The following is a 101,258-nucleotide window of genomic DNA, read 5'->3' on the forward strand; positions in this document are numbered from 1 at the left end:
TTCACCTCCCAGGACGAGGCTACTTCCAAAGTCGAGGATATGCCTCACAAAATGTCAGTCGAACACAACAGGTAGGACGAGCCCGAAGAACTCAAGTCACAACCACAAGCTACAGGCAGGTGAAAGATCTATGAACTTAATCAACACTAGCAGAGCTGAACACCCCACCACCCTGAATGGAGGGAATGTCACTGGGTACTCTCACTTTGGGTAAACCCAAAGAGGCTGGCTTGTCCAGTCGTCCATAGCTTGTGGCCTACCTGAAGTGCCGGTTCCAACACCGGGCAATTACCTCCCCTCTGGGAGAACCAACGGGGATTCCCTTAGTCAGCAGGTTTGCTGTGGTAGGGGTATTTTTAAGTGTACAATCGTGTTTGAATCATAATGAATAAATCACTATTAGTAGCCTAAATCATCAAAACCGACCCTTATTAAAATAGTAATACCAGACATTATGCTGTCCTAAATGGTTATAAGTATTATGTCATTCTTCATATTCTTTGAAAAGGTAGGTTACAGCAAAAACCTACGTTGTGTTTTTTATTTATTTCCCCAGCTTTGCTTTGATAAATGGTTTTTACATCTGCATGTACCTTCAAAGAGCTCATAACTGTTTTATTCTTTATTACTGTATGTGCTCTGTAAAAAAGGTATTATACGTGAAATAATTAAGCAAGCCAAAAGAAAAACTGTTTTATCGCTAATGATAGTTTTTTACTTACCTGAATTTGAGTTCTAAGCAATATAGAACTTTCAGAGATTTGAGTTCTAAGCATTATAGAACTTTCAGAGATTTGAGTTCTAAGCATTATAGAACTTTCAGAGTTGTTTGTTCGGAAATTGTTTTCCACCCTAAAACATCTACACTTATAATAAATTCAGATTTTTTTTTCAGACTCATTCACTTTTTTAAATTCTATGTTGGAGGAATTTTTCATTTAATAGGTTCACCACCATCAATCACTTCTCTGTATGTGTGTAGTCTACTGAAACTTAATAGTAAATGGTTTAAATTTGTATGCTTATTCTATTTATTGTGGATATTTAAAGGCATGCACTGATGTGGATGCGATACTCCCTGGTGTGTATTAACGTCCGCGCTAGTGAGTACTACGATTATCCGCAGTACTATCCTGATAATTAGACCAATTCGTTAATACCAAGGCAAAAAAAATGTGGATCGGATTCCACTATAAACTGTAGGTTAGCTGTATGGGCTATTAATTAACAGCTGTGTCTAAGGAATATATCGGCCTTAGTCACTAACAAGACTACAAGATCGCGACACTCATCCTACACTCATTTCCATTCATACTTGGCTATAATATACCAACTTTCTATGGTCGCCATTTCAATCAAAAGTATTGAATCATTCAAGTATTTTGAGAATGTCCTTTCTTAAATGTTGATCTCTGAATCCATAATTATCAATGATAATACAGTTAAAATAAAATAAAAGAAATTGGTAGGTTTCCTGTAAAACTGAAGATCCATTATAAAGTAATAAAACCTGAGCTGAGCGTGTAATATTAGAGGACAATAATATTTGTTTGAATTTGATGTCTAACATATAAGTATTATAAAAATAAATAAAAGAGAAAATTCCTCAATACAGACTTCAACAAGTTATTTTGAAGTACAGTAAATGTCTTGGCAGAAGAGAGAGAAATAAAGAGGGAGTTTAAATATTAAATTCATTAACACAATGTAGTTAATTTTTATTGCCCTACAAAGCCTACAAATTTAACAAATTTAGTTTCAGGCCACTATTTCTTTTAAAATTTAAAGGGTAGGCTATATAGTTTAATATCTATGACTGTGGCAATATTACAAGAAAAACAACTTGCAGTTTTTCACTGAGGTTTATTTTATTCCCATAAATTAACATTTTCTTATCCTAAACTAGTAGAATAAATTATCACATACTATTCAAGCAAAATTTAAATAATGGGTCAAATTGTAGCGATTAGTAAAAACAAGTTATACAGTAGTAAATTGTTATGGAGTGAATTTTCATCAAACAAATTCCAAATAGGCTACTTGGTGCAAGAAACAAAATATAAAAATACCAAGACCCACAATAAATTTTAACAAACCTTAGTTACCCAACATAAGAAAACACCCACTGCCAACCTCCCTTTATAACCACTGCTCTACATTTCATTAACTAATACAAGTTAGTCTAAACAATATACCCTAAAGACTGGTGAATAGCATATTTAAAAAAATTCTTTAAACTATAGTTCTGAAAACCAGTACAGTATTTTACCATATACAAAATGAATTAAATATATACCGTCAGCCGTGCTGCGTTTACCTTAGGTTCTGGCGCACACCGCTGGGAGCACCGTAACTACATGGCACTCCCAGCGGTGAACGCCAGAACCTATGGTAACCATGGTAACTGCAGCACGGATGACAGTCTATATTTAATTATTTTAGCAGCTCATCACTAGTCTCTTAAGAAGACATGGATTCCAGTTCCTCCGTAGTGTCCGGCGATGTGTTCTCAGCTAGGAGCTCCTCTAAGGTGTGAGTTTTCCCGTCAATGATGATTCTGTCGTACCACAAGAAGGCACGACGACCCTGCGCCAGAGCCTGCTGAAGATATGGCACTAGCTCGCCACGCTTCTGCGCAACCAACTCACTGTAGTCCGAAGACACTGTCATGTTGGTATGTGTCAACCTGTCAACAAACGACTATAGTTATTTGTGTAAGTGTGCAAAGTGGCACTTTGCTGCACACTCACTAGCCGCAGCCGCAGGCGAGTGTGGAAAGTTTCTCGAGTGCATCAAAGACACTTTGCGCTTGTGTTACTAATTTTGCCTATAGTTACAATAAATCATTTAATTAGTCTTTCAAACACTATGCAACACGTTTTTAGGTTAGGTTACGTTTTAGGTTGGTTGGGTTACGTTTTATTTAGGTTAAATCAAAGCGTTGAGCAAAATGGGAAACGCTGGACCAGCTGATCGTAGCCGTAGTATCTTTAAGAGTTGCCAACTTATTTTCAACCAATACTGGAGTGCGGCAAAAAAATTAGTGCGGAAAAGGAAAATGAGTTCGGCAAAAGTAGGTAAATGCAGCAGTTGGCTACTTTGAGTGCTATAATCAGTACAAGAAAGCTCACTTTGTCAGGTAACTGTAGGAAAAGTAACTTAATTTGTTGACACTGTCATCAGAAGGTTGCCTACTGAGATAAATCAATCTTTGTTTGAAAGTGGAACCAGCTGTTCTTTGATTATTGGACTTTTAAATGATCGTGGCTAGAGAAGCAGCTGATCATAATCAATTATAAAACTGGCATTGTTCATTTAACATAAGAAAAATAAAATGTTTTCCTACAGTTACCTAACAATGTACATGTTCTCTCACTGATTTGAGAAAGCAAAGTGGCCAATTCGCTCATCAGTGAGACAATGTTAACATTGTCTCACTCTAATTACTTTGTCTCACTCCAGATTTGCAACGTGAAGGCACGAAATAGTGACATGCAGGCAACGGCGTATGCGCGCGAAATACGTTAGCAGCACTGGCTGTAAATCAGCTGGTCAGCTGTTGTACTGTTGTATTTGTCACTTCACATTAAATGTTATATTAAAAGTTCACTTCTGTGTAAAAATAGGTTATGTTTCTTCACAAATTTATTTGTTTTATGGTAACTGTAGGAAAAGTATAATGTGCAACTCGAGTTCAAAGTACAATTGCCTCACTCGAGAAACCGTTCCTAGTAAGGATTTCTTTCGAGTGAGTCAATTGCTCACTTTTCTCACTAGTTGCACAAATAACTATTTCCGTCTTAAAAAGCGGTATGGATTATTATTATAAACATGACGTAACTGGTCCGAATCTTATACAAATACAGTCACAGTGGTTTAGTTTAGACAGTTCCATTTAGGCAATGTTTAATTTCGGGCCAGTAAAATCATTTGTTTATGTTTATGATACCGGGTCTGCCCCTCATCCTACACTCATCTCCATTCATACTTGCCTTAAAATATCTACTTTGTATGGTCGCCATTTCATTTAAAAGTATTAAAAGTTCTTGTATTCGTGACACACACCCTTGACCTTATATGTTGTGGTCGTGGAAGACTAACCTAATAATGTAAAAGATACCAAATCCTCAAAGGAATTTAATTTAGTATTTTGGACTATTATCCGAAACAGTGAAACATTTTACTAGATACTTATAAACATGGCTTAGTTATTTTAACAGGGACTGTACGTTTAATCTTAACTACTGTTTAAGATTTTTTTAAGATTTCTTTAAGTATTTAAGGTATGGATGGATGGGTCTCAGAGTTTCGAGAAATTTTCGGGAAATTTTCAATCTCGTCCTACGAGATTTAAAATGTGGTAAAAAAACTCCGGTAAAAAGTCAATACAAACCACAATACAGGAGCACGTTGTTGTTGCGTTGCCTTTCAAAGGCGTTCTCATTTAATTAATTCCTACAGGTAAATATTGCTTTATTTTACATCGACAATAATGTGATGTCTTGTTAGTGAAAGGTTTTAGACTTGTAAATTTGGAATTTTTCAAAGTTTTTCAATTGTAATTTAATACTAAACTAGTACAACTGATGTTTTAGACTGGTAAGTATGGTATTTTTCAAAGTTAAACTATTTCCTAACTGACATCACCATGTTTCCTATGCGTTAGAGTTATCTATACTATTATAAAGGTGAGTGAGCGTAGCGAACGAGCTCCATCCCAAAGGTGAGTGAGCGTAGCGAACGAACTTCAACCTGGAGGCGAGTTAGCGTAGCGAACGAGCTAACCTGAAGGCAAGTGAGCGTAGCGAACGAGCTCCAACCTAAAGGTGAGTGAGCGTAGCGAACGAGCTCCAACCCAAAGGTGAGTGAGCGTAGCGAACGAACTTCAACCAGGACGTGATTGAGCGATGCGAACGAGATCATCTTGAAAATTAAACGTAACGGTACTTTCTTTCCATCGGTCTGTCTTAGGGGAAACCTATAACTTAGGCGATACGAAGTTCGCCGGGTCAGCTAGTACTATTATAAAATTAAGGTGGTGTCCGTCTGTATATCCTTTTTTTTAATAAGGTAGGCCTAATGAATATTTGTTTTTATACTGCAGTTTTTAGTAACATTTTAAAATATACTTACATATTATTATTATTTTTGTATTTAACCATAGTCATCTGCCATAAATCATTGGGTATTTAAGAATGTTACACAATCATGTTAAAATTTCAAACGTCCATTTTTCGTCAAGGATGAGAAAGAAAATCCCGTTTCGATATCGTCTCAAATGTTTTGAGAAATAAAACATCCCGTCTCGAACTAAAAATCCAATTTTACCCATCCCTAATTTAAGTACTAAAATGCAGATATACAGTTGGGAGCTTAGTGCCTTAAATACTATTAAATACCTGTTGCTGGCTGAGAGCACTTTCATCTTGGTAGCGAAGTTGGTAAACCTGACAACAATGGGTTTGTTCCTGCCAGGGGTGTCACTCAGGGCCCGAAGAGCTACAGAAATGTCTTGAGCAGAAACCCTGACTTTCATCACACGGTTGAAGACATGAAGGACTTTCTGCAATGTAGCCCTAGAAGTCTCCCTTGGCTTTTGGTGAACATTTGTGAGAATAATACTGTTGGTTTTCACCTGTTGCTCGATGGAATCTATCTTGAGAATCAGTTTCTTGTTAATGTCTTCCAAGTTGGTGATTTTCTCTTGCTGTGTTTTCAAGTCAGTAAGAAGTTTTTCGACTTTTTCTTCCAGAGAGGGCTTACTTGGTATTTCTGACTCAAAATCAGGAAACACAGGTCGAGAATCTTCTGGGATAGGACTTACAGATTCGTCTGAAGATCCAGAATCTGGTTTTGGCTTCTCTTCTTCAACTTCGATTTCATTTTCTTCTGGGTTGCCCAAAAGATCATATGAAGAATAGTCTGTCGATGGGTATTCTTCGTTGTTGGTATCTACCTCATACTCTGGTTCTTCAACCACAAACCCTCGGAAAAATTGGGAATGAGCATTACCGACCAGTAAAAATAAAACACAAACACTTACACAAGCTAACTTCATGTTGCACAGTGTTCACAGTATCAACCTCAAAGACAGAATGGTTGTGAAATAACAACACTACGTTTGCCTTCAAGTTATCTTACGGTTTGACTCTTTGACCTCTCTGATAAAATGTAGTCGTTTAAGTAAAAACCCAGAAGATTGTGTCATCATTTATAACAAATATTCAGGAAAATATGATTCGCCTTATTTCTATGAATCTTTTTTGTTACGTTCGGTTGTTTTTATGATCCTTACATAAATAAATAAATAAAAATGTCTTTATTAAACGTTTCTCTGGTACAGCAGTTTTTCTGAACAACTTTCGTCACTATGCTAAATACCTTAATCTACTATTTGGCCGCTATAAACATAATATTTATTAATTACTTAGTTTTATATATCAGTATGTTGTATAAAATAGTTACATATCCGCCAACGCTTTCAGAAAAAAAATCAACAAATGGACTTTATAGAAACGTTTGTGGCTTTTAAATCTGGCAACCAGTGAAACCGGTCATTTTGGTTTTGAATACGTTTAAATCTTGTGTATGCTGATGAAAAACTTACCAAACTTTTGAATAACATTTTCACATACATGGTTCATCCCCCTTATTAATTAAGATATTTTTCCTATTTTTTTAAATTTATCATTTTTACCTTTCTTACTTCAAAACTTCTATGTATTAAATTTAAATGAACATTTTTTTAGGTCAATCTTTTTCAAATTGAATCACAAATCCTTCCATCTTCACTCACAATAAATCATTAGCAACACTAACATCAGCTGTTATAAACTTTAGAAATGTGATTGTGCCTTATCAATTAGTCTTTTTAAATGAAGAAACGATGTAAGTAAAATTAATTATAAATTTAGTTCCTATAAGTATTAATTAATGATGATTTATTTTTAATGAAATAATAAAGAAAAACTAATTTGTTATATCTTTGGAACATATTATTAAATTTACAAATTAAATTGAGCATTAAATATGGCGGACAAAACTAATATGATTATCAAAACATCGAGGACTAAAAAATGTAATAGTAAATACAGTATATGTTTCATTGCATCTCTGATTCTACTCTACAAAAATATCAAAGAACAAAAAACCAGTCCTTTTATCTATTGCCTTAACATTTTCGAATAATTAACTAATAGCTATGGTGAATAAATAAATAAAACTAAATAACTATGGTAGCTATAGCTATATTTTTGTAAAATTTAAGCCCAGTCGGTTCAGTAGTTTTTGCACCTATTAGTAATACTTTGTTTTATTACTCTGAGGTAATACACATACAGACAGACGCCGTCAGATTTTTATATAATAGTATAGAATATAGAATAGATAAGATATTTACTTTGCAGTGACATTTTTTGTTTGTGTTTATGGTCCACCATCATCTACCATCTTTATATTTGCAATCACCAACAAGTTAACAATCTCTAATGTAGCACTCTAATATGGGTTCATGAAAAGCTATGTAACTATGATAAGCTAGTGAATCATAATACAAATTTAATCAATATCAAAATATATTAAACGATTGGTTCAAGAATTTTGTTGTGACGCCACCAACCCTACGATCGCGAAATCGTGTAACCACAGAGATGTGAGAGAATAGACCATTTTAAGGTTAGGATTATACTAGGATGCTGGCGTCCGAGAGGCCAGCGTCCGGGACGCTAGCGGGGCATTAAATCAAATGGGGGCGATTATACATATTATATAGTGATACATATTATATTATTAGTGATTATATAGGCCTATCAATGTCAATTAAATGTTTACTTTGTCTTTCCGTAATTAAATGTTCGTATTCGTGTATTTATTGTGTGCGTGTGACATCGATGTCTTCGTTTTTGTAACCCTGACGATGCCGTATTTACGGCGAAACATGTAGGTTGTTAACCTCAAACAACATTTGGATTACTTGAGGTATAGTACCATTATTATAGTCATACTATGGATGCTAGCGTCGGATGCTAAAAAGAGCCACCGGACGCTCGAAGCTATTACCGTAGGTGGCATGGTAAGACCTAGGCCCGGGACCGATTTACTTTTTCATTTTGATGTCCCCAGAGGCCAAAAACACCATCCGTTCGAATAGATTTAAATATTATATATATGTCTGTAAACGCGATAACTGGAGTAACTTTTGTCCTATTTTGAAGAAACTCTGTTTTAAGATGAGGGGTGGGATAAATTTGAATGAGTTCGCGAACCAGCATAAACAGACCTTGGGAACGGGGTTTTATGTGCTAAAAAAGGGGGTTTGTCATTTTTTATCCATAAAACTGAAAAATTCCCAATTTCTCTCTAGACAATTTTAGTGAGCTTAAAAACAAATAATTTTGTATATTTAAGTGTTTTTGTACTGTTGTGTTGTGTTGTTGTTGTGTTGTGTTGTTGTTGTGTTGTGTTGTTGTTGTGTTGTTTTGTAGTTATGGAGAAAATTAAAAAAAGAGTATAATAAAAATTGCCATGTTATTCTTATTGAAAATGTTGTTGTTATTTGTTGGAATTTGCTTGTGTATGGATATATTTTGATTAAACTTGGACGATTTGTTTTATACTAAGCTAATAATACAGTATTTTACTAAAAACACACTTTATTAGCCCCCTTAAAGCATCAAACCTTGGTACTCGTTAAACCTAATGTTATTTAAATAGATATAAACAAAAAGTGACTAAACATTGAAATAAAATGGCAGTCCGAGAGGCTAGCATCCCAACTCAAATCACGTCATTTTTCGGCTCGAGGTGGGACGCTAGCCTCTCGGACGCCAGCATCCCGGACGCCAGCGTCCTAGTATAATCCTATAGTCTAAGGTTGGTCTATTGTCTGTGGTGTAACCTAACGTTGAGTTGAATCTGAATGTTTATGTTTATAAGCCAATCATCGATCTCTAGAAAGAGACACGACTCTCGGCTTCTCAAAGAAATAATTTTTGTACATACTACCTATGTTATATCCCATGGGTCGTCCAGGTAAGGTAGTCTTGTATGAGCCACCACAAAATCACTGCGAGACTCAACAGATACAAATGTTACTTTAACTACTACCACTGCTTTAATTTGGAAATGTGTGCATGATTTACAACGTATAACATACTATCATTTTTCTAACTGAAACCAATTTTTTTTCTAATTTGCATAGTCTTTAAATTACTAGTAAATAATTAAACAACACAGGAATGAGTATTCAGTGACATCTAGCAGTGACTAGGCGAACTGTTGCTTGCATTGACGGTAGCAGCATCTAGCGGCGATATCCCGAACTAACTTCAGTACTTGTAAATTACAGTATTAGAAAATTACAGACAAAGAAACACGCTAGTATGAAACGTGATGAAACACAACGATGAAACACACTGATAATAATTATAAGCAATGTAATGGCGAAATAATATTATTTAAACCTGTTAGAATATCAGTATACTGCATTTTATGTAGTAAGTAATTATAAGTAATTTTATATAGGTACAGTAATATTTTAACTGTAAAAATATTTTTAATGTACGATTTTATAGTTTTTTCTAACTGTATTTATTGAAATTCAATATACCACATAAGCAGGTACCTTGCAAAATCCTTTGAAATTCTACATTAAACCATTTAATTAAACATCAAACAATTAAACCTACATTAAACATAAATTTTAATCAAGGTACAGTAAATAAGGGAGAATGCAAAAACTTGGAAAGCTTACTTTATTCTATCTATAATAGGTACTTGTGGCAACAACCATGGTGCTTCTCCTGGTCTCAGCAACATATGCGATGATTTCTCGCGATTTTTGATATCTGTGCTTATATAAAAATTGCCCCAAAATATGTGGGGATTTCCTACAATCGTGACAACATCCGCGATTATTCCCCTCGATCAGAGCAGTTCTGTAATCATTGTCGTCCGGTAATCCAGCACGGCAACACATGTATGTCTTCTAATCGGGGCAACATTAATTGTTTATCTTCCAAACGACCACGTGAACCCCTTTATCACAACCGCAGCAATCGGGACAACATCTCTGTGATTATTTCCTGCAATCGCGGCAACGGCTGTCATGATTTATTGTGATCGCGTTCGCGGCAATTTCTGGTAGGCATTTGTAATAGTTTCCCACGATCGTAATTTTCAACTACACAAAACGAGAAAGGCCATTTGATAAAGCATAATTAGTTTTTGAACTTAAGAAAAGTCTGTGCCTGGGGCCCCGGGTACCCACCCGTTCGGGTTCGCCCATAGGTAAGTTCCACGAATACTAAGTATTCCTGGTAAGTTCTAACCCAGGAATATTAAAGTGTCATTAATTGTTTTCATAAATTCTTCCTTGTATTATTTAATTTAATTACATTATTAGTTAAAGTTATAGTAATTTATTATTGTTATTTATTCTGATATTTTATTTACTATTGCCACCGTTGAATTTTTACAGATATTTGTGTAATTGTTGTCTTATGATAATTATTATCTTTCTCTGATATATTTAATTTAATTGTTATAAATTTTTGCTCAAGAGACAGGGGAAGGGGTCATAAAACGGAATTTCTCGGCCCAGTGAGCGGGATTATATTTTTGGTCGTGCGGAAACTATTCTTTGCTCTGTGGCGGAAACGGACATCGGCTGGCAACAGACGACAGACAGGTTCCCAACACAACAACAAACAACTAAACAACCCAACCCTAGAGTGTAGAAACAGAAACAAACAGAAACAGACAGAACGTCAACGTTATCAGAATAGGTTAAGTTTTGAGGAGTTGAATATATTACAACTATGGTTCTTGCAAAAGTTTTCTTATCGAACGATGTTTATATGGCATGCCTTCAACTAGCATTGTCCACTGAGAAGGAAGAAGTGATATGTTTGCTTTTGGGCGAGGTAAGTCATACGAGTTGTGTGTACGGTACAGTATTAACTAACTTACATTCTAAGGAGTTAGGCCTACTGTAGTTAGGCCTAGCTTATAGTTTGGTTAGAGTGTGACATTGCCCGTGTAAATCCCCTATTTTTTGGGTGAGAAATTTAATGGAGCAAACGCCTTCCCGCTGTGCTGTCTATCCTCCTATTTTAGTTTTAGGGGGACGGTGTTTGCTTCATGAGACTTGAGCTAACTTGTCAATGCAAAACGACTTTCTCACACCAAATAACTTATAGGGGGTAAAAATATTTTGAGCCCCTGGTATCTTTAGAACATAATTTACTAACTCCCCAGAGCCTACATGTACAGTACTCCCCCCCCAAAAGTCAGAAAGGGGGTAACTCAGATAGGGGTATAGCGATTGCGCCATTGAATTTCTCACCCCAAAATAGAGGGCACTTATAGTTTCAGCACCGCAACACAGTAACTCCCAAGTACCCCATACATGTAGTAAGTTAAAAATGGGTAGTAAGTTTTGTTCCTAACGGGAAAAGGGGGCAATTTAAGAGTAGGCCTAAGTGTTATAATTATGAAGGGTCGTAGGGGGCGGCGATGGTTCCATCGAATTCCTCGCCCCAAAGTGGTGGTAAAATTGGTGTAAATCCGTTGGCAAACAAATAAATAAACCAATAAATAAAGTTAGGGGGTGACATGGTTTTGCACTGCCTTACAGACAAAATAGGGGAAATACCCAGTAAAGGAGAAAATCCCTGTCAAAAAATCTCACTTCCTAGAGCCATAATCCTACCTAAAAATGTTTTAAATAAGGAACACACACTGAAAAAGGTAGGCCCTACAGTTCCGCAGAGAGCCTTCAATATCGATTAGCCTAAATTAGCCTAGAATATTTCAATCAACTTAAGTGATGAATGTAATTAGGAATCAGGAATCTTATTGATTGTCTTTTACAATGAGCTGCTGCATTTGCTAGGTTAGTTAGTTAATGCAACTAAAAAAGAGGATACAAAGAGCCTCTTACTGCTAGCTTCCATTGCAAACTGTGATATTTTATTTGTATTAGGCCCATTTAACAGTTAATTTTTCTTTACAGATCAAAGAAACCGACGATGGTGTGATGGCATATATATATGCCATAAAAATTCCTCATCGGTTGGATAAGAAGAAAGACCGAGTTGAGATTTCTATTGATCAGCTGTTAGCTGCAAGAGAACACGCAGAAAAGTTGTCCACCAACTACAAGAAGGAAATTAGAGTACTTGGCTGGTTTCATTCCCACCCTCATATCACTGTTTGGCCTTCCCACGTTGGTAGGTTAAAGTTTAGATTAACTCTTTTAACTCTATTACCTTACTCTTTTAGAGATTTATCATCCTTAATGGATCTGCTGAACACAATTGTAGCCTATGGTTATAGTTCGGCCGCTTAGAAAGCGACCTCCTCCAGCATTGGTTTAGTATTAGTGCGCAGGTCGTTTTCTAAGCGGCCAAACTATAGTAGCTCTGTCTGGTTTATGTTGAGGGCGTTTTGTTGTTTAGGTAACAAAATTTAATCTAATTCTAACCAAATAAAATTATCCAAATGATAAGAAATGATAGGTAAGATTTGGAAACATAGAAATAGTCTACAATATGCCTTTATGAGGGATTCTGTTCTGAATTCACCACGTATAAATATCACATTGATTATATTAGGTCAAAGCTGTTTTTATCACATTTAATTTTCCTCTTATTGGAACTTTCAAATCCTTGATATTGTTGTCGTCCAATTTTGACCTGTTAGTAAATGTTAATTGATAGCTCTGTGACGAAAATAGGCATCAGAGTCTCGATACATTGAGTACAATGGAAATCACATTGAAAAACGAGAAAAAGCAATATTTTGACAGGAAAATATCTGATTCAACCAACAAGTCTAAATCAACATGGAAAATTGTCAATTCTGAGATTAACAACAAAACAAAACAAGAAAAAAACTTTAAAGTAGTAATATTAAATGGCAAGTGTGAATCGGACCCCACATGTGTAGGAAACATATTTAATGATTTCTTCACAAACCTTGTGGAAGATCAAGTTCTTCCTAATATTAACATAAATACAACTTCACAATCAAACTTAATAAATTTACAAAAGCCTAAGAGTAGTTTCAAATTTAAAGAAGTCAATGAAAAAGATATTGAAAAGATAGTTAAATTACTCAAAAATAAATTTTCAACAGGAGTAGATGATATTCCAATTACTCTTGTTAAGCGTGTTTTCCCAATTATTTCAAGACCATTAACACACATTATTAATTCATCTTTAATTAGCGGTATCTTTCCTTCTAAACTAAAAATTGCTAAAATAATACCGGTCTTTAAAAAGGGGGATGCCAATGATCCTTCTAGTTACAGACCAATATCATTGCTACCAGTTTTTTCAAAAATCCTTGAAAAAGTTGTATACAACCAGTTGTTGGATTTTTTGGAATCAAACCAGTTGCTGGATCAAGAGCAATATGGTTTTCGACCAGGAAGATCCACAACCACTGCTAGCATTAACTTCATTGAATCAGTTATCAACTCAATTAACAACAATGAAAAAGTTGTTGGAATATTTTTGGATTTTTCTAAAGCTTTTGATAGTGTCTCACATGATAAATTACTTGAAATTCTTCATGGCCTAAACATAAATAATAAAGAATATAATTGGTTCAGATCATATTTAAACAATCGGAAACAATGTGTTCAAATTCGACATACCTCATACTATCCAAATTGCAAATATGCATACACCCAAAATGTCTTGTCCAACTTTAAAACAGTAAAGTATGGTGTCCCACAGGGATCTATACTGGGTCCCTTGTTGTTTCTTTGCTACATAAGGGGGTTTCCAGGAGTTGTAAATGCTGGAGGATCTGTATGTCTGTATGCAGATGATACAAACATAACAATTACAGGTAAATCTCAAGAAGAAGTGGAACTAAAGTCTTTTTTAAATTTATTGTCAGTAAATGAATTCACAAATAACAAAAATCTACTAATAAATTCAAATAAATCTAATATTTTATCTTTCTCCACAAGGCAATCAAGATTAAAATTACAACCAGATATATATCTTAATGGTTCAAAATTAAATCAAGTGGAGCACACTAAATTTCTTGGTCTAATATTAGACCAGCATTTAACCTGGGATGAGCATGTGAAACATGTGGTAAAAAAATCTACAGCTGGTATTTATGCTTTGCGACAAATGTCCCGTGTCTCAAACATTGATACTCTTAAAACTATTTATTTTGCTTTGATAAATTCACATATAGCTTATGGAATAGCTTTATATGGTGGTACCACAAAAAAAAAACCTAGACAAAATTCTACGTCAACAGGAAAAAGCTCTTAGAATTATCTTTAGTATAAAAAACAGAGAATCAGTTAAAAAATATTTTTCTAAATTGGGTATAATGACCATCTATGATTTATACATTTTTGAAACTATTCTACATGTAAAAAGTTCAGATTATCAAACTAAAAATTTCCACAGTTACAATTTACGAAACACCAGGCATGTAGAACAACACAGATTGAAGTTATTTGAGAAAAAAACCAGTTTCATTGGCAAAAAATTTTTATTTAGCCTACCCAAAAATATTTTCAATGAACATAATTACAGTAGCTTTAAAAAACTACTGAAAAACTATTTGCAATCTAAATCATTATATTCAATTGAAGAGTTTTGGAATTTAAATGATTAGAAATATGTTATGTTATGATTTATGTTTGTAATCTATTATTTAGGATACTTGTATACCTAATTTTTTGCTTATCTTTTCCTTTCTGTGACGCAGTTCATGTATTTGCTGTAAAATACTTGATGAATAAAGATGATTTGTATTGTATTGTATTGTATTGTATTGCACATACAGTACACTCCCTCTTATCCGGACTCCTCGGGACCGAGGCTAGTCCGGATAACGGGTTTTCCGGTTAAACCAACGTCCCCAAAAACTTGTTAAAACAGACCATTTACTGTGATATTCAACTTAAATTTAGGAGAGCATTGTATTTATTCATGTGATAACTGGTCTCAAATCTTTCCCACGAGAACAGTTGTTTCAGTACCGCCCACTTCCTGCCGATCTAGTCCGGTTAAACCAATGTGCTGATAAAAATTGTCCGGTTAAAGAGATGTAATTTCCGCCGAGTGTAGTCCGGTTAAACAGATGTCCGGTTAAAAGGTGTCCGGATAAGAGGGAGTCTACTGTAGTAAATTGACTGTTAATAAATTCATTGCCAATAAAATCCTGGCCTAGAGCCTTTCCTTAAACAAAAATTCATTGATTGATTTTTATTAGCGTTGCTTTTGTTAGTTCAATATTTCTGGTGTTTTTAGATCTGAACACGCAAGCTAACTACCAGACAATGTCGGACAACTTTGTAGGAATTATCAGCTCTGTTTTCTCCGAAGACAAGACAACAAAGGTATATTGAGATCACTAATTTGGTAACTTAGTGTAAACAGTACAAAAATAAAAATCATTTAGACTTGTTTGAATTTTAAAATCCTACATTATAAAGGGTATAGGTAAGTAAGGGATTCTGTTAAGAAATTTATTCCTGCTACAGTGAAAGAGAAGATGAAAAATAACTAAATTCAATATTTGATTGGTTGATATTCTAAAATTCTAAAAGTTCTAAAGTTCTCGAAAAGTGTGTTAAGTTACAGTTATCCCATTATCTTGAAAATGAAAATGTGATTTCCAGTTCACAATACGGCTTTAGGGCAAACAAAAGCATGACGCATGCATTATTTGACATCAACAAATTTATTTCTTGCAAAATTAATTTAAAACAACGAGTGCTAGTAACATTTTTAGATCTAGCGAAGGCTTTTGATTCAATTGATAGACAAAAGCTAATCTCAAAATTAGAGTTTGCTGGGTTAGACAAGTTGTCAATTGACTGGTTCAAAAGCTATTTAGAAGTCTGTCATCAAGTCGTATCCATCAATGGCATTTTAAGTGAGAAAACTAATATCGAATATGGTGTGGTCCAGGGTAGTAATCTTGGACCTTTGTTGTTCTTAATATACATAAATAACATATCTAAAGTGCAATCTGGAAGCAAACTTTTCCTCTTTGCTGACGACACAGCAGTGGTTACTACCGGCAGTACGTGGGACGTGGTATATGACCAAGCATCGACTGATTTTCTTAAAAAGTGATAACGATCCTTGTCCCAGACTCCTACACCTACACTCTTGTGGTGATCCGCTGTCACGGGACTGCTGCTGTGACACTGTCGAATGTGTGTCACAATATAAGTACTTAGGCGTTATCATGGATCAGAGATTAAGCTGGGTTCCATACGTTTGGTATGTGAAACAGAGGCTTGGGAGGTTGGTCTATGCTTTCGCTCAGCTGGGCCAGGTGTTGGCGGTGGATCACTGCAGGATGGTGTACTACGCCTACGTGCAGTCGGTGCTCCAGTACGGAATTTTGGCTTGGGGTGGCGTCTCATCCACTGTGCTGGAGCCCTTGTTTGTAACACAGAAATCTCTAACAAAAAAAATTCTTAAAAAACCACTCCGATATCCAACAGATCAACTTTTTATTGAATTTCCAGTATTGAATATTAGACAACTATTCATTAAATCACTATTACTGTTTATAAAGTCAAACAAGCAACAAATAATTACAGAAATATCACATTGTTATCCCACTAGAAACCGGATAAATTTTGGCTTTTGTTTACCTAGATCATTCCTCAATTCCACTAACAAGAACGCTTTCTATCTAGCACATGTTTTATACCGTAACCTTCCATCAGACATTATCGAGGCGGAGGGTAGCAGTGTTGCTGTGTACAAACGCAGGATTGGCGAGTGGCTCGCGCGTATCGGGTGGGCGGCTGCAGAGGCGCTGATACAGTCAGCTTACACAGCATAATTATTTTCCATTAACTGAAAAAGATGTTTTCGCCACGGCTGATGCAGAATTCAACCATGTTTTTGTTACCGTCTTCAGTAACTTCTAGTTTAGTAGGATCCATTTTATTATTTTTTTGAATGCATTACTTTCGTATTTGTTAAATCAAATTAGGGGTCCCCTTTCTAATATTCAATTTATAAATGTCTTTGTCTTTTTTAATTTTTTAGTAGATATAGGTAATAGCATCGAACAAATGTTAAATACTTTGTATATTGCCTAACAATGGTTACAAGAACTCTTCCCCCAATCACAGATCAACAGTCTATCCGGGGGAATAATTCCATGTAATACAGGGTGCGGCAAAAGTCAGTATACCGAAAAAGCAGTTAAACTGTAGCTAGCATTAAACATAACTATAAAAGTATAATTTTAATATACCTGTTAGAGAAGCTGCTCAAAGTGACCACCATCATTGTCTATACACTTGTAGCACCTTTTCAACACTGACTTACAGATTTTGTTGCATAGTTGTGGTGTGAATAAAACATCAAAATGTTTTGTTATTAATTCTTTTAAATGTTCTAAACATTGAGGTTTCTCCGAAAACACATGTTCTTTTAACAAACCCCACATACTGAAATCGCACGGAGTTAGGTCTGGGGACCTAGCAGGCCACTCAATAGTTCCTCTACGTCCTATTCATTCGTCGAAGTTATCATTAAAAAATGCTCGAACATTTATTCCATAGTGTGGAGGTGCTCCGTCTTGCTGGCAAATAATCGAACGACGACGCAACTGTTCAAAAGTGGGACTGTTTTCCAACTCTAAGAACACATCTAACATCCGTATAATCACGATCGAATTTCCACCAATTTTTAAAAGAAAAACTCGTTGCTCTAAAGTTAGTTTACGATTCATGATTAAAAACACCAATAATAGAAGTTAATAATACAAGCACTAAACTCACCAACTTAACTTCACTGTCACTAGTGGCATACTAACAAAACAAACATTCATCGATAAAGAATAAACAAAGACAAAATCAACCACGACTAGACGTCAGATTAGATAAGGAATAACACTGAGATAATAATAGCGCGAGAGATAAACAATGACGCTCACCGGCCTGCAGCGGTATACTGACTTTTGCCGCACCCGGTATATTGTTATTATTGTACTATTTAATTTTTGGAATAAAAGTATTTTGATTTGATTTTGATTATTTTGATATTCTATGAGGCCTATTCAGTGTTAAGTGTAGGCTAACATAATTTAACTTTGAATATACCTTTTGGTCAAACATTGTGATCGACCGGAAATGAAAGCTGACTGTACGTCTCTTAACTAGGCAAAACTCTATGACTGTCATTCCTACAAATATGTTTTTGAGTTTCTGTTCCGTAGTGAACTCCTTTTTAGATCAGGTAACAGAGTTTTAGAACAAAGTGGGTTATCTGACCAAATTGTTATCTGGTTAGGCCTGTAATCTTGAGAAGGCCGGATAAGAGTAAAGCTACCATATTCAACTCACAATGAAAATTTTAAAAATAAATGTAAAGTGAAAAATAAAAATAAAAAATCTGTAAAAAAATAAAACCAGACTATGTTAATTCAGTCCCACATTATAAACGAATGTGTTTCTCCTTGGATCGATTGCACGACGTCCAAAATATAATTTGTTGCCTGCACACTGTGACTATTGTTTTACCGTATTTATTGTATACTAACTTAACTTAATCTAACCTAACTCCGTATGCAGGAGCTCTGGACGTCGTGCAACAGTGCTGAGCAATTGTACGTCATACCACTGACTTAACAGCGGCTTTGGGCGTGGTGCTACTGCTAAGTTTTTTGACAGTAAAAGTGTGCTGTTGCACGACAACCAATACTATGATGTCCAAAGCTTGTAGAAAGACTATGTTTCTTGCAGTTACTGTACTGGACATAGTGAGATTTGGATGTCGTGCAACAGTCAAATTTTTTTATAAGGATGTTGTGAAACTCAACAATTACATTTTGGACGTTGTGACACTGACTTATAAATTGGACGTCGTGCAACACTCCCTTTCTTCACATCCCAGTTGTCTTAGCCGCTATTCTTACTGTTTTTACACTACTCTTTAACAGTTTACATAACTGGAAATTACTTTTTTCAGGAGTGTGAAGTGAATCTGACATGTTTCCAATCGGAGTGTGTTGTTGATGACAATGACATGGTGCGTAATGTCCGCAGACCTGTTCCGTTCTTTGTTGTATCTAATCTCGATGAAAACTTTGTTCCCAACTGTCTACAGGTGAGATAGAGTAGAATTGAATGAATGAATTGAATTGAAAAATTCTTTATTGTTCTTTTCAAATACAACAGGTACAATACAATACATATTTATACACTAAGGTTGTACATAAGTATTACATGTTATTGTATTTATTAGATTTTTTAGAGAAAAAAATCCTCCCGCCACAGCAAACCTGCAGCGTAGAGCAAATTTCCATCTGCCTAATTATATTTTTACGGGTACTTAGGTTTGGGTACGTTCCTGTTAAAGGGAACGTTCATTATTATCGATGATTTTATTTGATATATCAATATGTTTTTTTTTCCTTTACGATCCATATTCCTTATTTTTTAAAATCTTCAAACGTATTTAAATTACACATTGACAACTGATCTTGTTTTGACAAAAATAATATAGCCTATGGATTAAGAAATGAAACTGTTCTAAACTAACCGATTTAACATAACTAACCAATCTTGCTGTACCATTTCAAAATTCCGTTTAATAACAGAAAAGGCATGTGAGGAATATCAAACGGAGTTTTGAAATGTTGCAGTAAGTTTGGTTATTTAGGTTAGGTTAGTTTAGAACAACTTCATTTCAATATAATATTTTTCTAAATTGTTTGTTGATACTGAGCAATATTTATTTATCGTAGTTGTCAGCTGATAAGTTTATGTTTCAATTTGTCAATATCGATATAAGTTATCGGATCAATATCTTGAAAAAAAAAAATCATCGATAAGGAAACCTAGGTTTGCTGCTTGGGGAAGGTAATAAAATATTTTTTTTAGTTAAATGTTAATAGTTTAGTCATAGCCCCCTCTAATACAAACAAGGCAGAAGCGTTGTGTGTGGCAACTTTGTAACGTCATGCCTATTGCCATGGTAATAGCAGAAACATAAATATTGTCTATACTCTCCATTATAAATAAGTACAACAGCTGTTTCAGTTTGACAGCGGTCTTGCCACTTTTGTCTCGCCTTGTATTAGAGGAGCCTATGTTTTAGTACAAAATAAATAAATTTTCCATCTGTAAAATATGTTCATAAACAAGCAAACTTTACCAGATACAGACAGATACAGTATATAGACAGAATAGGATGAACGTGCATTGTTCTCTTCCTTCTTCTTTTCTTTAGCTGGAGATCTAGTAACAACATAAACTCACTGTTTGATGCCACCTTTACAACTAGAAAAATGGACTGCGTTGAACAGTCCTCGTGTTAGCGAGGTGACTGGCAGCGAGGCCAGCGACCGTGTCACTCGCTAGAAACGTGGCTAGGCACCGTAGTGTAACAGGGGCCTAAGATATAAGCCGTTTTAACTCTCTATTTAACAGAATCTTTGCAATAATGTTCATTTGACATTTGTGGACGATGATCTGCCATCTTCTGCAATTCAATACTTCCAAATTCATGGATTAGCAGGATTAGTAAGTTTCAACTGTAAATAGAATTTGACTTGTGAAATGAAATTTCTAATTAAGTTTTACGTTTTGGTGCATTTCAAGTTGTTACCTATCATTTTTTTACTTCACAGACCATTTGTGATCTACCGAACATTTTGTACAATGAAGAAGAGGAAAGCTACAAGGAATGTGCTGGAGAAAACTCCGACGTTTTATCGACCATTCACAATGACACGTGTGAGTAAATAGAAGTATTTAGGGGTTATATAAACTGACAACAATCGCAAGAAATGTAAGCATACAAATAAGTCATTGTGTTTTATAAGAAATAATTTTGTTTCAGTGCTGACTAAATCCCTACTTCACATAACAAGCAAGATTTCAATCCCGCTTCTGAAAACACTCGAGACCAGGGAGAGGATATTGAAGCAAAAAGCTCGCTACCACAAAAAATTTGCTTCAAAAATCCAATCACTGTATGGCGGTCAAGAACCTGTTCACAATAATGTAAATTAGTCCTACAAGAGTTTTGTCTCTTTCTTCAGTTTTGTAAATAGCATAGCCATAAGGAAACTCTATTACCTCATGGTGGAAGGAAAATACATAGGTGAGCTATTCTCGTTGTCACTCAGATTGCAAACAAAAGATGATTATAACAACTGTCAAATTAGTATGTATTTGTTTTGATTTGGTTGTTATTATTTTTATCATGTTTTTAAAATAGTTGAATGTATTCGTTATAAAAACAATAACAACCAAATCAAAACAAATACTAATTTGACAATTACAATCAGGTCGAAACGGCACACGGAAGATTTCTCAGGTGCCGTTTGACGTCACTTTGAGGGAACACCAATACCGCAACGATACGATTTTGAGCCATCGGCCTCGGTGGTGCAGTGGATAGCGTTGCGGGCTGATAATCCGAATGTTCCGGGTTCGACTCCCGCCGGCGGCACTAACTTTTTATCAACATTTTTTTCATATCAGCAAGTTTGGTTGGTTTGGTTAGGTTATGACAGTTTAATTTTATAATTAAAAAATTATAAAATTGAATTTTAGGCAATTATAATTTTATTTTATGAACAAAACTATTTTTTAGATTAGTAAACCTTTATTTGATTTTTCCATTATCAGCACGTTTGGTTGGTTTGGTTAGGTTATGACAGTTTAATTTAACAATAGAAAATTATAAAATTGTCTGTTTCTTCAGACGCAGCAGTTAGTGACGTCAAACGGCACCTGAGAAATCTTCCGTGTGCCCCACCGCAATCAGGTGATCTTTTGTTTGCAATCTGAGTGACGTCAGAATATGACGAGAATAGCACACCTATGTATTTTCCTTCCACCATGCTATTACCTTATGTAATTATTTTTGTACCTAATAAATTTGTTCATCCCATGAGTTTAGTTGTGTTTATTAGTCAGTATCACTATACACTTTATTTAAATCTTAAGTTGTATTTGTTCTGGGGAATCGGGACCTTTTTGGTCAAATGCCTATACGGGAAAACTTCTGTGTGGAGGTATATTTCCATTTATACAAGCCCTACACTAAGACATATCAATAACACTAGGGTGGATATATCCTGTGCCTATCAGCCATGTGCTTTGTTTGTGAGCCCATGTGACAATGCTGTTCGTTTATACTTGTTAATTTTGTTGTTGCCTTTGTTCTTTGAGCTAAACAGAGGGAGAGAGCTGGTATATTAGTAGAGAGCGGGACTTTGGTCCATGAGTTCCCAGGTTTAAATCCTAATCCTGTGAAATTACCAATGTATTATTTTATCCAAGTGATGATTTCGCAACTATTAGGTACCGTATAGCCTAAAGTAATATGAAAATCGATTGCGGGTTAGAGCCTAGTTCCCTACGACAAAAAAAATATAGCTTAATCTGTTATCTAGAGTTGTTCCACAGTGGTGGTCATAAATTTTCTTGCGAAGAGATTATGATGATTTGGTTGAAAACTGGCCCACGGTTTGCATTTGATGCGCTTGGGCCTGAGAGATGATTACGCCCCCAACTAACTAAAATTTCCTGCGACCCTGGGCCCGTGCCCATATAAAAGCGGCCCTGCTTGAAATCAAGGTCCTACTACAAAGTAGAATCTCAATGGACGTGTTGAGTAGAACTTTTACAACCCCCAAGTATCTAGTTTGGTTACGTTTCACGCAACAAAGCTCATATGTGTGATTATATATTTAAAGGAAGTATTATGTGAGAAGATAATCCTTTCCAAAGAAGAGAGTAGTTGATTGAGGTCCTGATTGTAATCCGATCTCCCAGCTCAAGGTGAAGTGGAAGTACAAAATCTCATCCTAACGTTACATATTGGTGTTGCGCCGAAAGGTATCACCATCTGTAAAATGAAGGCCTGTTTTGAAGAGCATTAATTGTAGGTCCAACGAGAATTCCGAATCCGAACAGATGCTGTTTGGCCGTGCAGTGTGAAGTGAAGAGCTCACATAAACGTTTTTTAACATAATTTAATTTACAGTCTGTTTAAAGGACAATAAGCAAAATGCAATAACAATAAAAACATTAAAAGTTAAAAGAACATGAGCTAGTGATTGATCACTAACAACAATAGCTGACAAATAGAATGTTGATAACACTGATTTTATTAAGCTAAACAACAATTAATTCATAGGCTGCTGGTGTGTATCACCACCACCTGACTAAATGGAATCTGATCCATACAGAGAAAAACTCGCTTATGGTATCCGTGTGCACCTCAGCTTTTTACGTTGTGTCGAAAATATACTTGTGACTAGCAAGGAAGAGCCTGAGCGGCGAGCACTGTGCGGAAATTCCTCTCGCACAAGGCACATGGTCTTCCTCGACTGTGAGAGTTGTAGTGGGTGAAGGTGATGAGGGGGGGGGGGTTTGGACTTTACCCTAGACACCACTTAGCATGTTGCGTCTATGCTACACCACTTACTAGTAGGTGTACCATTGAGTGTGTACCTTCTCATTCTCGGTGTCTGCAGAGCGCCTTTAAAGGAGATGATGTAAAATTGTTTTATGAATACAGACGGCTTCTGAGAAGTACAAGTAACAACTGTGTGCGACTATCTAGGGTGTGCAAAAAAACCGACGTTCAATGGACCACTTATGGACATGGATGTGGACCGGCACTTTGTGGAAGGCTTATCACGATACATTAGATTCCTCTACCACTCACGTCAAAACCATTAACGATAGGTTACTGAAAATTAGGTAGGTCTGAGAAAAATAGGTACATTTCCTTCATTTTTCTAGGTCTTGCTTGACGTTATGAAAAACAAACACCTTAATACTTGAGGTATTCAGTCGGAGGTATTGTATTTGGACACTTCTGACACCATATTGTATTTGGATTATAATAGATTATGCTACGGGTGTTTAGGCTCTGCAATAAGAAGACATCTTGAGGACGGAAGAGTGTGTATTCGTATTCTCAAAGACAGGGCTGCCACATGTATAACAATAAATTATACACTACTGAGTACATGATATACATATAACAGGAGGTTTCTGTTTCTGAAGATTTATTGCATGTTGGTGAGAATGTTTTTCAACACATAATCAACGCCTACATTCCCGTTTTAAGTGTGCTGATGGTCTGTGACACCTTTGAAACTCTGTAATTGTAGTCAGCTGGATTTAAAAATCTCGTGAAATCTCGTTTAGAGCAGACATCTCGTTTTCTCCGAGAAAATTGAGCAGTTCGGTAACGATTCATTGAAGTGAAGTGCGGTTTGTTGTGGTCTGTGAATTTTACATTTTATTGTGTTTATTAGTGTTGGTAAGTAATAACTTTTATACTAAATTAATGATTTAACCATCATAAATTTGTAATCGGATTTGATTTTGCGGTAGACTTGTTTATTTAGGAGTTATGATTCATTTCATTTGTATATTACTTGCGATCGATCAAAGATGGCAGTAGTTCCCTGTTACAACAGGCCAAATTAATAATTTGCAATAATAGGCCTACTCTCGGTCGTTAAAGTGAATTCAAATCGTTTAAAAATTGATGTTTACTTCTTTAACCATGAGAAAATCGCTTTGAAAGTGTTGTCATCCCTGTTATAAATTTCTAGCCGAAGCTGTCGCACTATGGATCCTGAGACGTAGCAAATTGCCAGTGTCGAAAAAATTGCCACCGATGCTTTATTTCATTCACACGTAATTACATGAATTGATCGGAGGTACTCAACGTTATTTACATTTAATAAGACATTCGACACCCCCGTCCGCCTTTCCATAATGTTCAAGTTTCCTTGCAAGCCCAAGATACCTAAGCTAACTTACTGTAGTGCCAAAGCAAAATGTTCATAGGCTAGCCTAACCCAATGATTCAATGATTTATTTGGCCACCAAGCAATGCAATAGGCTATGTCACTCTCAATACAAAATAAATAATAATAGCCTAAATAGTTGATCTTGACTTACAAAGGCTGCACTTTACTTGACGTCCTACACTCATTCGATTGTTTTTTCGATTCAATATTTTCATTCGATTGTTTCATGCGATATATCGTTTGGTTAGTTAGGCTAGGTTAACCTTACCTAACTAACCAAATGATATCGAATGAAGCAATCGATTAATCGATATAGGCTATCGATCGATATTTTCATTCGAATGAGTGTAGGACGTCAAGTAAAGTGCAGCCCTTACAAATAAATGCATGCTACATATAATAAGTTAGGGGAACAAACAGACCACCGCATGCCAAAACAAAACTAAAGCAAAAACCATGCAAAAAAACCTAAAACGGCTGCACTTTAGTTTACGTCCTACACTCATTCAAATTAATAGACTATAGATCGGTATATCGATTACTTCATTCGATAAGTTATCAAGTTTGGTTACTGTAGATTAACATAACCTAATAATTTAATTAACCAATTGAAATAATCGATACTTGGAATAATCTGTATTTCAATATTTTTCATTCAAATCAGTGTAAGACATAAGTTAAACTAAAGTGCAGTCCCCAAAACAAGATCTGTTACGCTTGGACAAGATAAGCTTTAGATGAGGAATAGGGCTTAGGCTCAGGTGTAATATAGCCTAAGTTTAATAGGCTACATTTTTTGTTTTTATAAATCACTACTTTTAGTCATAGGCCCCTAGGCCTAAGTTACATTATTTAAGTTTTAAGTAGGCCTATGTTTGTTCAGCCGAGTAGGTAGCCTAAGTAACTTATGCAAGCATGCTTAAGTATAAATTAAAACGTAGTTCACTATAACCTTTTAACCTTACACTAAGTTTTAACCTAACTAAGTTTAAAAAAAACAAAAAAAAAACCTTAACGTACACCAAATTTAACTTTATAACTTGACTAAGTTTAATCTAACCTAGGCCTACATTTTTAGACCTAGGAGTTAATCTTTTTAACAGTTAATCCAACCTACATTTTTACACCTTGGACTTAATTTAATGTAGGTAGGCCTAGGTAACTTAGTCACAAATTAGCACAAAGTTTGACCTGCCTTCCCCACAAACCTGAATAAGATAGGCTTAAGTTATAAGAATATTTAAGTAGCCTGCTATGTTCAGTGCTCAATTGTGTTTTCAGATGCCTTTTATCTTCCGTAACATATGTACTATAACGTACTTTATTTAAAAAAAAGTAAAAGCCTTTGCATTAACATTAAGAGGCGGTTCACGAGTACGGGGTTCCGTAAAAAACCGGCTATAACTGGATTTTGCGCTCGAACTAAGGATAACCCATGACTCGTGAACCGCCCCTTAAACATCTGGTTTATTGACTTAAACCCCATTTTTTTTTATTTAGGCTAAATTGAATCAAAAGATAAAATTTTTAAATATAAGATAGGCTAAGTTACGTTGTGTTCAACGTTTTGGAATTTTATTTTTATTTCTGGATCTTACTCAGCGGCAGGTTTGTCAGCTTTTCTAATTGTAGGCCAGGCTATATAAATTAAAATTTTACCATGACATAAGTAGGACTGCAATAAAAGGTTATGAGGAAAGTCTTTTAAACCTAAACTTATGTAGCCTATTATTGGGCTAGTAACCCCTTATAATTTTAGGCCTAAATGATAATACAGTCTTAACAAATGTTTTAGTTATTAGCATGTTTCACTTTCCACAATGAAACTTTTGTTAGCAATCGCCTAATTTTGGGATTATTTTAAAAGTTAGGCTATAGGCCTAATTAACCGCAATACAATGATAATTTCTTATGATTTCTAACAATCTAGTGATAGAGTCGTAACCAGTCTTTTCAATTATTTAAGATAGGGACGCCACTTTGTGCGTATTTTAACCCAAATATGAGTGACGGATGAGTGGTGACCTTGTTAATGACTAAGGCCGACATATTCCTTAGACACAGCTGTTAATTACCGTAATAGCCCATACAGCTAACGGCAACTAAGGGACCTACAGTTTATAGCGGAATCCAAACCACATTTTTGTCTTTGTATTACCGTAACAAAAATGGTCTAATTATCAGGATAGTACTGCGGGTAGTCGTAGTACTTGCTAGTGCGGACGTTAATCCACACCAAGGAGTATCGCATCCACAGTGCATCCCTACTACTAGTAGTATCCACAATTCGTAACCTCCTAGTAGCTGGATTACAGTATGACGTTTCAAAATTTACGGTTTAATTACTATTCATTCTTGCTTTCAACTATGCTATGACTATGGAATTTCTTGGCCGTAAAGCAAACTGTGGCTCAGGGGGGGGGGGGGGTTGAACTGATTTTTTGCGAACCATTCAAGAGATTCTTCCTTGAGAAAAATCAACAGACATTGCCAGAATGAGACCTTGAAACGAGTGAGTGTTTGTGTAGTTGTGTGTATTCAAATGACTCATCAAGATGTCACAAGTCGCTAAGGGCATTGTCATTCATCGTCTAGTCGGGCAATGTTATGGAAATCCTTGCGTCAAATCTCATTTACAATGAATGAAAATATATTAGGCTATATGTTAGAGCAAGATCAAAGGACACAAGATTATTTTAGTAGCCTAACATAGCTAAGTTATGCAAATATATTTCTCACTCTTCTACCATAGATTAAAGAGGATAGACCTACCTTTAAATATACTTGTGTCACTCTTTGATCCGTGCTCATACATTTAGGCTATTTTGAATGCATATTTAGCTGCAAATAGATCAAAATACATTTAACATAGTTCATTGCTTTCTTAGTGAAGTGATACACCTAGTGCAGTCCCACAAGCTAAGGGAAAAATGCGGACAGGAAGGATGCCAAGTATGAGAAGTACTGGTTTTTACATAAAAACTGAGATATAGTTGATTAAATCTCTAAATTGCTCACCTGCAGGTTAAACTGAATAATTTTAACTTTTTAAGAAAGTACAGACTCATCTACATAATAGGTCTACTGTATCGGTACCCACAGTGTTCTAACTCTTCTACATAGTGTTCCAAAAGAGGTGGGAACATGTTAATATTTTTCTAAAATTTTTACCCAAGGACAAACTAGGTCAAATATGTCAATGTCTCATCCTTTTTGAACACCCTGAAAGAAATTAAAGGTTTTGTTGCTGACTGGCCAGGCTAGTGCGTTGATTGTCAGGTTGTAACTCACATATAGTTAATGTCCAAGTAGGCGTACAGTGAAGAGCTGAGTCAAAATGGTAAAGACATTCATTGAGTAACTATTGAAACCAAGTTTTCTAGTTTTCCATCAAGGTCACTTACTGTGTCGTAACTAACTCTGATGTTGGGTTATGTGGAACCGTCTTAATAATTCTTTACGGGTTTATCGAGCTGTCACAGGTTAATTTTTGCAGGACTTGTTATAAATAATTTTACTTCCAAAGTACCCTTGTTTACTAGCTTATATAAAACTCCCCTGTATGTTAGGCCAGTGTTGGTTGGTCATGAATCATAATTCTAACGTAGGATTTTGACACCAGAATCCATTGTGGTTTTCATTGTCAGATGTAATTCACTCTCAGAAGTTTTCCCATATTTGGGACTACCCTTGTTTGGCTACACTAAGACTTTTAAAAGTAGTTGGATTCACATTAAGGTTAGATTTTTTGGATGTGGTTGTAGAAACAAATTAAGAATGCTACAAAATCCTACATAGGCCTACTCACCCTAGATAAAGAAAATATGTTACACACAATTTGCCATCGCTGATTCATGTTTGTTCATTCTAATGTGCGCTTTAAATTTAAGATAGCATTTTTTCATAAACATTTTTTAGGCCTAAGCAGATTTTGGTTTTTATTATTGTTAATGTATTACTCTGACACTTTCAAATTTTATCTGGTTTACCTTTCCAATGTAAATTATAGGACAGGAGCCTCTTTTCAGTTTGAAACCTGTATCATAAATGAAGTATTCACTGTTAAATAATGCTACAAATGATCGGTTGACAGTAGTATTGTTTATTTTAATGTTCTTGAGAGTATACTCTACAAATAAAAATACATTGCTCAAAAGGAAAACAACTTAAACATTTTTGTAAAAAGAAAGGTGAGGTTGTGTTTAAAATATTTTTTGTTCCACCTGATAAAGCCAGTTAGAAACAATTATTGGAAGGTTGATGTAAACTCCGGATTAGGGATTAGAAAGTATTGTAGGCTATGAAGTTAAATAAATATTTATGAGGTGAATGTAAAGAAGGATTAGAGTGAAAGGAGATAAAAAACTATAAATTAACTAATTAAATTATACCTTCATGTTGTCCTTTTTGTTGTGATAGCATAGAATGAAAGCGATATTTTTACACTTTGGATACCATGGATTTAAGAAGTTGTACTTTAATTCTCTATGCAGTTCTGGATTATCATTTTCATCATACCATAATGTGTCATATTTTTATGTGATGGTATGACTAGTAAATCTTAAATGAGTTTTCTAAATTTACAGTTAGGCAAATTTACCTATAGGCTAGGGCGTATTTAGTGTTAACCTACATTTTATTCTAATGAGTTCATTAACCAGCATGATCTATTATAGTCCTACTAGCAGCTAATGGACTATGAACATACAATTATGCAATTATTTTTAAAATTGTACAAACTATTTTGTAGGGCCCGAAAAATTATGTAGCTTATCATAGCGTTCTTGTATGCTTAACGATTATGAAGAAAATATGTAAAAAAAAACTGTACATTTGGAATTGGTACCTATGTTATTCTTGTGGAGAAATTGTTGTAGTTTGTTTGTCTAGGGATGTATTTTGACTAAATTTGGCAAATTTGTTTATTTCATACAAACCTATTTACATGGCATTAAAAATCACTCTTATTAAACTTACCATATAGAAGCAAATCTAAGCTCTCATTAAATGTCATTTAGAAAATAAAGCTGACAATTTTTAGGGATACTCGTTTGTTTAGTAAATATCCAACCAGGTAAATGGAACTCCGCTTAGTCTGCAGGTTTGTTGCTGCAGAGGTTTATTCAATTAAATCAAGAAGTCTTCTCTAGTACATATGAGGTTGTACTAGAGGAGGTTGTGATTCAGTCCCAGTAGTACAGTACAGAAGACTGTTGTGCAAAAGGTTTTGCATCTGAGCTATTGTAGGCCATTCAGACCTGTGCTAAATCTCTACGGTCCGTTATGAAACTTGTAAAACGTTATCGTACATCATTGTTAGTAAACTGGTTGGTTACGGAATGGCATGGGATAGTCCAGCCAGTGCCACACCTTGCTCCAGGCAGCAATCAGAAACTTATCTCCAGGTGCCTTCTGGATAACATCCATGGTTGTTACTCAAGTTGGGTTTGAGGTTAACTAATGTTTTGGAATTAATGTTTTGATCTCAGTCGGCATTTCCTAGTGTGTGTTTCGTCTGATGCCAGTGTTGATTTAGCGTTTGACTATTGCTGAGTGGTTTTGGCATTCGTATCGGTATTCGGAAGGTCTCTGGTTCGATCCTGAAAAATCTCAGCAGCTTTTTGATGGTTGGAAAATTGACACAGCTGTTCTTGATCATTGAGCTTTTGATAAAATGGTCGTGGCTAAGAAACAGCTGATCTTAGTCAGTACAAAGCTACACAGATTATCGTATTCCATTCCATTTTACGTTTACCGGTACTTTTAATTCATGGATTAAAATACGCACCCATGTGTATGTCTCTGTCTTCCAGAATTGAAATTATTACTGTAATATACACATTCTGTTTCCGTGTTGAAGTTGTAAAATAAAAATACACCCCCGCTGCAACAAACCGGCAGACTTGATTCTCACTCAAATATCACCTTAAAACACATATTTATTCCTTATTTAAATGGCATTAATTTAACAAGCACTTAAGGTTTGCTGCTACAACAGGGAAGGTAAAAAAGTGTTGTTTAGTGAAATGGTAATAGTTTAGTTTGGAATTAATACATTTTCCAATTTTGATCAAAATATGTTCGCATACAAGTAAACTAAAACAGTTTACCATAAGAATGGGTTTGGTCTTCATAAAAATAACAACAACAAAAACATGTTAATGTTACAGTTTTTTTTTTCTTTTAAAAAACTATTAAGCTCAACAATGCTTCAATAAACTATAATGTATTTTAAAGCTCCAAATGGTTTGGAAAGAAATTTCAAAAGCAAAATCTTAGATAATTATACAGAAACTACGTGCCATTGTATTATTTTTAATTCCATAGCTTTTTGTGACATCTAAAATTGACTCATTTTTGTGGACCTTTTCTACTAATTTACTACCACTATTTCATTCTATGTCACTATAAACAACTGAAGTCTTAGTTTATGTCATGGTTCAAAACAACCCAACGTAACCTAACCCAACCCTAAGTAGAAATTATTGTAGATAGGCCTACTGTAATTTATAACATTTTAACCTGAAACAATTATTGTAGTGAATTTGGAAAATGTCCATTTTTGTAAAGTTAGCTATAAGCCGCTTTGCAAAGCGGTGACCAGTCGTAAATAAAATCCCAAGCAACAAGTTTGAGCATTCTTAAAATAATCCGTATGCTAACTTCTCTTTCGACGCACTGTGACTGCAACATGGACTAGTGGAAGTAAAAGCATGTAGAGAGCTCTCCTACTCGTGACCTGCGACCTCAGATTATTTTCCCGCCGACCGCAGCCTTGAACAGCTGACAGTGACTCATTCCCGCCAACTAGGCAACCCAGCTGATCACATGGCGGATAAAAATGTCCCATCGCATTGTTTGCCAACTACGAAAATAACCGCTTTGTTGCCCAACAAGATGTTGGATTTCGTAGATAACTTGAGGTTCTTTAATCTCTAAGATAGATTACGCCATATGCATTCACTTTGATCATAGAATAGAATTTGACATCAGCTTTATTACTTCAACCATTAGTTTAGGATAGTTTTCTTTCTGGTGTAGGCTATCTGAAACGTATATCTTGCATTGGTACATGTATCAAAATCAAAAACGGATTACACTTCTCTAAAATAAAAATAAATCCTTGACGCTGTAAAAACAATTAGCATACAAATTAAAAACTTCTTATGTTCTTAACTTTTACGATGGTCTATTTAATTTTTGAGATATATGGAAGGTCATTAAATACTGAAGTTTTGTTCAGTTTTGTTTGTGAAACATACGGAAACGTAAGAAGACATACTTGAGGAAAAACGACGTTTACATAATTGTTTTGCCTTAAACCCAAGACTCTCAAACACTGTACAACAAATTTTTAGGTTAGGTCAGATCCAAACATTGAACAAAATTGGTAAACGCTGCACCAGCTGATCGTAGTAATGCTTTAAGTGTAGCCAGCTTAGTTTCAAGCGTACACGTGCCTAATAAAAGCACGCTGTTTTGTTGGAATACTTCTGGTGTGCGACAAAAGTAAGTAGATTCAACAATTAGCAACTTTCTGTTCTATAAGGAAGGCCACTTTGTCAGGTGACTGTTCATTGTTGTGGCAGGCGGCGCAGCACCTTGTATAGTTGTGGGCCGGGAGCACGCCGTCCGTAGAAAGGAGTTTGGCCACTTTCTAACTTTGATGTTTATGATTTCACACTCGAATACGATGATAAGCATTGTACGAGGAATATTTATGGTGATTACGATTCAACGTTGTCATTCGGCTGTGTTAATTGGACAAGATTCTTTAGTTGAAGGGTCTTATGGTGATCGTTGGTTGTGCCATAATCTTAGGGTAGGTACGTATTGATTTTTTTTAAATCAGGTAGTAAGGATAGCGTTAAAAATTATTACAAATATGGGCGACTAAGTAACTCAATTAATTCTTAGGTTATACCTAGGTAGGCCTTACCTTTGAGCTTAGGTTATATAGCTGAAACGTCAACTAATTTGTTACGGTCATATTTTTAGATTTACGAAAACCTGTAGAACTAAAAAACATTTGGGAATGCGACATATTTACAGTAAGCACTTACACATTTTCTTTAAATTGATTCTTTATAATTAACTTAAATCCAACGTAAAATTTACGCATGTTACAGTACACATTCGATCCTTTTGGTATGCTTCAAAATTGTTAAAACATAGCAAAGGTGTTGGCAAGGATAATCAAAAGTTTTGTCGAGTTTGTTCCCGCCGAATCTTTTATTTGGCATTTTTTTGTGGGTTTTCACAAACATTTCATATTTCCCAAAAGTATATTTTTTGTCTCCAATCATTCCACAATATTCTAGTTCAATAGATTATTGTTTGTGACATAATTATTAAACATTATTCTCATGATATACTTTATGGTAAATTTTTAATAGACAAGTTTACAACTGTACGAACGTATTAAAGTGCTATGTATAAGTTATTATGTATTAAACACGGTAACAGGTCATTAACAAGAAAGGAATGCCAAACGAAATATTCTTAGGCTATTCTCTTGATCTTAGCTGGAATCGGTTTGTTTGGTGTTAAATCCGCTATGCTCTTAAAAATAGCCTGTGTTCCGTGATTTTTGCATGTTCAAAAACCTTGTTTCTGTCCAAAATAAAATATTTTTGTAGGTTTATACAATATTTGAAACTCCGAGGGTGTTTTACTTTCTATACGAAATTTTCGCGAATTACCTCCACGTTAAGCCAATTTAAAACCTAAGCAAATGGATTGAAGCCACAAATCTCAGTAGGCCTACTAACAGTCATACCACAAGAACATAAGCGACTTATACTAACTTTTAGTAGTTGCCGATGTTGAGATGTGCCTATGAAGGAGGTACTCTATAGTGCCAAGTAAGTTGTACTATAATTACCATGCCGTAACCACGAAGAGCCGAGCAACGGATATTTATCAATGCCAATTATCATAGCGGTGATTTGTCCATTACAGTACATTAGCATGCCACGAGGGTCATCTTTCTCTTTCTCTCTCGCGTCGTACATTCGTGCGAAGTTTCGTGGTTGAGTTTTTAGAAGAAAGTTGTTACTTTTATGTCATACTGAACACACCAGGGTTTCTATGTATATCCGTCTCACCAGGGTAGGTTAGGTAACTTCGATTATTTGTTGGAAAAATAGTAGTTTTCATCACTAGGAGTAAAAGTGGCTGGGTGTGCCTTTCTGGTACGCAATCGTGTTTGTCGATTGTGGGAAATACGAAAAAAGACTCTTTCGCTCCTTGTGATGAACCGCTATTAATACTTGAATACTTTTCAATGAAATGGCGACCATACAAAGTAGGTATTTTAAGCCAAGTATGAATGGAGATGAGTGGCGCGATCTTGTGGTCTTGTTAGTGACTAAGGCTGACATATTCCTTAGCTGTTAATTAATCGCCCATACAGCTAATGTCAACTAAGGGACCTACAGTTTATATTGGAATCCGAACCACATTTTTGCCTCGGTATATACGAATTGGTATAATTTTCAGGATAGTACTGCGAATAGTCGTAGTACTCACTCGTGCGGACGTTAATCTACACCAGGGAGTATCGCATCCACAGTCTGTATTATGGAACTTGTCCCCTCCGTCTACATGGGTCTTCAACCATCGGCATGGCCAGTCTCCAGGTAGACGGAGCATCAGGAGACAGGTTCCGTCACACAGACTATAGTATTCATCAATCAACTCTGTGCGAATCGCTTTAACTATTCTCACATCCGAGACTGTAGCGAATAAAAGGTGCTTGACGATTCACATGGGTCACTGTGTTCTGTAAGATATGCTAATGTCCATCGCAGGGTGAACTGGTCTTGTGTTGGCTCGGCTGATGATGTAGTCTATTGCCCTTGGCCTACATCAATGCCAATCTACGTAGTGACACTCACACTCACAGATGACACTCGATTATCCGTCTCTTGATAGTCCGACACTCGTTAATCCGACTTGGACACTATCACTTCTGTGTTGGAATTGTGTTCATTTCGTGTTGTAGGAGATTCGTGGTCTTTGTAATGGTGGATTTTCAGGGGTTTACAATAATTTAGTCAATTAGTTATCATGTGAACGTACGTAGTGTCTTGATAGATTGGGTTGGATTAGGTTAAAATACGCACCTAGGTGGCGTCCCCATCTCAATGATTGATTGATTGATCTATATAATGCCATGTCACCTGCCTTCAAGGCGAAAATTGTTTTGGTTTATACCAGCTGTTTCAACGCGTTTACAGTTGATTTATCAAAAAGCCAAGTACGTCTGATCAAGTTTCGAACTATGAAAAAGCTTTAGACTTTTCTCAGGATCGAACTGGTGATCTTTTACTGAAGGGCGAGCACTACCACTCTACTACTCAGTTATCTAGAAGAGTATATTAATTTCAGATAGGAATAAATAATCATACTAACAGATTGATTTAAACTTTTAAACCCCCGATTGATGTTTAAATAACAGCTATATCTGGGTTCTTATGTTAGCTGTTCTATGATTTATAACTCTTCTCCGAAACGAGTTAAGGTCAACTAAATGTCGCTTAAATGTCACCAAATATCATGACGTTTACTTGTAAAGGGTGCGGACAATAAATAAAAAACACATCGTGCTTTACAAGTACATACGACTTTTTATATCATTGACTTTAGATACTAAACCATCTGTAATACGGTAGTACGACGTATTTCTTGACAATAGCATTTTCTATAATAGAAATGTAGACCTTCAACTAACTCGAAATATTTAATCAAGTAATTTTAACCTAAATTCTTTTAGACACTACTATATTTTTATTTGTCTTACTCTTAAATAACAAAGTTTTAAAATTATCCAAAAGAAAATACAGTAGAACCTCGACAACAATACCCTCATGGGGATTTATAATACTGTAGACTTGTTATCAAGATTGACTCTTATACAGGTTTGCAATAAGATGTGATTAAGGGTAAAATAAATTTTCCATCAGGAAATACAGTTGATAACAAGACTCTCATGGAGATTTTTAATACTGTAGACTTGTTATCATAGTTAAGTTGAATTCTTATCGAGGTTTGCAAAACGTGTGATTAAGGGTAAAATCAATTTTCAGTAAGGAAATACAGTAGAACCTCGATAACAAGACTCTCATGGGGATTCAAAATACAAGGCTTGTTATCGAGGTTGCCTTCTTTTCGAGGTTTTAAATAACATTTGATTAGAGGTAAAATTACGTCCAGGGGATTTTAAAATTACTTATTATCAAGGGCGACTTGTTATCGAGGTTCCACTGTATTAGTACATTTTCTCGTGGGCTGAGCAAAAGTCAAAATCGGATGTTACGTAACGTGGGCGTGTGATTAATGGACCGATTTTCTAATTTACAAAGATATTTATTTATTAGACACGCTCCGTCGCCGAACCTATTACTTGTTTGTCATGTAATGAGCCAATGGTAGAGCGGTTGGTGTAGGTATATTGACTGCACGGTACAATGCTTTTGGACATAGTTATCTAGTGATTGGGTGTTTGCGATATAACGTAAATACAGGGTGTCTCGTACTGATTCTTATGCATCGATACTAGATTCTAATTCTAATTTACCAAATATTTCAATTGGCGAAAAAATTTTATTTCATATTTACATTTGTAAATCCGTCAGTTTGAGATTTTAACACTGAAATTGCTTTTTCCTACTACTGCATGGAACTGACCACATAGCCACACTCGTAAATAGTATGCAAAACAGGTATTTTACGCTCAAGAGCGGAAATGAACATTCACACTGTTGGCAGTTACCGTGGAGACGGTACAGCAAAAAAAAAAAAAAAAAAAAAAAACATAAAAAAGCAAACGTAACCTAAATTACATATATATAACTATAAGATAAGGTTAATCTGTGTGTGTTATGACACCTAAGTTAATCATGGTAATGGTAAAATCTTGTTGTATATGTACGAGCACAAACAGCCATTGCCGATCTCGAAACGTTTACCGCACTCAGCTATAAAGCTTCGTGAGGTCCAACGATCACTAGTGCGGCCATCTGAAGTCCTAGAGAGCCAATGACGTACTTTGCGCTCCTAATACGCAAATAGATTTTTTATATATTATCGATTTTGATAATTAATTATAAGTGGAGTGTTTCAAATACGTGATGCAATTTTTTTATTCCGGCAGCAATCAAAATTTGTGGTTTCAATACGAAAAAGTTCTTGCTTGAGACCTGCTTTTTCCAGATAGGTACATTAGAAAACTACTGGTTCTCTAGGATAAAAGTTCCGCGTCCTAACAACTAGACCATTTTCTCATCACTGCCTCACCACAGTACCAGCTGAGATCTCTCTTAAGTGCACTTCTGGAAGTGCACTTAGTTCCACATAGTTTACGTATACCCGACTTTCTTTTTCGCTATTCTAAACAGCCACTATATAAAAACTGGGCCCGAAGTGCCGCAGACGATACACAGACAATGGTGGGAGCGCTTTCACCTCACTTGCCTCTAGATCGCGCTCATTGTCTGTTGTCTGTACACTCACACTGACGACTCATTACGTAGCTTATCTGCACACTGCACTGGAATGTCTTCATGACGACAGTCACACGGAGGGGTATTGACTATTGTTCTTTAGCAGTAGTAGTCATTTTTTGTGGTGCACGCCTATTTTGGTTCGTCCACAATATATGAGGGGAAGTTCCCCCACAACCTTTTTCTGCTGTATGTTGCATTTGATATGTGTTTTTGAAAAAAAATTATCTGTTAAGGACTATGTTTAATGGTAGGATCAAGACGTGGATGGAGTAGATTCTTCAAAACTGCCTAAATTGTATGAACGGAGTATAGTGTAGGCCAATGTATGCCAGCCCTATCGTCTTCAACAATTTCAATATGATAGTTTCATAAGCACTAGTAGGCGCGTGCCACAAAAAATTCATATATCGGTAATGTTATATTGGATTTTAAATGTCGGGGTGTTATTACGTTTGGCTTGAACCCTATTCCCAATAAAATAAGATTATTGTGTGTTTTTTTTTTAATTTTGTAGATATTTTTGTTAAAAACTATTATAGTAGGCGCAATTTCGAATTTTTACATTAGAACATGTTGATTCTTCCACACAAGTTGGTGAGACAAGTATCAAGATTCTTCATGTGAAATTTTAAAGTTCTAAGTACCTATCGCCTAGGCCTAGGTCTATTACGGTTATTAAAACAGTAATTTTGAAAAAAAAAAACACAAAATGGCGGCTCTTACGACTTACATACGATTTAAATGTGATAAAATTGTTAAGGACCAAGAAATAATACCTTAGGTTGGTAGAGAGGGAACACCCTGTATCGTACAATCAGGTAACACCTCCCCCTCCACCACATAATGTTATCAGTTTGACCTTGGACAGCCTTCCTTATCAGGCGATCGCGGAGGTCAGTGCTGTTGTCGGGGAACATCAATATGTATGAACCCGTCCGACTACCTTAACTCTTTACACACATTCTACGTTTCTGGCAACAGTTTGCTACGTTTTGGCATCGAGATTATGTCGAGATCTGTCGACGGGCTTTGGATTACGTCGTTCATAATCTTTAACGTCGCTCTGTAGGTAATTTACTGCGTCATTTGGTTAGGTTAGGTTTGGTTAGTCATTTGGTTTGGACTGTCTTTTGCGAGCACTATAGTCTGTATGATGGAACCTGTCTTGTCTGTTTCATGATGTTTCAGCCCAGGGAGTCGACGGTCCACCGGAATAATGTTTTTTCTATGACCATGTCCTCTTCAGCGTGTATCCTTTTTTCTGACGCCCCGTCTGCATGGGTAACCAATGGTTTATGGCCTGGGCCACTCCCAGGTAGACCTAGGTTTATGAGACAGGTTCCATCATACAGACTATACCACATGGGCCAGCTTGACTCGACAACCCAGATGAAGCATTGTCAGAGTTCGTTGAGAATCGCTAACTTCGCCATTATGGATGTTGATTTTGCTTTTTATCGGTATTTTTAAACGGCAAAGGACCTTTGTTTTTTTATTTGATAATTTGTGCACTAACACAGGTTACTTGGTTGCAAATGTTTGAATAATTGTACAACAACGGTAAAATATGCTAAATTATTTGTTTTTGATCATTCGAAAATGGCTTAGAAAGAATTTCAAAATGTTATGTTTCAGGGTTAAACAATTTAAACCCCAATATTTACCACCTAAAACCCCGTTCTTATAGTTTAATCGTGCTGGTTCGTGAACTCGTTCGAATAAATGTAGGTTTACATATTTGTATCTTGGAAATTTAATCAAAATCGGATGTTTTTTTACTTGTGTCGATCATGTATATAAATATTAATAAATACATTTTGAAAACAAATTAACAAAGTAAGCCTTCCCTACTAAACTATATAAATGGATCTGAACTGATAACGTTATTGGCCTCTGGGGACATCAAAACGAACAAGCAAATCGATCCTGCATCCAGGTCTTACTACGAGACTTACGGTACTGTTACTGCTTAGCTTTTCCTATGTGGAAAATTCCGTAAAAACAGTTCTAACATAAAAACAATAAAGTAATATGTTAAGTTACCTTTTATTTTGTTGATTGATTTTCGCTCTTTAAGTACATTAGACCGGGAAGAACTAAAGACAATCGACACAATAAAAAAATGTAATGAAACAATATTTGAACCTGGGTTAGATTAACTTTTTAATATATATGTTTTTACACACAACCATACAAAACTGTACACAACGGTTGTGTAACACACCAAACAGATTGTACTGAAATGTCTGTTGATTTACCAAACTCACGAAGACACAAACGTGCAGCACGGAGACTGGAATGGTGGAATGCAGTAACAGGCTCATTGTCATAACTAGACAAAACAGTCCGTCTGTGAATGAGTGTTGTAACTGAGCTATTGTTGCGTACAATGGCCTTCTCGTGTTTTCAATTCGTCATTGAAGACGGGTCTTGCTTTGGATTGAAGTACTTGGTGTGTTGAATGTACTTTAGAACTTGGAGTGTTAGTTTAAGAATATTAGAAAAGGTATGGTGTATAAGTATACGGAAAGTAAATAAAGATAGTCTTATAACACTTAAAACATATATTTACGCTTATAGTGTTACTCACAAGACGGTAAATATACAAAAGATGGTAATTATTATTATTATTATTATTATTTGTTGTCATGAGAGCCGAAGCCCCCTGACTGCTTACCCGGTACCTATCCTTCAGGACATACCCGGGCCCCATGATGTAGGCCGAAGCTTACGCATCAACCTTTAGCACATCATGGGCGGATGACTTAAGGTCATCAGGCTCGCCGGCTGCCGAAGCAGACCCTTCGGAAAGAGGGTTGCCCCTCAATCCTAACCAGGGATTCCGGCTGCTTGTTTAAGCGTCACTCCACCTGGGTTCCACTAGGTCGGAACCTAGAGGTCCATAGTAGAGCGCCCCGACGCATTTAGTGCAAGCAACACTCGGGACCTATCTCATCCCTGACAGGCAGAACCCGCCATCAATAGCCAGGAGGAAGGGGACCATCAGCACGCTGACGGGGGGAACCCCAACCTCCCATTTACACCGCTGCCCGATCGAGGCCTGACCCATTGCTGGGAACCAGAGATATCCAGAGCGATAGATCCCCAGATACCCCTGGCGGGCTCGGACCCAGCACCCGATCTACTTCGTTTGCCCGTCAGACCCAACATCACTGCCAGGCCATCAGGGTTTCCCAAAAGGAGGCAGGTATAGAAGTGGGACCCACCCGGATGAACCTATCCACCAGAGGTGGCGACACCCTTGACTCAATTGAGGTTCCGGGAAGAACCCCCCACACTCAAGATAACCATACCGTCCGTGCTCAGAGACAGGGATAGGTTTGCATAAGTACCTACAAACCGTTGCCCTCACACTGCGGAAAGTTACGTTGCCCTTGAGTGTCCCCGTGAGCTGCGGGTACTTGCCCGTTTTCACCTCCAGGAAAGGTTACTTCCAAAGTCGAGGATTTGCCCACTGAATGCTGGTCGCACACCACAAGCAGGCCGAAGCCCAAAGTACCACAGACACAGGTAGGTTAGAGATTATGATGTACTTCCATCTCTCCTAGAGCTAAACACCCCTCCATCCTGGATAAAGGAATGTCACTGGGACCCGGTGCCCAGTCGACCATGTCTGTGGCCAACTTGAAATGCCGATACCAACACGGAGCATTTACCTCCCCTCTGGGGGCTAGGTATTTCACCTCCCAGGACGAGGCTACTTCCAAAGTCGAGGATATGCCTCACAAAATGTCAGTCGAACACAACAGGTAGGACTCAGTCACAACCACAGTTACAGGTAGTTGAGGAGAGGCGGAATTAACGGCGTCACTGAGAGCTAAACACCCCCCCCACCCTGAATGGAGGGAATGTCACTGGAGGCTCCCCCTAAGGGGCTGGCGCTTACCAGTCGTCCATAACTGTGGTCTACCTGAAGTGCCGGGTCTGACACCGGGCAGTTACCTCCCCTCTGGGAGAGCTAGGGTCCGCGTGGTCGCCCAGGCCACGAACCCACGCAAGCGTGAGCCCCCTGCGGTTACAAAAGATGGTAAGTGGTGATCGATTTCGATTGGACACTCCAATCATCATCAGACCCAATAGGCAAATCTAATATTTTGTTTGTTTGTTGCAGTGATGGCCGCCCGGCTGTAGACTTCCCCATCGTCGCAGACTCAGACACACGCAGGAGAAATGAAAATGGTGTTGTCGCAGCGTCAGAGGGAGGAGTTGTAAGTGCAAATCTGTTATCTAGCTTAAGCCATTGATTATATAACGCTAATATTCAATGCCCCTGCAAAGCGCGCTCTGGGTTGGAATGGCACGGGACGGACGGACAATAGATACCTCCATAATCTTCGCCTAGCATTTGTGCTGAAAACTATGTCATAAAAAGGCAAAACGTCCGTACCTTCCGAACCAAAAGACGTGCGCGCACTGCAGCTGCAGACGGCACATCGGCATGTCCTAGAAATATTTTTCTGAACTTTCTTTCGGGGGCGGAAGTTGCGGATGGTCCTGTCCCGACCGTAACGGCCTATTGCGAACGCACATAGGCAAATCAATGCTAAACATTTTTGAGAAAAAAAATTGTTTTCCCCGTCTATATCGACCCGACCCAGTGCGTTCTTAGCTAGACGTAATTTATGAACACAAGTTTTATAACAATCTTCAAGCCGAAGCCTAAACATGTTCGTTGTACAAAATTGACTTGATGGCCCTTCGAGCCTAAAACTTAGCAGTGGTTTCTGAAAAGTGTTGCCGGTGGTTCACCCAGCCGTGATGCGAAAGCGTTTTTAGAATGTGGTACTTGAGAGCCAGACTGGAGTTCAGAGTCAATCTTGTCCTTGAGGTGTGGCTATCTAAAATACCTCGAATACGTTCAAACATTGTTGTTTCTCAGCTATGTAATGAATGCAAAATTGATTGAAGTTGACTATCAAACATACATTTCCCAATCAATCCCAATCATCTGGTTTTACGGTCAGGGATAAATAATGTTTAGCGATTGGTTGGTAATCACGGCCGATACTGCGTAATTTGCCACTTGGTTCTGAATATTAACACAGAGGCGGGGCTGAAGATAGCTACTGGCGTTGTAGCGGGAACTTAAACACACCTGCCTGCGACCTCGTGTTAAACAGCTGTCGAAGGCTTGAGCTAAATATTGTGGATTAGCGTTTCAGGGGGAAATGTGTAAATATTTTAAATGTGTATGAGATTAAAATGAAAATGAGGAAAAACTGATTCGCTGAGTTTCAACCCCACCGTGTTATGTCTAGGGACTATTTTAATCCGCACTTGCTTGAATTAATTTCCTGGAGTAGCACCTACCCAGATTAGATCAACCGGCAGAGCTCTCACGGAGGTGCTGCATTAATTCTACTCAGGAACGTATTCCAAGACGGTTCCAATGTTATTGATTTCCAAGACACAAAGTGATGAGTGATTTTCGACTACGGTTTTACAAAACTCTTTTTCTTACTACTGCATGGAAACGACCACATTTCCACACCTGTAAACAGTGCGCAAAATAGCTCATTTACGCTCTAGAGCGGGAATGGGTCATTCCCGCTCGCTAAATCAGCTGATTCCACAGGTTCTACACAAACTTCGGCCGCGGATCCGGCACGTCAACATCTGGTAAGCAAATGACATTACATCAAAAAGCAAACTCAAACATAAAATTCGTGAAATTTTATTTCCAACTTAAAAGGTCAATCAATCCGTGTGTTATGACAAGTTAATTATGGTGGTAGGAACGTCTTCAAAATCTATAACAAGTTTTAAAATCTTTTTTAAATAATTGAATGCAAAAAGTTGGCAATTTTCTTGAAGTTATTTCGTCAATCTTTGAAGACTCGGCTTGAAACTAATAATAACTTCGTTACATTTCTTTGTATGATTTGGTACACATACTGTTCATCATCCCAGTAAATATTGATCACCGAGTTTTCACTTATTTTATGTTCTTAATTCCAACTGCAAACTAAATAATTTGTATTAGCTAGCACTGATAACCCACGGTTAAGTGGTGATAGTGAACACAGGCGATAGTTTGAAGAATGTTGCAAAGTTTATTGGGTCATAAGATTAATGTGACTTGATCACAAAATCAATATAAAGTATTTGCGGGAACTTTATATCCCACGTTGGCTACGTTATAAGTAGTAGCTTGGAACTTCTGACCTAATTTCGCTTGGTTATTTATTTTTACTTATTATTACTGTATTATTAATGTGAGATGTTTGTATACATGAAGCTAGTTTATTTTAAAATCTTTTAAAACAAATCGGTAAAGCAGGATCGACGAAAGAAAAATATACTTGTTTCATGCGGTTGCAAAAGCATAAAAGTAATTCTTCCGCGGTCGTTGACGTATACTTAAGCTTTTGACTCAGATTGATCTTGATGGATACCAACTACAGTACACGCATGCAAACGAAGAAGTAGCCTAAGATCTTTCGGCTAATGTTCATAGAATCAACTGTGTTGAGAGGAATATCCTACAAAAACTGAGTTTCATGCGTCCTAGTTAGTGATGTAAAATACCCGGGTATTTAAAACTCAGGGTAAATACCCTGGGTATTTACCCGGGTAAATACCCAAAATCCATAAATACCCGGGTATTTTGGGTATTTATAAAATCGATTGAAATTAATTTATATTCACCCCTAAATATGTTATTGTTATCATTACATGAAAAATTAGGATAGTCACACCTTTTACAGTAACTTGAAGCTTTACTAGTACCTTTTATTTAATGATTTAGCACTTAAAAAAAAATAAAACATAAAGTTTTTAAATAAGAATGGGGTTTTGTTTTTTATCAAGGCAACACCTCATCAGAGAAATAGTGAACTTAACCTACTTCTACTGTTATTAAATTATTATAGTTAAAAAAATTGATCGTATAAATGGCTTGGAAGGCTAGACAGACCTAAGGCAGAATGGCGGAATACTAAAAGTAATTACAATTTTCTGTGTTGCCGCTTGGTTGGAAAAAATAATATATTTGGAATATTTGGATAAACCTACTAAAAAAATTTATCTCCTGTTTTTGGTCTAACTTAATATAGTTTTGAAAGATTTATTGTGCTATAGATTTAAATGTTTTGTACCTATCACAAGTTTATGAAATTAGTTTTTTTTATTTTGATACCATTGATATCAACAAAAGATCTAGAACAAAAATATTATTAAATCCTGCCATCCTACAGATTGAATTTTAAGTATTTTCTTAAGTTGTTTACACGCCTAGGCCACTACTTGGTTAAATTTTCATGTATTTATAAATAATAATTATTACTTCGCAAATTATTTTTCTTCACTTTCAATAAAATAAATTCATCTATCCATCATAGAAATTAAAAAATCATAAGTAGTCAGGACCAGTGCAACCATGCGACCAGGGTATTTATGCCGATTATGCTTAATGCTCAGACCTGGGTATTTATGGCGATTGTACCCAGAAGTAAAATGCTAGTAGTGACCATATGAAATTTTGTTTAACACATTTTATCATCATTTTACTATCCTTACAGGGTGATAATTGCAAAAAAACATCTCAATCTTCTCTAACTTTAATAAAAATTATAAATACCCACTTTTTGGGTATTTACCCGGGCCTGGGGTAAATTCCCGGGTAAATACCCAATTTATATTTACCTACCCACTGGGTATTTACCCGGCCAACATCACTAGTCCTAGTAGGTTGCGGCATTATCACAAGATATAAATCCTTTGGTGGTTAGTAGGATTTTAACCCGGGACCTTGGGCACCGAAGACCCGCGCTCTACCACTACTCCAGCTTGCTCCCCGAATCGCTAGATTTAAAAATTAAATTCAAGGCTATTTTAAAAATGACACTTTTTGTTAAGGGTGACTCGTTATCGAGGTTTTATTATTACTACCTCTCTTTACAATTGAGTGGAAATATGAACATTGGTGATAAAATCAGCTTGAATCGCGAGGGGAGAATTATTTTATCCTCATCGCAAACAAGAAACGAGTCGGGAATATATTTAGGGACCCTTGTAAATGCACACGTCGCGTGATATCTTGGAGTATTTCTCAGATGTTGACCCCGTCTGTTGGATTACTAGAAATATTGTTTGGTTTGTAATGGAAAATGGAACCAGTGTGGCATTTAGTTAATATAGTGCGGTTTAAGGAATATGTATACGTAAAATGCTTCTTTTAGTTGTGATCATTTAGTTTTCCTTCTTTCTGTTTGTGTGATCAACTAAACAAAACTTCGTAAAATGTAAAAAAAAAAAAAAAAACAGTTTGGTTTAATTGTGTTAAATTATTCTTTCATTTCAAAACAGGCTTATCTGGAATATCCAAAGTCAATGGGGTTTTTAGAGAATATTGATTCCACTTTTGAGCAAAAACAGCATTAAAGTTGTTTTTAAGAGATATTTTTTACAGACGAAACATTTAAGTACTGCAACCTCCAAGTTCTGACATGGATTCTTTTTAAATTAACCATAGCGTTCTATATGCAAACACTATTTTTCGTGAATATTTAGCTAATTTATTTTATTCCAGAGCGATGACTGGAGGAATTTTATGATTTTGTAACTTTTCACTGATCAAAATACTGTTAAGATTCCCATGTAATCATTTATGAAAAATTCGAATATAATAAACAACTTGAGTTAATTAATCGTGATTTACTAAAGTTGTAAGTGGAAACCCCTATAACTGAGCATTCAGATTTATAACTAAATTCAATTTAGGATAAATGAAAGTTGCAATCGTAGGATAATTGTATAAGTTGTGCCTCAATTGCAGTAACATGGAAAGAGTCTTGGAATTGGATACTATTTGGCCCTTGGGACGAGTAAAACGGCGACTTTGGAAACGATCCAACGCTGGAGCTCCAGAATACAATATGCGCCTGATGAAAATTTGAGATCTCGTTGGCGAAATGGAACTACTGCTCTGTAGACATTACAGTGTCTACAGTAGACATTATTAAATTTTGTTTGTAGCATTGATTTCGTGCAATAAGGCGTGTTAATTTTGTGTTATTTTTTTCATGTTGGGATAGTTAAAATGTTAATTTACATCATGTTTGTCGTTTGGTTTTTGGTAGATATTTGCAAATTGTCAACATAACTTGTAAAGATGTAGGTGTTTACCAAGGGATCGAAATTGTCTCCTCTATAGACTTTCAAACAACAGAGAGTTTTATTTCTTGCCATAGGCTACTTTTTAATCCACCAATCATTAAAAAAAAATCCACTTGGTTCAAGATATTTTTAATTAATTTGAGCACTTACAACCTCACAAAAACTGTCTCTGTTAACTGAATCGGTCTCCAGACAAACGTCGACTGCGCCGTGCTTATAACCAGCCTCGGGCGCAGTTTGTATCGCCCTTGCTTTCCACTGACGTGTGGCGCAGTTTGTACCCCTAAAGTATTCTCTTGCGCTCGCTAGGAATTAAATGAGGACAAAACCCTAAAACAGCCATAGTAGGTTTTCAGTCCACTGGAACAACAGGACGACAACGCTCGCTAGGTCTTGTCATGTCTTAGCGAGAATGCACTTGTACTACTAGAATTGTACTTTAGTAGTCTTTGGTAGACCGCGACTCTGTGGTATCGATCCCCGCTATATGTTATCGTATTATCCCCCTTTTCCCCTCCCCCCCCACACCACAGTCTCCCCTTGGGTTGTTTGTCGTGTTTTCCCCAACCCCTACTTTATCAAACTATTCTTATATATTGGATTGCTGTAATAGCCGTTGCGGTATTGGACCATATGTTATGCATCGTGGTTTTGTTAAATTGAAGATAATTTTAGAAGTGTAATCCAAATTTCTGACAAGGACTTATTTTGTGTTAACCGTTATAAATTGGTTGCTAACTCAGTATACTGCCGTGATAACAAGTAATTTGAGTAGTTATGAAAAAATGAAAAAAAAATGGGAAACTAGAAATTTAAAGACGAAGGGGGAGGAAATGGGTGAAATGGTAGGAAGTTAAGAGCGGGCTGTGTTTGAATCAAATTTATGTAAAATTATATTTCTCATTGGTGAATGACAATTTTAACAAATTATCTAACTTTGATCTTAAGACTGATTGTTATTGTTGAGAACACTATTATCTGTTTTCTTCTTTACTAGTTAATGGTCAAAAGTGTTATAATCAGAAGTCTCATAGTCTCTAGTCACTTGTCTTGCTAGGTGATGTTGTTTCCTTCACAGCCAAGTTATACCCTCTGATTTTTCGCCAATGAACTCATTCAGATGGTTTACATGTTACTATTGAATATTGGATACTAAAAAGTAGACATCCAATCTATGTGGACCAGCTGTCGCCAAACTTTAATTGAAAAAGAACATAGTGTCTAAGATTATATTTTATACCTTATATTTTGTTGCTGACACTTTTAATTATAAAATGTACGATAGCTCTAATAAATGATTCCATCAGTTTGGGTAGGTAAAATGTTCGTGTATTCAACTAAATATCAGCAACAGCACAATATGTTGGTGGCTCACATCAACTAGGTACGATTTTTATTAAATCTGGGACAACTTTAACAGGAGGATGTTATGTCTAGTTGCATCAATAGTCAAAGGATATAGGTACAAATTCCACTCAAAATTCGCTGTAAATCGGCGCATGTATGCGTGGGATGTAGATACAGCCGTGGTGTGTGGCGCACGTGGTGCACGGCCAGAGAAAGTGAAGTGAAACAGAAAGGCAGTGAAAGGTCCGAGATGCCCCGAGGCTGGCACGCTGGACCAGCTGTTGACTTGGCGTCTTGTGGCTAATATACCGTACCGTACTGTATGTGCCTTTAGCTAATGTATACGTATTTTGACCTTTATCTTTGTCGACTTGTACATGTACAGCTAAACATTCCATACCTACGAGCAAATGCTTAAACAAATTTCTTTCACATGCCGCGAAGGACTTTATCATTAGTAATACAGTTTTTGTTCAATAAATTTTCAGAAATTAATTTTCTCCTGCCAATGTCCTCTGTGGTTCAAATGAGACCGCATATTTGCTCCACAAAATAGTGAAATAGCATATCGTGGTGTTTGAAGATGTTGAAAATAAAACATTTTGGCTTTGGCTAAATCTATAGACTACATAACTTTGACTTGGGTTATACCTATACGTTTATTGATAAAGTAATCAGGACAGAAATATTAATCGGTTGTCATATACTGACATATAAATAACTGAAGGATTCTTACTTCCATTATAAAAATTTATTGGTACTAAGCTATAAATCCACACTTCTAGGACAACCTAGATAGAGCCAGACTACAAATTTAATGTAGTAGAATACAAAGAATTAGTGTGATGCTTCTTTATTAGGTACCTCTTTCGAGATCAGGTATTATAGTGCTTTTCCATTATTTCGATTCCACTACAGTACCGTACCTTTATTTTACACGAAAGTTTCGAATCAATTTGAGTATTTAGATCCATATGGACTATATTGTGCTAAACATGTTGATAGATTTTTGTAAATTGTTTGTGGTCAGGAAAAGAATATTTTTCTGTAAATTTGTGTCATATTCTAAATGGACTCATTCTAACTATTTTCAAGACTAATAACAGACTTTTCAAGTTTCCTTTGGTTATTCACCCGAGACGTTTTCATTGGGATAAATATCTGAATTTTAAAACTCTTAGTTAATTATTGTTAGCGTTGTTGTAAGTCTACTAGACATCTAGGGTGGCTGGCTCACACATATTCTGACTATTAACAAAAGTGATTTAATTCAAACGTCAATGAGTTGTTTACTACACTGTGTGTGTTAAGTCCAGGAGATGACGTCACAGGATTCACCTAAATAATGAGTCATTTACGACCGTGTGTTCAATGAATGTCCGAATCCATAGTAAATTCTACTTAGTGCAGGAGATGACGTAACTGATGGGTCATCCACACAATACAATGGTGTAAACGTAACTAGACCTAGGGGCTTCTGTGTGTTACATCACGTGTTGTGGTTGATTGTAGAGTTGTTGCAGAGGGTTGGTACTACTTGTCATTGACTATAGATACACTGCCGTGTTAATGTCACAAACACAGTAAGGTTTGTGTGTTTTCTTTGCAAAAAAATAAACCGTGGAGTGTCACAAGGATCGATCCTTGGACCATTGTTGTTTATATGCTGAATGAAGGGGTTACTTGTTTTAGTGTATGATGTAAAAGTTGACATTGGTTCGTTTTTTTTCTGGCAACACAAATATACAGTAAAATATAGTCGATAACAAATATAGTCAAAAACACTCCATCTCCATACATCAAAACAGAGGGGAAACCATATTTGGAAGTAAATCATAAAGTAAAAAAATTACGTAATTTACAATTTGCGATAATGATGCAGTGACGAAAGATATAGTTTATACAAGCCGTATTTTCACCTTCACTTTTTCCTTAATTTGGATTTTCTTCAACCGATAATCTTAAACTAGGCCTAGTGTGAAATAGAGTTACCCCTATTTGATGAAATACAATTTTAAGGCCCTAGTGATAAAGTACAATTTTACGTAGAATTGACAGCCAATTGTTCATCATTTGTTGGTTTTATTACAGACTCAATTTCCCATGACAACATTAGCCGTATAACGAGTTTGCGTTGACGATGATGCGGCAAAATAGTAAATGCTCTTTAAAGTCCAAGGACAACCGGACACGTCATCGCGTCAATGTCGCCAACGTTTGGAAATTACTTTTGAACTCGTGATGATTTAATTATTACAGTTGAATACACAAACCAGATTACATTGAAACCACACATGACATGTTACATTGAATTGGTATAGGTACTCATGCAGACATTCCACATGATTTCTAACTACATATGGACCACCTGCATCAATTTCCATATGGAACATATTTTAATGAGTCTGTCATTAATTTTATATTTTCTTTTATAGTTTCCACATTGTGATAGTATGGGGTTCTAAATGAGTTTTGGTTTTTTGCACGATTATCAAATGTGAAATGGAATGTCCAATTCAGGATAGTATACATCGTTAATGTTACAAACATAACAATGTATTTTATTATTGTTACAAAACATACATTGCAAAATAAGTGTGTAGTCATAACCGTAAAAAAAACAAATTTCACAAGACCCGTTATAATCGTAATTACGTGTAAACAACATTGAAAGGATTGTTGTTTACTTATTACTTAAGGAAATAATAGATTTTACTAGTACACTAATTGATAGTTAATTCTGTCCAGTGTGTTGTAGTCGTTGTTTTTTTTTAAACTTGCATGCGTTTGATGATCAATAAATGCGATATATCGATATAAGTTGTAAGGTCATTATGATAAATATTTGTTTTTAAAAGGTATATTTTTATAAAATACCTTTTAATCGCGCGATTTTGTTGTTGTTAAAATTTAAATGTTGATTATAATAAATTTCTACCATCATTTACTTTAAATGTGATCATATATTGGCTTTAAAATTTAAATTCCGATGTAAACATATTTTGAATTTGTACACTGTTAATAATAAAAATGTTTATCTCAAACTTTTACACTTTTTATCATAAATATTTATTGTACCCGTAAATATGTGTTACATTTTGTATATTGAGCTGGAAATAGTTATTTGTGTAACTAGAGGGCAAAGTGGTACTTTGCTGCACACGGGAGAATGTCGAAACGCACACGCCGTAGGCGAGTGTGGAAAGTTTCTCGAGTGCAGCAAAGGCAGTTTGCACTCGTGTTACACATTATATTTTTCATACAGTTACTATTATTAAAATTATTAAAGTCTTTCAAACTCTGTACAACACGTTTATAGGTTAGGTTAAATCTAAACATTGAACGAAATGGGAAACGCTGCACCAGCTGATAGCACACTAGTCGTAATAAGTGTTGCCAACTTATTTTCAAGCGTACACGTATTACGTGCATAATAAAGCGCGCTGTTTTGTGTTGTTTGGTTGGAATACTGGTGTTGCGCCAAAGGGAAAACTGTGCACCAAAGTAAGGCTTTCTGTACTATAATCTGTACAAGGAAGCCCACTTTGTCAGGTAACTGTAGGAGAATAATTTCTTTATCATTTAAGCAAATGTTATGTGCAAAAACACATCAACACTTGATTGGTAGGCTAATTTGACAGCACAATTTGCAATCACCGAGGTATACAGTACAATGCGGAACAACTCCACCGACCTTGCATTACATTTACACTCTCATTGTATCTGTTTAGCCTTGCTGCAGTGATAGTTGTGATAGCTGCATTATACAATACAATGACTCATACGTCATATTTATTACAGTCTCTTATTGTCATCTATTGTGTACGGATGGGCATGTCAAGCTAGTGTTATTGTTTGTGTTCGGTAAACAAATGGGTTTATTTCACAATCTTGGTTATGGTTTTGTCAATATTTTTTATGCTTTTGTGTTATTTTAGTTGCAACAACAAATGCGTAATGATTTAAATACCAAATGGTGGTTATATCATGTTTTGAATTCGTTCTGTTTTGATTTTTTCTGTCATATCTTATCAGCAATCGTGAACTCTTTTGACTCCTTTAACCTGTGTTTTTATAAGAACTCCTAAACATATTTTCCGTAGTTCTATTTATAATTCAAGCTATATAATTCTATTATAGGTGAGGTGTAATTCATTCCAATGTTCATGGCCTTAATTCTTCTTTTCGATAGATTTCTTTTCTGACGAGCCCTGCACATAAAAGTTTAAAAGAGGTTATTTAAGCTCAGAAAATGTCACTAAATATTTTCGTAGATCCAAAAGTAAACTTTTGCAACTGTCAAAAATACGTTGTAAAAGGAGGAACACATTGCTTTAATTGAATATACTCTAAATAGAATTCAATTCTTTAAATTCAAAGCTATATTGAAAACGCTGCATCTTCCTTAATGCGTGTTTCGTAAATAAAAGAATTGGAAGTGGTTGCCACCGAAGTAAACTGTAATCTTTGCATGAGATTAATTAAATAATAAAACTAAGATCCATACCAATTGCAGAATAATTTTAATAACGTCTTTTAAGTGATTAGTATTTGTATTTTACATTATAACTCGTAAATTGGCGAGTCGGAGGCTCAGTCGGTATCGCCATAGATTAAACATACTCCCTAAGGGGGTATGTTTACTTCGGGCCCAAGGCAGCGATGTCGTGGGTTCGGATCCTGGTACCTGTCACTACTTTTTATTGATACAGTTCACTCAAGAGCATTGTTCACTCATGTAGCTTGGTGAGCCGGTACAGTACAAGTACTGTACCGGCTCACCTTTTGCATTGCTGGATATGTTTCACGCACATTCCTCTGTGGCCCATGTGGACGAGCCACACGGTAAAAGAGACCCCCTCTTTTAATAAACATGATAGATTTGTTAAAGGAGGATGTATCAACCCACGTAGTGCTAAATTTCTAGTTGATATTCGACTCTCCCGCCCTCAGACCTCGTAAAGCTCTTGTTGTTACTGCTCTCCTGTCTCCTGTGACTGTTGTGTTGGTTTTATAGCCAGTGATAGAAGAGGCAGAGTAGTTCCAAGATAGGATGTCCAGGTTTGTTTGACAGGTGAGGCCTGGCTTGGCTCCAGTATAAATACAACGTCAGACCTGAAGACTGATCTTTCACTCACTACACTTGTAAATGTCCCACTTTGAGCACAAACTTCGTGAAATATGGTAGCTAATTTTATGAGATAATGATTGTTGTAGTTATTTATAGGTCTCTTGAATCTCATGTTGTTGAAGGTTAATGTTGTTTATTAGGTATTGAAACAAGTTTTATATGAAAATAAACAAACTATATTTTTCATCTGTGTCATAAACATAAAGGGTGTGACTTTCTGTATAGTCTTGCAGTATAGGATGGCCTCTTTTGAAGACGTAGTCTTTCTTTCCCTAAATAAACTAGATTTATTAGAGGACGACAAAGTACTATAGTCTGTATGATGAAACCTGTCTCCCGACCCTCCTTCTCTTGTTTCACCTGGACTATCCCGGGTGTAAACCATTATTGTCCATACTTCCAGTCATACTATAAATAAACCTTGTGGGGAGCGAGCTGGTCTAGTGCGCGGGACTCCGGTTCCTGGGGTCCAGGGTTCAAATCCCGCCAAATCATCAATGGATTTTATCTAAGTGATAATGCCGTAACCCCTAGATATAGCCTGAAGTAATGTGAAAAACAATCCCGGGCTCATGCCTAGCGTCCTACGAAAAAAAACAACTATAACCCTGGTGCTATATTATACACAGCCTCTTTGGTGGCCTAGTTATCTTATACTGTATGCAATTTTTCTACTAGAATAATTCCACTGCAACGGTGGGGCCAAAATAAGACTTTGAAATAACTTACTAGTTTAATGTTGAACCGAGCAATATTAAATATTTTCTATTTTAATAATTTTAAAATTGAAGAGACATGCACAAGTCGATAAGTATTAATCTACTTTAAGCACAAAAAATATTAATTCAACAAACAAATAACACTTTTCAAACAAGGAAAATTTAAGGCTTGTATAAACTTACTAATTTGCAACTCTGAACGTTGACTAACAAGTTTAAAAAACTGCAAGAGTATGAATTTGTAGATTTTGGCACAATCTTCTTGTTTTATTACGATATTTCTCCTTCCACCTAACAGATATGATTGAGGTAGTCTCGATAGAGAACTAGAGGCGAACATAAATTAATCCCCCAAAACTTTTTCAACCCGTATTTAAAGACATTTGAGTAGGATTTAAAACATTTGCTTATAATTGTTCATATTTAGTTTCCATATTTGATATCTTCCTTGACGACATGCCGATGGTGAAGTGTCCAGCTTAGTTCATCGTATCATGTCTTCCTCTTACCGCCTCGCTGGTTACCTAGTGGACTGTGGCCTTCCTAGCAACTGATTGAAACTAACTAGAACTTTAGTTTTGTGTCTCGCGAAAAAGAAGAATATTGGTTTAAATGAATAAGTAACTTCGTGGCATACGATAACATGGGATGGGAATTTTTTTCTTCCACCCCACATTGATTTTTATTTGTTTGTGAAGAACGTCGCAATGATTTCGTGCTCCGTCAAGCAGCTATGATGAGTTCGCTGATCGTTTGGTGATTTTGAACCTTAGATTTTCAGGTAGGGGAGGATAACGCATTTGGTGTAATCGTCAAGTAATGCAACGCCATTTTATCATTCCAGTAACCAGCAATTCATAAACTGATTTTTTCCCCACTTTATTAAGCAGAAGACTATCTAAAATCAGACGATTAACCGGGAAGAATTCAAGGAAGGCCCGAGGATCAAAATTACCGTTCTTAAGAGAATTTAAAAGTCGAGGCTCAACATCTTACAGTAAGGGTTCTTGTGTTTTGAGGCTCAAACACGTGTCTCTATAAATTGTAAGTAATATTTTTTTTATTTTACATTTCACTGATTACTGAAATAATTCGCCTATAGACAACACAAAAATACCCAAAGAATTTCTCATTATACTCCAGTAAATCATCATTAACACGTAAGTCTATTATCAGTAAGCGTATGAGACCGATCAGTTATCACTAGATCGTGTTATTAAGCCTACTAAAATAATAGTCTAATACACATAAAAATATTTACTACCCAAAGAAAGTCTCAATAAAGAATCCAAGACCTCATTCAATCTGACTATTGGATAGTCAAAGCAACAATTCAAACTATTGGATCGAAGAAATAAGCTCGTATTTATTATAGACATTAAGGCATTATTTATACCTCTATAAACAGCTGATTACTAGAGCGTATTGCTAAAAAAAATCCCACCAAAACAACTCGTTAGAGATTTTAACGATCACTGCAGTACTTTCTTCAATCAGCTGTTGGAACGAAGTAATCTATCTATCTATCTATCTATCTATCTATATATTAATAGGCAAGCATGTTTCTTTAAAACCTTTTTTCTCAGCTCGTGTGTATCGTAGGGAAAATCTACGCATACCGTTAGAAAGTTATTTTCCTGTAGGTGTGCAGAATCCCTTTATAAATTAAAATAGGCTCAAAAATAAGCACAAAAAATGAATTTGAAATCTATCTATATATTAATAGGCAAGCATGTTTCTTTAAAACCTTTTTTCTCAGCTCGTGTGTATCGTAGGGAAAATCTACGCATACCGTTAGAAAGTTATTTTCCTGTAGGTGTGCAGAATCCCTTTATAAATTAAAATAGGCTCAAAAATAAGCACAAAAAATGAATTTGAAATTTTAAAAAATTAACATGGGTCATATGGGTTGCTATGGTGATGACAAAATAACAACAAAATATAAACAGAAAATCAAAACAAATGGAAGACATTTCAATCACATGTTTTATTTACAGTGTGGGGTGAAAATAGAGAAGTTTGCACAAAACATACTTTTGGTCGATTTTTCGACCACGGGGCGTACTCTCGTACTTATTTAATACGCAAGCAGGATTTTTGTGACAATTACTCCTCTGAAACTACTGAACCGATTGACATGTTTTTGGTGTCATTGGAAAGAGCGTAACGTGAAGTTGTGCAGGAAACTTTCTTTTTAGGGAAATAATTAGAGAGTGAGGCCCTGGGGCTCTTAAAAGTTTTGTATTTCTCCATAAGATTAACATGGGAAACAAACATTGTTTTGAAACTTCAGCTGTTGTCAGAAATTAAAAGCATAAGAAAATTCACAATGTTTAAATTTGCTTTGACATTTAAATGTAAACAACCAGAACTGTCAAATGCCTATTTCACAATTTCAGAAATGCCTATTTCACAATTTCAGACAGCTGATCCAAAAAAATAAAACAACTATGTAGTAGGTTTATTAATCTTAAACTTTATGATGGATTATTTATTATAAATCTATTTCAATGATTATGAAACAGATTTTTGCCGTTGCGAACCAAAGATTAAAAGTGAGAAGAAAAACATGTGTTAATTGTAAACAGCCAATGTGCAAATTATCTAATGTTGTATTAAAAATGGGTATAGTTTTGGATGTTCATTTCAGAGTTCTGCCAGTTTTTGCCTAACTCTGTTCTGTAGAGTTTAAAGTAGCCTACACCTTATTGTCTACAAATTGGCTAAATAACTTAGGTACGGTACATTATAAAAGCTGACAGCCTTTTTACGTTGACTCAAATTGTAAGCTTACCATTTCCCGTCCATGGGCAGTTTGATAGTTAAAAATTAACCCTTTAAACTGGAATGGGACTGTTATGTAAATTGTGAGTATTTCAATTTGTTAATTATCTTTTAGTCGACTCTTTTAAAATAATCGGAAATTAGGACTCTTATTAGTTTTTAAACAAGTCATTTGTTTATAGATAACTCCTGTACTTCTTTGCAATTGCTCGATTTCGAGCAACATGTACACTAGTGGACTTTTAATTGCTCTGGTGTTAAAATAAACTTCAACCGACATCGAATCGCGGTTGATGATTTGTACTTCTTATTTCGGACGAAACTGCAATATTTGTAATGTATTTAACGTTGAACACTGTCTAGTATCAATGGAATACAAAAATAATAACAAATTAATAGTAGTTTTCATCGTTACGAGCGAAAGTGGCTCCTTTTGCGAATTTCCCAATAGGGAAGTACAGCTGTAGGGTTTTTTTCCTGTTCCCTATTAGAAGTTACCCGATTATTTTTTGGACGATTTAGAAAACTAAAAACTGTTGTTTTCCTGAAAGTATGATAAAAAGTACCTTTTGAACACTATTAGTTCAACTAAAGATAGGCGGATTTATATTATCCAGCATGGTTTGATATTTTTACACTTTAGCTGTGAAATATTACAAGACTGGTGGCATAGATAAAATCTGTTACTCTAGCAATCGATTTCTGCATTACCTCGTTCATCATAATTCCTAATGGACATTCATACAATATCATTGAAACGTTTAATGCTAATCAACAAGTTGTACGAATCAAATCAATTTTCACCTTTTGGGGAAGTTGTAGAAGATCTTTAAAGGTTTCGATTAAACTTGTAAACTTTTGGGTTGGATCACGCGAATCTGTTTTGTAAAGAGGTGAAGAAACTTTGGTAGTGTTTAACTGTTGAGCAACGGCTATTTATGGTAGAGAAACGTATTTGAAAGTGCGTAAACAATTTCCAAATACAAAACTGTGTTAATTTAGTTACAAAATCCCCTATTATAACTGCACATCAAAACGTGTCAAAGATTTTAGTTAGGATGAGAAGTTGACATGCAGTGTTGCCGATGATTTTAGTTAACTGAAATAGCTAATATGAAATTACGGCATTCCGAAACACAGTGTAGTTATGTAACTTTTTCTTATAAAATATCAAAAAGCCTCGAGCATGAATTTAACTTATTCTATAATACTTCATAACGTCCTCATTAACGATTTGGCAGTCGAAGTGCTAATCAGCATAATTTCTTTAAGACAGAAACGCACACTTTATTTTAAGATGAAAATGAATTAATGATATTTTGATTGAAGTTAGACAGTCTATAATCTAGTATAGTTTTGTTAATGACAAAGAACAGTTGTTTTTATTGCCAGGACCGGTTACTTTAAGTCCAGATGGATTACGCTTCAAACCTTAAAAAAGTTACTGACTTTTTTTAGGAGAAATGTCAAATAAAAACTTACGATACTGGTTGTACGGTTACTATTTTTACGTCCGAAGTTATGCAATTAATAATTAATAATTAAAATAGAATAATTTAAAAGAGGAAAAACTACAATTTCACTTGTAAAAAGCGAGAACCTTGAAGTAGACCGCCTCGTTGCTAGTAAACTATGTACTTCCGAGTATCTAGAATGAGTAGGTGTATTTGCAATGTCCAGATTCAATTGCTATATTTAACACTTTAACGTTATTATTATACGTCAATGAGCGAGCTGTTCTAGTGGTAGATGGAACTTCGGTCCCTGAGGTGCCGGGTTCAAATCCTCCCAAATCACCAATGGATTTTATCCAAGTGGCGATGCCAAAACCCCTATGTCTACTCGGAAGTAATGTGAAAAGAGGTCCAGGAATAGCTTAGCTTATAAAAAAGATTATTTTCGTCTAAATATTTGAGGCATTTCAACTCGACCAAGTGTTGGTGCTGTCACCTTGCGCAGGCGGTTGTATTTGTTTACAATGGACTTATGAATAAATATCAACCTGTTGTGTCGTATGTGTCCTGCTGGCCGTAGATTAGCTAAACAACGTTATTTATAGAACCTCACCTAGTCAAGGCTCTCATTTGCTGCGATAAAATGTCATTGCTTCAAGGTATTGTGTGAAGGGTGTCGTATTATCGCTATGAACATTGTACTTTGTAGCTAATTAGAACTATTTAGGACAGTGTGGATTCGGGTTATGTTTTTATCGATGGAAGAATACTAATACAAATAGACAACGAATAATAGCGTGTTTGTGAAACCTAGGTGTTTATGTAAGCGCAAATGTGTTTATATAGTTAAGTTAAATATTTTGTACATATAGTACGGCAAAAGTAATCTTTCAACACTACACCCATAAAATAGTTTACGTAACGATCGCGTAAAGATAGTCTTTACGCCACGGGTAGAAATTTAAGCTTATCTTCGAGTGTCGTAAAGGTATTACGCGAGTTGCTTATAACTTCTTTCCTTCAATTCCCGAACCCCAATTTACCACACTAGTGCTGTAAAGTAAGTAAACAATGCGGTAAAACAACTTTTCCGATTTTAAAAATTGAATTGAAAGGGATATTTAAAAAAAACTGTCGTAGGAAAATGTTTCCAACTGTGCTCGATAATGTTACTCTTACATTATATTCTTACTGGTCATAATATTATCTGATATAGTATGTAGTTGTACTCCAATAATATCGACTATATATTTAATTGAAAAGGGTTTGTAACAATACCTATTATTTTAGTTGGATACTGGAGCACAGTCTTTGTAATTCCTTTTCATGAAGGGATTTGGGTAAGACTTCGATTTATATAATGACTTGGTTTTATTACCTTTACAATTCAAGAAATTATTAAGTGATTATGAATAAGAAGATTTATTAGGATGGTACAATTCAACTGAAGTGAAGATCGAGAAATCGAAAGAAGGAGGAAATTGTGTGGAAACGTCTGAATTAAGTTTTATTGTTGCTAGAAAATTCGAGCTCTCTTTTTTTCTCCAGAATCGGTTGAATTATTCGCGCTCTCTCGCAAAATAATGTATTAAAACACAAGTTATCGTTCTACTATAGCCAAATTAAACGTAATATTGTGTGATTAAATATCTGGTGTTTACCCAGCAAAATGTAGGTAACTTGGACACAACAAGAAATTAAATGGCGCTTTGAGGAATACAAACCCATGTGCTTCAGTGTTTCAACTAGTTTGTTTAGATAATAATTTTCATAACAATGAATTTACGTTAATTTGTCTAAAAGAACTACTTCCACGGAATAGTAGGACATAGAAAAATGTTTTAAAATGCAAAATGCGACAAAAACACTTTAGTTCCTAGGCGTCTGTCTACACCTGAATTATTCGCTTATCAATTGACACCAGTTTCGATCATATTATCAAGAGTAGACAATCCACTAGGTAGAGTCGCCTGGACAATCATTGACTATATGATTCATCGCCTGACATTCTGCCAAACCACATGCACATTAAATCCTTGTACTCTCGTCGTGGTGGTATCTATTTTCTGACCGTTGTTAACAATACTTCAGGCAAAACACGCGACTTTAGATGCACTTCTAGTAGTGCAGTAGACTACCAGTAAAGTAGACATTCCATTCGCATAGTTGTAATGTGCCAGTTTCATTGAGAGTGCTGTTGCTCAAGGTAGTTGTAGTGGCAAAGTTCAGTGACTCAGACGGTAGCAGCGTGAGAACGAGATACCCGCTGCTGTAAACCCTTCTTTGTATGCTAATGTCCAGACCGGAGACTCAGGAGTACGATACAGTAGCTGAATGGACGAACTAGCAACACAAACACAGATATTTCATTGTTCTTAATTTATGCTATTCAGTTTCTGTTGGTTGAGGCATGACAGAGGTTTCAAAATAAACTGCTAGAGCACCTTGTGTATTTCTTAGAGAAGTTTTAAGTTGTTATCAATTTGGAACGTAACGTGGGACAACTCGTATCGAAAACTGTACTCTACTATAACCGACTTTGTCAACGACTGAAGGCTGAATTGAGCCTTTTTCGTTTTGATTCTAGTCCTTGCTATAGTTTCAACGTGATGATGATGGCATGGCTAACATTTGATGAGTCAGTCGATGTGCATATCCTGATACCGCCACTTGGTACAGCTCATTCTTAATACTTTGCTTGCACAGCATCCTTATATATAATACGAGAAGGTGATTTCTACGAAAAACTACTCTTCCGTTAATAATGGACGGATTTTTACAAACGATGTGTCAAAATGAAGTAATGTTTGTGTAGATGCCCCTTTTACCAATTCCTGTAATAAAAGTCCTCGGGCTTAGCCCCACAGGCCATCAAAACCCCAAAGTATTTCTTATGGATAAAAGATTTTGTTTACTTAAACGGACGAATAATTTGTATTAATTACAGCTGTTCATAGTAAACACATGATACAGTACACACAAGAGCGTTCGTTTTCATTTTTGATGAGTCGAGTGATTGATTACTTTATCTTTTAGTTGACTCTTTTAAGTCATCGGAAATTATGACTGTCATTAGTTTTGAAATAACGCCCTTAATACTTTTCATTTGCTTGAATTTGAGCAACAGGTGCTCTAGTCTCTTATATTTTGCTTATACTGTACTTTTGCACGAACAGGTCCTTGAGGACTATTTGGACGGGCCAATTTCTATGGCCGCCAATCCCTCAAAAGTAACAACAATAAAAAATCACGATGGTGTATCTGTAGTTAAATTAATTCACTAAAGAGCTGCTCCTTCGATAGCTAAATCGAAATAACACCATTTAAAAGGCTTTCACTCTTACCAATTAATACAACCCCTCTTACCCATATGTCAAAACGACATGTACAAATACTTACATGAAATACAACCACAGGTCTATGTTTATTCATACGCATATTAGTGTCTGGTTTCTTCGCGACTCTCCAGTCTCAAGTTTAATAGCATCCTTTGCCCTATGCTGCAGTGAATGTCCAGTTTGAATTATTAAACAGCTGATCCCGCGGCGAGCTGCTATCAGCTGGTAATGCAGTCCGCCCACCTTCTATTGATACGTCCACCTTGCACCACAGGCTATAGCGCTACACTGCAATTCTTGCTGTATTTTCTACCTAGTTAACATTGTTACTGTTGACTTTTTATACTGCAAGCATCCTTTTGTAAAATTTAAAGCAAGTTTTGGGTGTTTTAATGATGGTGTCGTTTGAACGTGCTTAGGTGGATCGGATGTATTATGTTTTGTTAAGTAAACTTAACGATCTGTGCTCTACTCTTTGTTTAGAAAACCATCGAGCAAGCAATAGTTGTAAATAGATTGTAGTGTTTAAAACAACACGCTCTCAAAATTGGTTGGATAGAACTAACCTTAAAATTGTTTTGGCTGATCCGTAGAATGATAAATCTCTGTGCTAAGAGAGTACGTTGATCCGTGGCTATATACTGTACAGATAATCCTCCTACATCAAGTTAATAGTAAACCTTCGATAGTTCGACACTCCTTGTAGTTCGACACGGCCTGAGCTATTTTGTCAAGTGATATTTAATGGTTGTAAGCTGACTTGAACATTAATTTGTCATTGATTGATGACTTGAGACTAATGTCAATCAAACACGTAAACATCTCGAGTTTCGAAGCTAAATACCAGAATATTAATACAATCTGATATATTTTTTTAACGTGTACATATTATTTGTCAAAAATGGCAGACGAGTTTTAAGTCAGAAATAGTACAGATAACCTTCAGTCTAGCAGACCAATTTTTCGTCGGATAACATTTTGTGACAGCAACGCACATTTTGAAATCTTTGGAAAAACCATTTTAGAGTTTTATATTGACTATCATTTTACTTGATTTCGACACGAGGTGCCTACTAACTGCCATATACGTATTTCTGTTACAAACGTCTAATAAAATTGAATTTTAATTTTAGCGACGTGTGTTTTAGCTATCATAGTGTATTGGTTCGGAGGGATTTGAAATCACCACCATTGTCTTGTCAAATGGAACGGCAAGGAAGGAAGAGCTTGCTGATGAGATTGGAAGTGCATTACCGGTGACGGCACCAGAACTAACACCAACACACACGTACACCAACACACACACACTCAAGCAGCGCCGGTGTTGGTGGTCAGTGATCACGCGACCATTCCAACATTCCACGTCGTGTTGGTTCATCTTCATCTTCACTTTCGCAGACTTATTGTTGCGTTAAATTGCTTATTTTATCGTTGTTGTTCAATCGTTTTCTCGTACAAGAAGTTTTAAGGTTTTTGCCAACCGTTGGATGTAATAAACAGTTTTTTTCACAGTCTTCGACTCATCATACCAGCTAGGCCTACTGAGTGCTAAGTCCCTTCTGACGTTAAGTCCATGTTACTGTTCTGGGATTTTACGCTGAGGAAGGAAGTTGGATAACCCAAGATACCCATAATCGAGACTCAATCTAGGCTTGAGCGTTTATGGCTGGATACACTCGAATGAGTTCAGGAACCAGAAAGATCGGGTTTTGGGGACTGGGTGTTATGGGGATGTTAAAATTGTTCCAAAATTTGGGGTTTCAAATTTTTGCCCCTTAACTCATAAAAATGCACGATTTTCAGTGAAACCATCCGTAAACCAGACTTAACAAATAATACTATGTATGTTTATGATTTGCCCAAAGGCTACGGATATAAAAAAATAACTGTGCATTTAAAAATCTCAAATTATTCTTTTGAGGGAAATGCTAACTGTTGTTTGCTTGTTTGTGATTTTGGTCGAAGTTGACAAATTTACTCTTGCACATTTAAAAAACATTGTTTCCTTCCCTTTAGCAGCAAACCTAGGTACACTTGAAATCGAATGATATAAAAAAGTCTATATATTTTAGAAAAAAAAGAGAAAAAACAATTAGGCAAACATAAATTTGCCTTTGCTGTGGCGGGCGTGTTATTTGAATGAGAAAAGCACATACTGTAAAATTTATTTTTAAGTAGGAGAGAAACATTTTGTCTACGTGACCACGTGTAGCCAACCAACCATGAAACATAGGCAAAATTGTCTGTAGATTTCACTATAAAACGAACAATACAATACAAAACTACCTACGTAGTTTTTCAAATTTTAAAATATTTAGCCGATCCTATTTATACAGGGAAATTGAATGATACCTGTGTTTTGAGAGGTATTGTAATTTAGCACGCGTGTCAGCCAGATACTCGATATCGAGCGACATTCCTGTCGAGCAGTGTAGTGCGATAAAGTGTCCGGGACCGTGCGTTGGCGGCAGTTATGTTGTAATGGCACTCCCAGCGATGACGTCACCAACATGTGCTGTTGTGGTACACCTGTACTTGCACAGAGGCCGTTTAAACACTTTCCAAATAGTTTGTCAACGATTCGGCAGCTCTATGCACTCCGACAGTATGAATAGAAAACCATCCGACCCAATGCTTGCTGAAATAAACCGTGCATATGTCTCTTAAGGTGTTTGTCAATCTTTTACTATTCCACCTTATATTTAGTCGTGTATACTGATGTTATTAATCTGTATTCTCTACGTTTATTCATCATCATTTGTTGAAATCGCCGAACGGCGAGCACTGAGCGAAAATTCGCATCTCTCTGGGTACAGAGCCTTCCTCCACCGTGAGTGTGTGTGTGGGGGTAGTGTTGTACTTTTCCCTAGACACCACATGTACCATTGAAGGTTTCCTCTGTACCTTCTCTGTGCAATAACACTATCTTAAGTCATTCACTGTTTTGACGATTTCAATATGAAATCATTGGTTGTGAAACTAACCCGCACCTGTGACACTATGTTGAAGGCTGTCATCTGATTCGCATATAATTGTCACGATCAATTTGCTCGTATTTATGGTGGTTCTTAGCATAATTGGATCCTCCATGGAGACATCGCTTACAGTTACAGCCCTTGTAAAAGCACAACTGGAGGTAGAACTGACACGTAAACTGTTAGGAAATTGAGACACTTTATTATTTTGTTGTACCAACTAGGGGAATCAGCTCATTAGGTCATAGCTTCGCAATCATCCCATTCAGTGCTACTTCTAGTTGTATCTCTCTAGCTTAGTTCCTACAGTCCCCATGGTCCACGTCCACGTTCCTCGGTTCAAGGTCTTTGCTTAGTTCCTCAGTTCCTGATTTTGATTCGCCCCGGTCAAAACAAACCGGGAGCAGACCGTGAATATTAGCGAGGGTGACGAATCGATTGGCGGAAACCGCCACTTGGAATGCCTTGAGTCGGCGTGCGTTACCCTGCAACACTGGCTAAACGAGCCACAGACCTACCTTGGAGTAGAGTGTTGAGACACAAGCATGGATGTTGGCGGTCTGGCGTGGAGGTTCGGAGGAGGAATCGCAAGCGGAATAAGGTTACCACTGGTTCATAATATGCACACAAGTTGGGTGGCCTGAAATGGAGGATTGAAAGAAAACTCTTTGCTGAGGAATGTTCCGAGGAAGTTAGTCATCAGTGATGAATCAAGACGTCCTTGTTTCTAGATTTTTAGATTTTCATTTTTGAATGAAGAGTCTTGTAAGCAAGTACGTTGGGGAGTGAGGTAGTCTGGTGGTATAGCACGGGACTTCGGTCACTGAGGTCCTGGGTTAAAACCCTGCCAAATTACCGCAACCCCCAGGTCTAACTTGAAGTAATGTCAAAAACGATACTGGGCTAAATCCTAGCGTCGTATGACACAAATAAGCGAGAACGTAATTGTTTATAGCAGACAGTCGGCAGTCTCTTTAAAGTGGGTTAAGTGAATCGGGTACTTCTAAAGGTTTATAGCAGTATGATAATTGAAGTATGAATTGGAAGGGAAATTCCAGCTTCTGTATTGAATGTCATAATACTAATGTGAACACACACACGCAGGTACAATAAGCTAGAAAATAATTTAAACAATAAAGGTAGCTCTCCAGCTTCTAAAATGGGTGGTTAACATGTTAATAATGGAACGATATCAACGCTAGAACGCTTATAAGTTAATAGCACTTGTCTGGAAGATCTATTAACGTGGAGTAGGGAATTGTAATCACGTTCTAATGTTCATTTAGACAATGAAATTTAATTGCATTGGAAGAGAAATGTAACAAAATTAAACACAATTAAGAATATACTAATTGTGAGCTGTCAATTTTGTTAAAAGGTATGTTGCTACATTTATTCAACGAAAGTAGACAACATATGGAAGACTCCTTTGGTTACTTCTTGGAAAACTTTAAAACTGGCTGAGACATCTGTAAAATGATCCCATAAAACATCAAATACAGTAGTAAGGTCGATTTTAATTTTATAGTAGGTAGTTTTTTTTTCATTCACGCATAAATCAAAAGACAAAACCCCAGCAGATGAAAAATCATCTACCTTCTCTTCTCTCATACGAACCCGCCTGGCGCCCACACGGTCGAGTGTTACATTTTGTTATATCTAAATGTGATTCCAATCGTGCTTCACCTATTTTAAACCAAGCGTACAGCTATTCAGTCACAGTTTTGTGCTATTTCGGGACATCGATCCCACCTGGGGCCCATTTCATAATAAACTACAAGTTACAAGTTACAACTTGTAACTTGTAATTTCCATTAGATTTGCATTGGGCGATCAGCTGATTTACTAATAATATTAGTTTGTACTTTATTATGAAATGGGCCCCTGGTATTTAATATTTAAATACCACTGCCAAGATGGCGGCCGCAACCAAGGTGAGGTGTGTTTTGTTTTCAAGAGCATCAGCTGACGGTGACGTCACCTCTGTGTCGCCGCCGTATATTGATTGGTCGCCCCGTTGCCATGGCGACCGCTACTACCCCTGGTGAAAATATCAAGCATCATCCCCTATACTCTCTTGGCTGATAACATCGGCCCAGCCTCGCCACCCCTTTAATCTGATTGTGCGTCACGCCGAAGTGGATTAGGTCGTGGGCGCTTCTCCGACGAGTTAATTTTAGAGTTGTTATTAGCAATTTTGGGTCTCGATAAATTGCTTCTATAATTAATTGAAATCGGCATTTTGTCAGCTATTTACAGGGTAGCAATAAATATGTAAGGTATATGCCTGGCAAAAATTAGTATTACAACAATCATGTAATATACATCGCCTAATAATCTTTAAAGCTGTGCACATTATGATTGTACAGTAAAAGTTAGGCATTTTATGTATAAAGGGTAAAGTTTGGAACAATTGTTTAATATATATTTTTTTTATTTGACATATTAGTGGACTTATCTGCTACTCGACAGATTTTTGACAAATATTCATCAATTGCAAATAATGACACACATATATATTCAAACAAATTCTGTTTTTGTACATCTAAAAAAAAACCAGCAAATCAGTGTTGGGACCACAGAGAATTAAGGAACAGATAATAAACGCTTTAAGCGGTGTCTTAAGCACTAGTCGCTGGTGTCTAAGGGCAAAGTCCAACACCATCCCCATCACCCTCATAAAACGCTGACGGTGGAGGAAGATCCTGTGCCTTGTGAGAGGCTCTCCCTTGCTGGTCACAAGTAATATTTCTACCCGAGCTGAAAGCGCACGGTTGTCCAGGGTTGCGACTCGTCCCGATTCTGCCGAGACAGTCCCGATTTTGGTTCCTTATGCCCGAATATAAGCCTATGTTAATTTGGTGGGAGGGGGGCAATGTCCCGATTTTCCCTAACCTAAGGTGGCAACCCTGCGGTTGTCCCCTATGCGTGTTTCCTCTGTAGGGCCTACCTTACTTCTCTCTGCTCTTACCATGCCTTTTAAGATAATAGCTTATACAGTCGAACCTCTTTAGTAAGAACCTCGGTAAAACAAATTCCTCTATAAGACAAAATTTGTTAAATCCCATTGAAACTTTCATAAAGGTCAATGCTAAAAACGCCTCTATACAACGTAGTAAATTATGTTTAAAACCTCCATAAGATGAATTTGTTTGTCACATGGGCTAGGACTGGTTAACCTCTATACAACGAATATTCTTAGCACAAAACCTCTACAAGACGAATGCGAACTCTGTAAAACAAATTTATCATGATCTTAACCTCTATAGTACATAGTTTTTAAAACAAACAGAAGCTTGTCTCTACATGATCTACTGCATTACTATCTAGACACAGACTGACCAAGACTGGTTGTGTTGCAGGAATAAAGCAGTGGCAGACTATCTGAGCAGCAATGGCTACCTGACGGCGTTGGAGGGTCTCAAGAAGGATGCGGACATGCCGGGAGAGGTGGAGAGGAAGTACGGAGGACTGCTGGAGAAGAAGTGGACTTCAGTGATCCGCCTGCAGAAAAAGGTTGGTCCTTTGAGTTCCTCCAACTTTCATTACGTCTTTCAGATATACATTTTAGTAATATTTTTCTTTTTTTGGTGTTGAAATACGCCTTATCTTTTTTGATTGTGTCATCGTTTTGTTAGATAGAATAACTAATTAGTAGTCCAACTATAGATGGCATCTGGGTATAGTATCGATCTTGCTTGGATCGAACCTGCATCCTTCAGGTTAGAAGGCGAGCACTTTAACCACTCGACGCCCCCTCCCCTTTACAATTAATAGGGTTCTAACAGAAATTGATATATGCTACCACTTTCATCTTAAGTAAATTTAGGAAAACTTACAAGTAGGGATCTCTGCTGGAATTAATTTATTATTGAGATGAGTAGATTATACTTGAGGTTGAAATGAGGATTGACCTAACTAAAATGGGAGGTATACGTTTCCTCATTAAACCTCCCCCAATTGCTGTTTTGAGGAGGTTTAATAAGGAGCCGTGAACGCTTGTCTTTACAATATGAGGGAAGCAAGACTTAGTGGCTTAACACTTCAGATTAGAGCAAAATATCTGACTCTTCTCTGACGCCTTGTAATCTATAAATTTAAATATAAGCTTATACATTTTATTATTATACAGTATTACAAGTGGTTGTAACCAGTATTTCTCTAACCTCATGAACAAACATTTGATATATATTGGATTTAAGATTTATTAAGACACCTGATAATCTGTCACAAATGAGTATTTTTTTGTTTGGATTTATTCTCACAACAGATTGTTTAGTTGTTTAGATTTAAGTCACAGTTATCTGTCATTGTTGAAGGGATAAACATGACTTTGTCAAAGCAATATCAACTGTAAACATAGCCAATGATGTAACAAAATTATTTTGTAGTTTGTTGGAATATTACTGTATTGTTCTAGCTAGAAATGGCTGAATTTTTGTACCAATTCTTAGTTTATGCTTTAAACAGATTATTCAAATTCAACCAAAACAGTTTTAACTGGTAGGGCTAGATAGTATGATGTTAAGTAAGATTTTTTGTTACAGAAATTTAAAAATATGTTAAGGCCAAATAAAACAGGAAGAGTTGCTTTCCTCCTGAAATTAGTGTAGTTAAAGACACTAAGCAATTAGAAAAAAAATCATCCATTTAATATAATATTTAAATATTTCAAAATGTTTCAGGTTCTAGAGCTAGAATCAAAACTGTCAGAAGCAGAAAAGGAGTACATTGAAGGAGCACCGACACGAACGAAGCGATCGCCTTCAGAGTGGGTCCCTCGGCCACCGGAGAAGTTCTGTCTGTCCGGCCACCGGGGCCCAGTCACTAAGGTATTTTACTCTATATTATTTTATGAATTCTAGACATTTGTAACCAAAACCTATCTTGTGTATTCATAACACATCAAAACAATATATAACTGTCTTTATCATCACCACCTTTGATTATCAGACCTAAACTAGATGTGGCAAGGTCAGATAGCATAAAAAAAAATAAGAAGACCAATGAAAACCTGTTGAAAAACTAAGTAAAAATTTTTCCATTGGCATTGTCTAACATATTCTACTCAAGGCTTTACCAATTTATTTTTTGAAACTACTAATTTTTTCAGGTTTGAAGTAGTTATCACAAATAGCGTGAAAAATAACCAACTATCATAAATATCATTACAATTCAATTTTTGTATTTATATTTCTATAATTTGAAAGATAAGTATCCCACCAACAGTTTAAAATGTAGGCAGGCATCATGCAAAAATTTTTAAATGAGTGAAAGAAGAAGAGTGGTTTTCTGGAGAAAGTAAAATTACCACAAACTTCTCAGTGGCATTAGCCTAATAATTATGTCCTTGCTCATGGGCTTACAACCAAATAACTGTGGAACTCATCTTCTTTTTGCTTGTTTATATATGTTTACTAACTCAAGATTTGTTGCCATGCATTTTGAGTTGATCTAGGTTTTCAGTACTGTGGCATGATGCCCTTAATCATTGATACAGATAAGTTTAATTATTGTGTTTGAAAACCACAAGAAGTAAGTTTTTTTTATCCAATTGTAAAATCTGCAGCCGTTATTTTGTTTGAAACTTAGTGTTAAGTAAAATGTGTCACTTTTTATTTTAGGGTTAATTTTAAAAACACTTCCATTATTCTTAACCAATATTTTTGGAAGACAACCAGCTGATAGTAAATAAAGTGTTGTACTCGTTCAGACATTTGTAAACTTTATGTAATGAAATAAAACATGAAAATAAACACAATCCATGTATGTAGAACGTAAATATATTAAAACTGTCAAAAAGTGAATGATAATGTTTGTAATTTATATGTGATAATCTTTTCACCATTATACATCTCTAAAGTGCAACTCAACAAAAAAGAAAATATAAATTAGAAAGAATCTGTCTATGCTTTTGACACACAAAGCCTTAAATTTTTCTTTGTACTTCTAATTTTCTAGAAACTCAATTGAAAATTCTTGAACTAAATTATAATACCGAAATTTGGACACAACACAATTTTTAATTTCCTGCTACTACGTGCCACCATAAGGTGTCTTATTGTGATTTAACGAAAGTTGTATTTACTCAGGTGATCTTCCACCCGATCTTCAACGTGGCTGTGTCGGCCAGCGAAGACGCCACAATCAAAGTGTGGGACTTTGAGTCTGGAGAGTACGAGAGGTCATTACGAGGACACACTGACTCCGTGCAGGACATAGCCTTCGACTCCAGTGGGAAACTGCTAGGTAAGCACTGTATAGACAAGAATTTAGTGTGGAATTAAAAGTGAAACATAGGAATTTTTTATCGCCTAAAGTCTGCAGACAGGTGTCCATTCACTGATTGCGTTCTGTAGACTCTGTATCAACATTGGCACATGTAAAACAATCATCATCTGGAGACGACCATCATACGGCTTTTGTTTCCAAATTCCTAAATTTGGTTAAAGATCACTTATATTCGTGGTAGTGATAATGAACCGAAACCATAAATTATGATCTAATAGGCGATAATTGATGTTCAAAAAGTTTATATATGAAGTTTTTCCTCTTGACCTGTAGTTAATTTAGTTACTTAGAATGCTTCTTAAATGTAAAAGTTGGTAACAATAAGATACCTTAAGTTTTTGGGGGGCCACCAGTTGACCGACAAGATACTTGGTCGTCTTGCCACTAGACCGTCTTTTTTAATTAAATAGATAAATACTGAAAACCAGTACGTCGACAAGTTATTTCATCGTCAGTCCAGTTGACCGGCCTGTAAATCTAAATTATTATATACGAGAAACCAACTTGTCGTCAATCCTCCCGACCGACTTACCACTTGCTCGTCTTTTAGGTGGGGATGTGTTGAGCGGCAGTGCCAGCGGCGCGCGCAGCTATGGTTGGCACTGCAGGCGTACCAACTTCTGTATCTTGTAGCGGCGGTTTTCATTCCGACGATTTTCAGCTATCATAATGCAGCGGACTAGCGAGGTTTTTATTACGTGTAATTGTTTGTTTCTCAATCGATATTTTGTTATACACAGTACAGTGAATATAAATAGGCCTATATTAGTTTACTTCGAAGAAATAAATGTTTTATTTAGCTAAATAAATAAAAATACGCCGATTGAACAAATAAAATTGTTACAGACAACAGGAAGTCCTTAATATGATCAAAAAAGTGTTAATCTTTATTAAAAAATTACTGAAATTTGTAAACTTACTGCTAGCGACAAGGGTGGTGCCATGCATAGGTTTATCAATAAATAAGATAAACATGGACAACCTTATACAGCTATAAGTCAGGAAACATTTGTAGAAACATTAAAAAGCAATACCAATTTATGAAATATGATAAAATATTTACAGGAAATGTTGATTACTGTATATACATCGTGAGTATCTCCAGCAGTTACACACTGGTGATCTTTGAGTTGACTCTTTTAAACTCATTGAATATTACTTTTTTTCGTTTTGAAATAAATTCTGTAATACTTTGAAATTGCTCGAATTCGAGCAACATGTACACGAGTTTGAATATTAAATTAACTAACATATTTATGTAATAGGAGGGTCAAATATTGTGAACAGTGGTGAGGTAACTACCGTTACATTTATTCAATTGAGAGATAAATACAAATTGATAATACCGGTTATTTAAAGCTTTGTTGTCTATTTTTCCCTCTCTTAAAAAAATAAAATAAAGAATGAATTTAGACTTTTGGTGACATTAGTTTGTACTATTTCTCCTTAAATGACACTACTGTCTTGGTAAGCAATAGTTATCTCGGTAAACTATTTATTTGCTGAAGTGCACAGTGTGCTACTTAGCCTGAGAAACATCTTTTGTTTTATGATTTTGTTGTAGGCCTATTGAAAACCTTGTCTAGAAGGAATTCCCATTGCCTGTGTTACCGGGGAGAAGTTTTTCTTAGTAAAGTCTGTAGACGTCTTCGGTTTTACACAGAAACATGTAATTATAATTGAAGAAGTACATGTTTTATCCTCTCACGTTGTTGCATGGACAATACTATGGTGATTCCATTCTGTGTACTTCAATTGTCTAACTGGCCCTAACTGACGCATCCTTGTTTTTTTTACTAAATAATGTAGTCTTTACTTCCGTGGATCTTTGCGTTTTATTGTGTAACTGTCCTCAAGTAAGTCTGCGTTCTGAGTAAGTACTTCAAATGCACGGCACTACTGTATATTCAGATTTGCTAATGAACTATCATAGATAAAAGGAGTATAGACATGTATGTATGACAGAGTATGTCTACTCCTTTTATCTATGGTACTATTTCCAAGTTCATCTGGACGACCCTGCAAATCGTTTCTAGTAAAAAAAAAATATTTGGTTTATGTTTATGAACTTGTATGAGTGTTGTTAACTAAAGCTAAATTCACATCAAATTAATTAATTTAATTTATTTTAATAGTATTTCTAATTAATTTCAGTTTTAAGAACATATAGTAAATAAATCCTTGTTGAAACGGCTGTACTATCCATGCAATTATTGTCAAACTATATGTTCAAAGATTCCTGGACGGCAATGTTATAATACTAGTTGGAGCAGAGGTACTGGATCTAGGGTTAATACAGTTTTGTGACGTGTAAGGTATATCACTGCAGAAGTAGTTAGCTCAAGAATTATGACGCGGATGACAAAGACTGGTAGCTTTTGCTATAATTATCAAAAAAAATATCAAACCCCAAGTACATAAAATCATTCACAGTTTTTTTCACAGTCTATTGAATAGCCTGCAGTTAAGTTCACTCTAATGAAGAATACAGACGTGGCCAGAGTTCCAAACGATTTAAGTAACAACTGTTTACATGAACTATCCTAGTGTGCAATGTACTTATTGAATTTTCATTAGTAATATTATCATGGCTATATCGTTCATGTAAAAGTATCAAAAGATAGTAAAACGAAAACGAAACAATCAACCAAGACCAGTGACCGAAACAAGTGTCGAGCTGGCGGCGCCGCGCCTACCTCGGGATTCCCCGAGGGCAATAATTCATCTTTGAAGTAACACCGGTAACACTGACTCACTGGCCGACACGGATACCCGCCTACCACCCCCTTTGTGTCGTCACCCTATGACCACCGGTCGGTCGGCCACCCATCCAAGGAAACTCTAGACATCGGCGGCTCTTTGTCGTTCGTTGACCAGCGTATTTTCTAGAGTTGAATGTATACCCTCACTCACACCAGGGAATAAGTAAACTGTAGTAGTTTTCTTGTTTATGAAAATATTTGCATCAAATTAGAAAAAAATCATTTATTTATTTATAAAATGTTATTATTTTACACAAAAAAAACACACTTTTACCCTCCCTGTTGCAGCAAACCTAAGTACTTGTTAAACTTATTCTATTTAAATATGGAATAACTGTGATATTTTCAAGAAGTCATTTTAGTGTAAATCCAATCAGGCAAATAGAAATTTGCTTAGTCTGCAGGTTTGTTGCGGTGGGGGTATATTTCGTTATAAACTCTTTTGCCACTTAAGAGTCTTCAATAGTAAAGTGGCAACTAAAACGCGACTCCAGCGACCCAATTCTGGCGGCGCTCTAGAACTACCCGAAGGCCTTTTCCGGTATTACGCGTGCCGCATCACACAAGTAGTTTTCCCGCGCCCCTATTCAAACGCTTGTAGGCGAAGAAAAAGATAGCGAGTTGACGACCGAGGCTAGGTCGACCCGATCGACTTCGACAGCTGTTTTACTGTCTCTCTCCCTCTCTCTCTCTCTCTCTCTCTCTCTGTCTTTGGATGTGTAGGGTTGGCGAGGGTTGTAAAATTGCTGAAAGTGAAAGGGACGTGGCTGGCGCTACGTTCCTAGTTTTTGGCCTCTTGATGCTAACACTGGGTCGGCTACTCGAGATCAAACAACAGCGTGTGTTTAGTACAAAATTGGGTGTTATGAAACTCCAGCTGTTATCAGAAATTAAAAGTGGGAAGAAGAACATTATGTTAATTGTAAACAGTCAATAAGTTTGCTAATTTAACAGTTTGCTACTTATTTGCAGTGGCCTATATTACGGACCGTGGCCACTGAGCTAAAATTATAACTGGAGGTAGCACTGCCATGGCAGAAGTCTGTCAAAAGCGAGTCGCTGATTTTGTTAGGTTGGTATAGCAGTAAGTTTTCTTACCATAGCAATAACATGGCTTCTTATAACTAGGTTGGTATAGCAGTGAGTATTTTTGTCATACTTGAATACTTTTAATACTTTAATAATTTTCTTTGAAATGGCGACCATACAAAGTAGGTATTTTAAGCCAAGTATAATAATAGCCATAGCAATAATATGGCTTCTTATAACTCACACCTCACGCAAACATGGCGGCTGGCGACACGCATCTTTGACATTCAGTGCTACCTCCAGTTAGAATTATAGCTCAGTGACCGTGGCTCACTGGTTGGTAACATTATTTAAAATAACACGACATTTTGGCTGTAAAAATGGCCCAATTAGTAAATACTATTTAAGCAGCTACTGTCATAACAGAAAGGTCATATTCCTTTTAAACTAGATCACATCATCCTTTATAAGATACGTTGATTAACAATGCATGTAAACGTCAATAAATTACGTAACAGCCAATTTATTTTTTTGCTTTTTGGAAATGCCAAATTTCTATGTAATTTCCATTATTTGTTGCCAATGAAGCCGCACACCCATATAAATGAGGAGGCCCCTAACAGTTCAAGAATAAAAGCTAACTTCACTTCAAGTATATTCCACTACTAACACCTAACATTCCGTAGAGAGATTATATTATTATTAGGGTTTGTCAATCATTAAATTTTAAGTTGTTATTTCATGACAACGTAATACGAAGTTGACGTACCACTTTAGCATTGCTCTGCATTTTACCCAGAACTGAAAGAGTAATATTTTCTTTTTATTACAATTAAATAATTTCTCATGAACTGCCATGCTGTATTAGCTAGTTTCCGGCGTAGGGCTATGGGAGTAATAACACCCTGGATGCCCCAAACTCGTGCCGATTATTAAGTATTGTGTGAATCCAAATCAGCTATTATTATTTCTTTTTCTTCTCCTCCATACTAGGTACATGGCTAAAACCTTCTTTTGCCGTGGTGTTAGCATCGCAACTACTGAGCCACAACTGAACAGAAAATAATAAATATTCAGGCGTGAATAATATTCTAATTAATAACTATAAACTTTTTAAAACCTCATACCATCAAAAGAGTACTAGTTGGAGCAAGGTAATAAGAAAAAAAACCTATAGTTTACGCAAGAATTGAGAGTTTTAAAGCAGGAAAGAGCTAAAGACCACCTACAGTGACAGTTCCATGTGACGTCAGGCCTCTGCCAGACCATAGGACATACATACAACATACAACCATGATATGAGTCATGATGACATACTGTTTTATTGGTCAGATATTGTAGAGATTTAAATCATATACATTGTATACTTATTCCCATACTGATGGGTTGAGGCGTTCGAAAGTTATGGGACTTTGAAATCTCAAATTTAGACAACTTTCTTCACCCAGAAAATCATATTTTCAGTCTTACAGTATTTTCAATTAAATTCTCAACAGTTGTTACAATTTGTCCTCTTGATTTAATGTTTGAAGGTATTTCAAACCTACATCCTTATTCCTTATAAAGTAAAATTCAGACATGCCGGGAGACAGCTATAGTGTAAGAGTTCCTTATCTATTATCAGGCTCATGTAACCTATATCCTTGTCCTTCTACTGTCTGTGCTGTAGTTTGACCAAGTTCATACAGCACAGGTCAGTTTCATACAGCACGGACAGGATATAGGAATATTCTCAAGTCATTAATTAAACAAGCCAAGTACAGTTTTTTCAAAAATAAAATCGAAGATGCAGACGGAGACTCCAGAAAATTGCGGCACATCGTAAATAAGGTTGCAGGACGTCCAAGTAGGAAGGAAAAATTCCCAATAGAAGCATTCTGCGCGCACGATGGCACTGCCACCTCTGACCAGATAATAATTGTATGCAATAATTTAGATTCAATTTAATTATTAATTAAATTAATTTAATTATTAATCATTCCCTAAGACTTTTGAAGCATGGCTTTGCATAATTCCATATTCACTTGACATTTCTCACCCTCCAAACCTTTTGCCTTTGCAACTTGCCTCCATTTCCTCTACGTCGCGGACCTGTTTCTATCATTCCCTAAGCCTTTTTAAGCATAGCGTTGTATAATTTCACAGTCACTTGACATGTCCCACACTTAAAACCTTTTGCCTTTGCAACTTGCCTCCACTTCCTCTACGCCGCGGACCTGTTTCCATCATTCCTCAATCCTTTTTAAGCATGGTGTTGTATAATTCCATCGTCACTTGAAATTTCCCACACTCCAGACCTTTTGTCCTTGCAACTTCCCTCCACTTCCTCTACGTCGTGAACCTGTTTCCATCATTCCTCAAGCCTTTTTAAGCATGGAGTATATTTCCATATATACTTGTATATTTCCATAGTCACTTGACATTTCCCACACTCCAAACCTTTTGCCTTTGCAACTTGCCTCCACTTCCTCTACGTCACGGACCTGTTTCCATCATTCCCTAAGAATTTTTAAGCATGGCTTTGTATATTTCCATAGTCACTTGATATTTCCCACACTCCAGACATTTTGCCTTTGCAACTTGCCTCCACTTCCTCTACGTCGTGGACCTGTTTCCATCATTCCTCAATCCTTTTTAAGCATGGTGTTGTATATTTCCATAGTCACTTGACATTTCCCACACTCCAGACCTTTTGTCCTTGCAACTTCCCTCCACTTCCTCTACGTCGTGAACCTGTTTCCATCATTATTCAAGCCTTTTAGCGAATTTCCCTATAGGGAAGTAGCTATTACCGTAGGTCTCATGGTAAGACTTAGGCCCGGGACCGATTTACTTTTTCATTTTGATGTCCACTGAGGCCAAAAACACCACTCGTTCAAATTTTTATATATGTATATATATATATATATATATATATATATATATGTGTGTGTCCGTGAACACGATAACTTGAGTAATTTTTATCCGATTTTGATGAAATTTGGTTTGAAGGTGTAAGGCGGGATAAACTTGAATGAGTTCGCGATCCAGCATGATCGGACCATGGGAACAGGGTTTTATGGGGGGTTTTATGGGGTAAAAATTGGTTTTTCTCACTTTTGACCCTCAAAACACAAAATTTCCCAATTTTTCTCTAAACCTTCTTAAAGAGCTTAAAAAAAACAAACAATTCAGTATATCAAAGTGTTTTTGTACGGTTATTGGTTACGGAGAAAACTAAAAAAAAATGGTAAATTTAAAATTCCCATGTTATTCTTATGGAGAATATTGTTAAATGTTGTAGTTTGCTTGTTTATGGATATCTTTTGATCAAACTTGGCAAATATATTCATTTTATACTAAGCAATAATTATTTTACTTAAAACACACACTTTATTAGTTTCCTTGTAGCAGCAAACCTAGGTACTCGTTAAACCTAATGTTATTTAAATAGATCAATTGAAAATCAATTCAGCCAAATGGAAATTCGCTTAGGCGTCAGGTTTGCTGCGGCGGGGGTATTTAAGCATGGAGTTGTATATTTCCATAGTCACTTGACATTTCCCACACTCCAAACCTTTTGCCTTTGCAACTTGCCTCCACTTCCTCTACGTCACGGACCTGTTTCCATCACTCCCTAAGCCTTTTTAAGCATGGTTTTGTATTATTCTATAGTCGCTTGGCATTTCCCACACTCCAGACTTTTTGCCTTTGCAACTTCCCTCCACTTCCTCTACGTCGTGGACCAGTTTCCACCACTCTGATACGTCTCAGGAAGCAAGTGATACAAAATATGCCACAGAACATGAACAAGACGCAAGTGATACAGCTTACTACGAGAGAGCTCAATGACGAAACTGACGAAAAATCCAACGCAAAACCTGGTACATATGTATATACTAGCTGTTGTGCTTTGCAACGGGAAGAGGACACAAAATACAAACATTTTGATCTTTACATTTGTTGTATAAAATAGTTACACATATAGGCTACCACTTTTAGAAACATAATTTGGCTGCACTTTAGTATCTGTCCTACACTCATAACAATGAAAAATATCAATTTGGCTATGGATTATTCTATATTCATTTAAATTAATAGTACTGTACCCTGTCTTATAACTTGTTAATGCGAATTTAATATCACAGAACCAACTTGTGTATTTGAAACAGCTGACGAAATTCTTTTATTCGTTTTAAATATTACTCATAAGGTTAACATGGGAAATTCCAGAGCCACTGGGGCGGAGCCCGAACGGACTTTTGAGATAAGAATGCGTCTACATGTTAATCGGGAATGTGAGCTATCATCACAACAAATTTCAGCCCAATCCGGCCAGTATTTTCTGCGTTTACTTGTCACAAACATACATCCATACATCCAAACTTTCTCATTTATAATATTAGTAGGATATTATATATACCATAATACCATATAACCACACTACAAATTTAATTCTACAATATACGGTACGTAGTTTTATCCAAACAAACGATCAAAAACCCCGAATGAAATTTTTAATTGACTCAATAGTCAATGCATATAAGCGAGTCTTATCTTTCGATGCAGATTAAATAATACAAAGGCAGAGGAATGCGCGAGACCAAGGACAATGTCACGGCACGGTTGCTATAGAAACGACGCAACGAGAATTGCGCGCCAACGTCAACTTAACGCCAGTCTGTATAAACACGCCGCGTGTATAGTATTCGACGGAGCTGTACTTTCAGTTGGCAATACTGGCTTCTAACCTAGAGCGAGGTGGTTCAACCATGAGAAGCGCCTCGAACTCCTGGGTAATCCCCAGTTAGCTCCTCCCACTCTGCCCCCTATCCCCACCTAAAAGACGAGCAAGTGGTAAGTCGGTCGGGAGGATTGACGACAAGTTGGTTTCTCGAATATAATAATTTAGTTTTACAGGCCGGTCAACTGGACTGACGATGAAATAACTTGTCGACGTACTGGTTTTCAGCATTAATCTATTTAATTAAAAAAGACGGTCTAGTGGCCAGACGACCAAGTATCTTGTCGGTCTACTGGTAGGCTCCCTAAGTTTTTACCTGGATATTTTGACTTAAGCCTACCTGAAATTGTCCTTGAATTCAATCACGACATTCTTGACGCCATCCTAGAAACAGACTTTTTGGGAGCCAATGTTTTTCAAAGTTTGTGACACTGACTAACACGAATTTCTGTCGACAGTGTCGTGCAGTGCAGATCTGAGCATCAAGCTGTGGGACTTTCAGCAGACGTACCAGTGTATCAAGACAATGCACGGACACGATCACAACGTCAGTGGTGTCACATTCATGCCCAACGGGGACTTTGTCGTCTCCTCTTCCAGGGACAAGACTATTAAGATGTGGGAAGTTGCGACTGGGTAAGTACATATCTTCAGTGAATTATGCTTCAACGTTATTTAAAAAAAGAATCTGTTATGGTTTCTGGGGTAGGTTGAATGTCTGGGAGAATTAGTACCTATGTTTAGGAACAGTAGAACTTAGGAGGATAAACACGTTTTTTATTGATGGAAATTCAGCAGGGTTTGAATAATCTTTTTTTTTTAAGTAGATTGGATTTTACATTTAGAAAGGAAAGACATTTTGGGAATTCATAAAGGAAGAATTGGGCTGATTATTTGAAAAATAGGGCAACCAATAGGATGACAGATTCTGGGAAGATTTTTGGGACAGCAATGAAGCATTGCTTGGATTTAAAATCTTAAATTGTGAAAGACTTGAACAATTCTTAAAGGATTTTTCTCATTATTAGCTTGTTATGGCTACCGTCTCCTAAAGAGAAAAATGTGATTCAGATTGCAGACTTCTAGAAACCTTTTTCCACAAACCTATATACCCTCTGCCCTCGCCCAGCCTTGATAGATAATATAGTGGAACAATTTCAAATACTATCGGTTATGTTCTGAACCTCAGTACACATTATTGCAAACCTCTACAGTAGACTCCCTCTTATCCGGACACCTTTTAACCGGACATCGGTTTAACCGGACTACACTCGGCGAAAATTACATCTCTTTAACCGGAAAATTTTTATCTGCACATTGGTTTAACTGGACTAGATCGGCAGGAAAGTGGGCAGTACTGTAACGACTGTTCTCGTGGGAAAGATTTGAGACCAGTGATCACGTGTCTAAATACAATGCTCTCCTAAATTTAAGTCGAATATCATGGTAAACAGTTTGTTTTAACGAGTTTTTGGGGACGTCGGTTCAACCGGAAACCCCGTTATCCAGACTGGCCTTGGTCCCGAGGAGTCCGGATAAGAGGGAGTCTTGTATATGAAGACAATCTGTACGACAAGTCTTCTTAGCTTGGAAACTAATGCAGTTTCATCCATACATTTTGATAATGTCCTTCCAAATTAGCTATCTGCATTTAAAAAACAGCCAGTACATTTAGTAATCGGAGGAATTTAGAATCTTGTGTTTATGAATAATTTAATGTTTGGTTATCTAGTTACTGTGTCAAGACTTTCACTGGCCACAGAGAGTGGGTTAGGATGGTGAGGGTGTCTCCAGATGGCAGCTACATTGCCTCTTGTTCCAACGACCATACAGTCAGGGTCTGGGTCGCTGCCTCCAGGGAGTGCAAGGTAAAAACCTACTGCTGTTGGCCACTGTGAAATAACGTAACAGTTTATCTATTTAAACGTGTAAAGCTTAAAACAATTTTTTTGTCATAGGTCGCTAGGCACGAGCCTGGAATAGTATAAGCTATAGATTTAGAAGTGAATTTTGTAGTTAAATTTTACCAACAGCGATGAGCTAATTCTGATCCTTGATAGAATGTGATCCTTTATTCTAACCACGGGAAACAAAGTTGGTGCAAATCGGTGGCTTAAACATAATTAATTTGAGTTAATTTGGTAACATTGTTTTGGCAGGTGGAGCTGAGAGACCACGACCACGTGGTAGAGTGTGTGGCCTGGGCCCCTGACAGTGCTCACGCAGCCATCAATGATGCGGCTGGCACTGACAACAAGCGAGCCACAGAGGGACCCTTCCTAGTCTCCGGCTCCAGGGACAAAACAATCAAGGTGAATCCACTCAAATTTTCATCAATCTAAGACTATTACTCAATGAATCAAATAAATTATTTAATCCACTTTATCATTTTCTACCAAAAGGCTTAAAAAGATACTGGATTCTGATCAATTTACCAGATTGCCACTAAATTATTGTATATTTCCAACAATATATTTAATCTATAGGATGGCCATCTTCAGAACAGTGACACCACTAATCTATTATCTAATCAATTAATCATTGTGTGTTGTGTGAAGTTTTTGTGTTACTGGTGCTAGGATAAATTTGCAACAAAATATTAGATTGTTAACTGTATTTCACATGTATCGTCTAGTGACAATAAATTCTATTCTAACTGACATGATGTGACTAGGTGTGGGACGTAGGCATCGGCGTGTGTCTGTTCACATTGATCGGCCACGACAACTGGGTGCGAGGCGTTCTGTTCCATCCAGGAGGCAAGTTTCTGGTGTCCGTGTCTGACGACAAGACCATGCGAATTTGGGATGTGCGCAACCGCCGCTGCTGCAAGACGATAGAGGCGCACACACATTTCTGCACCTCCATTGGTACTTTGGTTAAATTATTTTAAATATCTTTGTATTATGTTGTTTATTGGTCCATTAAGTCACGGAAGTCACTATTAAATTAAATTTAATGGATATTTACTAATACTATTCACTTGTTCTACAAAACTAAAGTCAAAATTAAAATAATCTTTTTCCATGTTTTATACACCCATACAACGCATATTTCCCTAACTAACATATGGCTCGATTTCTAACAGTAATAGCAGTGATCATTTGAAGTACTGTAGCATTGTTTGCTGCAAAGTAATAACCTACTTTCATTTTAAAGAGTTGTTAGCCTCCGGATTACGTTTGAATATTTATAATGGTTTAAATACCTGTATTCAGTAATCCAAACTGCTGCTTGCGGTAACTATAGTTTCAGTTCAGCTAGGAACCATCTTCAGGCCGTTCAAGGTGTCGTTATTAATGTTAAATGTTCGTCAATCAATGTGCGTGTTTGTGTGTGTTTTATGTAATTATATTATAAATGACGGCCTTCATATACGGAGGTAAATAACGACACCTTGTACGGCCTGAAGATGGTTCCCAGTGAACCGAAACTATGGTTGCCACAAGCAGCAGTTTGGATTACTGAATGCAGGTATTTAAACCATTATAAATAATAACCTACTGTATATTTCCCCCTTTGAAATTAAATTACTCTGCATGTCAAACCTTCATGTTTTCCTGGAAGGAACTTAAGATCGTTCAAATAACGAAGGCGGTTGGGAATGTGATCTCCTTGCAGCCAATGGATAAGGTTTGTATTCATTGGCTGCAGGTAGGCCCTATCCCCGACTGCCCTCTCTATTTGAACAAACAATTTAGTGTTCTCCCTCTTGTTCAGTGTGAGTCTTAGAGGTTAACAATCAGAAGAAAAAACCATGAGCTCATTAGTTTGCCTTATGAAGAATCATCATTAAATTTTTGTTCAAGCCTTAGGACCAGACTCTAATTATAGATCGTCAGAAGTTAATAAATAAATGGATACCTTATATAAAATCACACTTTATGTCCCCAAAATTAGTAAGAACATTAATATATTAAACATTTTAAGAATACAATAACATAAAAACAAGATCTAAACAGGAAGCAGTTTTTTGTATCACCTTTGTAAACACTTAAAAAAAAAAAAAAAAACAACAACGCTTTATGTGATAAAAGTTTTGTTTTTTCCAGATTTCCACAAATCGCAGCCATTTGTGATCACGGGCAGTGTCGATCAGTCCGTCAAGATCTGGGAATGCCGCTAATGCTCCTCCCCCTCGTACACTCTTAACTTATTCCTTTTCAATCGAATGCCGACAATTGAAAAGCTTAAATCAGTGTCTCATCGAATACGTTTCGTAGTGTAGACTGTTTTGTTATGTTTGGAGGCCGCGATTAATCCACCATTGATGCTACAGTAACGTCGGTGAAGTCATCGCGTAATCATTCTGCCAACAAACGCAATCGCTGCATCTGTGATTCCGGTTAAGTGTGAAATTGGTTAAGTACTGTAACGAAATTTTCTTTGGCTCAAACAAGACATCAGATTTTAATTTAAAATTATATAGTTGATTTGAGCTACAAACTATATACTATAGTGGTCATGCAAGATCTTTAATTAAACATTGGTATTTTCCGGATGGATAAAAATGCAACGTTTAAACGTGAGTTGTCAATTGTTTCTTAAATTGGTTATCAGTGCAACTCATATTTGATTCATTAAAGTGTTTAAAGTTTTAATACAGCATTTTTATTCAAATGAGCTTTTGTTATTGTATATTGAAAGCTTATCGTATAGTCAAGATTGAGTTTTAAAAGCGTTAATCAAACTATAATCAATTTTTAACTATCTATAAGAAACAGTTGGTTTGGATTAATAGTTACCGTTGTATAATCTTAAAAAATAGATTCAGTCTTAAATTACAACCTAAATTCGTCTAAAAACCTGGCTCTTAGTTGTAAGGAATTTGTTGTGTCTATTATAGTTTTATTACTGTTTGTATGAATTTAATTTCTTGTCATAAAGAGAATCTAGTTTTTTAATTATTTTCCAGACACAAACCTTATCATTTATTTTTTAGTGAATTTGCTGGATATTCATCAGCGGGAAAGAGTAATTTTAAAGGTTTATTACTGTTTTCACTAGTTTGAAAAGTTAGTGAAATACAGTTAAGGGAAGGGCACACAATGAATCTGATCTTTTATATTTAAATATTTAATCTGGTTTTAATTATAATAATCTTTTTGTTAAATCAATACCAACCTTTTTAAAGGTTAATTTTTCTTATGTATTTTTCCTTGTATTTTAGGTTGAGTTAACATAATACTTGGTCATAATTTATACATAATATAGCTGCTGAGCATTCAAGTAAGATTATTAATTTTACAATCATATTAAATAATATAATGTGTTGATCATTACAAAAAATTCAACATTTCCAAAAAGCGAAGAGGAAATCTGGATGTAAATAGAGTGTGCGCCTTACCAGCTCAGTATCTTCTCGCGGTAGACACGTTTCGTATCTAGCTTTTGTATGTCGAGGCTTCATGTGCGCACGCATCCTAGCCCCGTTTGTTTGCTGTACAAATTGCATTCATCACAACTGTATCGTTGTTTCATTTTTTATCATGAATAAATGCAATATTCGACATATTGTAGACAGCAAATGGTATTGTTTTATTGTTTCCTTCTGTCTCAGCGAAGAGTATGGTGTTAATAGTTGTACATGTACTTAATTTTTACTAGGCTATGTGTTTTTCAACGCTATTTGCATCTCTTGTAAGGAGGTCTTGTTACGCCCTAGTTTTAACCTTTGATTTGACGGTGGCGTCGTCCTGTAATCCAGCTACTAGGAGGTCTTGAATTGTGGATATTCATAGGCATGCACTGTGGATGTGATACTACCTGGTGTGGATCAAGGTCCACACTAGTGAGTACTACGACTATCCGCAGTGCTATCCATAATTAGACCAATTTGTTAATTACAAGGCAAAAATGTGGTTCTGATTCCACCATAAACTGTAGGTCCCTTAGTTACCATTCGTTAGCTGTATGGGCTATTAATTAACAGCTGTGACTAAGGAATATGTCGGCCTTAGTCACTAACAAGACTACAAGATCGCGCCACTCGTCCTACACTCATCTCCATTCATACTTGGTTTAAAATACATACTTTCTTATGGTTCCCATTTCAAAAGAAATTTTTTTTTTAATATAGAAAAGTAAAATACAGTTTTAGGGTAGATGAAAAAAACAGCAAAGGAAATATAAATATATTTATATACTGTTTATTATATTAAAATAACATCTCTATACAACTCTTGCTACATAAATATACCCCAATGAAAATTCAAAGTCTTTTTAAATCTTACATAGTTGATCAAATATTCGATTACATGGTTTGTTTGGTACAAAGATAATATGGTAACTCTAAAAGTAATTGGACATGAAGGAACTTTACTTAAGAATATTAACGTTCTGAGGGCAATTGCAGATGGTTTTAGTATTTGAACTCATTTAGTTAAGATTTGTGCAGTTAAGCAACGAACATCTTGTTACATGTATTACAGTGTTTTGTTTAGTCTGTATGTTGGAACCTGTCTTCTGTCCCTTTGTCTACTAGGGACAGCCCTGGGCCTTAAACTGTTGGAGTCCCCAGGAGACAGGTTCCGTCATTTAGACTATAGTAATGTCACACATGAAAAACATGCATCTCAAAGTATTTTTGATTTTATAATATTGTCGATTATAAAATATGTACAATTTCTGAAACATTTTTAAAATGCCACAGTATTCAAAAAATAAAAATAATATGATTTACAGAGTATCTAAAGAAATACTTGAGCTACAATATATTGCATATAAACATATTTTAGCAGATAAGAAATAACCCTAATGTATCCACATTACATGCAATGATCACAAAAAGTTCTATTCAAATCACAGACATTATAAAAGTCAGACTTTAGTATACAATTTGACACAAGAGTTATTTAACTTTGGGTAAGAAAACTATTTTAAGTGACAATAGCATCAATGATGACTACTCGTGGTAACTTTATAACTCTAAAAAATCATAGACTATGTAAATATTAAGTACGGTACTAAGATGTTATAGTAAGAAATGGTTTCCTGTTCTTGTTTTTGCAACTTGAGAAACTTAAAAAAGTAAAACATTTTCATAAGTACAGAGCTTTTAACGTGATATATTTTGTAGAAAGAATCCCTGAATATGCTGATGTCACTACACATTTTATAGGCTACATAATACAATGAGTTGTTTTTTTTATTTTTTTTTTAACAAACTGTTTTCAAGGGGTGTCCTAATAACACCGCAACAGTTAAAGTCATACAAAATTAAATTGTTATAATTTAATTGTTTATCTACCCTATTTTATATTTAATTCCACTACAAAATCTAAAAACAAATAAAGAATAAAGGGTTTATAAAGTTATCAAGAATTTAAAATACTGAATATTTCACATACAAAATAGGCCTACAATAACAAAATTGACAAAAATTATATTTTATAACTAAATAAATCTCAGTTTCAGACGCATTATATTGTTTATAATATTTAATAGCTAATTTACTACTTCTTTTTACTGCACCCAATACATAAATGATTTCTTCTTTCAAAATTAGATAATGTAATTTTAATCAATGCACATAGGGAAATATTGTTTAAGACACCCTGGTTCCACGAAATAATTAATACCGAAAAATGTAGGGAACCTTTGAACTGTGATGGAACTTAATACAAGGGCTGTTCTGAATATTTGGAATAAAATAAAAAGATTGTAAGAGACAAGAATTTTACAGTATAAATTTGAAATATCAACTAAAATACCACTTTCTACATAGCCACCAAAAGAATTAAGGCACTTATAGCATTGGAAGTGCTTTGAAATTCCTTTATCGTAGAATTGCGCCACCTGTGAGCTTTGCCATCTGGTGACACGGAAATGGAGCTCCATTTCTAAACGTGCTCTTTCTAAACAGGTCTTAATTTTTGGAAACAACGGAATACTAATTCTTGAAAGAAAACACTCGAAGCAAGGTCTGGTTTGCTGTAGGGTGGTTAAGTGAAAATTTCTCATTTTAATATTAGAATGAAGGCGATCTTGAGTGTGATTTTGCCGAGTGAGATCACATACTTTATGATAAATATCTATAGGTTAAAAGTTTACGTCGAACAAAAATCATATTACAGATGGCATCTTACAACAAGCGGGACTTTCAAAAATTGTAGTAGACTTTAATATAAAAAACTGACAGCGCAACGACATTTCTGAAGTGACGGCTGGACTTGTGTATTGAAAGTGTGTGATTATCGCGCACCTGTCAGTGTCAGATGGGCTAAATAACCACCGTTTATGTTTTGATCACTGCCACTTTGTTAACTACTAACTACATTACCCTTTGGCCTTTAACCTTCGCCTATAAATGCACTAGCGTGTAAAGTATCCTAAATCAATGCTTTAACTAACTTTTCATTATACATGAAGCTTTCCACATATTCCGTTAAGTCTAATATTTTTCTTAGGCTGAAATCTATTATGGCACAAAATTAAGCTTGAAGGATTTTATGGAAAATATTACAAGAAACGTCTAGAAGGCAGTTTCCTCTTCGGAGGATCACAACAAGCATAACACTAATATCTTATCTTGTGTGTATTAACAAACATAGGCCCCTAATATAGTTTTTAATACTGACTAAACAGTTTAGATCTTCAGTCCTAACACCATTCCGATGAATTGTTCGTAGTGAATGGTGATATAACCATCCTGGTCTGTATCATACTGCCGAAATGCTGATGTAAGTGTCTGGAAAAAATTAATTTAAACATAGTTAAATCCTAATTTTGTAAACATTTAAGATAAAAAAATAAGTCAGTTGTCAAAGTGGGTATAGTGGTCACTCTCTGGACCGACCCAAAATCGACCCCCGTTCCGATCACAGTTACTACTCTGTTTGAGAAGAAATTAAGGTTAGTTTATCCGCCTTGGGTTTTAAAACTAGTTGATTTGTCTGACCATTTCTCAAAATCTAAAGACTTCCTTTATTGCAGTAATAATATAGAATTGTGTAGGTAGAATTTTGTTAACTAGACTTTTCAAGCAGGTTCCAGAGCATGATTGTATAATGAATTGAATAAATAATTGTATTGCAATACTGTGTGTGTATAATATAGAGTATAATCCGTGGGGTCAGAATTCAAATTATTGCATTTTTATAGTAAAAGTACTCCTATTTTTGAGAGAAAATGTGCAGTACGATGGTAAAGAAGGGACCGATTTGTCTTTCTATTTTCAGTAAATCAGTAATGTTGGGTCAACAGAATAATTTTGCAAATAGTAGACACTCATTGATCGTGCCGTAGACTCCCATGATTTGATTAACCTTGCTGTGGCTTTACAACGATAAAAAAATAAATAAAAAATGTATTATGTAAGCGATGGACTTAATGTTCAGTGTTAAGAGGCTCATCATCTTGCAGCAAGACTAAAGAGATGCAGTTGTTGACTTCAAGGACCACTGATGAGTTACCGATTATATTTAGAGTGTTTTAATTTTTGTTATTAGGCCTAACTTGTATCTAGGCTATCCAATAATATTTTTTTACATAAACGTATGAAACAAAGTTAAAAGGTATGATCACTGTTTGAAAATGTTTATTTTTTATTTTTATTAGCCTAACTTAACCTGTATAAACCTTGTGATGATGTGGTGTAGTATGAGTGTAAATGAAGATACCTGGGCCCTATATATCTTCCTCTAACCACTGCCAAATCACGCACATTTCCTGTCGAAACCCAACTCTATTGCAAGGAATTAATTTAGCTCGTCAAAGTGCACAATATTACCTTAGCTGCCTATCACAGCCAGCTTTTATGTTCTTAATGTATCTAATTATAATATAATGAACAGAGAAATATATATATATATACTTATTCTAATTCGTGAAAAAGGTTACTAGACTTAGCAAATGTGAATTCTAATTTACGATATTAATTGCCAGACCACGACCCTTCGAGAACCTAATAAACTACATGATTGAATTACTTTTTGCCCCAACCTACACCCTTTCCCCAACCCCTACTTCTATTAGCTAGACATCTTAGGCTACAGTCTACTTATCCGATCAGATGTACAGCTCCAGGCGCTCGACACTACACTGAACTCGTCTCTTGGTTCGCTGCGCGTGCCTACCCGGGTCGACTGCGCGCGCATCGTGGTCACGTGACTTGCGCTGTTGTAGCGGTCCGCTACAACCTCTTCAAGACAGTTTATTTTAAATTTAGTAGCTTAACTATAAATTCAAAGTTAATGTTGGCCAATGCAATGTATTGTTAATCTGGTTTAAAAAAGGACTTTGAATGTTAGTTATTTCCCAGACATTTTAGGTTAGGCTTGCATTTTCCATGATCACTCAGCCACTAATATCATATATATAGCTATTACCTATCGTTGGTAATCAAGCATCTACTGTACTTTGAAACATAACCAATGTAGAAATGATTAATAATTTTAGCATATTAGCTAAATTTTAAAACCAAGATCATAAACATTTTCTATAAAATACTTACATGCAAGACGATACAGCATTGGATGAAATCGTCAAACAAGATGGTTCCGTTCCCATGTCTGTCAAATTTGCGTACCATTAGGTCGATGATGTTCTCGCTGAGTCGGTAGCCAAATGAGACCAGAGCTGTTTTTAACTCCGTCCTATCTATGTTCCCGGAATGATCCCTGTCAAATGATCGGAAGCAGTTTTGCCAGTCCGTCACGTATTTCCATAATGCTCCAAAGTCCTCAAAAGAAACAGTTCCTCTATTCTGTTTGTCAAACATTCCTGTGAAAATGCACTTGAGGATATCATGTAGGCCTAGCTCAGAAGTGAATTTTGTTATTTAAGGAAAAGGTAGGTCTAATTTCAGAAATTTTTATTTTAAAAGACAGGGAACCCATTACAAAGTAGGCTATTTGAACAATTAGACAACTTGAATATTTAGCCTAAGTATGATTATAATGCAATTATATACAGTTTATAATATTACCAAGGAACTTATAACACATTTGTATTTATTTTCATTTTCACATTGATGGCAATATTAATAAATATTAGTAAAAACGTGATAGCCTAAATTTGGTTTAGTTTTATAATACAAAGTACCTACATAAAAAAATATATAGAGAGATTTTTTAGTGAATTTTCATTAACGTAATTGGCTACGGTACTGGCTTTAGTTTAAGTATTAGGCCTACTTGCCAGTTTTAAGCTGCGTTTTTTTCTGACTTCATCTTGTTTGTGCCCTATCTTATCTTGTTATTTGTAGGACTATACCATTAAAAAAACATATGTCACAACACAAAATGTTGTTAAGCCGCGTTTACACCGACGTTTCAAAGATAAAGTTGCAAAATTTTATTGCAAACAGCAGTTTCAAATAAAAGTTTGCAATTTTTATTTCATGGTTTTAATTTAATATTTTATGGAAATGTTTTAAACACTTTGACCTTGATTATGACTCGCCTAAGTACTGGTTCCTGGGATCAGTCCTTCCGAGGATGTCAGGTGTAGAGGATGTCATTTTGAATCAAATGTCATTCCATGTGTAGTTTTTCATGTTTATATTTTTGTAATCGGAAATAGTTTGGTTCCACAGGACTTGCTGCTCTCAGTACTAGCTAATTAACTTTAGAATATTGTCATCTCCCCAATCCATCTCACTCAGTCAATTTGCCATTGTCACTCACAAGCATGAGGTACTTAACTAGTAGCAGTCCAGACAGGCTAATGACACTTGAGTTGAGACACAGGGTGCGAGTGATCACGTGAGTGAGAGAGGAAGTGGCAGCGTAGGGGATGGCGGAGAAATGTTTCTGTTTCGTGTTTCAACGGTACATAGTGGCCGAAACCAGTGTTGCAAACAAAAGATTGCTACTCCCTTTTATCTTTACCGACTTCAGGTGGAAAAACAAAAATTTCTGTTGCAAACACTGAAAAAACTGTTTTCAACAGCATCATGTTTTGTCTAAAAATGCGTGTTTTAGAGATGTTTGCAATTTCTGTTTACAACTCGTATTTCAAACTCCGGTGTTTTAACGCGGCTTTGTACATGTTTTAGAAAAATACAACAATATTTAGTACAGTACTTAGATTTTAAAACTCACCAATCATAAGTCTGACGGTCTCTGGGTTGAAAGGAGTCCAAGTACCATTAGATAAAGCTACTTGTAACTCATCGGCAGATATATAACCACTCCGATCTGAATCCACTCTGAGGAACAAAACATGTTAGGGACGGTTTGCAGGAGAGGGGTTTGTAGTTACAGAGTAGCTGAAATCGCAGACATTTAACAAAGAAGGGCAAATACAAGCTGTAGATATGTAACTCCTATGACCACAATCTTACGAGAAAAAAAATCAGAAATAAAAATATTATAAAACATTTTGGATGTGAGTAGTAGAACAATATTTTTTTTTTTTTATTTTAAAAAAAGAGGTTGGCGGCCTCTTTTAACCTTGCATTTGCCCGTCCACATAGACTAAGCGCCCGTGCGTGGATCGTTTGCAGCAAAGCAAGGAGTGAGCCGGTACAGTACAAAGGTGAACTGTACTGATAAAATGTTATCGGCAGTGACCAGGATCCGAACCCACGACATCGCTGCCTTGGGCCCGAAGTCCGCGACGCTACCGACTGAGCCACCGACTCACTAACATATTAGAACAATATATATTAGAACAAGCCATACCGTAATGGCAGTAGCCTATGAGGTTGGTTAATGCAAAACTTTTAACTTAGATCTGACTCCATTGTACCACAGAAAACGTACTACTATACCCAGAATGCCAACCGCATGGTAAAAAGCATTAAGCGGTTTGAGAGAGCTTTGCCTGTCAATCCGTAGGCAGCGCCACCAGCGTTGCTATGCTATTGCATGGCAACGCTGTTGGCGCTGCCTACGGATTGACAGGCAAAGCTCTCTCAAACCGCTTAATGCTTTTTACCATGCGGTTGGCATTCTGGGTATAGTAGTACGTTTTCTGTGATTGTACTAAGTTAACAATAACTTATAAAAGTATTGATTTAATGAATAGGTTAACCTAACAAAAAACCCAACTTCAATATAGTTAAGTTATAATTGATTATTACGATGGAGTCGGATATAGTTTTTTTTTTTAAATCACAATATTAAGTCTTACAACATGTGTAGCCTATAAAGTCCTGTCGTAAATATTGCTAAGATTGATCAAGCTAGGGTAACATAGGCCTAATATGAAAAAGATCAACCTGTGAATTTGTAAATTGAAGCTCTACTAAACTGTGTTACTTAAACATGGAAATTGGATGTTAAGTTCTATCCATAACTACTTTAGTACAATCAACATTAAATCCAGCCTAAAATCCTAGAAAAGTTTTAAAGTTGATTTTACATAGTACATACCTCTGAAACACATCCCAAAGAAATTCCCTTGAAGGCATCGGCGATGAAAAATGAGACATTACAAGTCCACTGTTCCTCCAAAATGAATTTAAAAAAATGACTAATGCGATTGATATCTCACTCTGATAATGTAAAATGATAAAAATAAATTTTTCCACGAACCCTGAGCCTAAGTCTTGTTTGTTTGCCCCTGCATGCACGTTCCTCCTCTTTCTGTTCACTGTGTACTCAGTTCCTTCCTGTTTACACTGACAGTTCACCTGAACGTCAAACGTCATCGTCTGCTAGTGATTTTTCTGTAAATTTTCTAACTGCCAATTTGTTGGCTTGCTCTATTGATCATGAAGCCGAATATAGACTTTGGTAACTTTTTGTGTATTCGTTAGCCTAACATGGCCTAACTGTGACAACTTGTATGTCCAAAATCACTACTTTTCATGAGGTAGAAAAAACTGGTTTTTTTTTTGTACAAGAATATTTCTAGATGCCTTTTTAATGTTGACAAACTATTATGTTCATATTTTACATTATAATAAATACTTAAATGAGTGTTTCCTATTCCAATAACAAAAATCGTTTACATACAAGGTATCACTTCTTACAGTCTGGTACATACAAGGTTTTTAAGTTACAAAATATAGGTATTTCAAATACAACACTTTATTAATACAAACTTATAAAAATCATTACAACGAGTCTTAAGATTTCAAACGTCCCTAAAATACTAAAGTATAAAAATCATTTCAAAGATGTACTTAAGAAATCAACACTGGGATGCCGTTTGCAGTTATAAAAAAGTATTAAATTTATAAAAAAATACAAAGATATAAAAAATTACTTATAAAATCAGCCTCAAGAGTAGTTAGTGTCCCTAGTTCCCGGTTGTTGATACTATGAATGATTCTTATCCCTCGTGAGGTAGCTATGGTCGTAGAATGCGTGACAATCACGTGGAATAACTTCCTTAAGTTGCTGTAAATGTTGCCATTTTCTATTCGTCATTGGTATCGGCGCATTTCTTACTAAAGGAAAACTCGACAAACTTGGGCAAGATCTCTTTACCCTTTGGGGCAGGGCAAAATAAGGTTCATCAAATTTCAACTTTAACCTCAATTTCTCCTTTAGCGTACTTGATGGCCTTGATGTTGGTTACTTTAGGGTCCCCTGGTTTCCTTCCAGGCCGTATGATACTTGATACTTGATACTTGTGTGCTGCGTCGTTGACCGACAATGTCGGGTAGACTGCGTTATTATGCTGTCGTACACCAGTAATGACTTCTTACCATAATCTTTAGGGAAGTCAAACCCTACTTCTTTTGTCCGGATTATGGGAGTCTTTCTGGCCATTTCTGTGTGCCTGATGTAGTCAGATGGTAAGTGTATTTTTGATCTTTAACTTTCCTTTCAATTAATGAGTGAATTGAATTCTCTTTACTAAAACAAAGCAAAGCATTGGACATTGTCGAGTTTCGGTTTTGTGCAGTGCAGCCATCACTATCGGCCTGGAACAGTCACACATTTCCTCTAAATACTCAATAACACAGCTTGCGAATGTACTAGCACACAGATCGGATGGTCTTCAAAAGTTCCAAAATCGGAAGATCCAAAGAATATATTGCCGATCGGAAGTTCCAAAATCGAAAGATCCAACGTTTATATTGCCGATCGGATGTTCCAAAATCGGAATTTCCAAAGGTTATTTAGCGGGTCGGAAGATCCAAAATCAAAAGATCCAAAGAAAATATTGCTGATCGGAAGTTCCAAAATCGTAAGATCCAAAAGTACAGTCATAACTAGAAGTACAAATTTATTTCTTAAAGTAAACTTATGAAATAGGCTGTCCTTTTCACTTTGGATCTTGCGATCGTATGTCGACGGGTCGGAATTTCCAAAACGCTACTAGTCAGATCGGAACATCCAAAATGCTAGAACTGTTGCGTCTCTCAGATTGAAGGCGATGAACGCCGTAACCAGCCGCGTTGCTAATGTCAGGGGAAAAGTTTAGACACTCGAGTTTAGATCTGTATAGAAAAGTAACCAAACTACTTATTTGGTGTGTGTATTTTTTGTCCAAAAACCATTTCAACATCATATTTGAGACGTATATTCAGACAATGTTTAAAAACAACATTTTAATTCGCTCTATGTTAGATAAATATTGTCGCATAAATTAGCCATTAAGTATAACGGAGTTTTTAATTAATTTTAAATTAAATTAATTAATTTAAATTTATTTTTTATGACGATATAGCGATAGTTAGCAACCATAATCAATGGGAGTACAATAAATGTTATGGGCATAAAAGTAAAAAATTGAGTCATTAGAAACCAAAGATCCACATTAATTGTAGGTAACATTTGTAAGTTTATTTGTTGTGAAAAATTAACTACAGTTTTACTATACTTCCACAGTCTACCACTGTAGGCCTACCGTTACTGTAGTTTTGTGGAGGTTCACTTTAGTTATCGAACACAAATGATTCTACATACTGTACAGTCTTCAACACCTTCCAGTACTAATTCCTGTGTAACACTTATTTTTCTGTTTACTGTTTGGATCCTTCACAGTTCAAAGAGACTTATAACGAAATATCACACTCTTTACAATATCAACAAATTACTGGGCTGCGTATTCTTCATTAAATTTACCTTTACACGAACCCTCTTCTACAATACTTTCATTTTTTTATTTTATACCTACATGGCAGGACAATAAGAGCAAGTAAATTTGCATTTAGACAATTAGACTTCTAATAAATGTTTTTAAATTGTAGAAAATAATATACCTTAAACAAAGATAAATGAATATTAAACTAAAAGATAGTAACGGGTGACTGATCCTTGCTGAGTTTGGTTAATTACATTTAATTGTTAAAGAAATATACTACACAGACATGTTTTATTACAATACAAATATAATTCTATTAAATACCATAGAAATTTCATCGCAGAACTAATAACAACTTGAATAAGGTATGCAATTAAAAAAGGAGATCCTACTCCAGTTTTTTTAGACATTTATCATGCAAAATACGATTATTTTTATAGGTAAGGGGCATAATTTATCTCTCGGTACCACACTAGACTTTTCGTTGATTAGTTGAAGCCGAAAACTGATAAGTCCTATTGGAGCATAAATCTTTTACTGGAAAGATTATTATAATGAAATAATTAATTTCAATAATTATGTAACTAATTAGACCTGTCCATATTTTGTTTCAACTATAAAAAATAGTGTTTTTAATTTGTACAATCTACCATTAAATACGGGTGAAACATTGAGTTGACGCCTGTGCACTCAAACGACACCAACTGGAAACACATTTATTAAAAATAATTGTTGTGCATTTGATAACAATATATCACTATTATTTAAACAAATTAAATGCTAAATTGATTCGTTTACGATAGCATACTTTTAATAAGCGGATTTAAAACAATTGCTTTATTTACACAATATTCGTCAATTAATAATCTGAGCCCTATCTATAATTACAGTGCCTTGTGATTCAGAACGCAACCCATATACATCACAGTTACGCAAACAGTATTTGAATAGTAAAGGGAGTTAATGTACAAATGTTGGTCAGTCGAACGCACGGGAATCGAGTAGTCAATTTTTTAAACAGTTTAATTCAGAACAGCTATTTACACATATAAAGACCAAAAAACTATGTCGTATAAGTCAATTCTCATATCTTCAACGATTAAGCGATAGTTTGCAGAACAATAAGTATTTTCAAACATGACTTAAAATTGTTACAACAAAACCTTTTACTTAGGTACACAAATTGAATCTCCAACAAAACTTGATTAGACGCAAATGTTTGATATACAGTTGAACATTTTACATTTCCTCATAAAACACATTCTTTGTAAGGAAAAAAATACATATCACTTGAATTAGGTTACAGCAGACATTCGCTAGTTGTGGGGAAAACTAAATATAATTTAACGTTACAATTTCAATTTAATTAAATTTGAAACTACCTGTTTGTTACAACAACCGGAAACAACTTCAAATATTTAGCGTTGGTTACTAGTACACTATTACAACTTAATAGTTCAGCTCAAATAAACCACGACAAATTCATTATCTTTTCATTTTTCAAATGATTTATTCTAGATTCTCTTACGGAGTAAACAAAAATTGTCATAAGCTATAAAATAAGTTATTATTTGTTTAAGACGTTTGCCAGATAATTTAGTATTGTTATTGTCAAGGTTAATACTTAAACCATCTTTTAAGAATAAAAATAAACACGTTATTTTACTTTTGAAAATAAATAGTAAACAATACCAATACTAGCCCTGCATGCCTTCAAAATCCCATATATACATGTATGTATGAATGCGTGTGTATTTAAGTGTGTGTACTTGAAAATACTAATACAAAAATATTAATTAAAATATCAATTAACAAAACAAATAACCATTAACGTTGCTGGTGACGACGTGTGTTTAAACGCCTTCAATCTGAGAGACGCAACAGTTCTAGCGTTTTGGAACTTCCGATCTGATTACTAGAGTTTTGGATCTTAAGACCCGGCATATGATCACAAGTTCCAAAGTGAAAAGGACAGTCTATTTCATAAGTTTACTTTAAGAAATAAATGTGTACTTCTAGTTATGACTGTACTTTTGGATCTTACGATTTTGGAACTTCCGATCGGCAATATTTTCTTTGGATCTTTTGATTTTGGATCTTCCGACCCGCTAAATAACCTTTGGAAATTCCGATTTTGGAACATCCGATCGGCAATATAAACGTTGGATCTTACGATTTTGGAACTTCCGATCGGCAATATATTCTTTGGATCTTCCGATTTTGGAACTTTTGAAATACTCCCCACAGATCTGCTTGGCTCTCATTATACCAATAGCATTTAGTGTCATGAGTAACTACATCATAAATGGTAAAATTGTGGCAGACCAATTTGGTTTTGTAATACAAGGCACTTGCATTTAAACTTGGTGATACTTTTACTGACTGAACATCCATGGTAAGAACGGTGGATGAACCCTTCTTTGCTTCTTTTATGTAATTTTTTTTTCTGTCCTTGCTTTCTCTTTCTTTTCAATACGATCTCGATAGTTTTCCTCGTCTAAGTTTCCAGTCTCGTACATGATGCACTTGTCACATCGGTCTTTCTTAGGCTGCTGAAAAGCAAGATTTTTTTCCTTTACAAAATTGTCAAAAACACATTGTGACAGAGACTTTACTGGATTAGTTCCATCTCCAAAACAAAATTTTACGTACTCGTTGTACACTACAAATTAACCCAATTTTTACCAAATCCAGGTTCTAGGTATAACTTGCTGCTGTTTTTCCGACAATAATGAGAGGGCAATATAGGCAATGATTCCACAAATGTTTCTAAAGCTCTTCTCCCCTCAACATTTCTTATTTTTCCAATATATCCTATTTTACGCCTCGTTACTGGACTATAACAATACTGTATTGACTCCGCTTAAAATGTACAGATATAGATTTTTAATTCAAATTGTTTCGGTTTTCAATTCTGTATGTTTTATTTTCAATATTTCAATAAATTTATGTTCATAAATTTAAATTTAAATCAATAAAGTGCGAATTAATGAGCTGATGTCACATGTCTGCCATGTTATCTTATGGAATGTCTGTCACTAAACAACACCACTTGCGACGTTGCGAATTCTACCAGGCCGCGGCCTGTAGTTAAAGGTGGCCGTGATAACACCCGACCAAACTTCCTAGCATGGCTAAAAAATAGCTTATTAGTTTACAATAATCAACGCTCTGTTGAGAAAATCCTTTTATCGCTTTGTAGTCTTTGCATATTAAGAGTTTGTCTGGTTTCTTCTTCTTCTCCTTCACCATCCATCCACATTTCCACATCCATTCGATTCTGTATTATCATTGTTTTGATGGTAATTGGTGACAGACGACGTAGATAAGCAGACAAACGAAAATCAAACGATTGTAAGTTAGGCCTAGTTTATCTAGAATTTTTCCCTGCAGAGAAACATTTACAACTTTGCCACTTTTTAGCCATTGCCACAGTGTAGATAGTGTGATAGTGTGTAAATAGTTTTCTTAGTAGTCATATTTTTGTAAATATGACGCAGTCATACCGATATCATCGGTTAACGACTTAGACTTCAAGTATCAAGTAAGCACCATTATTTTAAAGGTAAAATCTAGCGTCTGGTGATATACAAATTACTTAATTACTATAGGTTTATACTAACTTAACACTACAATTTTCATACTGTACGTTTGTACTATGACTTAACTAATGCAATATGTATTGTCAATTTTAGCTCAATAAAATGATTTGATTTGAATACATTAATCATAGTACTTTCAGTTTCTCTGGAGTTATTTCCCCAATTTGTCCTTCCTAGTATATGCTAGTATCCAAATCCAATAGACAATTTGATTAGATTAAAGAGACTGTGATGGACTGAATTTGTTTTTGTTGTGGTTAATATAAGCCTACTCTCATGTTTAGGCTATAGGCCTGTATTTTATATCGGTAGGTGTATGGCTCTGTTTTAAATATTTAATTATCATCTATAAATATTTTTGTCATTCCTTAACTTATTTAGGCCTATCTAAAACTAGAATAACAGTGCTTTTTAAATTATGATGGGTACTTACCTATTTTTATAAGGAGGGCTTGAAGAAATGTCCTATTGTAATTTTTTTATCCGATAATTTATACCTAGTATATAGGTACTGGAAACAAAACCAGCTAAAGTTCCCTTTTTACCTAGAAAATTGACCAAACTTCATTTTTGTACAGTTCTCATTTTATCTGTCATGGTTCAGATGATTATACAAATGGCTGACCCTCTTATCGGTAGCCTAATAACTAAGTATTTTTTGTAGGCCTAGTGACAAAAGCCAAAATTTACGTTGCTACCCTTCTTGCATTTGAGTGAGTACGGTATTTAACTTAATTTAAAATACTTTAGACTGTTCATACCAACATACTGTATGTATCAAATCACCGTTTACATGATACAATTGGACCGCTTTTAGCAGAAAGGAACCAACCCACACTGGGTCAATTTTGAGTTAGAAGCCTATAAATTTGATTGATTACTATAAATCACTGTTTTAACCAAGAGATACTGGAATTGTTTTGATGAATTACTATTTTTCTAGTTTTTTTTTATGTGTAAAGGGTATACATTTAGGTATTGTAATTTAATTTGTTATTCTATGTTTTTGTGGGTTGGTTCCGTTCAGCTTTTTAAAAAAAATCCTAGGAATAAATTAGCAGAAAAGGTCTAGAGGGTTGATTCCTTTCTCTGAAATTCTTTTGACACATTTTGTTTTAAAGCCAGTTGTTCTTTAAGACACATTCTCTATCTTCTATCCATGAAGCCTTGATTATCTTGAGAAAACCATAAGTCTGACATTCATCAACCTTATACTTAGATGAAAGGTCTCAATGAGAAAATTGGAGGTAACATATTCGTTTTTCGAACTAGTTTTTCCTAAGGACCCAAATATAAATAAAAGGAAAGAGTTGAACATACATAAAGGTGTTTAATTTCCAACAGCTGATAAACAATTAATTATTTTTACTATACTTTTTGAATTTTGTCTGCTAATGTAAATCGAAAGCTGTAATTTCTTATTTAATTTAAATATCCAGCGAAGCGGGTTACGTCAGCTATATCACTATTTTAAGACAGGGACCTCACTTAGTGGGTATTTTAACCTGAATATGAATGAAGGATGAGTGTCATGATTGTCATGATTGTTGCGCGATCTTATAGCCTTGTTACTGACTTTGGCTGGCACAATAACAATATTTTTGCAATTTTTCCAAAAACAAATAGAAATTCAACAAATTGGTCAATAATATAAAAAGTTCTTGCTGTTTTTATAATTTTTATTCTTAAAATTAGTATCTTTTAAAGGTTCAAATTAAAGAAACAGTTACGATAAAAAAATAAATATGTTATTACACAATCTTACTAATATTATAAATCTGAAAGTTTGTGAGTTTGTGTGTGTGTTTGTGTGTATGTTTTTGTGTGTGTTGCTCAATCACGCATAAACTACTGGACGGATTGGGCTGAAATTTGGCATGATGATAACTCACATTCCTGATTAACATTAAAGCATATTCTTATCTCAAAAATCCTTTCGGGCTCTGCCCCAGTGGCTCTGTAGTTCCCCATGTTAACCTTATGATTTTTCATATTCAAAAGGAATTAATGAATCTTAACAGCTGTTTCAATTAAACAAGTTGGTTCTGTTCTATGATGTTCAATAGCATAAAAGTTACAAGGATTACCAACAGGGTGCAGCACTATTATTTTTTTTTATTTATGACAACAGCTAATTTGCAACCAAAAGGTGAGTGAGTGTAGCGAACGAACTTCAACCTGGAGGCGAGTTAGCGTAGCGAACGAGCTAACCTGAAGGCAAGTGAGCGCAGCGAACGAACTTCAACCTGGAGGCGAGTTAGCGTAGCGAACGAGATAACCTGAAGGCAAGTGAGCGCAGCGAACGAGCTCCAACCTAAAGGTGAGTGAGCGTAGCGAATGAACTTCAACCAGGACGTGAATGAGCCATGCGAATACTTATGAAGTTAAACGGGGCAAAGCCCGCGAGTACAGCTATATTTATTAAATGCAATTCTGCCATTTTTAAATTAGTTTCACATATAAAATTAAGCATCACAATAGGCTTGGTACTTACAACTACAAAAGTTAAATAAACAAACTATGCACATAACACATTTGCCAACGGATCAATAATCATTCTGTTGTAAGGCCTACATAACAACAACTTTATGTTTGAATTAATTATTGTTCTTCTTATTTAAAGATAACATTTTTATTATTTAAACTAAGAAATATTAGTTTAAAAAATTAGTCAACAAACAGCTCCAAGCTCCATCATAGACAGTCAATGGTTCCATCAACACACCAA

At 35.8% G+C, this 101,258-nt stretch overlaps 4 protein-coding genes across 4 annotated transcripts; 2 read left to right on the forward strand and 2 right to left on the reverse strand.

The window, feature by feature from the left end:
* Positions 1-1,843: 1,843 nt before the first annotated feature.
* LOC128983489 (uncharacterized) lies at positions 1,844-6,105 on the reverse strand. Its single transcript, XM_054402788.1, has 2 exons — positions 5,400-6,105; positions 1,844-2,686 (listed from the first exon to the last, which is right to left on the reverse strand). Exons 1-2 carry the CDS (start codon positions 6,056-6,058, stop codon positions 2,461-2,463), a joined length of 885 nt encoding a protein of 294 aa, XP_054258763.1. The 5' UTR covers positions 6,059-6,105; the 3' UTR covers positions 1,844-2,460.
* A 4,647-nt stretch (positions 6,106-10,752) lies between these two features.
* LOC128993836 (lys-63-specific deubiquitinase BRCC36-like) lies at positions 10,753-21,914 on the forward strand. Its single transcript, XM_054417886.1, has 6 exons — positions 10,753-10,922; positions 12,014-12,230; positions 15,288-15,376; positions 18,981-19,118; positions 20,644-20,749; positions 20,856-21,914. Exons 1-6 carry the CDS (start codon positions 10,818-10,820, stop codon positions 21,026-21,028), a joined length of 828 nt encoding a protein of 275 aa, XP_054273861.1. The 5' UTR covers positions 10,753-10,817; the 3' UTR covers positions 21,029-21,914.
* A 2,293-nt stretch (positions 21,915-24,207) lies between these two features.
* On the forward strand, positions 24,208-84,529 carry LOC128993842 (lissencephaly-1 homolog). Its single transcript, XM_054417899.1, has 10 exons — positions 24,208-24,302; positions 41,443-41,539; positions 67,559-67,712; positions 68,882-69,028; positions 70,289-70,445; positions 79,460-79,637; positions 80,734-80,869; positions 81,161-81,313; positions 81,676-81,871; positions 83,054-84,529. Exons 2-10 carry the CDS (start codon positions 41,502-41,504, stop codon positions 83,125-83,127), a joined length of 1,233 nt encoding a protein of 410 aa, XP_054273874.1. The 5' UTR covers positions 24,208-24,302; positions 41,443-41,501; the 3' UTR covers positions 83,128-84,529.
* Positions 84,530-85,121: 592 nt separating this feature from the next.
* On the reverse strand, positions 85,122-92,509 carry LOC128993852 (programmed cell death protein 6-like). The gene is made up of 4 exons (XM_054417911.1): positions 92,321-92,509; positions 91,046-91,152; positions 89,455-89,723; positions 85,122-87,690 (listed from the first exon to the last, which is right to left on the reverse strand). The coding sequence occupies exons 1-4, from the start codon at positions 92,377-92,379 to the stop codon at positions 87,589-87,591; spliced, it is 537 nt and encodes a 178-aa protein (XP_054273886.1). The 5' UTR covers positions 92,380-92,509; the 3' UTR covers positions 85,122-87,588.
* Between the last annotated feature and the right edge of the window lie 8,749 nt (positions 92,510-101,258).

Source organism: Macrosteles quadrilineatus, unplaced genomic scaffold (genome assembly GCF_028750875.1).
Source record: "Macrosteles quadrilineatus isolate MER2022 unplaced genomic scaffold, UCM_ALF_1.0 Scaffold_1__1_contigs__length_201487025, whole genome shotgun sequence".
Classification (NCBI taxonomy): Eukaryota; Metazoa; Arthropoda; class Insecta; order Hemiptera; family Cicadellidae; genus Macrosteles; species Macrosteles quadrilineatus.

Excerpts from the sequence above, each read along its gene's own strand:
- LOC128993842 (XM_054417899.1), top strand. The coding sequence starts at position 41,502 with ATGAAAATGGTGTTGTCGCAGCGTCAGAGGGAGGAGTT. Across the intron at positions 81,314-81,675 it reads CCAGGGACAAAACAATCAAG|GTGTGGGACGTAGGCATCGG; the intron begins GTGAATCCACTC and ends TGATGTGACTAG. Across the intron at positions 81,872-83,053 it reads ACATTTCTGCACCTCCATTG|ATTTCCACAAATCGCAGCCA; the intron begins GTACTTTGGTTA and ends TGTTTTTTCCAG.
- LOC128983489 (XM_054402788.1), bottom strand. The coding sequence starts at position 6,058 with ATGAAGTTAGCTTGTGTAAGTGTTTGTGTTTTATTTTTACTGGTCGGT. Across the intron at positions 2,687-5,399 it reads GTGCTCTCAGCCAGCAACAG|GTTGACACATACCAACATGA; the intron begins GTATTTAATAGT and ends GTTTGTTGACAG.
- LOC128993852 (XM_054417911.1), bottom strand. The coding sequence starts at position 92,379 with ATGTCTCATTTTTCATCGCCGATGCCTTCAAGGGAATTTCTTTGGGAT. Across the intron at positions 89,724-91,045 it reads GACCGTCAGACTTATGATTG|GAATGTTTGACAAACAGAAT; the intron begins GTGAGTTTTAAA and ends GCATTTTCACAG. Across the intron at positions 87,691-89,454 it reads AATGCTGTATCGTCTTGCAT|ACACTTACATCAGCATTTCG; the intron begins GTAAGTATTTTA and ends AATTTTTTCCAG.
- LOC128993836 (XM_054417886.1), top strand. The coding sequence starts at position 10,818 with ATGGTTCTTGCAAAAGTTTTCTTATCGAACGATGTTTATATGGCATGC. Across the intron at positions 10,923-12,013 it reads TATGTTTGCTTTTGGGCGAG|ATCAAAGAAACCGACGATGG; the intron begins GTAAGTCATACG and ends TTTTCTTTACAG. Across the intron at positions 20,750-20,855 it reads GACCATTCACAATGACACGT|TGCTGACTAAATCCCTACTT; the intron begins GTGAGTAAATAG and ends ATTTTGTTTCAG.